General features: G+C 37.9%; 4 protein-coding genes across 10 annotated transcripts in view; 3 read left to right on the top strand and 1 right to left on the bottom strand.

Annotated features, from left to right (window-relative positions):
* Positions 1-264: 264 nt before the first annotated feature.
* On the bottom strand, positions 265-75,106 carry LOC103044999 (dnaJ homolog subfamily C member 13). Of its 5 annotated transcripts, XM_022662257.2 has the most exons (58): positions 74,958-75,106; positions 62,240-62,320; positions 47,560-47,635; positions 45,839-45,988; positions 45,509-45,550; positions 43,751-43,951; positions 41,749-41,955; positions 41,420-41,515; positions 39,554-39,645; positions 38,887-39,053; positions 38,146-38,225; positions 37,640-37,809; positions 35,394-35,426; positions 34,794-34,893; positions 33,230-33,337; positions 32,885-33,040; positions 32,111-32,167; positions 31,632-31,753; positions 31,353-31,428; positions 30,463-30,558; positions 30,223-30,363; positions 26,516-26,533; positions 25,908-25,990; positions 25,467-25,620; positions 25,263-25,366; positions 24,899-25,058; positions 24,020-24,082; positions 22,777-22,878; positions 22,552-22,656; positions 21,053-21,255; positions 20,231-20,315; positions 19,945-20,099; positions 19,773-19,818; positions 19,110-19,264; positions 18,689-18,890; positions 17,559-17,674; positions 17,297-17,375; positions 17,036-17,171; positions 16,575-16,759; positions 14,670-14,744; positions 14,272-14,391; positions 13,733-14,131; positions 12,588-12,701; positions 12,305-12,421; positions 11,188-11,365; positions 10,668-10,759; positions 9,620-9,719; positions 9,408-9,482; positions 8,687-8,799; positions 8,029-8,198; positions 7,705-7,747; positions 6,652-6,825; positions 6,312-6,491; positions 4,583-4,723; positions 4,245-4,388; positions 4,060-4,159; positions 2,985-3,088; positions 1,453-1,541 (listed from the first exon to the last, which is right to left on the bottom strand). In XM_022662257.2, the coding sequence occupies exons 2-57, from the start codon at positions 62,305-62,307 to the stop codon at positions 3,033-3,035; spliced, it is 6,780 nt and encodes a 2,259-aa protein (XP_022517978.2). In that variant the 5' UTR covers positions 62,308-62,320; positions 74,958-75,106; the 3' UTR covers positions 1,453-1,541; positions 2,985-3,032. The 5 variants fall into 5 exon arrangements, with proteins under 5 accessions (XP_022517958.2, XP_022517966.2, XP_022517968.2 ...); XM_022662237.2 differs by lacking the exon at positions 2,985-3,088 and having other exon boundaries at positions 265-1,541; XM_022662245.2 differs by lacking the exons at positions 2,985-3,088; positions 26,516-26,533 and having other exon boundaries at positions 265-1,541.
* An 8,415-nt stretch (positions 75,107-83,521) lies between these two features.
* On the top strand, positions 83,522-95,074 carry lztfl1 (leucine zipper transcription factor-like 1). 2 transcript variants are annotated; one of them, XM_007258977.4, is made up of 10 exons: positions 83,522-83,769; positions 85,509-85,633; positions 85,758-85,952; positions 89,438-89,495; positions 89,857-89,928; positions 90,198-90,263; positions 91,132-91,209; positions 91,633-91,791; positions 92,419-92,522; positions 92,874-95,074. In XM_007258977.4, exons 1-10 carry the CDS (start codon positions 83,767-83,769, stop codon positions 92,890-92,892), a joined length of 879 nt encoding a protein of 292 aa, XP_007259039.2. In that variant the 5' UTR covers positions 83,522-83,766; the 3' UTR covers positions 92,893-95,074. The 2 variants fall into 2 exon arrangements, with proteins under 2 accessions (XP_007259039.2, XP_007259038.2); XM_007258976.4 differs by having other exon boundaries at positions 91,615-91,791.
* Positions 95,075-95,854: 780 nt separating this feature from the next.
* Positions 95,855-114,210, top strand: LOC103045300 (keratin, type I cytoskeletal 18-like). 2 transcript variants are annotated; one of them, XM_022662384.2, is made up of 8 exons: positions 95,855-96,719; positions 101,012-101,072; positions 101,357-101,452; positions 106,928-107,056; positions 109,384-109,604; positions 112,040-112,177; positions 112,838-112,878; positions 113,107-114,210. In XM_022662384.2, the coding sequence occupies exons 1-7, from the start codon at positions 95,995-95,997 to the stop codon at positions 112,854-112,856; spliced, it is 1,389 nt and encodes a 462-aa protein (XP_022518105.2). In that variant the 5' UTR covers positions 95,855-95,994; the 3' UTR covers positions 112,857-112,878; positions 113,107-114,210. The 2 variants fall into 2 exon arrangements, with proteins under 2 accessions (XP_022518105.2, XP_022518102.2); XM_022662381.2 differs by lacking the exon at positions 113,107-114,210 and having other exon boundaries at positions 112,838-113,100.
* Positions 114,211-118,041: 3,831 nt separating this feature from the next.
* The window catches only part of ccr9b (chemokine (C-C motif) receptor 9b), a 4,034-nt gene continuing 179 nt past the window's right edge, over positions 118,042-121,896 (top strand). Inside the window, exons 1-3 of the mRNA XM_007258975.4 lie at positions 118,042-118,270; positions 119,134-119,189; positions 120,966-121,896. The exon at positions 120,966-121,896 is cut by the window's right edge and continues 179 nt beyond it. Coding sequence (XP_007259037.3) covers positions 118,264-118,270; positions 119,134-119,189; positions 120,966-121,896 — 994 coding nt within the window. The 5' untranslated portion in view covers positions 118,042-118,263. The remainder of the gene's footprint in view (positions 118,271-119,133; positions 119,190-120,965) is intronic.

The following is a 121,896-nucleotide window of genomic DNA, read 5'->3' as shown; positions in this document are numbered from 1 at the left end:
CCGCCCTGCTCCTTGGGATGACTAAAGTCAAACTCAAGCATCAGATTTATTTTCACTGGGAATTTTAAACTGAACATCACTCTTTATATTTTTAAACAATAACTGTAATCCCTGTCCAGGAGTCAGGTTCCTAGACAGGGATTACGCCTAGTCATATGTTATATATATATTTCTTTTCAAAGAAAGTCTTCCTTTAAAATGCAGTATAGTGTATAGAGTTGTAGGGTAACAAGACAATGCAAATAATGAAGGCAGACACAACACTGTGGATTCCCTTTTATTCTTAAAATTTTATGTACAAGTGTGACTGATTTATTTTTTTTTAATGTACATTCAATATAGAAAGTTTATATACGTCATATTATATAGACAGTTTCACAATTGCACTAGTCTTTCACATAGATTTGTAATCAGAGTCAGTATCATTTCTCCCGGGTCCTTTTTTCAGAAGCACAATTTTCTTTTTTCAGTTGGTGAAGATCATTATTCAGCTAGGCATAAATAGTCTAGTGCTTTTTGCATTCTGGGGGCATAAAGTAAGGTAAATAACAGAAAAAACAGGACTTTGTTGGTAGAGACAGAGAGTGGGACAGTGACAGGAGTGATTATGGGGATCTATAGAAAGGCAGACTTGGAGGACACAAAGACATCAAGGACTTAAAGACAGATCGCAGTCAGTCAGGACACACAATCACAGTTTTCGCATTGTTACTTCTCAACCTTCTCTTCTTTCCTTCAACTTCAACAATCAAACATTCATTTCAGGGTAAAAGAGTAGAAAACGAGGACAAGAAAAGCAAGGAATCACGCTGACGGAACTGTGGATTTGTAAACTCTGGACAGTCCCAAATTTGTTTAAGACGAGGAAGCGTTTGAATGTGTAGGACGTACTAAAGAAGGGGTCTGCGGGAGAGACTGGCTGCGTGGCGTAAAAAGGAATGGAGGTGAAAAGGAAAATCATAATTATTAGTAATTCATCTCTGCAGCCTTCTTTACTAACCGGTATTTTTTATAAACCCCCTCGTACAAAAAAACAAACAAAATAAATCCTAAAAAAATAATCATACAAAAGTAAACTTTTTCCTCTCCTATGAGAAAAAAAAAAACGTAAAATCAAAAGCAGAACTAATATAATAAGAGGAAGAGACAGAAGTGCTGATATCAAATGGAGAGCAGAAAGGAAAAGAATCACTGGAGACTGTGAAGAACTGAAGAAGTGCTGTGAGGGAACACCGCAGACATTGGGAGGGCACAAAGGAGCAGAATGTCCACCTCTGTATTTCCCTCCCTCTATTTCTCTCTCTCTCTCTCTTTCTCTTTATCCATCGTTCTTTGTCTCCCTTTGATTCTCATGAGGATGAGAAGGCCGCTGCTCGTGGGGAAATGGTGCGGTCTGGATGGCGGAGCTTGTCCGTAGTGCTTGGTGTCCATCGTTCTTGTTTATCAGCCCAGGTCTCCGATGTCATTGTCTACGGGTGGCGGAACGCTGGGCATAACCGTAGCACTCGTGCCTGCGGTTAGATAACCTGCTATTCCCGGGCCTGAACACACACACAAACACACACACATAGATTATTAATTCTACATTTTCAAGATTTCTGAATTTCTGAAGATAGAAACTAGGAAAAAAGAAAATTAAGAATAGAATAAAAAAAATACATAAAAAAACTGTAACAAATAAATATAATTATTTTATAGTTTCAGTGGTACACCCTAACTTTGTGTTGGCCCTGTATTATAGCAGCTGAGCTTTCCAAAAGCACAGTTAAAATACACAAACACATAAATAACACAAACAGGATTTTACACTAAAACAAGTTATAAAAAGTTTGAATATTGCTAATGTCAAAATGTATACATATATATAAAATTTATATATATATATATAAAAACACAACATATCAAGCCATAAGTCACATGACCATTCACTTCCAATAGCCAGTTTCTCAAAACAAAACTGGCCTTATGGATTTTAGAATTTCAGAATTGCACATTACATTTGGGAAACAATGGTATTGAAACCCCGCTTAGGAGGAGTTGATGGGCTCAGTAACTAAAATATGTAATATGTAATTATAACTACTGATATACAGTTGTACCTTGATTAGGCTGATACTGTGATTGGACTATAAACAGACTATTGTAATCGTTTTATAATATATGGAATGCTATGTATAAGTTCAAAATACATGCTAACAATAGCTGCTAACAATGAGTCATATTTATCAAACTTCTCAGAGTAAGAATGCTGATCAGGGATCAGGTAAAGTTTATTGAACTCTATTAGACAGCTGAAGATGCTTGATAGATGGCCCTATGTATAGAAATTATGAGCAGAAACTTTAATTCTTTGTGAGCAACACTTGCATTTTCTGGATAAACGGATGATTTGTTTGATGAATTAAATGAAAATGTATGGATGGAATGTTCAGGAATTCTCAAAACACAATGTAAAAAAAACATGGGGGAACATAAAATGATTTAATGTTGTCTTATTGTTTAAATCTAGATCTAGAGCAGCTACATCTACAACAAAGCTTCTGGATGGCATGACTGGGGATATCTGGGACATCTGATAAGACAGTAACTGAGCAATCAGTTCTTGTATATGACTTGCAGGAAGCGGGAAGTGACTAGTGGTCAAAAGTGGTCTCAGGAGGGACCGACCACAAACTGACGACAGGGTAAATAAGGACTTATTGTATTCCATCAGCTGCTGTTGCAGAAATTAGTGCAAGATGCAGATGCAGATTCCTCGAGACTCGTCTACAAGCTACACTTCAACATGTAAAGACAAATAAAAGGTACAAAGGAAGCGGCTCATCTGTGAATGTCTAATTTATTGCTTATTACCATAGAGTGGAATATGCCAGCTGGAAAGGCAAGAACGATGAAGCAGAAATGGAATGGGAAACTCTGAAGTGGAATGGTAAATGAGTGAAGGAAGAGAAGATGGATGGAGCTCAGAAAAGAGGGAAGTCTACCTGCGTTAAAGTAAAAGAGGACGGGGGAAGGTCCCCGTTTGGCGCCCCCTAGAGTCCGCCCCTTAACGGACTACTGGCAGCCAGGAGAGAGGGAGTAGACACACCTGAGGAAGGAAGGAAGGAAGGAAGGAAGAGAAGGAGAAAAAAAGGAGGAAAGGGAGAAGAAGCGGTTGACACAAGAAGCAAGTCATACAAACCAGGCAGAGGAAGTTTAGAGGAAGATATTGAAGAATATGGCAATACAGCAGTACATCCATCCACTGCCTACAGATCATGGCAGAGTTATACTGAGTGTGTGTCACAGACCCTTTAAAATCGGTGTAAAGTTCCTTACAGCACTCTGTACACCACCAAACCATCACTGACCATCAATGAATGGAATTTTTCATTTAATTTGTAAATTAAGGGAGCAGAGTCTGGAGGAAAAGTGGAGAGACACACAGTCCAAGCTGCTTGAGGTCTAGTGTGAAGTTTCTACAATCAGTGATGGTTTGGAGAAACATGTCATCTGCTGGTGTTGGTCCATGCTTCCCTCTGCTGACAACTTTTATGGAGATGTGGATTTCATTTTCCAGCAGGACTTGACAAACTGCCCACACTGCCAAAAGTGCCAATTATATTTTATTTTCTGAGACACTAATTTTTGGGTTTTTACTGGCTGTAAGCCATAATCCAAAACAATAAAAATAGATAAATAATGCATCTATAAAATATATAATAGTTTCACATTTTAGCTGAAATAAAATAACTTTTTAATTCTATGTTTTAAGATTCACTAGGATACTGAGCATCCTGAGAGAATCACTACAGGACAGTATTTAAATGTGTGTTTAGTTATGAGCCCACAACAAGAAACAAACATGAATGAGCTGCTCACTGAATTTATCTTATTTAATTCTCAATTTGATATCAGTATTCAGAAATGTGTCTGGGCTCAATACTAGAACTAAGAAGGAGTGTTTTGTAGAGCTGCACAGTTTGAGAGGAAGAAACACAGAAGAAAAAGCAAGACTGTTTCATTGAGCAGATGGTAAAACATGACTGATGGTCCAAACATAAATAAAACACTTCATACCTGTCAGGTATCCTGCAGTCTGCGACTCTGAGATGAAGAGATCGTGTTTCTGATCTTTGAAGGCACTCCACACAGTGGAACGAGACAGGATTTCATTCACCTGCAAAACACAACACTGTAAACAAACACTAATTCTCCATAATAGAGAAGTGTGATCTGAACAGGTGCATGATCGAGTTCCTCACCTGTTCTCCATACTGTAGGCTGCGAGTCATGGATTTAAGAGCTTTGACGATTTGAGCTTTGGTTGCTGAGGGGTTATCCAGAGTCTCCAACCCCACTCCTTCTAAAAGCTTCAACAAGTATGGCACCAGCTCTACCCTGAGAGCCTGTTCACAGCACAAACATACAGTTTAATAACTCGACATTTAAAAGGGATAAAAAGTCAGGCCAACATGAAAACTAACAGTCAGAACATCTGTCAAAACCCTGACCACTGTATCTGCATCACACTCATATGTTTTTTGTTTTTTTTAAACAGTTTTAGCCAATATTGTGCTTGTGTGCGCAGATGTGCATGTACCTGTGCAACCAGGTCGGACTGCTCTCGCTGGAACATGCGATTGAGGGCCTCACAGGCCAGTCCTGCCATATCAGCCCTGACCTTCATCCCAGTCATCAATGGCCCAATGGTCTCCAGTGCAGCCATGGAGCGCACACACAACTGCAGAAAGAGGGGAGAGAAATAGAACTAACTCATCAGCATATCAAAAATCAACAGCATGCTGTAAGTCAGGATGTACATAGAACACTTTTATTCATGTTCTGCATGTATTTACATGTAAATGCACAATACAACTCAAATGTTCTTCCAGTTTTTTAGGAAATTTCAGCTGTTTAAGTCCAGGGAATAACCAGAAATGGTACAAAATGTAGAGACCTCAAATGATACCAATGCCTTTTGTCTGCAACTTCAACTCACACACGTTTTAATAACAATAAAAAAAAAAAGAAAGATATTTGGATTTTAATATACATTAATTACAGCATCAGCACCTGATTGACATTCATTATATACACTACCGGTCAAAAGTTTTAACTGCCCCTATTTTTCAGTAGTCCAGTAGCAGTGCTGTATGACCAGGCTAGCTGTTTTTTTTTTATTTTCTCATTTTAGCAATGACTCTATTCCTGCACTTCACCTGTCAGACTTCTAATTATTCTCTTTACTGATGAAACTGAGACTTACTCCAATGCTAAGCTAAAGAGTTAAAGGCATTGCCATCTGGGTCGGTCAGGCGTCTTTCTGTACCACAATTTTCTCCAGTTTCCAAGAATCTTTTGAAGGTGTAGTGAACAGTACTTTCTAGGGTTGCATCTAATGATTATTTTGGTAGTCGACTAATCTGACGATTATTTTTTCAATTAGTCGATTAGTCAACGATTATTTCTGCCATCTCCAAAACTGATAGAAACAGCAGAACATGAGATTAAAATGGCATTTAAATATCTGAATGTTATTTAAAGATGGAAAGTACTGATATTTAGTGATTAAATATGTAATCTGTTAGGTTTGGGCACTTTTGGAAACACAAACTAAGTTGAGTGTAAACTGTGTGAGTGAGCTGTCTCACTCACATCTCACACTGCGCTTCTGTTCCCAGCACTTTGTGTAATGCACTACTGTTATAAATTAACGATTAGTCTACAATAAAATTTGTGGTTGACAAATTTAAATAAATCCACATTGTCGATTATTTAGACTAATCGTTGCAGCCCTAGTACTTTCCATTTTCTGGCTTCATCTGTAATTTCTCTAAACAAATACTTCTACTGTTACAGTTATAGAGTTATCTGTTTTTTTTTTTTACAACAATTTTAGTTTAATTTAAAGGCCAAAAAGTCTACACCTAATTTTGTATCATGAGAAATACACTGTGATAAGAATGTTTACTGTGTAATAATGTCTAAGAAAAAAATAAACCATATATATTATTGTAGCAATTACATGTGAAGAATAAGAGCAATTACAGAGTAGGTCTGTCAGAATGAGAAGATTTTGAGAATGACAAGTTTATGAGAACCAATGGCTTGTGTGATTATTGACATTGAGACAAAGCATACCAATGGACCAAGTTTCAGATTTTACTATTACGGGAAGAGTGGGAGCTGAGGTTTTGACTAAGAAAGTGGCAGGAAGAAAAGATTGCTAAGGCTGGTCAGGATACTGTGTTTAAAAACATTTAAAGAAGAGGTTAGATTGTAGGAATAGCTGAAATAAGCTTCTGAATAGCTGTGTGAATGCCCTGTACCTCGTTATCTGAGAGAACGTGGATGAGCCTGATGGAACTTTTGGGTATGGCGTTGTTCTTGTGGTTGAGAGCTGCCAGGATGCGGGGCAGATGACCCAGAGGAGGAACCTGGTCCGCAAGCTGAGTCTGAGTACTGAACAAACACACAGCTGCTGTGGTGACAGTCTCCAGTGCCTCCCCCTGGTGGTGAAGAGGAGAAGGAAGGAAAAGAAGACGACAAAGAGAAGCGTTAATAAAGGACCGCATGATATTATCTGTAATCATCCTATTTGACTGGATAAATACACGTCTCTACATAAAACTTAATTCTTCCACTGATTGTGTGTGTGTGAGAGCTCACATTAGGGTTGTTTTTCTCCAGTAGTTCAGTGAGGGTCTCGAGCAATGAGACGAGGAACTCCCGAGGTTTGCGAAGCACCCAGCCAGGCTGAGCGATGAAAATCCTCAGGAACACACCACCAACTTCCAGCTCACCCTGCCCAGCTGCATACGGAACTGTGAAGTCTTCCGGCATCTACATACACACACGTTCATAGATAGGACAGTCAAGCGTACAAATAAATTAAAGAAAAAAAAGGGACATCCCATTTTACATAACATATACAGCTCTGGAAAAAAATAAGAGACCACTTCAGTTTCTGAATCAGTTTCTCTGATTTTGCTATTTATAGGTAAATATTTGAGTAAGATGAACATTGTTGTTTTATTCTATAAACTACAGACAACATTTCTCCCTAATTCCAAATAAAAATATTTTCATTTAGAGCATTTATTTGAAGAAAAAGAGACATGGCTGAAATAACAAAAAAGATTCAGAGCTTTCAGACCTCAAATAATGCAAAGAAAACAAGTTCATAATCATAAAGTTTTAAGAGTTCAGAAATCAATATTTGGTGAAATAATCCTGGTTTTTAATCACAGTTTTCATGCATCTTGGCATGTTCTCCTCCACCAGTCTTACACACTGCTTTTGGTTAACTTTATGCCACTTCTAGTGCAAAAATTCAAGCAGTTCAGCTTGGTTTGATGACTTGTGATCATTCATCTTTCTCTTGATTATATTCCAGAGGTTTTCATTTTGGTAAAATCAAAGAAACTCGTCATTTTTAAGTGGTCTCTTTTTTTTCTCCAGAGCTGTGTAATCATAAGAACAAATGCACTTTATTAGAAAAGTATTGGGAAATGGAGCCTTTATAACTACAATAAAACTGTTACTAACTGTTACTGAACTTACTCTTAAACACTGTTGCACTGTTAAACACCTCTACACGAATGAGTCACGCTTAAACCAGACTGGCCTATATTTAGCTTAATGGCACCAATCTGGTTTTAACACACACACACAAGAGTAAAACATCTCTAAACCACAATAAAAGCAACTGTGCAAGCTTACCTTCCAGTTTACATCAGGATTGTCTTTCTGCTGCTTGAAGTGACTGAAAGAAGGAATGTAGAAAGAGGGATTTTAGTGTTAGTATAGTACAGATACTTTCACAATCAAACACAATAACATTTAACCTGTGTGTGTGTTTTCTTTTGAATGTGCATGCCTTTGTATGCTTTACACTTATTATTTATTGAGTTTTGTATGTTTATATGTGCCATGAATATAAAAGGACAACATTAAGGAGCAGCCACATTAAATTGGGAGTAACAATACGTGTGTGTGTGTGTGTGTGTGTGTGTGAGTGTGTGTGTGGACACAGGAGCTTCTTACTCAAGCATCATCTCTCTGACGGTGGTGGAAACAGTCTCTCGTGAGGCATCATTCCAGATTAGCTCCGGGTTTTCATGAGTTCCCTCAAAGATGTGCACAGCTGCCTCTGCATTGTCTCGCATGGCATCCATGAACACACCCGGCAGGAAACGCATCAGAGTCAAACGCACCTGCGGAGACACATGGAGCCAGGAGGGAGAATGACTAAAAGGCTTACAGTAAGCAAACAGCATTATTTCTATACCAGTTTCACTGCACAGTGTTTATTAGTATCTGCCCTGTTCTAATGTCAGACCTATACTGCTGTACTTTCTAAAATGCAAAGAATTAAAAAAAAGAAATAATACCCCACACAAGATGACAGATTCCACTGATGTCCTTTATAGACCCAAACAACAACATATTTTTCCAAAACTAACAGAACTTTAGATTAAAACACACATGCAAACAATCTCTGCTCAACATCACTTCATTTGTTATAAAAAAATATGGAACGGTAAACCATTTAACACTTTTTAAATGTTATAATTTCTTTGCTCAACATTTAAAAGATGTTATCCCATTCTTCCTGCACAGAAATCTTAAGATGTGCAAAAGTCCCAGCTTTTTTTCTGATTTAAAGAAGTACATCTATGATGATTATAAAGCAGGACCTTACCTTGGGGCCAACCAGCTTGTCTGAGGTCATCTTTGAGAAGAGCTCGGCAGTCTGAGAGCGCACTTGAGGGTGAGTGGAGTTACAGAACAAATCTAACAAGTAGATCAGTGCTCCTGTTAAATAAGAGAAGAAAATGGAACAAAAGTTTTAGATAAAATGTTTCTTATTTGTATCCGTTTTATTTTTTTTATATATAGGAATTGAGTGTAAACTAAGCCCTGACAACAAGCTCTGTATAAAAACTATGTAGGTATATGGTTTAACCTCCTTTTAATGAGTGTCAGTCCTCTAATGCAGGGTTTCTTAACTGCTCTCAGCCCAGGACCCACATTTTCTCATGTTTATTAAGTTGCGACCTACTTTTATAGAATACAAAACAAACAATTTTTTATTTTTGCAAAAAATAAACTCACTTAAACATAGTTATGTATGCAAAGTGAATTTAAGAGCATTGTTCTAAGAAACTGAGGAGAAACATGACAACTACATATAAATACGTATAAAAGATACTCTAACAAAATGATCAAAACTCCACAAAATTTGATATTTCACCTTTCTGCATATCTATGCATTCAGAGTACATTAGTAAGAAACTCTTTCTGTCTCTCTTTTTTTCCCCCCAATGTAAAATCGACAAAATCAGATGAGCATTAATTATTTTACATTACGGAACCCGGCCAGAACTTCAGTAGAGAATCTCTGCTTTAACGCTTAGCCTCACCTTTGGCCATTGCTTCTTTTACAATCTTGGTGTTGGAAGTAAGTGCATACAGAGTCTCCAGAACGAGCTGCCTGCCTGTGTGAACATGCAGAAGAGACAGAGTGTTACCAAAAATATACATTTACTAATCATATGTAATAAACAACATATAAAATGTAATATGATCATGCAGTTCCAGTCTCTCAGGGTCTATCACACAGTGAGAAGCTTACTGGAAGGTAAGGAGTGCAGCAGCACCAGCAGGTTAGCCAGCACCAGAGACTCTGCGATGTTACTGACGCATTCCTGGTTGGATGTGACCGTGTTCACAACCTGGAGGAAAAACACACACTTATTAGCAGCAATAACAGAAACAAACAAAACTGAGAAAAGGTATCACTTCCTAAAGATGAAGTGTGGAAACTGTGGACAACCTGAAGACAACATGAAAATGAAAGTGCTCTTGTGCACAGTTTATTACCAGGCTAAATATCACACACTTCATTTAGTGCATACATGTATGAACCTTCGTTATAAAGTAGAGTATTACACAAAGCAGAACTGGGAACCTGATATTGCACATACAGTAAAATTGAATATAGCTTCTTTCCATTATACAGATGCAAGATAATTTCATTACATGCACCTGTCACTGTCCCATTTTGGTGTATATATTTATTAGAACTCTAGTAAAGATGTACTGCCATGTGCTCAGTGTTGACTTTTTGAAGCAGCAGCTCTACTGGGAAATGACAGGAGGACTTTTAAAGGAGGACTCTGGAGTAAAATTGAATTTTGGTGTAGTAAAACAAGTACTAATCATTGTTAAATTGCTCACCTCTGCTTTCCCGCAGCTTTCCGAGGTCCAGTAGAGAAGAGAATGAAGGTGGGAATGAAGGTGGGCTAGGTTAGTACTTTTATCATGTTTTACTACACCAAAAAGTCAATTTTACACCAGAGTTCTGCTTTAAGTATTCGGGTCAGTAAATACACTGATGTGTGCACGCTTTGGGGAAGCGCCTATTGACAATTCAATGCCAAGATAGCAATGAACATCCATCAGTTGACATCTTCTTAGGCTGTATTCAGTTGGATAGCCAAGACAGCAATACACGAAAAATGTACCTGAACACACCACAGACTACCATGCCCCTCAGCGTAGATATATTCACAAGCACTGTTGCTATTCAAACGACACAGGTGAAAGGTGTAAAATACTGTTGTTGGGGTGAATTGTGTTTTGTGACGCTCCTCGCGCAAGATGTGCGTGTGTGTGTGTACCTCCAGGGCTAGCTGTTGGACCTTTCCAGCTCCATGGACTCTAAGTAAGGAAAACAGCAGTTTGAAGTGGTTGATACACTCCGTCTCAGAGCCTGCGCAACAGAAAACACAAAAAACAAGCTAGATAACCGTTCCAGGCTTAAAAAAATTAAATAAATAAATAACTAACATTTATGCAGTATCTGTCTTTTACTGATAATTAATAAAATGCAGTGTGATCATTATTTAAATCATTATTTAAATATATGTATAAAACAGTGTAAAGAAGCATTTCCAGCTTTATTTGTGGTCTTTTAAACATCTTTTTAATGTCCTTAATGAAAAAAGCACCAGTGAAACCCTCACTAATAACCACCTTAATAAAAACAACTTTGTTTCATCAATAATCTCAACAAAAGACATGTGGCTGGGATACCAATCAGACCAGGATAATTCCTTAGAAATCCAGGCTACAGTAAATCAAATGAATTAACAGTAAAAACTGTGTGTATTTGTGAGAGTATATGGGTGTGTGTGGTACCTGGGTTGTTTTTGATGACGTTGCGCAGGGCCTCCAGGGCCATCTCAGCCCACCGCAGTCTCTGAGCATGCTGCTGAGACTCCACTTTATTAGTCTGGGTCATGGCCAGCAGTGTGTGCAGGTACTGAGCCTGAGAGCCCACATAGTCCAGAAGACTCGCTGCAAAGGCCTTGGGATACTGATGGAGAAGAAGATGGAATAAGAAAGTTTTTTTTAAAGCAGGAAAGCCATTCAGAGAGTACAGTTTAATTATCAGCAGCACATGTAATATTAAAAGCAATACAATTAATGCTGTGCATCTCTGTATATACAGTAGTTATATATATATATAGAACAAATGGAAGTAAATATTCCTACAGTAAAATGTAGAACTTTATGATGGATGTTGCACAGTCACATCACTGTTAAATCAGTTCACCTGATTTAACATCATTAAGTACTGATTTACCAAACCATAAATAACACCATATTATCAGATTATAAGGCACACCGGAAGTCAGATGAGTGCTGGATGTTAATCTACACAGATTTCTGTCCTAAAAATGTTTATTTGGGTGAGTGAAGTGCTAACGTTTATTTACAGTAAGTTTAGATTTCCAATATTTTGTCTAAGGCAAAGGTTTTAGTGAAGTTTCTCCAGCACTAAGGTTGGGTGCAACAGCAGCAGCATTAGCATTAGCATTAGCCACTAGCCGCAGCACTAGCAGGATGTATATACCGTCCGAAAACGCTAGACTGAGGAAAGCACAGTGTTTCCCCAGTGCTTACCCAGGGCACCATCAGCTACCAGTTCGTACCATGTAGCTTGTTTAACACAGCAAAAAAAGCAGACTACAGTTCAATATACTTGGCTGCACCCAGCATTAGTGCTGGAGAAACTTTACTGAAAACTCACCATTGTAACGCTGTACTTCAGCAAGTGGCTTTACTGCTCCTTAATACCCGATTGGTAAAATCCATACATAAGGCGCAGCGGATTATAAGGCACACTGTCGATTTTTGGGAAAAACTAAAGGATTTTAAATGTGCCTTATAGTGAGAAAAATTAAGATTTTTAATCCTAGGTTTTACAGTTTTTTTATTTTGCACAATACTGTTTGTGTTTGCAATTTCTCACCTCCAGAGGAAAAGCAGGCTGCTCATTGTAAACACGGACGAAAATCTCCCCTACGATCAGCTCTTTGCCATGCTCACTAAACACAAACTCCGCACCAAAGCTTTTGTCACATTCACCCTGTGGAAAAAAAGACAAATAAGCAAAATAAAAGAAGAACAGTATAAAATGCAATGGTGAACTGCTTCACAACTGAAGTCAGGTGTGACATTACTGTAGAATGGATATATTTCCAGCCACTATATATCTGACCTGAATACGTCCTGCATAACTGCCTCATTCTCACCCTTTTAACATTGCTTTCTTGTTGTGCCTCCAGAAACTCAAGAAGCTCAGCCCTGGTTCCATTGTTCCAGATAAGATACGGGTTCTCCGAGTTGCTGTTCAACAACTTCAAAACCTAAAAGCAAAATAGACACACATTTGAGCATGCTATACTGTATACACTGATGACATAATTAACACCATTGTGCAATCCTCACTTCCAAAACTTTAACCTGAATTTTTTATGTCATTACTTAGAAATATATTGGATATATAGGAAATATTAGGATATAACAACGTCTTGCCGTTTAAGAAGAGAAAAGCACGTTAATTACATGACTAAATACAATCTGATACCAAATGATTCATAAACCAAGAGTGGAACTTTTTACAAGAGATGCTAGCCTAACATTGCATGACTGACCTCTTTCTGATGACTTCTGACCTCTTCAAATGACTTAAAATAAGGTGGTAATTCTAAGTAAGACTGGTTAAGATCGTAATAAGCAAAATATGGAAAGAAAAAAAAAAAACGATTCATTGACTTAAAATGAACTTTACTGGCTAAAATGTGTTTTTTTGAGTGTTGTGAATATGAATTAATGTTTTTATAGACTAGAGTACAGTTTCTTTGATTTTACCAAATTAAAACCTATAAAAACCTATAATAACCTGGAATATAATCAAGAGGCAGATGAATGATCACAAGCCATCAAACCAACCTGAACTTGCACCAGGAGTGGCATAAAGTTATCCAAAAGCAGTGTGTAAGACTGGTGGAGGAGAACAGGGTTATTCTAATGAATATTGATTTCTGAACTTTTAAACATGAACTTGTTGTCTTCGCATTAAATGCTGTAATTAACAATATTTGGAATATTTTATTTGGAATTTGGGAGAAATGTCATCCATAGTTTATAGAATAAAACAACAATGTTCATTTTACTGAAGCATATACCTATAAATAGCAAAATCAGAGAAACTGATTCAGAAACTGAAGTGGTCTCTTAATTTTTTCCAGAGCTTTATGTCCAAATGTTTGTGAAGGCCCTTGAGAAGTTGTCTCCACCCTCTCACATATCACTCATTTTAGCCTTAAAACATCTCAAATATATCAGGGAGATGTGACTGCTCTAGAGCTATATGTTGCATGGTGGCGTTTCGTACCTCTGCTGGAGTACTGGTACCGAGCTTGCGTGCCACATATGGAGTCAGCATGGCTGCCAGACTCTTCCTGACGGTGGGGTTCTCTGGAGGAGGTCCCACAGTCTCTCCTCCATTCGTCTCAGGTACAGACCCCTCCTCTGGAGTGCTGGCCGTGCAGCTGTAGCCCCCGAGACGACCCAGCGCCACCAGGCTCAGCTTGGCCAGGCTGTTGGCCACCTCCTGCTGGTTGGTCTCTTGGCTGGTCTGCACGCCGCTCTCCTCCAGCGTGTAGTCGTAGTTGAAGAGGTTGACCAGTAAGTGCCAGAGGACTCCAGCGTGGTAAAGGTGGGTCTGAAGGAAGAAATCCACGGCGAAGGAGCTAACACACTGCACAGACAGGGAGCACAGGCGTGGAAGAACCTAGAAGGAAAAAGGAGAGATGATTAGAAGAGAAGAAAATGACTCTTATTAGACTTATATTATATTTTATTCCATGCAAGTGCAGTAAAAAGAAGTGAAGAAATGTCTCAGGATATGAATAATCCTAGCATATTTTCTACCTTTCCATAGTAGAGAATGTGACAAACATCTCGTATGATGTTTGGAAGCTCGATGATCTTCTCTCTGCACTCCTCAAACTGAGCCGCTACGCTGTAGCACTTACAGATGTGCCCGCACACCTACAAACCAACAAGCATCCCATTAATGATATAAAAACACAGAATTTTTAAAAATGACAGTATAAAAGCAGCTGATTTTGGAGCATTTCTATTGGTCATCATGAAAGTTTGACACAGTGTACAGAACAGCTGCCAGATTCAAATAACATCAAAAAGGTAAAACGGCAAAACAAGGAGATAGAAGAACATTGGCACAAACTTTTAATTTAAAATAACTAACAAAAAAAATAATATTGAAAGTATTTAATTATTGGCTGTGTGTGGTTTTTAAATCCTACCTGTACTGCCATATCCTCTGGTTTGCTGGAGGCTGTGAGAACAGCTACACAACGCGACAATGCCTCTAGCAGCACCTGAGCAGAACAGCAAAGACAATGTTTGACAATAAAATAAATGACAAATCTCTACAAATAAATATTTTTAGAAAAAGGTAGTCTACAGGAAAAAATAAACAAATAAATAAGCAGCTACATTCCTAGATCCCATCACATTAGTTTTCTTATTACTGCTTATGCAGAAACTACTGTGGATTTTTTTAGTTAACTTTGGTACTCAGGTAGTTTGAGCTAACATATATTATAGAGTGCCTCCATATTAGCCATCTTTCAAAAGAAAACTGTTCTACTGTAATGCTGGGGATTTTATATGCCTCCAACTTATACATGGCTTTTTAAAGGAGAAATCTGGTGTGAAATAGACTTGGGTATAGTGGGTGTAGTGAAATATGGTGATGGGAACAAACTTTTTTTGAAGAGTCCATCTCTGTTCACCCACAGCATTCTGAACTACGGCACTTTTAGCCGATGCTCCCAACAGACATATAATGCTAGTGATGGGGACATATATAATGAATATTTAGAGCTGAAATTCATACATTTTCACTGAATTAATTTTTGAAATCTGTTCCCCTTTCTACCTTTTTGTTCATTCTTATCACTTAACATATCGTGACTAAATTTCGAAAGGGTGGCACCTGAGAACTACCTCAAGTTGATTGGGGTGGTGGATGGTTGGGAGAGCCACTCCGCCGCAGGGGGTAGGGGGGGATCGGGTGCTTGTGGAAGAGCTGCTCGGCCGCAGGGGGGATTGACACTGAGGCAGCAGCCTCCGCTCTCCCAGCAGCATTGATAACATTTCTTTTGCCCATAGAGCCACTCGCCTCGCTAACGAACGACGCTGAGTCTGACATTAAGCTTAAGGGTTAACTTTGCCTAGCTGTAAAATTTACTTTAAAATCCCCAAAATTAGGGGCGCCGAGTGGTCCAGCGGTTTAAAGCGCTGCCACTATGAGCAGGAGGTCGCAGGTTCGAACCCCTCATGCAGCTTTGCCATCAAGCTGCCGGCGTCAGAGGGAGCAAAATTGGCCCTGCTCCCTCTGGGTGGGTAGATGGCGCTCTCTCCCCACATCACTCCTATGGTGATGTCTGCAGCACAGGGCGTCTGTGAGCTGATGTACCGGAGCCGAGCCGCTGTGCTTTCCTCCAAGCACGCTGGCTGCTCGGCAATGCTGCTTCAGCAGCAGTTCGAAAAGAAGCGGTGGCTGGCTTCACATGTATCAGAGGAAGCATGTGTTAGTCTTCACCCTCCTGGTGTGTTGGGGGCATTACTAGTGATAGAGGGAGTCCTAATGAGTGGGTTGGGTAATTGGCCGTGTAAATTGGGGAGAAAATGGGAAAAATTTGAAATAAAATAAAAAATAAAAAAAATTCCCAAAATTCCCAGAGACAACTAGACAATATAAAATGAATAAAAAAAAAATGATGGAATGGGACCTTTAATAAGCTACCTGTGCATGTTTACAGTTCTTAGTGCCTCGTTTAAAATGTCAGGGCCCTTAGCATTCTACCAATAAAGTGTGGAGCTACTTTGAGCTTGGTAATAGTGTAAAAATAGTGATTTCTTTGCATGGGCAATGCTATGCCCCTATCACTAGCATTGTAAGCCTGCATCGAACAAAGTTCTGTATTTCGTAATGCTGGGGGTTAACGGAGGTGGGTTAGTCAACAAAAGGTTAAACTCATTATCATGTTTCACTACAATCCAGCAGTGGTTACTGAATTAAAGCTGAATCACAGATTACAAGAAGCAAATGCAAACTTCTAGTCATTTTGGATTTCCTGGACAGGGATTTAAAAAAATAATGTCACATTACAATTTATATAAATAAATAATAGAGCTCAGACCTCGATGCCGCTCTCCCGCCGCAGTTCCTCTGCGTTGAGGGCGGAGCAGTTGACCGTGTGAAAGGCCAGCTCAGACGCCGCCGGCAGCAGAGGAGACGTTTTGGAGAAGAGCTGCTCGTCCCCCGTCTCCATGGTGATGGTTTTAATCAGCATGGGGTAGCCGGCATACTTATATGGCTCCAGTTCTGAAGAGACACAGAGAGGGCAGACACTCAATCTCACTTTCAGCTGAAGTATTTCCACTCAAGAAGCTCTGGGGAGCTAAACGCTGCTCATCTCAGATAAAACCAGAGGAAAATCCATTCTGACAAGTACTAATAATGACCACATCTCTCACAGTAAGACCAGTATGAATACAGAACTGCACTGCATGACATATTATATAGTGCATATATGACTGACTGATCTGACTGAACTGAAGCAGCACTATTAAAGGGACTGACTGAACCTGTGGACCTGACCTTGTCTGTGTCGGTTGAAGAGGATGCTCTGGGTCTTAAGGATGAGGATGATGTTTTCAGGGTCCGGCCCGTCCACAATCCGTGCTGATTTAGTGCACAGGAACTCATACGCCTTGTTTACCTTTTCAAACATGTCCTGCCCACAGAAAACACACACAATTACATACACACATACACAGTTAACAAATAACATAACTCAATTTATAAAAAACACATATCAGAAAAAATGATATCATAACATACAAAGAAGCATAGACCTACCCTGCCCTCTGGGTTCTTGTCTGGATGGTATTTCTGAGCCAGTCTGAAATACGCTTTCCTAATTTTACTCTCCTCATGCCTGTTAATAACACAGACACACATTTACTAAACTCTAATCAATCATGATTAGTATGCTTTTAATACTATAACAACACATATGTTACAGTTGAAGTACCTAAAACAACCATGGTCAGACAAAACGACATAACGTAATTAAATATTTCAGGAACAGTGGTGATAAAATACAGCACTTAAGACTTACTGGCCCTGTCCGATAGGAAGGTTCAGCACTTCGTAAGCATCATCAACAGACATGGAAGGAGGCTTTTTCTCCACCTCCCTCTTCCAGGCCTCCAGGGTGTCTTTCAACAGTTTAACCTGCAGAGGTCGGCATGTGCACAGTGGGTATTATTAAAAACTGTAATATATTAAATATGAACATTTGCTAATATAAAAAAAAAAAAACTAAATAAATAAACAAACTGTTGCTGATTTTCCACACAGTGACTAAAGCAGAATGATTTAAGACCAGGCAAGAAAATAATGTATAGTTATTTTTATTATCAAACAGTAAAATGCTCAGTGCAAAATCTGGTAAAAAAAAAAAAAAAGAGGCTAGTATACTATACGCCAATCACAGGTGAAACTATAGTGCAGGTTGATGGAAAACATCTCCTACACATTAAGCTAGGCCTATTGGACAAAAATATTAATGAAGGTAATTAGTGCTACTGGATATATTAACTTAATAAACCAATTATGATTACCAGAGAAATTAATGTATTGTTTTTCATTTTTAGCTTCAAAAGTTTAATATCAATTTACTATATGTTTCTCTTGAAGCCATTAGAGAGTTACAGAATCCCTTCTTTCTTCAGTTAACAAATACATTCAGTTCAGTGTGCATTAAATTTTATATTATAGTATTAATATATTTAAAGTGTTTTTTTTTCTGAGTGAATAATTGCTGTTTGCTGTTGTTTTTCTATTAAACTCAGATAAAAACACTCGTACAGTGAGGAACAGCAGCAGGAGCTCCTCAGATAGTGCTGCTGCTGCTCCTCAGAAAGTGCTGTTCTTGTTTTTCTCCAGACGAGCGTTTGACTCTACAGAGCTGAGCTACATTTACTCCAGTGTATTAGCTTGTTATGCTAACTGGATAGTGTTAGCTTCTTCGGCGGTGCTGTTCTAACAACTCTAGCTGTATGTGAAAAATGCATACTGGTTTTAATTACCACCCAGCACTAATACATATATTGTACACAAAACTACAAAGCTTCTAAATCCCAAAAACAAATTGAAGGATTTCTATTTGTTTACTCTCAAAGCAAATCTGTAAGTATTAAAAAAAAGAGAGATATGATACAGATATAGATAGTGTGTTGTTCTTACAGGATCTCGGATAGGCCAGTTGGGGAAGCGGTTGGAGTCACAGAGGTGGCGGAGGTAGTAGATGTTGCAGAAGAGCTCACTGTCCAGCTGAGGGAAGCTGACCACAGGAATGGGGCAGTACTGATAAAGAGCTCGAGTGTTACTCTGCAGCCGAGGAGTGAAGTCTGCCAAGTGAGCGGCTATCTTCTCTATCATCATTCGCCTACAAGCAAACACACACAAACACAAAGACTTTAATTAAGTGTGCTCATACAGAGTGTCAGACCAGGACAGGTATTGATCTCGGAAACTCCAAACCCCTGTCTCAGAGACTAATCAGAGAAAAACACCAACAACTGCTAAACACAACATAGAAAATGAACAGGGACAAAAATACAATTAAAGTAGATTAGTGAGGACAATTTTTTAGAAATGTTTGTACCTCATCTCACTGCTCCAGATGGCCTCAGGAGTGTCAAACTCTCCCAGGAAGATTTCAGAGAAGCGCTCGGCCTCATAGTTCTCCAGGTAACACACCATCGCCTCCGGCAATACCGGCCCCAGCACACTCCTCTGTACAATATCCTGACCTTTAGCCTACAACACACACAAACACAGAGGTCACATACAAAAGGTAAGGCCAGTTAGCCTAGAAGGGCAATATACTATTGCAGAATAGTCCATTTTTTAAGATATAGGGGGACAGAAAAAAAAATGTTAATCTATAAAACATTATAAAAGGTGTTTAAAAGATAATAAAAGATTTAATAGATACATTTTTGTGTGTACATACATTCACTGATTTAGTTTTTTGTGTTATATAGTTGGAATTTGATACTCTTTTGTTGGTTACTTTTGTTAATATGTATTTTTATATTATTAAGGTAGAGGCTTTATATAAGCCCATGTTAGGGTTTTGCCTCTACCTGAACTGTATTTTAGGCTATTTGTAGTCTATTTGTGTCTGTATTTTTTTTTTTTAATTCAAATATGCACAATAAATTGTCATTTTATAAAAGAACATTTTATGCCAATGAAATTATGTGACAGCATAATGATGCAGTTACACCTTTTAAAGAATAAAAAAAGACATTTAAATCTGTACCTCCTCTGATTTAAAGGCCTGCTTCAAGTGAGTGTACTTCAAAAACCTGGAAAAAAACAGAGAAATGATCTAAGGAAATGCAGACTTTTTAATTATGGTTATCTGTAAGGCAGACTGCAGCTCATGTGTGTGTATATTAGTGTGTTTCTGTGTTATAGTGTGTTCAAGGTACCTTGCTACTGGGAGCACGTTGGATCCTGTGTACATCATGATGAAGAAGAAGACTCCAGTGAGGTAGAGACGCTGCAGGTTGGGGTTGTCCTGCATCACCAGGTATAACAGGTTTGCCACCTTCTCCACCAGGATGGGGTCAAAGGTCAGCAGCAGCTAGACACACAAATTAGTTACAAAAATTACAGACGTGCTACATAACTTTAAACGTTCAGAACCCACTTGCTCGAAGGAATGCACTGATTAAGGCAATTAATCTACAAAAAGAAAAAAGAAAAAAAGGATACCTGGACAATGTGGGGTAGGGAGGTGTTGTCACTGATTAGCCTCTTCACTTTGGGTAAGGGTCTGATGATCGCATTGTCCTGGTCCCTAAACAGAGAGACAGACAGACATTGATAAACATTGATTTTAAAGATACCATAAACATACCTAAATAAAAACTTAAACAGAAGTATAAATATGTCTTACAATACCTGAGGATATATTATTGATGCACAACAGCTTATCATGCTCCTGAGGTTTGATAAGTAGTGTATATTACCTTATATATAAAAGACTAAACAAATACCATCAATGAACTAAGTACAGGCTCTGAGCGGTTCAGCAGAATAAGGCACTGCCACTATGACCGGGAGATTGCTGGTTCGAATCCTGTTCATTCAGCTTGCCATCAGCTGCCAGAGCCCCGAGAGAGCATAATTAGCCTCCCTCTCTCTGCGTGGGTGGGTGGTGGCTCTTTCACTTCATCATATCTGGGGTGATGTCAATCAGCACATGGCATCTGTGAGCTGATGTATCGGAACCAAGACGCTGCACTTTCTTCCGAGCACGCTTTGATGCTACTTGGCAATGCTGCATCAGCAGCAGTTCGAAAAGAAATGGCTGCCTACATGTGTTGGAGGAGCAGTAGGGGGAGTCCTAATTATTGGGCTGGGTAACTGGCCATGTATATTAGGGAGAAAATGGGTAAAAAATATTTTTAAAAAGTAGAAAGACTCATTTTGGTCTCTCTGTAATGAAACATGCAGTTATCCAGTGTTCCTGTTATTATCTATACAACATATAGTAACTAAAGGTTAACAATAGCAAAAACTTGTTTTACTCACCTGCTTGGGAAGTAGGAACACATGGTGATGAGCATATTCAGGATAAGTGTGGCCAGGTCTGTCTCATTCATCACTGCCTGCCCACTGGCCAACAGACACCACTTCAGCTGTGGGATGGCCTGCAGAGGGCGCCAACCATCCATGCCCTGAGCCCAGCAACGCGTCTTTGCAGTCAGGGTCCCTGAGCTCCAAAACTCCTGCATCTAATTAACCAATCAAACGAATACAAAATGTCACTAATATTTTTTTAGTTCTTTTAATTACTTTTTGTAGCCTCATTATCAAAACACTGGATTTATTTAGTGGTAGAAATTGCTGATTCACTTGTTGATTCTCAGCGAGCTAGTGGTAGGAGCTTCTGATCTAAATAAGAAATAGGTCATAGTAAATAATTTATTGCTTAGCGAGCCAAAAAAAGGGACTGCATATGTAAAACTATATATATTTTTTTGCTGACATCTCAGCATGACATGCAGAAAGGTAGCTGAAAAAAGTATATCCAATCCAATGGCTTTTACAGCTGGCCTAGCAATAGCTTTTAGCCTAGCTCTTCTGCCTTCTTCAGTGAGCCTAGCATTTAATTCTTACTCTTTTTAGCTTTGCTTTCATATTCTCCCAACATAGCCATTGCATTTAGCCTCAAAAAAGACATATACATTTTTAGGTGTGTGAAATCAAACAAATAGGAATGTCACTTTTTTTTTTAGTTCTTTTGATGACTTTGGTTAGCCTCATTATAGAACTCTGAATTTATTTAGCGGTAGAAATTGCTTTATACACTTGATAACTCTCAGCAAGCTAGTGGTAGCTTCTGGTCTAAATAAGAAATAGGCCATACTAAATAAATTATTGCTTAGCGAGCCAAAAAAAAGGACTGCAAATGTAAAATTACATTTTTGCTGACATCTCAGCTTGACATGCAGATAAGTAGCTGAAAAAGTATATCCAATGCAATGGCTTTTACAGCTGGCCTAGCAATAGCTTTTAGCCTAGCTCTTCTGCCTTCTTCAGTCAGCCTAGCATTTATCTCTTATTCTTTTTAGCTTCGCTTTCATATTCTCCCAACGTAGCCGTTGCATTTAGCCTCAAAAAGGCATATATGCATTTTTAGGTGTGTGAAACCAAACAAATAGGAATGTCACTATATTTTAGTCTTTTAATGACTTTTAGTAGCCTCATTATCAAAACTCTAAATTGCTGACTGTAGTAGCTTCTGGTCTAAATAAGAAATAGGCCTAGCATTTAACGCTTACTCTTTTTAGCTTTCCTTTCATATTCTCCCAACGTAGCCGTTGCATTTAGCCTCAAAAAGGCATATAAGACTGTTATGTAATAGGTTTGAGGTTTTACAACTGGTCCATTTAAAAATTTAGTTGGCCAAGTTGTGATTTGCTGCTCAATACAGATGCAACAATGTTTACAGCATGTCAGCTCCACATAATTCTCATTATCTAACTATAGCAAGCTAAAGCCTTTTTCAACATAAACCTTGATCTTACCTCCTCAAAACTGAAAGGTCCTCTCCTCTCCTTATCAGCGTTTCCAAAGTACCACTCTTTCTCACTCTCTCGCTTCATGTCTGGAGCTGCCTCGATCACGTTACTCTGAAATACAAAGACACAAAAGAAAAATATGATATGACAGATACTTGGCTGGCTCGTTTTGGTGACAAATGTCAACACGTTGACGCATAATCAGATGAAGGCTAGTTTACATACACCTACCTGTAGGGGAACAGTAGCTCTGCTGGTGTGGAGGTGGGCTAATGTAAGCAGATCCACTAGGATGCGGACGCCATTTGAGTCCATTATCTCTTTTACATTTTTCTGCCAGGCAAAAGAAGCAGAGCAGTCAGAACAGTTAAAACGTTCATCATAATGTATTAAATTTCTTATTTTTAAAGTCAAAACTAATTTACTAGCTATTATAAATACATAAGTATTACATAAATCATGAATGAACATGATACAACGTATTTAGTTTATATCTGGAATATTGCAACAACTACTTGCAACAACACCTTAAGTTGTGTGAATACCTACAATAATAACTTAATGCAATGCAAGTGGTCAGTTTGTCTAAAGTCAAAATCTGGCTGGTTTACTACAATAAGCTTCTTTTGATAGCTAAAATTAAATACATGTGAGATCCTGTAAGAGGACAACCAAACAGAATGTATTAACAGCCAAAATAGACCCAGACTTCCAGTGGCAAAAACGAAGCAGTCAGACTCTTCAACACACATAGACAAATCTAAACCCACCCTACAGAACTGGAACCTCACACTGTTCCTCACACACACACACACAGACTGAAAAGTCTCTATTCCTATCAGAAATATTTGAAGCTTCATTCTATAGAACTATAAACTCTCCTCAGTAACTGCTGTGAACATGAATGTTCTATGTTACAGTATGTTACATATTTCTGCACCTTATCCTCACCATGCACATTTTATTATACCGTGTCAGTACTGTACTGTCCTGTCTGTTAAACTGTCTCGTCTGCTGTATTTATTGTAGTGTTATAGTTTTGTAATGCACCTCTGTTACACTTTTTCACTTTATGTTTGTCTATTGTATTGTTGTTCCATGTTGCACCATGGATACAGAGGAACGTAATTCCGTTACACTGTGTACCTGTACTCAGATATAAGGACAATAAAAGCCTCTTGACTTGACCTTGACCTTAGGTGTAATCCTGTTTATTTTTGAGGCAAACATGACAAGCTGGATGATACAAAACAACCAATGACACCTCTAACTATACTAACAGAAGGTTGTACCAAATATTCAATACCCTAGTTAAACCATGCAGCACTGAAATGAGTATCAACAGGCTGTTTTGTGGTGTTTTGACTATTTCAGGGCCTTTCAGGGAGGAAAAATAAATAATAAGTATAGTTCGGATGTAGTGAAGGGCACTCATGAATAACAGCAGATGGTAAGGGGACAGAACAGGACTCACCTTGTTTAGAATGAGTTTGTTGAGGAAAAGGATGAGCCGGTCTCTTTCCAGTTTGTCTGTACACTGTAGATAAGATACATTACAAATAAATAAACAAACATAAAATACTTAATGTAAAAAGCAATTCAGTGAGTTGTCAGTTTAAGAGGTACTTCCACTACATTTACTTAACATATTTAATCGGGAGTAGTATTTAATGTTTAGGTGCACTTTGCATCCTAACAACACTAAATAAGTAGTGGGGCTCTGAGTGGTCCAGCGGACTAAGGCGCTGCCACTATGATCGGGAGATTGTTGGTTCAATTCCTGTTCATGTAGATTGCCATCAGCTGCCAGAGCCCCGAGAGAGCACAATTGGTCTTGCTCTCTTTGGGTGGGTAGACATTACTTCAAAGGGTGATGTTGATCAGCCCAAGACGTCCGTGAGCTGATGTATCAGAACCGAGTCGCTGCACTTTCCTCTGAGCGCACTGTGATGCTACTCGGCAATGCTGCATCAGCAGAAGTTTAAAAAGAGGCGGTGGCTGACTTCACAAGTATCGAATGTGCTTGTCTTCACCCTTCTGGTGTTGGGGCATCACCAGTAATAAGGGGGGTTCTAATGAGTGAGTTGGGTAATTGGCCATGTAAATTGGGGAGAAAATGCGATAAAGATTAGAAATAACAAATTACAAAAAATAAATAATTAAATGAATAGGTAGTGTCATGCATGGTGTGCGCATATACTCCCACCATCTTTTCAGAAATATTTTTAACCACATATAAAGCTGATCTGTGATTTTACACCAAGTCAGGTTGTGTACTACTCTCCCAAACCTAATAAACTGACAACTCATTGTAAGATAAGGGAGCATAAACCACCACAGTAAAAGTACTGACCCTGTCCAGCATTCCCACAATGTATTTGGTGTCTGTGAAAGGGCCGATCTCCTCGCAGCACTTCCCATACACTATCGTCAGGGCCTGCAGACACAAGCACTTCATCGCTACCTTGGGTGTTAGTAGGAACCGGTGGTAGAGCTCGTTAAAAAACTCATACCTGAGAAGATAAAGAATGAAGAGACAGGATGGAAGGAGCACAAAATAATATATATATATATATATATATATATATATATATATATATATATATATATATATATATATAAATTAATATAACAATATATGAATATAACAGTCTATTTAAAAGCAGCAAAGTAACTGCATGAAAATGTGAGTGAATCGTGTGTGTCAAGATTCTTACGATCTCTTGATGGCTCCAGACTCGTCATTCTCATCCTCCTCCAGCAGCAGGCGCAGATAATAATCCCCGATCTTAATCTCATCTGAAAGGCACTCGTACTTCACCTATGCAAATTAATATCAATATTAAATACATTCGGTTATGGAATATCTCACTAAACACACATGAAAACCTAAAAAGTTTACATCTGATTTCAGAAAGTACCTCAAATTCTTGGTGATTCCAGGAGATGACGTTGGCACTTCCGAGCTCTCTGTCCACACTGAACGAGCGCATCTCTCCCTCCAGAGCATCCCGCAGCTCCTCCCGAGTCTTTAGGTTCCAGATGAGATTAGAACGAGCATGATCCAACTGAAACCTGGAGACAGATCCATCGGCTTAGTCATGATAGAGTGTTCCAGGCTGTTTATATACCGGTAGTGTTCACAGTTTGCATAGGTAATTTCTTATCAATATGTTTTAAATTATTCAGATGACAATTGCTGCCATTTTTACATGGCTATAACTCCCTAGCTGCAATAACAGGGGGTTAATAAAGTGTTTCCTCATAGGGAAAAAACTGCTCTAAAGACAAACACGGATGGATGTGAATGTTTGCCTAAGGCACAAAAAAAAAAAAAAAACAGAATCAGAGAAAATATGTACTTGTAGTAAAAGAGCTCCCAGTTGGCCTCGATCTTAATCCTCTGTCTTCTCTTCCTCAGGATGACCGGTTTTTGGTTTGGGTTCTGCAAACACATGCATACATAATGAACATATGAAAACATCACATACATTACTGTATATAAACAGAAGCTTTTTTCATGAGAGTAAATGATAGTTTGCTTGTTATGGTTAGAAAGAAAATTACACCTACACTGAAAATGAATGGGACAACAAAATGACATGAAAATGACAGAAATCAAAATCTGTGTGAGGAGACTTCAAAAGGGGTGATTCTGACCCCAAAAATAATAAGACCACCAACAACACAACACCTTAAATTCTGTGAATACTAGTGGATTCACTAATGAATGAAAGTAACAATATTTTCCAATAGTTGTAAAAGACAAACACAAACATATATAATACATATAAACCCAATCACAACACAACACACACACACACTTCACACTAGAATACTCCGAGGTGTTAAAAATGACTACACCCAGGATGGGAACCCAACAAAGAATGGTAAATGAATCCTAATTAATGACAGTGAGAGGGAAGGGCCCAAGAGAGTTGGAGGCATCCCATTGGTCAGTTCTACTTACCAGGTTATTCCTGTCCTGCTGCATTGATTGACAGCAGAGGGCGTGGATGGGGCAGAAATAACAGAGAGATTATTGGTCCTGAGATCAGCCAATTACAATGATAAAAACTGAACAAAAATGTGAAGATTTCTATGAATCAATCTTAGCATTATCACTTTGATTTAAAAGGCTTCCTAGTGGCAAGTGTGTGGCAAGGCAGGTGAATTAAAAGCTTGAAAGAAAATAGAAAACAAGGCTTATTTGTTTTATATTTAATTATTTGTAATTAATGTTCTCATTTATCCATGCAGTGCCTATATACTGGTAGAGAAGTCTTAAGTGTAATACTGCTGATTTAAGCATTTGTCTGATTTACAGTACTGTTTCAAAGATGTGAGCAAAGCACAGCTTCAAAGAAATCAAAGCCAAACATTACTTTACACTGACAGACAATAACAAATGCCATGATAAAAGTCATGGGACAGCAGTATATAAACGCCCATACCTGAATAAACATTGACCAGTGTGATCAAGGCAAGACATATTGGAATTTTAGTGAGCCATAATAGGTGGGTCCCAAAACTGTCACAAAGTTTTTTTAAGGAGCTGCCCCCATTTTAAAATCGTTCATTCCAATATATTTTTTTACCCGACTGTTGTATTTTTGTGAATTTTTCAACTGCCATACAGTCATCAATTGTTTGGTCTTGACTATCTATCTATACACAGCTCTGGAAAAAAAAGAGACCACTTCAGTTTCTGAATCAGTTTCTCTGATTTTGCTATTTATAGGTATATGTTTGAGTAAAATGAACATTGTTGTTTTATTCTATAAACTACGGAAAACATTTCTCCCAAATTCCAAATAATAAAAATATTGCCATTTAGAGCATTTATTTGCAGAAAATGAGAAATGGCTAAAATAACAAAAAAGACAGAGCTTTCAGATCTCAAAAAATGCAAGTTTTAAGTTTTAAGAGTTCAGAAATCAATATTTGGTGGAATAATCCTGGTTTTTAATAAAAGTTTTCATGCATCTTGGCATGTTCTCCTCCACCAGTCATACACACTGCTTTTGGATAACTTTATGCCACTCCTGGTGCAAAAATTCAAGCAGTTCAGCTTGGTTTGATGGCTTGTGATCATCCATCTTCCTCTGGATTATTTTTCAGAGGTTTTCAATCTGATAAAATCAAAGAAACTCATCTTATTTTTTTTCCAGAGCTGTCTATATGTGACCATAATGACAAGCATTGACAGGGACATATTTATTATTATTATATATTTTTTTCAATGATTACAATTATGTTCACCCAGGGGAATTAAAAATAGAAAAGATATAAAACAAACAGAAATAGATTAAACCCAATATATGCAATGAAATATTGTGTAAATTTACTTTTTTTTTATTCTGATGTCTGTATTTAGCAAAGCAATTTTTTTTGTATACTTTTAGCTCTGCCCCAAAAGCCTTGCAAAAGAGCTTAAATATCCTATCCAATGGGCTATTTGTATCAGTTTTATCGGTTTATCTGGAGGATAAGTAAAGGATTACTTAATTTAACATTTATCCAGTGAACAGTAGTGTAAATCATTCACTAAATGGATGGAGCTGCACAAATAAGTCTTAAAGTGGCTCCTCTATGTGACTAGTGTCTGGATTGTATTCTAATAAGATATTAGCCACATGCATTTACACTTGGAAATCAAATGCATCTCTGGTTAAGACTGAAATCTGATTTCTATCTTGGATGGAATATATAAATTTGATCATTATCATCAAGTACATTCACACTGCCAGAACATGTGGCTAAACCACCTCCCTGTTAAAAGATGAAAAATATTTTTTAGTTACAACTTGAAAAAAGAAAAAAGAGTGAAGAGTGTGTCTGCGCATGCACTTGCTAATACTAATGCAGCCAATCACAAGTCAGGCAATTCCCGCAAAAATATGGAAAAATCACAGAGCTTCCAGCTTCCAATACCAAACAAAAAGTGAATGCAGTATGAAACAATGCAGCAGAACCAGATAGCTGCCCTTGAAATGAGCGATTGTGTCTGCAATTCAGCAAACGAAGGTGAATTAAAAAAAGCTATCAACCCAAAAGTTAAAAACAATGCAAGACTACATTAAACAAACAAAAAAAAAAAAAAATGAAAATGCAATCATCTTAAATATAGCAAAATAATATCCAGCAGAGCAGAAACCGCTGCAATCACAGCATCGCCAAGGCAGCTCCACAACAGCCTAGTCACCAGAACTGAATGCAAAACTAACAAACACTAGAAGAAAGCACAGCAGCATTACAATCGGGCCTGGTTTCAAATTCTAGATTCTTAGAAGTGGCTAAGATTAAGCTTGAAGCTATATAGTAGTAGCTCAGCTAAACATACAGTACAAGGTGTATATTTTGTAATGAATTGGACTGAGAATTACAAACCTGCACCTGACCACCTGCACTTTCATAGGCACCGAATATAATAATCCGGGGCTCCAAAAAAAAAAATGCTACATTAATTTATAGCCAAATAATTCCTAGATTTTATAGTTCATTTATATGGAATAATATTTGTGAATAATGAACAGAGGGTTATAGGGATTAGGTTAAGAGATGCTCCAGAGGGGGGCTTTGAATGGTTCAGCGAACTAAGGGGCTGCCGCTGTGACTCAGAGATTGCTGGTTCGAATCCTATTCATGTAGCTTCCCATCAGCTGCTGGATCCCTGGGAGAGCACAACTGAGCATGGTCTCTCTGGGTGGGTAGACGGCGGTCTCTCCCCACATCACTCCAAAGAGTGAGTTCGCTCAGCACAGGGCGTCTGTGAGCTGATGTATTGTAACCAAGTCGCTGCGCTTTCCTCCAAGCCTGCTGTGATGCTATTCGGCAATGTTCAAAAAGAGGAGGTGGCTGACTTTACATGTGTCGGAGGAGGCATGTGCTAGTCTTTACCCTCCTGGTGTGTTGGGGCATTACTAGTGATAAGGAGAGTCCTAATGAGTGGGATGAGGAGAAAATGGGATTTAAAAATGAGCTCCAGATGGTCCAGAATTTCCCAAAAGTAAACTACAAACATGTACCTTGTCACCCATGTAAGGTAGAACAAAACTTGGCTCATCAGATCATCACATGACTTTATTTTATTAATTCACTTACCAGTTCAAACACTTATATGGGCACTAAAGGCACTTTTGACAGTGGATGAGCAGTAGCATGGGTTTCTTAGCTTATCGTAGCTTGTTTTACTGTGACTTTTTCAAATTAGCCCTCTAGACTAACCCTTGCAGACCTTTCAGGAATGCTGCACATTTAATGAGCCCTGAGTACCTTACTTCCTGTCACCAGTTCATGGTTTGTCCCACCACAGAGCTGACAGGGAGCAACCCACAAGCCCAATTGTTTTAGAGAAGCTTTGGCTCTGATTAAGCAATATATAACATTTTGGCTCACCAGTATACATATGAAATGTTTTTTGTTAGGTTTTGTACATATGCTGCATTATTTATTAAGTGATTATAATATTTTGGCTCACTGGTATACATATAAAGTGTTTTAGTAATGATTTGTACAGATGCAGCATTATTTATTCATTCATAATGATCAGCATGATGAATAAATGGTAAGTAAATATAACCTAGGCAGTCAGAAACCAGGCCACGGCAGATAGACATTTGCTGATCCTGAAGGAAATTGCATGAAGCTGAGCAGCCAAAGCCAAACAAAGCTCACCTCCTTCTGTGCAATGCCCATCTTATCCCTCCAGTGCATGAGCACCAGGTCAGCCTTCTCTTTGGCAAACTTCTCCACCTCCTTTGCAGCCTTCCCTGCTATCCGCTGCCACTCAGGTACCTTATTCCGCCCAAACTGGTCCTGCACAGACAAACAGAATATCAGAGAAAAGCATTGTAGTTTGCTGAGTTTTGGTAAAATAAATTATTCTTCATAAATGAATAAGAGAGTCTAAGTTACTGTGGCGATTTTCAGGTTGTCGCGGATGTGCATCCTGTCCACATCTTTCTCTGGAACTGCATCAGAACTGTCCAGATATGCCAGGAGGCCAGTCGGCTGGAGGGGAAGGAGGTATGGGACAAGAACAATACATCAAAATCTGCTTAACATTACCTTAAAGTGGCCTATATCTGAACATAGCATATTCCTGAACTGACCAGCATGAACAAAAATAGTGGACCTCATTAAGTCAATCGAGCTAACTCAAATATGTAAAATTGATTCTCATGAGTCTTTCAGTCTGGCTTTTACAGTATGTCACAAAAGTGAGTACCCCCCTCATATTTTTTCCTTAAAGAGGAAGCTAAAATTAAAGATGATTGACTGACGAGCCTGTCTCTAGACCTAAACCCTATTGAGCATCTGCGGAGCATCCTTAAACAGAAGGTGGCCCCCAACGTTCACCAGTTTTGTGATATCATGGAAGCGTGAAGCTCTAGTGAACTCCATGCCCAACAGATTCAGGGAATGCTGGTAAATAATGGCGGCCACATAAAATATTGACACTTTGGGCACAATTTGGCCATTTCCACGTGTGTATGGGGCTCTGACTGGTCCAGTGGTCTACTTAAAGTGCTAATATCATCGCGGAATCGCTAAACACCTTCTGGTGTTGTGGCATCACTAGTGATAGGGAATATACAACTGACTAACAGCTGCATAGGTGGGACAATTGTCCTAGCTAGATTGGGAGAAAATAGAAAAAAAAGGAAAAAAAGTGTGTATTAACCTGCAAAACTGGCATTATTAAGATTAAGTGCATATGATATATCCTATTAGTGTGCAGTAAAGTACTTTTCTTAATACTACAGATTAATTTATGCCTAAACAAAACAAAAAGTAACTCTCACCAGGATTCTCTTGAGGAGGTTCATAGCGACAGGATTTTCTGCTATCCACAAACCCACAAGGTGCCGACTTAGCTGTCTGGAACAAAAGAGCAAGAGCATATCAGATTCAGCTCATCAAGTCATTATAACTGTAGTACTGGAAACAGTTTTCTCTAAAATTCTCTATTATCTTCATACAAGACAATTACATGATCTAAACTCAGCTGAATTTCCCAAGGATGAGTTTGGGATAGAGGTTTGAGTCTGCATGCATGTGTGGGTAAGTTTTTCTTTTCTTACCTGTTGGTAAGCATCCTCTGGTCAGCGCTAACGGTGAACATTGAGGTGTGGAGATGTCTGGGTAAAGCTCCTTCACTCAGCGCCAAATCCTGCATCTTGGTGGCTATTTCCTTATCACCTTCCTAAACGCACAAAAACACACAGGCAATGCCAAATCAAATCACTGTAAAGCCTAACACTTCTCAGATGAGTGTGATCTCACTAAGCTTGGGTGAGAATGTATATTTAGAAAAACAATTATCATCTTCATGTACAGATATAATGTGATAAACTACATTAACATAAAGCAGATTCAGATACAAAAGTATCTAATGCATGTTTTACCGCTTGCTTTTTTCTTGCATCCTGATTCTAATAGAACTGCTACATAACTGGGCACTGTCTGTGCTTGGTTCTAATAGTTAGACCATATAATATTATAATAATTTAAAATTATAATGGTCATTATATTGTTTTATTATATTTAAGTAACATCTTACCTCAATTATGGCCTTCATTACAAGGCCTGCACCCTTAACTATAGCCATGGAGGGATGCTGTAGAGTCAGAGTACAAAGAAAGTCAGGACATGACAATATACACTCAGTATACAGAACCAGTCAAAAGCGTGGACACACTTCCTCATTCAATGTTTTTCTTTATTTATTCTTTTTATTTATCTTCTACATTGTAGTGTTTGAGCTTCATAATCCTCTAATCTAAACCTAATCAACTGTTGATGGTGATGTGAGGTGGTTTGGGATGAGATGGAGCTTTACAGCATGAAGGAAAAGCAGCAGCTCATGTTCAGCACCTCCAGAAACTCCTTCAAGATGCTGAGAAAACTATTCCAGGTGACTCTCCCTCATAAAGCCATAAAGCCTAAGTATAAAACACATTCTGGTTTGTTTAACACTATTTATTTTACACGTGTTCCTGTATAGCTTTAATTTCTTCAATATTACATTTACAATTTAGAGAAATCATAAAAAGAAAGGAAACACATTCAAATGAGAGGTGTGTCCAAGCTTTTGACTGGTACTGTAAATCAAACAAACCTATTTGTAAAAGCGATAGATAGATAGATAGATAGATAGATAGATAGATAGATAGATAGATAGATAGATAAGATAGATAAGATAGATAAGATAGATAAGATAGATAAGATAGATAAGATAGATAGATAGATAGATAGATAGATAGATAGATAGATAGATAGATAGATAAATACAAGGTAAAGATCTATCTGTAAACAGAGCAGTTTGGCCTCCTACCTGAAAGAGTTTAAAGAGTGTCCTTCCATTGGAGGCCACCATCTCCAGCAGCATGTCGAACTGCTGACCTTCGGTTGTTTCACTGTAGGGAGCGCAGAGAGCAAACGTCAAGAAGTCCAGAAGAGCACTGATGACTAAAGCACCTGTGCCGTGCTCCTGAAGAGAAAGAGAGAGAGAGCAAGAAAGAGATATTAATAATAATAAACAGAACAGTTTCACTACTATTATTTCCTGTAGAATCGTTTTTTGGGGCATTTCTAATAATAATTACAGCACCAACATTTTATTGTGATCCTGAGGTTTTTTTAAATAGACTTCTTAATATTAATTCCTTCCAATGCATACCACGTTGCTGATGAATTTTTCCAGAAGGTTCTCCAGGAACTTCTTGGAGGAAAGCAGTGAGGCCTTGTTCAGCTGCTCCTGTCTCAGGTCGTAGTCATCGTGCATTGGCTGCAATCGAAGCACAGGTAGATACAGATGTAAATAGACTAGAGTTAACTCAACATGCTTTAAGAGATGTAGCCCAGGGCCTGTCTATCACTCAGCCAACAGAGTCTTCAATGGGGTAGTGCTATAAAACAAGGCTCAATACTGTAGCCTCTCTGTTTTAAACTGATGTACAATAAAATACTATAAGATATTCTACTACTGTCTACTACTGGGGGAAGAGTTTTAGTTGTTGAATGTGTCTTGGAGGCACAAATGTGTTTACATGCAATTCAATTACGTCTCAGTTCACAGACAGCAGCTGCTGTGATTGGTCCACTGAGCCTTGTGTTCCCGCCCACACATTCCTACTTTTAATGGTTTAAAGGTTACAGTCCGGTATACACGCCTCTGAACAGCAAAAGAGCTAGCGCTTAGCACCAATTGCAGCTAATGCTAATACTGCTCCAGCAGTGCTAGCAAGGGTGAGCAGCAGGCTACAGGCCAATAATACTTACCTCTGAACAGCAAAAGAGCTAGCGCTTAGCACGGTTATTGGCTAATGCTAATACTGCTTCAGAAGTGCTAGCCGATGTGAGCAGCAGGCTTTAGGCCGATAATATTTAACTCTGAATAGCAAAAGAGTTAGCACTTAGCACCAATTGCAGCTAATGCTAATACTGCTCCAGCAGTGCTAGCCGGGGTTAGCAGCAGGCTACAGTCCAATAATATTCAACACTAAAAGGCAAAAGAGCTAGCCCTTAACGCTTCGGTTAATGACTAATGCTAATACTGCTCCAGCCTCGGTGCTGGAGAACTAAACTGAAACACCTTTATAAAGCTGCACTTCAGCGGAGTGACTTTACTGCTCCATAATACCTGACTGGTAAAATTCATACATAAGGTGCACTGGATTATAAGGCACAATGACTATTTTTGGGAAAATTAAAGGATTTTAAGTGTGCCTTACAGTGTGAAAAATACCAAATATGGAATATTAATTTCACTAATCAACATCTAGTCTACTTTAGGCTATGATAATTTCAGCCATCCTTAACATTAGAACTGATCTGATTATGAGTATTGTTTTTTTTTTTTATTATTATTCATGTCCTAATAGTTTAAATTAATGTAATTAATGTGCAAATAAATTGAAATGAGTGTGGTAGGGGTAAGATGTGGGCCAATATGGTTTAAGGAAACAGTTCGATATAAGATCAAAAAAAATATCCTGCCAATATTATCCACAGCCAGGTAGTGGTCAAAAAAAAAAAAAAAATAAATAAATAAATAAATATATATATATAAAAAGTCTAGGCCCTGGACACACTGATAACACTACTGGGTGAAAATCTGTTGGCAACTACCTTTGCAGATTAGACAAATTACACAACTTTCACAAAGACTACATGTTTTTACACCATGTGACAACATCGGGATGTACAACTGTGTGGGTGTGTGCTCTGGGTTAATGACTTACACACATAAGAGCACAGAGCATGTCTATAGCAGCATGTGTTACTCCGTTATTGTTCCTCTTCAGTGCTTTTACAGTCTTCACACCCAGTTTCTCCCTGAACCTGAAACACACACACATACAACCCTTTGAGAACAAGGCTTTTCAAAAAGTATACACCTTTAAAAAAATATTAAAATCAAAAAAAGAGGATAAAGCCCAACACAAACTACTGCACGTCTGGGCTGATATTAGTATGGAGTTTTACACAGTGATCCACTGACAGTGTTAATGTCTGGACAGGACCAAATCCAGTACAGACACAATAGACCTTTCATACATCTCAGTGACCCCACAGAGGAAGAGAGAGTCAAGGATATATGAGAAAGAAGAGACTGAGAGCAAACTCAGAGAGAGATGGATATGATAAAAAAAAAATAAGAAGCAGAGAATGATTAAAAAAAAAAATCTTAGTCACATTGTAAAAAAAAAAAAAAATGAAAAAAAGACAGAACCGATGCATGAAGAAACATGGACTAATAAGCATTATAACAATAATAGACAGGCAGACAGCTCTGAGATGCGGGGAGAGGGATACACTGAGATATATGCACTCATAATTACGTTTTTTGTTCGGGTCCTGCCACTTGAACAGACCTTAAGAGGACAGAGCAGCTTCATTACCAACACAGACAGAACACGAGAGCAGCAGCACAGAGACAGCAATGTCAGGGACATGGAGAGATGCAGGGAGAGGAGAGGAAGGAACAAAACAGTAAAAGAGGAAAAGAAATGAGGACAAGACACAGCAGAAGAAAAAAAAAACAGACTGTCCTTGAGGGTTTCACCGTTAAAAATACTTGTATTTGTATTTGAAGTTGACTCACAGACATATTATAATATGATATAGATTAAAATAAAAATAAAATTAAAATAAAAAAAAGGAAAAGTGTCTTTTTTAGGTTTTCCAGCAGAAAGAGAGCAGAGGTTGTTAGAAAGGTTATGCTTGTGTACTGTGTGGCTGTGGCTGAGTGTCCCACAGAGCCCCTGGTAAAACCCTGCCTATAATGCTGTAATTGGAGGCTTGCTGATTTAGTAAGAGTGGGGTTTTCAGAGAGTGAGTGCATTTGTGCTGGTCTGCCATCACTAGCAATGTAGAAAAAGTCATTCTAAATATATATTATCTATATATATATTAATGGAAACCTAACCATCTCCATTTACCACCATCCTCTCTGGTGGTGGTAAGAGGAACCTGGTGTCAATTAAGCCCACAACGCAAATACAACCATATTATTTTTAACTTAAAATTTTGGCTGTCACTGTTAAAGCGTTTACACACGCTGTTCATTTGGAATTAGTATTAGTAGTTATTATTTTTTTTACGCAAGTTAATTAAGGCACCAAGTTTGACCCCTACTTCCGCCGTAATCTGCCCCGCCCCCACCCAACGCATTGATCTGTTGTCTGGCTGAACAATTGAATGGCGCGCTTTGAACTTCCAGCTTAGACCCGGTCAGAGAGCTTTGTTTCTCTCTCTCTCTCTCTCTCTCTCTCTCTCTCTCTCTCTCTCTCTCTGTATTTCTCTCTCTCTCTTTCTTTCTCTCTCTATATTTCTCTCCTCATCCCTGAGTTTTTATACTCAACAAATTAAGTTTGAATTCAGAAATCCTCACAACCAAGCTGGGACACTTACAATCCAATTTGTCATGCCTTCTTTATTTCAGCATTCTACGTTGATTTTATCTCCCCTCAAACATACAAATAAATACTATTATTTTAATTGACATCACTAATATACATATAATTGCATTTTACATTTCTTACATTCATTATTTTATTTACATTTAAATATCTCCTATAAAAATTTGCGTCTGAAGAAAAACAAATGCGATTCATGGCAGTTAATCACAGAATTTTGTTGTGATTAATCAGATTAATTTTTTTATCAATTGACACCACTACTTTAAATCCAAAATGACCCACAAGTTTGAAGATAATGCTGAAGTTGGTGATTGCAAATTTCTCACAAAAATGATCATAAAACAAAGTTCCAGGCATTTGGCAATGTATTTATTACATCTTTCATGTGAAAACGTGCTGTAAAGAAGCTCTGAGAGTCAATAAATGCTCGTTTCCATTATCACCACTGTTTTCCATACAATATGCTTCAGTAAGATTTATATCAAACGACGCGCTGTGTTTAACATATAATCCAAATTTTATCTAAAACTAAACTGGGGCAATACCGCAAAGATCTAGTCTAGGGGTCCCAACAAGCTTCTGTACACTAGGTCTGCAACTTTGTTTTTCTTTTTTTTTTTTCTTTGGATAATACAGTTGTCTCAGATATACTTGCAATAACCATACTGTCATTTTAAAACCATTCTCAGTACATTAATACAATCATACCAGTTTAAAGAACAATAAAGCTTCACTAATAATAGTTTGGGAGCTGTATGCTTTTTTTTTCTAGGCACAGACAAAGCAGACCAGAGGGATGAACAGCATAATAGGCTAAAATACTGGTGGCATTCATTCTTATGTAATCAAACACACAAATGGAAAACAATGTGTTACTGTAGTTAGCTAAATTATCCAGTTCAAGTCCACATACCTATTTACTGTACGGCAAGCCAATTGTGTCTAAAAGTCTCTAATAAATACTAAATAAGTGTGTTTAAACATTCGGTACAAAGGGTTAAGAGGCATTATTTAGCATTCTCCCTGGTTTAATAAAAATGAATCTCTGCATAATAAACTATCCCCCCGTGTGTGCTGGGAAAACACTGAAATAAACTAAAATTAAAAAAAAGTGTTAGTGAGTTTGACACTCTTCTTTTAAAAGGTCTTAAGACAGACTGACATACTTGGGGAGCTGAGTGAAGGCCTGGAAGCCAGCTTTGGAGGCGACCAGGCGCCGAATAGCCTGGAACTGAGCTTCCAGCTCAGCATTGGGCCCCGCCAGCTCCGCATCTTGGGAAAGTAAGGCCAAGATGGCATTGTTGATCAGTTTCTCTTTGTTCTCTGAAAAAAGGCCCTGAAAACATTGCAAAATGAAGAGAGATGAAAAACGTCATATATCTTAGAACATACTGTTAATAAGAGCAGAACAACACAAAAACTCAAGATATATACAATGTAAAACAAGCAGGACTCAAAATGATGATTTATGACTATATATATACACTACTGTCATAACACAAAAAATAAGACCCTGAGTTAACCAAGTCGTTTATTGAGATGTGATCTAGGCATTTAAATAGACTACATTTATACATATCTGAGAATTAGTTATTTCATATAAACACTTCACAATGAATTACTTTCTCCAAAACAGAATCATAATTAACTGAGAACATGAGAAAAAGCTTACGTCCTGAGTGACAGCATGGAGAACTCCACTGTAGGAGATGTTAGCATTGAATCTGAACACTGCGTCGGCAAAAATTCCATCTGAGGAGAAATAAAAAATAAAAAAAACACTTAAGCACCTCTAATATGGCAGAAAGTCTTCCTCTCTTTACAATGACATCACACATTATATGAACCGTACATTGAGTCTCCATTAAGATCAAGGTTGATTCTGAGTGATACAAATTAACCCCTTAACATGCCAGTATTTTTGTCAATTTTCTGCCTGATATGACAGTTATATCTTAAAGACTTCTCCTTTACATATAAAGGCTAATAAAGCATTACATATAAAGGTTTCATGTTTGACAAGAAACATTACTGAAATTCTTAATTGTAATTGCAATAAAAATGAAAAATATTGAAGTTAATCTGCAACTGTCTAAATGCAATGAATAAAAATCATAAAATTGTTACTTTACTGAACTTCACACATTTTAAAATATCTTTTTTTCCTAAAAACAAATTAATGATTATATGTCTGTTTTTATGTGTATTAAGACTACAGTACAGCTTCATATTATTCAAAATGTGAATAACTTATTTTACTGCAGAGATAAAGGGATTTGTATCACCTTCACCTGTAGGCTATATACAGGTCAAGGACTGTTAAGAAGTTAAACAAGTTAAAAATCAAAACAAAAGAGTTAAATTATGATTAGTTTAAAGGGTGAAGGAGCGATTTTGAGGATGCTGTACATACTGGGTGGAGCAGCAAGGAATCGGAGATGGAGGCTCTCCACCTCTTCATCTACAGGCATGCTGAGGAGTCCCCAGCGCTGCCCTCTTTGGGTGGGGGCCATCTTTACACACACGTCCCTGTTACCGGACGCCCTCACACCATCCAACAGACTCGCCATCAGAGAGTCCCTGCAGAGAGAGAGAGTGAGGGAGGGAGGGAGGGAGGGAGGGAGGGAGAGAGAGAGAGAGAGAGAGAGAGAGAGAGAGAGAGAGAGAGAGAGAGAGAGAGAGAGAGAGAGAAATAGAGACAGAAAGAGAGAGAGGGGAACAGAATCTCTCAGTGATTGTGGGTATTTATTAAATATCACCAAAGCACTTAAGCCCTCCAATTATTGTTTTTGTTATTATGCCAAGATATAAAGAAAGCCTGGGACAAACACTACTACACAGCTCCGTTCTGTTGCATGTGGGTCATTTGTGCAACAAAGGAATTTAAAATTGGTCCAAAGCTAACGATCACCTCAGTAATAAGAAAACAAAAACAGATCAGATCCTTCCTTCAGTCACTGAGGCAGCTGGCAGAGATGGACAGGAGTATTATTATTTTTGACAAGCAAATTTCCTGCAAGGAAAAATCAGCGACAATAAAAAAAAAAGTGTGTGTGGGTGTGCGTGTGTGTGTTTATTACCTCTCTGTAGAGCAGTACTTTCTTATCTGTCCCCTGATGAACTCGATAGTGAATACCTGAGGGTTCTCTGCATCACAGATCAGAGCGAACACCTGCAGGAGCACAAATATTACATCAGTTTTCCTATTAACCACAACATCTATCTAACATTAACATTCTGTTCGTGAATTTAATTGTTTAGTTGTAAGAAGTAAATGAATTAAAATGAATATAGTAAATATTACACAAACAAGACTATGTACATTTCGAGATTTGAGGCATCTCAGTATATAATATAAAACCAATTTCTATGGCAAAAAGAGCTTTCTGCCTTTTGTAAAAACTGAAGGTTTAATGACAAATAGATTTGGTGCAAAAAAAAAAAAAGTAATGACCATATTAGCTGGCAACTCATTTACTAGTCAGTTTGCGACACCAGATTTGGTGGTCTAACATTTTTGTGAGCCATTGAATCCCTTACATGTGCTGACTGTAAAAAGGGTAAATCTTCAAGAAAGTCCACTTAAGAACAATGTCAAAATAAATGTAACTAATACAAAATATATTTAATCGGAATGCTGTCCCATATTTGGTTCTTTTTTTTTCTGTTTCTTGATGATCTAAAAAACTATGGAAACGTGAATCCTAAATTTTCCACTGCTACTTCAAACACAGATTTTTTTTTTATATTAGCAATTTTTAATAAAGCTTTCATCTTTTTTGCGCTGACACTTTTTTGATAGATTTCTTAGGAAATGCATTACGTAACCAGAAGTTAATTTAAATAAATAAAGGTGATAGTAACGTATAGAGATTTTTGATAACTAACCAATACCGAATCCAAAAAAAATATTATTCATTTAAACAAATCATTTTAATACATAAACAATTAATATATACAATCTAGCCACACATTTTTCTAATCTCTATAAAAATGTATATAATTTTAGTTTAGAATTTGCTCTTTTACTTGCACAGCGTGTGTCTTTATTTCCACTGTAAATGTGTTTCATTGTTTATTTCTTGAAACTTTGCATTTGAACAACATGTGTTACCATGTTAATATTAATGATGTTCAGTATAGCAGAAAAAATCTATCATTAGTGTTGAATTGATTTCTCCAACATTCTGTTTATTAAAGAGAGAAAAGTGGTGTTTTCAGCATCACTTTCAGGCGGGGAAGGTGCTAATCATGGACCATACAGCACTGATGTTACTCTGGTCTACAAACACGTCTTCATCAACATCGGAAACGCTTACAACCCAGTTACAGGTAGGTTATGATTTATATTAGATTAGGGTACGATTCAGCACGTCTGTACATTTAATAACCATAGTTTTTTGTTGTAATTCTGCAGTTGAACATGCTACATAAAAGTAAACATGAATACAGTAAACAGTAAGGTTGGATAATATGCAAAAAATGTGCAATATGCAAAAACGCATACATTGCTAAATGTGATAAAATACGATTCTAAAAATGTGTTAACAGTTTAAGGTTTTTCAGCACTTGGCTTTACTGAACTGATTTTTCCCAGGTTAAGAAGTAGTAGTGGTTTGAGAATTCACTGTGAACCTATACCTCACTCTGCCTCTAGCCTCGTAATCTCACATGAGCACAGTCGGCAGAGCTCCCTCTGTTACACCCGCGTAATGCAGTTTGACTTTGCAGTTATTCATTGTGTTGGTGCAGCTCTTTGGATGTGTTTAAAGTAAAAACTCATATCACAATAACTATAACAATACTATTAAATCAGACAATCTTAGTAAACAAGAAATACTGGTTACTGCCAGCAGCAGCTTGAGCTTAAATGTGTCAAGTATGTATAGCCTCAGTTTACCATTACACGTTTATTAGTATATAAAGCATTTAAAATTTCAAACTACCTCTTCGAAGGGCTTGACGGTGACAATGTTGTATGAGGCAGGGTCCCGTTCCACCAAACACGTCTCTGTGAGAGCCAGTATCCTCTTTACGGGCTCCTAAACAGAGACAAAAACAAATGTTATGTCCAAAAATAATAGGAGAGACACATTAAAAAAGACAATCTAAGGACAGAGAACCCAAGAAAAGTAAAGTAAAACTTCTTTCTTTCTATGACATTAAATTATTTTGACTGCAAAGGCAGCTCCCTAAAGTAGCACTGATAGAAATGAAAAGATTTGACAGTACAACGGAACAGTGAGCATTGTGTGTGTGTGTGTGCTTGTCTCACCGCATGGCGTGGAGAGATCTTTTGTACAACGAACTCGGCAAGCGATGTGATGCACTCATCAGAACCGTATTTGCCCAGCCTCTCGCTGACAAAGCCTTCGAAGGTCAAGGGATCCTTCCGCAGTCGCAGTGTGATCCCGATATAGTTCCCAGCATGTTCAATCGCACTGCGGATAATCTCATCACGGTGTTCCGACGCAAAGAGGTGCTACAGAGGAGGAACAGAGAGAAAGATTAGAGATGTCTACCACCTACCCATATGAAAAATAATTAACACACAAAAGGAGTTGTTGGAATGAAATGAATCCTCAGTATGTTTGAATGTACTGATGATATATGTAGGGCATTTACAATACTACGGAAAAATTATACATTTATTTAAGAAAACGGTGCAATTTTTAAAAGGAGGCTCTAGAACTCTGTTGTGCCGCCTCTAGCCTGGTCACAAGATACATTCGGACATATAGCATCCGAAAACACAACGGCCCACAGATGTTGCAGCTGGGCCTGATGATCCTTCACACTCTTAACCCTTTCAGACTGGAATTTTGTTCCAGTGATTAAAAAAAACAGGGTAAAAAAATAAGAGACCACATACAAATGAGAAGTTACTTTGATTTTACCAAACCAATCTAAACTGCTTGAATTTTTGCACCGGGAGTGGCATAAAGTTATCCAAAAGCAGTGTGTAAGACTGGTGGAGGAGAACATGCCAAGATGCATTAAAACCAGGGTTATTCCACCAAATATTGATTTTTCCAAACTCTTAAAACTTTATGATTTTTTTTTTTTTGTATTATTTGAGTTCTGAAAGCTCTGCATCGTTTTTGTTATTTTGGCCATTTCTCATTTTCTGCAAATAAATGCTCTGAATGACAATATTTTTATTTGGAATTTGGGAGAAATATTGTATGTAGTTTGCAGAATAAACCAACAATGTTCATTTTACTTAAACATAAACCTATAAATAGCAAAATCAGAAAAACTGAATCAGAAACTGAAGTGCTCTCTTAATTTTTTCAGAGCTATATAAATAATGTATGTAATGCACTAAAAAATAAAAGTTTATTAACAAATACATAAAATGAATATGTATTATATACATTTGTAAGGTTTATTTTGTTATTGTTGATGATTATGGTTTGCAGCCAATAAAAACCCAAAGATCATCAGCTGGTGTTGGTCCACTGTGTTATGTCAGGTCTAAAGTCTTACAGCACTTCATGCCTCCCTCTGCTGACAACTTTTATGGATATTCTGATTTCATTTTCCAGCAGGACTTGGAGCACTGGTCACACTGCCGAGAGTACCAAATGGTCTTATCTAAGATTATCTAAGAATTTCTGAGACACTGATCCTTAGGTTTATATCGGCTGTTAGTCATAATCATCATTAATAAATGAAATAAATGCTTGAATTGGAATAAATCACTATGTGTGTAATACATCTATATAAATATTTGAGTTTCTCATTTTTAACAGAATTACTGAAATTAAGTAGCTTTTTAATAATAATTTATTTTTTTAGAGGTGCACTAGTATGTCTAGCAGTCAACAATCTCTCGCCAAGAGGTACACTACCCACAATTAGCCTCTAGGACGCTTTTAATAGCCCAGAGGGGACGGTACTTTAAAAACCTCTTGTGGCAAGAAGAAGTGTCTAGTTGGACCACACCTGTAATCATTTACATATCTGCCTGAGACAGAGCTGCATGCTGCTTTTTTCAGCAATTAGTGTGCATTACTTTTTTTCATTAATTAGTGTACAATTCAGACATGTGCACACATTCCAATTCCAATTTAATTTAACAACTGTATATGTGAGCAAGATTATTACAATTGTTTTTGTTCTTTCTCTTTGTTCTTCTCTAGCTGGTCTATTGTGACTGGTTTCATTTTGTTTTGCAAAACATGTTTTGCATTGGTTTTGTTTTGTCAGTGAAAACTACAGAAGATTCTTGACCTGTCACAGTGATGACCAAACACCCACACACTCACACTCACCAGCCTGCTGAAGCCTCCATAGAGGATGCAGAAGCCCCCTTGGTAGTCGGACACCTCAGCAAAGCCTTCAACAGAGCGGTAGTCATAGGAACAGATGACCCGGTTAGTGTGAGGGTCGATTTGGTCAATGCCTCCTGGCGTCACTTCTAAGCCCACCGTCCTCCGTGTGTCACTCCAGTGATGCTTGTAGCAATTATAACGCTGTGGACATAAAGCACTGTGCGATTAACAATCAGCTTCTATAAATAACTACATATACACTGTAGATACACTATAGGCCTGGAAAAGTTACAATATTTAGTTCAAGTAATGTTTACTGCAAGATTTTTTTACTTACACATAAAGTATTATACATAAATCACAAGTTAATTTAACAAATGTTTTTTTTAGTTATATCAATTGCTTTGCACTGTAATTCTACCTCACATTTCATAGCTACATAAATGAATAAATAAATGTTTTTTTTATTTAATTTAAAATTATTTTGAAATTGATTTGAAATATTAGAGATAGAAAAGAGAGAACCATCTTTGTTTAGTAATAAACATAACATTAATGTTAAGAGAGTAACAGTTCGTGTTTTACTAGCACTTTTCTTCAACGCATTTTTAACATGCTGGATCTCTCCACTTGCCACGTGTGGGTGTGTTTAACATGTTTTTAAATGCAAATAAAGCTACAGAAAATAGGCATTTATAGGTTTAAAATATTATCATTTTTAATAAATCTTACTTTAAAGTTCTTTAAATCCATATTCTGCAGTTTTTAGCTTCTCTTCCATGTCTGAAAGGCACCTGTTTTATGTGTTTGAGGCGTGTGTGTGTAAAGTCGCAGCCTGCTGTTTCCTGATCGGCTGGATGCAGTGCAGGAGGCATATGTACTTGAATAAAGCTGAGCTCTGCTGAACTTTTTCACCAGATGGAGGGGTTGCAATCAACGCTACGTAGCCCAGCATGCACCACGGCATGCGACTGCTCTTTCGATTGAAATGAATAGGATGCGTCGAGGTTTAAGTGCCAGTGGACACGTAGCTTTAGTGAATAGCCAACATGCAAATAGATGGTTAAAGCGGCCAATAGAAAATAAGCTAGCTACCAAAGACAATGCAATAATTCTATGTTAATTTAACTCACTCTAGATCTCATTTTAAAGTATAGAGTAACGACAAATGTTTACCAAACACAAAGTAGTTATGTCTGAAAATATCCAGTTTTACATTTAACAGACTTCACTTACTAGCATTAAAACAAACTGTGGGTTTGCAGTGTAAAAACCAACTCATTCTAATAAAGTATCCTGTCTAATACAAAATAAAGATACACAGCCGAACACAGGCCTGCGTACTGCATTAGTAACTCTCACTGACTATAAAATAAGCTGTACATTTAGATAGAGAACATTATAAACTATTCTCCTATATAGAAACATCCCTGATTAATATAGAATACCACCAACACTATACATATAAATGAAAAAAAATCACATAATGACCTAAGTTATAACAGGATCATTATTATTAATATGAAAAACAAACTATACTATTATCTTTTTTATCTCTAAAAGCACATAGGGAATCTTGTACTACAGAGTCTCCTCTTACGATTTGAACATAAGTCATATCTTCCTGTTTTACAGAGAAGCTATCAGGTCTTGGGAACAAAGGACAGGCCATCCATCCTCAATGTAGTGTCTGTCTTTATAGAGAATGTGAAGAGGAATAAAAGAAAAACATGCACAAAAGGACAATGGAGTACTCACTCTTCCAGTTATCTTTCCCTCTGAGAAGTCTGTTCTGAATCTCTGTGGAACAGAAGAAGATCAAAGAGAATAATCACAATTATCTGGCATGCTACAAAGTAGGGATCTCCCAGATTACTTTTATTAAATCAATCTCACAAAAACATATATTCCCTGCTATGTGGAATATCAAATTTGCCAAAATGGTCAAGTTAAAAATATAGCATTAGAGCATTAAATATGTAAATGGAAAACTACTATGATTATATTGTTCATATATTAAGTAAATCTCTGTTAATTTAACAGTATTTCTTCTTGCTCTTCATCTCCCTCTCTCTTTCCCTCTCTCACCAGTGCTTCCGTCAGCAGCTCTGTGCGATGTTCGGTGGAAAACTTGAGCGTTTCGGACTTCTTCCCGCTGCCCTTCCGGAAGGTGAGGTTAAACTCGGTGCCCTGGCCTTTTCCCACCGGAGCGATGCCACAGATATCCCCATAAGGCCACTATAGGGGGCGCCACACCACAGATCACAGAGGTTAAAATGAGCTGTACAGTACAAAAAGCTCTCTCTTTAAAAAAAATAATCATACTGCCATCACACTGAAAAATACTGATCATTTTCAACAATAAGCACAATACGAAATGTGTTCAAATGTTTTCTCTGGAAAAAAAAATGAGAGAGCACTTCAGTTTCTGAATCAGTTTCTCTGATTTTGCTATTTAGAGGTATATGTTTGAGTAAAATTAACATTTGTTGTTTTAACTACAGACAACATTTCTTCCAAATTCCAAATAAAAATATTCTAATTTAAGGCATATAAAACAAGTTCATATTCATACAATTGTAAGAGTTCAGAAATCAATATTTGCTGGAATAACCCTGGTTTTTAATCACAGTTTCATGCATCTTGGCATGTTCTCCTCCACCAGTCTTACACACTGCTTTTGGATAACTTTATGCCTTTACTCCTGGTGCAAAAATCAAGCAGTTCAAGTTTGGTTTGATGGCTTGTGATCATCCATCTTCCTCTTGATTATATTCCAGAGGTTTTCAATTTGGTAAAATCAAAGAAACTCAATTTTTAAGTGGTCTCTTATTTTTTTCCAGAGCTGTAAATGAACAGGTCATTTGCAAAAACAGATAAATTTATGATCAAATGATTGTAAACATCTGTTTTTTACAAATTACCTCTTCATATTTTTATGCGATCCAAAAGAGGACACTAGGTTACTGTGATAAATAAAAAAAATCTGCTTTTTATTGCAAATGTAAACCTGTGTAATGCAAACTGAAGTAGATGCAACATTAAAATCCACATTTTCCTAATGTTCACATGCTGTATTGTACACTGCCTGGCCAAAAAAAAATTTTGCCACTTGCATTTAAGTAAGTAAATGATCTGGGGGTTGATGCTGCAGTTGTTCAGGTCTAGGTTCAGCAACAGTATGTGCTGAAAGAGTGAGGTCAGCTGACTACCTGAACATACTGAATATAGACCAGGTTATTCCATCTATGATTTTATTCTTCTCTGATGATACAGACATATTCCAAGATGACAATGTCAGGATTCATGGGGCTGGAATTGTGAAAGAGTTCAGGGTTTAGGGAGCATTAATCATCATTTTCACACATGAATTGATCACCACAGAGTACAGATCTTAACCTCATTGAGAATCTTTGAGATGTGCTGGAGAAGACTTTGTGCAGTGGTCAGACTCTACCATCATCAATGCTGCTGCAAGATCTTGGTGAACAATTAATGAAACACTGGATTGAATAAATAAATATTGTGACATTGTAGAAGCTTATTGAAACAATACCACAGTGAATGTGTGCCACAATCAAAGAGCTTGTTTTTGGAGGTAACTTCTTTTTTTTTGGCCAGGCAGTGTATTTAAAGACAACAACATAATAACTTTAATAGGCCATTACTCCACTAATAATTCATAAGTAATAATATATTGTGTTGCTTCCAACAACAGAGATTAGATGTAGTTAACATCTGTTAGTTATCTGTAATAGGAGAAAAGGAGAAACAGAAACAACACAAGGTCTAACACACTAATTTCATACCTGGTTTGTAACTTCTAATGTGGTGGGGTTGTATGTGGTGATGCCATGAGTGCCAACAGAGAAAACCCGCTTGTACCTGGAGAGAGAAACAGACACATTCAATAAAAGCTCAAAAAGAAATTTTACAACATGTTTACAAAAGGTCTAGCTTACAGGATTATACGTGCAACATAAAGATATTTTATTATTGTGATAAGCGCATATTGCAATATACACAATATACCTTTCTGGACATACCATAGATACACATCACGACACATTACATGGAAAAAAGTATTGTGATATGCTAATGCATTGTTTCTTCCAAAATCATGCTTTTGTTTGAGTAAAGGAACTGGCTTTACTATCCAGGGAAGTTTTTTTTTTTTTTTTTACTAGACGTAGGAGCATTACTTCAAAGATTTAATTGCAATTCAATTTAAAAAATGACTACTAAAATTTAGCTCAAAGCTCCTACTAACATAATATATCTTGTAGTTTAGATGTTAAGACCCTTCGCCAGGGGCTTTTGTAACAAAACTTTATACTTTTATAGGATTTTACCAGTACCATGAAGACCAATTGTTGAAATAGTTATTGCAATCTAAAATTAATACATTTAAAACCCTACAGAAAACAAACTAAAGGAGGATGAAGGGTAAACTGTGTACAGTATATTTATATCTATATCGTATATACAATATATATATTGTATATTAGCACTAAATATACCTTGCATTTTAAGGCTACAGCAGTATTTGTTGTTTTTTTTTTATAACTGCACAATATTGAAAAAAAACAATAAACAGAAAAAACGAATAAACAAACAACAGTAAAAAAAAAAAAAAAAACAATATCTGGAGAGAAATCTCAATATGTAGCCATGTCATATAAAACGAGAGGGAGCAGTGGAATCAGTTCTGTTGGATCTGTCAGTACAGAAATAGATATTACAGATGACTAATTCTGACATGTCGACAGGGGTAGCTGACTGATAATGAAACCGCTCTAAAACTATCTTTCCTAATAATAGCAGAAATTAGGTAGAGGTGTGTGTAAGATGTATATGTGTGAAAATGCACACACACATTGATGATCACAAGCCATCAAACCAAGCTAAACTGCTTGAATTTTTTGCACCAGGAGCTGCGTAAAGTTATCCAAAAGCAGTGTGTAAGACTGGTGGAGAAGAACATGCCAAGATGCATAAAAACTGATTTCTGAACTCTTAAAACTTTACATTATTTGAGGTCTGAAAGCTCTGCATCTTTTTTGTTATTTCAGCCATTTCTCTTTTTCTGGAAATAAATGCTCTAAATGACAACATTTTTATTTGAAAAACTGATTCAGTAACTGAAGTGGTCTCAATTGTTTCCAAAGCTGTATGTATGTAGGTGTGTCTGTATGCCTGTATGTATGCCTTAATGTATGCATGTAAGTATGTATGCCTGTATGTATGTATGTATGTAAGTATGTATGCCTGAATGTATGTCTGTATGTATGTGAACATATTTGCCCAAAATACAGTCAGATTGTGATCTTGATTGTGATTGTGAAGAGATCTGGTCTGGTCTGGTGCAGTGAATAATAGACTCTCTATTTATATATTTCTGTCTCAGGAGAAGACAATGAAGGCCGTCTCACAGCCCACCCCATTCCTCCTCTAACCCTTCGAGGGCTCCCGTGTCTCGCTCCGCATGCGTGGTCGAGTCTCTGACATGTCACTAGAGCTCAGACAGTCAGGAATGAGGAGAGGAGGAACACAGGAGGAGAGCCTACTACCCAAAATAATGTGGATTTTCACCAGTGTTGAGCTCTCAATGTTAACAAATTTTATTCCCAAATAAGAATGTGTTTTTTACACAACACCACAAACAGAAGTATAGCAGTTAGAGACTGCAGATCATATAACACCAAATCTTTATTATTTTAAATGAAGCCCGTCCCTTAAGACAACCAACTAGAAGTACAGTGACTTGTAAATGTATTTATACTACAGTGGCTGAGAAATCCCAACACTACACTGCTTCACCAAACATTAACGATAATGTACCGTAGTTTAGGGGTACAGCATCTTTTAGGGTCCGCCAGGAAAGTCAAGTGAAGCAATGAATGTCATTCACAAAGGAGAGCAATGACTGCAGGAGAGAGGACAGAGGCTGAATATCTGCTCAGAGGAGGTATAACAAAACTAACACAAGTACAATGCTGGTACGCATGACCTCTCACCAGGCATTTACACTAGACCAGACATGCCTGCAACAGTGCGACTGAAGCCAAACACAATGCGACCATCTCTCAGATACAGTGAGTTTGGAATGGGACTACATATAGAGCAGATCAGTTCACAGCAGGCGTTCACACACCTCTGCTTTTGTCAAGTAAAAGCCTAGGTACATTTTTTGTGAGGTCAAACTGTTAGTATAGTAGGAGCTGTTGCAGCTGTTTTGTCAACATTAACGAGCACGATTCATCTCGAAACTTTAACTGTATGGGTGATGTATGGGTTTAGGGGCAGGGCAGAAGGGAGAGCTGATAGGCTGAGCTGCAGCAGCAGCATGCCTCTGATTGGACATCAGCAGGGGGTGGTATAATTGAATGTCTGATCTACATATTGTGAAAGTCCGCGTACCAAAGTCCACTGACACATCCTCTACGCCTATAGCATAATTAAACTTGAGAGGGAGCTGCTGAGGTGGAAATTACCACAGTAAAAGCATTAGGAAAGCCTTTTAAAGGTTAGGAAAGGTTTATATTTTTTTTAAACAGGACTGGTATGTTTCATTACTTCAAAAGGAACACATTTCAGCTATTAATGGAAAAAATACGGTTTAGGGTTTTAGTGGCTCTTTATTAAAAGGTTTTGTGTGAAACTAACCAATGGACAGTCTTGAAATCACACCCATCACATCAGAAACCTGTATATCTTCATCAGAGAGAGTCATGTGTAAATAGTTTACAAGTGCAAGACTCTACTCTAAGTTTTCTATATCAATATTATTTTTGTATTTTCTGTATATACATATTTTACATATTGTTTGCATATTTCCTCAGATTCCTCCTCACATTGTTCTGTCCTCTGTGCTGTTGTAACTGTGCAAATTCCCACACTGTGAGATGAATGTAAAAGGCATGTCTATGGTAGATGGTGAGGACTGAAACACCGACCGTGACTGTGGCACATGTTTTCCATCAGACAGATCCCTTCAGAGTAGTGATGAGTAACATCTCTGATATCTGCTGAAATGCATTTTCAGTTCTGAAGAAGAGGTTACCCATCCCATCCCCTGTTCTTCAGCTTTCTCCCAGCTGTAATCTTCTCAGAAAATGAGTTTAACTGAGTTAGCATTCATTAACCACACTGATCACAGCAGTATTTCTTAACATGTTGAGGAAGTACTATCAGCTTATTAGCCAACAAGCTGGCCAACACAGCCATACATAAATGTCATTTCAGAACACCACACAAGCGCTTGGCAATGCATAGAACCAGTCAAAAGTTTAAACACACCTTCTGATTCAATGTTTTCTTTCTTTCTTTCTTTCTTTCTTTCTTTCTTTAATTAATTTCCTACAATGTAGATTAATATGAAAGACATGAAAACAATTAAGGGACACATGTGGAATTACATAGTAAACAGTTAAAAAAAAAAGGTGTTTGTCCATCACAATCCACTGATTGACTAAACCTGATCAACTGAGATGGTGATTTGGGATGAGCTGGAGCTTCACACCTCCAGGAACTCCTTCAAGACGCTGAGAAAACTATTCCAGGTGACTCTACCTCATGGAGACACTGAGTTTAAAATACCAAAAGTGTTCAGATCTGTCCTCAAAGATAAATGTGGTACTTTGCTGCTATTCTGATAACACGTTTTCTTTACTAAATAATTTCACATGTTCCTTTATAGCTTTAATGTCTTTGGAATTAAATTTACAATGCAAAAAATATTACCTCAATTAATGAAAAATAATTAATAAATAGCTGCTCAAGTTGCTTCTACAAAAAAAAAAAAAAGATAAATAATAAGAACAAAACTAATTTGATTAGAGTTTCTGAACAGGGCAGCACAAAATTGGGAAAAAAGTTATATTGCAACCATTTTTTATTCAGCAATAAATAATGTGATAGTAAAAATACAAAGGTTTTGACCAAAGATCATCAGAAGTCAATGATCAAACATATCTCAAATTTAAAAATGCACTCTGTCTGTCTAGTATTGTAATAAATTAACTGATACTGGACAAACATAATCTGCCTCTGTTATTATACATTATTTATATGATAACCCTGCCGGCATTTTTTTCTTTTTGTATCAAGTAGGGATGTGCCATAATAATATTGTCATAATTTTTCTAAACAATAAAAAAATATGTTATTTACTGTGAGAATTTAAGAACATTTTTGGACAATTATTGTATGCAGTTTATATGTGTGTACAAAATATTCTGTACTATAGTATTGTTGTTGTTGCTTTGTATCATTAGAGCAAAAAATAATAATTGTGATATTATTTTAGAGCCATATCACCCACCCCTAGTAACAAGCATCAAAAAAGTTGAAGCAAAATTGAATTGAATTTAATTACATTACACACTTCCCAATATAAAGTGTACATGTGAACATTGCCATGACTATTCTGAATAATAATTAATGCAGCCCTAGTTTTAAAAGATGGATTCTATTAAGTTAGTGTGTAACTACTCAGCCTTACATTTCCACATGTCCACATGTCTACAGTGAAGAGCAGAAACAGTGAGCAAAGAAAGTGTCAAGAGCAGGGAGGGGCCCAACGTCTCTTCAGGCTGTAGCAGCTGATTATCTTTCTTAAGAGAGATCTGTCACTGCAGTCTGACACGCTACGCAGAGATAGAAATGTAACACATATCCTACAGCCTTTAGAACGCGAGGCTGCCCCGGCTGAGTGTGTGTGTGAGTGTGTGTGTGTGAGTGTGTATGTGCAAGGCCATCAGACCACATTTGTCAGCATGAGCAGATTCACTCTAGGATTCACTCGCGGGGAAATCTGCAGCACCATCTCATATCACGCATTGTTCAGACTGACCCAGCTGCAGTGCTCGACTGAGTTTTTTGCGCTCGAGTTTTGAAAGGGGAGGTTTTGACAGTTTGGGGGTGGAGTCAGGGTTGCCGCCCTCAGCAAATGCTATTGGCTGATATTTCCAGGGTTTATGACGGACCGCCTACCTCCACCAGCCGGAGGAGGGCGGGGAAAGAAGGATGGCAGGAGAGTTAGCTAACTGGCTATACTAACTTCCAAACAACCCGCTCTCTGGCGCACTGGCTCTGTCTGCCCAGGTTTAGTGCTTGGAGCAACCCGCTGGGTGGGGCCCTCGACTTTTGACATTGATTTGACGCCATAACCTTCTGTCTGAACACATGTTTCTTGTAAGTAAAAGTATTGTAACATATGACTATCAGATGTGTTTTGTTGCCCAAGTGTGTCCTGATACACTGATTATTCAAACAATAAATAGTTCTGAATACATACGTTCAGTTTCAGATTTGGGTTTTATTTGTGCAAACCACCATAAAAATGAGAGAGCTGAGTATGGGTGAAAAACAAGCAAAAGATAAGCAGAGAGAAGATCAAGCTAAATCAATCACAGCCATTGCTCAAATATAAGCCATAGCCAGAACAACCGTTAGGAATGTCCTGAAGAAGAAAGTCGTCACTGGTGTACTAAGTAACAGATGTTGAACAGGTAGACCAAATAAAACCACAGCAGTTGATGACAGAAACATTGTGCATGCTGTAAAGAAAGACATTAAAACAACTATTAGTGAAACCAGCAACAACCTCCAGAGGGCAGGAGTTAAGGTAGCACACAGTATCTAGTGTTCACAGAAGACCTCATTAACATAATTTTAGAGCAAACTACTAATTAGCAAAAAGAATAGGAAGACGAGGCTGAAACTTCTCAGAAAGTACAGAGAAAAGCCTGTGGACTGATTATGGATGAGACTGATGAGACAAAGATAGCTAAAGTTTGGAGAAAGAAAGGATATGCTCTTGATCCCAAACATACCAGCTCATCCGTAAAACATGGTGGAGGTAGTGTCATGGCTTGAGCTTACATTGCTTCTTCTGTTATGGGTTCATTAATCTTCCTTGAGGTACAATGAACTCTACAGAAGTCTACAGAAACATTTTGTCTGTCATTTCAAAGAATGATTCAACCAAACCGATTACTGAACACACTGCATGGAAAAGCATCACAAAAAAAAGAACGAAAAAGTTTAGTGATGTCAGTGTGTCACAGATGTGATAGCAAGAATATATTTAGTTGCATATCCTTAAGTATTATTTCACTTTAATCTATTTTAAGTTTATCTGTGCCAATATTTATCTGTGTTCACAAGAAAAATGGGTGGGTTCAGACAGAAGGTGGTATCTTCTGAACTGTGTATCATATCCAGATATACATAGCTGGAAATAAAAGCTGAAATGTTGATCTTTTGCATCAATTTCATTTTTTTTATATTGAACCCAAATGTTTTCAGACTACAGCTGAAATAATGAGATTGACTTCACTTTTAGAGAAGTCTGTATACATACATATTATACAGTAATCATCTGTTTAATGCAGTAGTGTAAACAGGAAGCAGTGTTGATGTGGTGTTAAGTTGACCTTTCAACAGGCAGTAACATGAGAGCAGCACTGCCAGCAACTACAGTATCACGACGAAGAGCTCTAGATCTATCTAGTTCTATCTATCCAACAATTACACATTTCATATGATACACAGTGTAGATTCAAATTTAATAGTGAATGGAATAAGAATCCTGTATCCTCCTCCCCTACTGTTTTCCTCCATAGCACTTTGCATAGTGAATTTTAATTACAATTTGACGATTAATTGACACTGAAATGTTGTTGACTCATTTTTGATAATCATTTTTTTGTAATACTGCACATTATAGGGTTGCATAATACAGTTCTGGAAAAAAATAGGAGACCACTTAAAAATTATGAGTTTCTTTGATTTTACCAAATTAAAAACCTCTGGAATATAATCAAGAGGAAGATGGATGATCACAAGCCATCAGACCAAGCTGAACTGCTTGAAATTTTTCACCAGGAGTGGCATAAAGTTATACAAAAGCAGTGTGTAAGACTGGTGGAGGAGAACATGCCAAGATACATGAAAACTGTTATTAAAAACCAGGGTTATTCTACCAAATATTGATTTCTGAACTTTCAAAACTTTATAAATATGACCTTATTTTCTTTGCATTATTTGAGGTCTAAAAGCTGCGTCTTTTTTGTCATTCCAGCCATTTCTCATTTTCTGAAATAAATGCTCTAAATGCCAATATTTTAACTTGGGAGAAACGTTTCCCGTGGTTTATAGAAAAAAGCAACAATGTTCATTTTACTCAAACATACACCTATAAATAGCAAAATCAGAGAAACTGGTTCAGAAACTGACGGGGTATCTTAATATTTTCCAGAGCTGTGTATCGTTTTAGCACTGTCATCACAAAGTGCACATGCACAAAAAGTACATCACATCACAAGATGTGAAATGTCAAATTAAATCAAATATAATGTGCAGAATTTTTTTAAATGAAAAAAAAAATTAAATAAAAATATTTTTTTTCCTGGCATTTTCTTTCTAATAAGGCTGATTCTGTCTGACCATTATTAATAAAATAACATGACGGAACACTGACTTTTCATGAATTCTAGTTAAATCAGGAAAAAATGCAGCTAAAAAGCTGAAGCTTAAAGGTTTTCTGAATGTTACTCTGAAATAATTCTACACTGCATATATTTATACAGCTTTGTGGTCTTCTAAAAAGTGGATGATTTCCATTTATGGCACATCCATCACTCTGGAGCAAACAAAGGATCAGAAGTGGACAGCGCTTAAAATAGCAGATATACGATGCATTCAGATATGCCAGGATCGACCCTGACTGAGACATCCTTGAAAGTTCATTCTTTTTATTATAAATATTATAAAATTGCATGTCAGTGACTCAAAAATCATGTTATTTTTGTGTTTTCTTCATGTCATCCTCATTAAATGTTGATTGAAAAAATGATTTAACAATGTTTACTGAGGAGACATCTCAAAGATAACAGGAGGGTTAAATCAACAAAGGGACACTGTCCAATGAGGAATTTCTGATGGAGACAAACAAAGGCAAACCAGATGGAGCAACCACCGAAAATTCAACCACCACTGGACTTAATAGCAGAGCTGCACAGAGGCCTTCAGAACATCCCAACAACAGTTACATTTTCAAAAGGGCCAAAGGAAAATCCACTAGAGGACAGTGTGTATCAGTCTATAGAGCCCTAAAACTCTGATACGCTTCAGTCTGAACAGAGGACTAAAACCTTATGAAGCACCACTCACTTCCTCTCCAGCCCCCCCTCATTTCCTATCATCCCTCAGCCAATTACACAGAGAATTCTGAGGTCTTTAAGAAGACCAGCTCCTGCTCTACTGCATTCTGTTTTTTATGAATGAACTATGGGTTTATTTTTTTTATTCATGGTTTATTTAATCCCAGTCACACTCTCACTCTAGCTCTCTCTCACACACTTATGCTCTCACTAACATACTCTTACTTTCACTTACTCTCACTCAGTCACTCACTCTTACACACACTCACTTACGCTCTCTCTTGCTCTTACTCTCTCTCACACAAACTCTCTCTCACACAAACTCTCTCTCACACATACTCTCTCTCACACATACTCTCTCTCACACATACTCTCTCTCACACATACTCTCTCTCACACGTTAGCTCTCTCACAAACACTCTCACACACACACACACACACACATACTCTCTCTCTCACTCATACTCTCACACACACATACTCTCTCTCTCACTCATACTCTCACACACACATACTCTCTCTCTCACGCTAGCTCTCTCACAAACACTCTCACACACACACACACATACTCTCTCTCTCACTCATACTCTCACACACGCATACTCTCTCTCTCACGCTAGCTCTCTCACAAACACTCTCACACACACACACATACTCTCTCACTCTAGCTCTCTCTCACTCATACTCTCACACACATACATACTCTCACACACACATACTCTCTCTCACTCTAGCTCTCTCTCACACTAGCTCTCTCTCACTCATTCTCTCACACACATACTCACTCTCTCACACATACTCACTCTCACACACACATACTCTCTCTCACACACATACTCACTCTCACACACATACTCACTCTCACACACATACTCACTCTCTCACACACATACTCTCTCACACACATACTCTCTCACACACATACTCTCTCACACACATACTCTCTCACACACATACTCTCTCACACACATACTCTCTCACACACATACTCTCTCACACACATACTCTCTCACACACACACTCTCACACATACACTAAAGGTGTTTACTTAACCTTGATGAGTCCTGGGGCTTCTAGGACCTTGTCATAAGACTGGTTAATTATTCAGTGCCTCAGCCTTTTACCATCACAAACACACACAAACACAAACTGTATACCTGCATATAAAAAGGTCAGAGACATTTTCAGTACCAGTCAAACGTTTGGACACATCTTCCTATTCAATTGATATATCATGAATACATACCGTATTTTTCGGACTATAAGGCGCACTTAAAAACTTTTAATTTTCACAAAAATTGACAGTGCGTCTTATAATACGGTGCACCTTTTGTATGGATTTTACTCGTCAGGTTGTAAGGAGCAGTAAACACACACTCCGTGCAGCGTTATAGAGAGTTTCAGTGCTATACAGAGTCCAGAGCCGTGCAGCTCCGAGGCTGAGCAGCAATAGCATTAGCTAGATGCTAACCGCTAAGCTAGCTAGCTTATTCACTGAGATCAGTATTATCTAAATTTTACTCGTCAGGTTGTAAGGAGCAGTAAACACACACTCCGTGCAGCGTTATACAGAGTTTCAGTGCTATACAGAGTCCAGAGCCGTGCAGCTCCGAGGCTGGAGCAGCAAATAGCATTAGCTAGCTTATTCACTGTTCAGAGATCAGTATTATCTAAATTTTACCCGTCAGGTGTAAGGAGCAGTAAACACACACTCCGTGCAGAGCCGTGCCGCTCCGAGGCTGGAGCAGCAATAGCTAGATGCTAACCGCTTAGCTAGCTAGCTTTTTCACTGTTCAGAGATCAGTATTTTCTAAATTTAGCACTTTTAATACTGCTGGAGCAGTATTATTAGAGTTAGATGCTAATCGCTAAGCGTTCACCGTTCAGAGGTGAGTTATCGGCCTGTAAGTCTGTGCTGCTTTGCCTGGCTAGCATTAGCTAGATGCTAAGCGCTAACTCTCTCAGAGGTGAGTTTTATCAGCCTGTAATCTGCTTGTTTGCCGTGTTAAAACAAGCTACGGGGGACGAATCGCTAGCTAATATCTCACTGTCTTACCAGAACACGCAGGATTACTCAGTGTAACGCTGTCGTTTAAGTTTGGGTTAACTTTACTAGTTTAGGTGACTAGCTAGCGTGCTAGCGGATAGCTATGCTAACGCTGGTGCAGCAAGCCTTAGTGGACATCTGGAAATCTAAGCTTACTGTAAATAAACTGAAGCACGTTACTCACCCAAATAAACAGTTTTCAGGAGAGGAATCTGTGTAGATTAATATCCAGCACTCGTTTGACTTTGAAATAGCTAGATTTGTATACTGAGACGCTCCACCGGCAAGCGACCACCCCCGGTGGGGGAAGGGAAACATGGCGCCACCCCTGTTCACTTTGATATAGGCACCCTTTCTAGTGTCACTTAACGCGCCTTATAATGCGATGCGCCCTATGTATGGAAAAATAGCAGAAAATAGGCGTTCTTTGATAGTGCGTCTTATAATACGGTGCGCCTTATAGTCCGAAAAATACGGTAAATATTATAGATATATAATAGATATATAACTAGAATTCATGCATTTCCACTGAATTTATTTCATGTTCTCCTATCCTACCTATCTGTTTGTGTTAGCCAGTCGACTTACTGTGACTTAAAATTGAGATGGTGGTGGCCAGAGAACTCAGAACTTCAATGTACTGTTTGTATAAATAGTCTTTTGTTAATAAACTATCTGTGCACTTTCAAAGTTCTCAGTGCTTCGTTTTAAATGTCAGGGCCATTGTGTTCAACCAGTGAAGTGTGGAGCTACTTTGTGTGGAGTTTGTTAACGGTGTAAAAATAGTAATTTCTTTGCATGGACAACGCTGTGCCCCCATCAAGAGAATTGTAAGCCTGTTGAGAGCATCAGCTAAAAGTCCTATATTTCGTTAAAAGCTGGGAAAGAGATACTGAATATCTCCTTTAAATACCAGATAAGCAATCCAATGGCTAAAACATTGGCCTTTAGAACAAAGGAAGAAATCTGGAAAGGAAACAAAACTCAAATTAAGGACATATTTCCCTCACCTGAGAGCAGATCATCACCTAGAAAATACAGAGTCTCTTCTGCAGTTGAGGAACACAATGAACAGGAAACTACTCCGCAAAATATCCATCATCATCTAACTACACTGTCCTATATAAAGATGGCTGGTGATTAAAGTGTGTTCACACGGGAGAAGCAGCAGGAAGGTCACGGATAATTAAGTGCAGTCTGCAGACACTTTCTGTTCCACCGCCCCGAGAATGAGGGAGCGATTCCACTCCCTCCACTCCGATTCCACTCAGAAAACCTACCCACTTTTGCTCTAAAAATGTACATTAACTTTGAAAGACTGAAAATAGCTTTCCATCAAAGCACGACACCACTGTTTCAGATGGCAATTCACAGAGAGAGAGAGAGAGAGAGAGAGAGAGAGAGATCTCACCAGCAACTAAAACTTCTAAAGAATATCAATGACTGTGGCACTGTTTCACAGTGTTCCCCTCGCTTCATTAAAGGAGAGAAACCTTGTGTCAAAAAAAAAAAAAAAAAAAACATTTTAAAGATAGAAAACACTCATCAAGTCCCAAAAGACCTAGTCCATCTGAAGCTGATCTCACTCCTCAGACTCTCACTCTAGATCAGTTAAGATCATTTAGTGGATGCAGCAACAACATTTTAAAAGATTTAAAACTCACATTAAACACACCATAAAGCTTTAAAGAGAAAAGAGCCAACCATCAGTCATTTGAATGTCATTTGACTGCACAATTTTGTATGCATTTAAGCAAAAAAATTGGTCTTAAAGTGGGAAAGTGAGTAGTTTACTGTGTCTTTTAGAAATACCAAATTACATTAGAATAGGGTAGGGCTGCAACTAATGATGATTTTGGTAATCGACTAATCTGATAATTATTTTTTTTCGATTAGTAAATGATTATTCCTGCCCTGTCCTCCATCGCTAAATAGGATAGAAACAGCTGAATGTAAGTTTTAAAAAGCCATTTAAAATGTCCAGAAGTGTGGTTGACCTGTAAACAATATTCAAATGTGAAAATTCTCATTATTACTAATAATTACTAACAAACTAACAAACTACTAACAAAACTATGCTGGAATCATGCTTTCTAACTCCTGTGAGACCTGTATGCACATCTGTGCAGCTTGCAGTCATTTCTGAATAGAGGGCTGACCAGCAGAAGCACAAGAGAAGAGACAGGAGAACAGGAGGGTTGATTCAGATTTTCTATGCACACTTATGGCTTTAAGGCACTTATCTGTGTTTGGCGATTCACAACACAGATAGCATTATAATTAAGGGTTTAACAAAGCATTGTCAAACGATGGATCACAATGAAAAGAATTGATGTGCATTTGATGTGAGAACATACAATTTTATTTTCTGTTTATGAAATGTTATGCCAAATGTCGCAATCCTGCTAGTGCAGGTCAAAGAACCAGTGGGCGTAAGCAAAGGGCAGAGGATATGTAAGTCATTTTAGACTGAATCCATCCACACATGAGCTTTTTTCCCCCCAACTATGGGGGTTGCTGCACAAGTTTTGCCTCTCAAGGCTTTCATCGGGACCAGGAGAGATGACCCTCCTCCACCCAGCCCTCACAAGCCAAAGGGAATAATAGATTTCCAATAATGTAATGGAGTGAAAAGCAAGATGTTTTTAATTGCAGCCAAATTTAAGTAAAAAGTCTCAAAAAATTGAAAATATTTACTAAAGGTCTCTTTGTTACTGTCTGCTTAGACAATGATAAGTTAACTCTAGATTGCCTAAATAAACAAATGAGCAATTGGGAAATAAAACAGCACAGTAGTTAGTTTACTCTTAGAACAGTAAAGGGAGCATTTGCATAAGGTGCATTTTTTATTGTTTAAACACCTAATAATAAAAAGAAGAAAAAGTAAATGTTTCCAAATAGTGTAAGAGAATCAAATCGCCTCGAATCATGAGCAGAGACCTTGGTATCACCCATAATTATAACCTCAAACATAACACTTAAGGCTGCTTTATCTAGTATCTTTTTGTCTCTATTTGATCTTCTATTTTTACACAACTCAAAACTCATTTATGCAAAATGTACAGCACTCCAATTTTACTGCAGACAAAACATAAAAAATGAAAAGAAACATAGTCAAAATAAAGAAATGATGAAATCCAGGTAATTAACAGACTCCACCGTACAGTAACACACTAATCTAAGGACTCCACTAACTTTTTTATTGCCCACTAACCGACACCGTTACATCCACTGACAAATCCATTTCCCCGCTTCTCCCTCAGCACATCAAAGCTCATCTCTCTCCTCTGCTGTCCAGCAGCCAAAGTAATAAATCACTCTGCTGAACCCAGATACTTCAAACAGACAAGAAACAGGATCCCGAGCTGCATTAACCATAGTGCAGTTAACGGGCAGAGTAATGGAATAAGGCCATGCTGAAGGATGCTATGGAGTCACTCTTTACAATCAGTGTGTACATGTTTTAGATAAAATATATGTTTTTCCTCACTGTACAACACATGCAACATAAATGGCCTCTTCTAAAACATCAAGCTGTGAGCAGCATAGTCCGTTTATATATATTGAACAATATACAGCTCTGAAAAAAATGAAGAGACCACTTCAGTTTCTGAATCAGTTTCTCTGATTTTGCTATTTATAGGCATATGTTTGAGTAAAATTAACATTGCTGTTTTATTCTATAAACTACAGGAAAACATTCTCCCAAATTCTATAAAATATTCTCATTTAGAGCATTTATTTGCAGAAAATGAGAAATGGGCTGACATGACATAAAAACTATGTAGAGCTTTTAGATCTAAAATAATACAAAAAGAAAACAAGGTCATATTCATAAAGTTTTAAGAGTTCAGAAATCAATATTTGGTGGAATAACCCTCATTTATTTCACGGTTTCCATGCATCTTGGCATGTTCTCCTCCACCAGTCTTACACACTGCTTTTGAATAACTTTATGCCACTCCTGGTGCAAAAATTCAAGCAGTTCAGCTTGGTTTGACGGCTTGTGATCATCCATCTTCCTCTTGATTATATTTCAGTGATTTTCAATTTGGTAAAATCAAAGAAACTTATAATTTTTTATGGGTTTCTTTATTTTTCCAGAGCTGTAATTCAGCATCACATTCTACAGACAAGCTTGTGCATAAAAGTGGCTTTCACAATATATGTACATCACACAGTATATGCAGTATACTTACCAAAACAAACAAAAACCAATATTTGCATGTACTTCAAGGCTTCACAGTTGCAAAAAGAGAAGAGCAGGTCACTTACTTCCCCCTCCAGGAGTGCTTGGTTGTGTAGAAACAGGCCAGGTCTTTGTTGTCTTTGAGGACATTCATCTTCTGGCAAGGCCTGCAACAAGAGAACAGTGTCAGAGTCCATTAACAAAACGGAGGGATATATGAGCTGCACGTGACATCATGTAAGCATATTTAGAACTCTTGGGGTTTCTGGAAGACAGGAATATGGCAGAAGGTCAAATGTATGGATACAGTATGTAGGGACAGTGCTTTTTCAATAGAAACACTTGTAAAGAGATGATGAAAAAAAATATGATTTATCAAAACAAAAGGTACATTTTCAAACTGTCATTAGCTATGTTCCAAAGTATACAATGTATATGAGGCAGAGCTGGTCTCTAGTACGGCTGGCCTACGAAGAATCCTTATTTGAGACCTATTGATCGACCTGTGGCTCGACCTACATAATCAATGCCTTTTGGTAATGTTTTAATTATCTTCTGCAACAAAAAAGTATGCATGTATGCATGTAGCTATCTATTCATGCAAACATCTATGCACCCATCCATGCAAGCATACATCTATGCACCCATCCACGCAGGCATACATCTATGCACCCATCCACGCAGGCATACATCTATGCACCCATCCATGCATGCATGCATCCATCCACCCGTGCATACATTCATCCACCCGTGCATACATTCATCCACCCGTGCATGCATCCATCCACCCGTGCATGCATCCATCCACCCGTGCATGCATCCATCCACCCGTGCATACATCCATCCACCCGTGCATTCATCCATCCACCCGTGCATTCATTCATCCACCCGTGCATACATTTTCACCCATGCATCCAGAAAGTCCATGCATCCAGAAATTCCATGCATCCAGCCATCCATGCATCCGAAACAGTTTGGCTAAGCTGCATGGCAACTGCAACTGCTAGAATTAGGATTAAATAGTTCAATTGCAATGAAATAGTTGAATTCAAATATGTGAAAAAACATATACTACAATAATAAACTTTTGTTGAGCTATTACTTCATTTCACATTGGCTATGCACTGAAAACTTTGGCTAATTTAGAATCTTTAAGTAAGGCTCTAAACAATAGCTGGAAAATATGTGTTTTGCAAACCAACAAAAACATTTTTTCACAGCAAACAAATGCTAAACACAAGCTTTCCCAGCTACTATTACTATACTAGCCCTGAACAGCTCATATACATTCAGCTTCTTGTGGTAGAACCTGAATAGTTATCCAACTTTCCACAGAGTTCCACAGATGCTGAGCTCATTCTGGCTAACCCAGTGGTTCCCAACCTTTTTCTTCAGGGACCCATATTTTTACCATTGTAAGCTTTGGTGACCCAACATAACCCCCCCCCCCCCCCACCCCCACCCCCACCCCCCAAATGTAAAAGATGTAAGTGTATAATTGGTTTGGGGGGGGGGGGGGGGTTAGAAATGACAAATAAAAACTGACATTTACTATAGATTAATAAAATAAACACGTAAAAAAGGAAAAATTGATACATAAAACATAAGGAATTTTTATCTTATGAAGAAAAAAATAATTAGATCAATAAAATAATACAACTATTTAAAATGAATACAAAATAATTTATATAAAATAAAAACAAACAAACAAAAAAAAGAATAATATCAGTTTCAGTTTCAGTTTCAAATCAGTAAAACAGCTCACCAAAACCTCAACCTGTCCAAATATTGGACAATAATTGATTAACTTTACAGGCCCTCACTCATTTTCATTTATTTAACTAAACTGAGTTTTATATTCTTATATTATTATATTATTATTATATACAGCCTCGCGCTGAATTCAGCTCCGCGCTGCCGGAGAGAGCGCCCGCGCGCGCGCCAGAGAGAGAGAGAGAGACAGAGAGAGCGCAGCGCAGCGCGGCGAATTTTGCTTACCCTAGACTATATATAGTATTAAAATTAAACCCCTTAAAATCAAGAGGGCTTCGCGACCCATCGTGGATCTTTGGCGACCCATAGGTTGGGTCGCGACCCATAGGTTGGGAACCACTGGGCTAACCCACTACAACCCCGGTGAGACTGAATACTGCGACTAGCAGCATCATGGCTCCAACCCTGCTGAGCCTGGCTGTTAGCATTGTGGCTAACATAGTTTGTGGAGAGGCAGTTAACAGAGTAAACTAATACAGTACCAAACATGATAAATTATGGGGTTTAGACTTAAGATATGTGGTTCATTTGTAAAAAAAAAAAAAAAAAAAAGCGACTATGTAAAAATGTGCTCCTACGTTTTAGAATAAATGCTTTATGCTCCCCTGAGAGGGTGACGGTATCAAGTATGCATTCCAATTACAGAATAAAAGTCCCGCAACCTCCTGTCTTCAGGAGTATGCACTCGTAAGCCGAACTTTTCAAGTCCGTTCTGACCAAGTACGGGATTCCAAACTTGTGTAATCTGTATTGAGAAACGGCCACAAACGATTAGGTAGCGGACAAAAAAAAATTAAACACCTGATATAAAAACCCAACCCATGTTGTTTGGGATGAGTTGTAGTGCAGAGTGAAAGAAAATCAGTTAACAAGAGCTCAGCCTATCTAGAACTCCTTTAAGACAGTTGGAGAACCATTCCAGGTTCAACCTCATAAAGCTGACTGACAGAATAATGTCAAGAGTGGGCATTGTTGGCATCAAAGCAAAAAGTGCTTTTTTTTAAGAATCAAAACATATTTTGGCTTGTTTGACACGTTTGTTCCTATGTAGTTTTGATGAGTTTAATATTAATCTATTTAATGAAATTTTTTAAATGATGAAAAAAAACATTAAATGAAAAGGGGTGTGTCCGAACTTTTGACTGGTACTTTAAGTAAAGTGTAAAAAAAAAAAAAAAAAAGAAGAAGAAGAACTGGAACTTGGCGCTTAATCCTAAAGGAAACACTGCTGACTACTCCATCACCATCACAATGTTCATTGGACATTTCCTATTTTATTAGCTGGTAAATCGGGTTTAAAAGGTCATGGTCTTGGAGGACACAACACTGCAGAACCTTTCTCAGAGTTCTCTCTTCTAAAGCATACAACTCGTGAACTGCTCAGTAATTAGGTGATACGTTGAATCAGGTGAGTTAAATCAGTGAAAACATTTAACTCTGTGGTCCAGGAGTAAACGGACATTCATCAAACTCAGTCCTAGCGTCATGTGACACGCAAAACTGTGTTCTCTTCATCCCCTGAAAAGTTCCCTGAAATTCCCTCTTCAGCTCATAATAAGATGTTATGATGTAAATACAGGTTGCCTGACAACACACAAGAGATAAACAACATTTAGAGTGTAAAACTGAGGAATTCACACATACAGTGCACTGTGCAGAGCTACCGAGAACACCAAACGTTCCCACAAAGGGCATCACCCAGCTCCAAGCGCAGGGTCAGCCAAACATCAGGTCTCCAGCACACTTCACACTGGACCAACACATTCCACACCTCACATCCAACTGCTCCTGACAGAAGCTCCTCAAACATAATGCCTCTGCTCATGCTGAACCAGTTTATTACAAACTAGTCTCATCATCTATAATTACACTTTTCACAACACTTCAGCAGTTTCAATGAGGCCCACCACAACTGCTCAATTAAACCTAATTACTCGATTAGGAATTTAATGGCTTCTCCTTTAGAACCATCTTAGTCTTCTAATAAACATTTAGGGAATCCTCCAAAGGCTCTGGCTGGTTTGTTAGTGTGCGGTTAAGTCGATTTTATTACCTGGCCTTTTTTAAAACTCACAATCACTACTCAATTAAGCGTAAAATTAATGGGCTGCATTTACCAACATCTTCTTTCTAAGAATTTTCTAAAGTTTGTTCTTGAAAAAATTCCCAACAAAAAGTCTGCAGAACTGTCCTACTATAATGATTGATCCTGGTAAACTGAACAACTAAACTCAAATAGAAAAACACGGATGAATATTATAATTATATTACAGTGTAAAAACTGTAAAAAACTGTCCTGCTTAAGAAAAAACATTTCCTAATCATTAAAAAAAGCCTTTTATTGAGGTAATTCTCTGCAGCGCCCTAGCAGGTTTAACTGTGCTTACAGTGACACCAGGGCCTGTTCTGTTTTTGAACCTTAAATCACAATGCGAGCAAAGACTTTTTTTTTTATATCTTTGAAAAAATCTCTGAACCGATCACGAAAACCCATTTTGCTGTGCAACCTTAAGAGATTTTCTTGCTTATTTCCGATTGGCCCTTTAAATCATATAAAATGGCAGACTGGAGAAGTTCATTAAGAGATGTTCTGGTTCAGTACGACGTGTCCTGTCATTGTGAACATAAAAGGCAGGGATATATAAGGGTGAATTAAACACTTTTTCCAGTTTAAACTGGCTTTCACAAGGTAACATTTGCTAAACTGTGGTGATTTGTTATGTTCTACTGCCCTCCCAAGCAAAGTAGTCTAGAATAGGGGCTGGGTGACATCACAATACTCAAATCAGTCAGTCAATAATGCCACCCCTCCCTCCTTGTGATGTCCAACCATGTGTGTCTTACCACTATCAGAAGCACATTCCCGCTGCAGCAGTTCAGCCAAATCAACTTTCTCTTCAGTCCCACCCCTACACCCATACATCACCCAGAACCTCTCCCAAGCTACCCCTCGGATTTTTTTTTTTTTTTTTTTTTTTACATTTTTCAAATTTGAGCAGAGGGTGGGGTCAGCGGCTAAGTTACCCTTTAAGGAGACAGTCACAAATACAGTAGGGCTGTGCGATAAATCATATTCTTTTATCATTATTGTGACATGAGTTTTTACAATATACACATTGTAAGACCTGCGATAACGCCGGAAATAACAGCAAACTCAAACTCGATTACCCGCATGCAGCAACAAAGGGATTTTTTCACACTGCAGACTGTAATTATGTGACAAAACGAAACTGGAGGCAGAGTGAGGTAGAGGTGCACAAAGAAAACCACACACACACACACACACACTTCTTCCCTTCCTTTCTTCCTCTATCCCACTATTTCCCTTTTAGCCTCCTTTAGGCTCTGTTTTTTTTTTGCCTTGTACTTCTATGTCTTCTATTGCGTATTCGTAATGTAATTTAAAAAACACACTGCTTAACTTCATTGGAAAAATGAAAAAATAAAAGCAGCCAAGCCAAGTGCAGAAAAAGTTACCGCACATCGCATTCTTTATCCATATTGTGATTAATCGCTGTGTGATTAATCATACTTTTTAATCAATCTTTTTCACAATTGGAAGGGCTGCTATATTGTTTTGAATAACAACATCTTAAATTGCATTACAGAGGGGAATAAATATGGCAAACAAATCAAAACCTACTAAAAATTGGCAAAAAGCCAAAGAAGTGTTTATTAAGTTTATTAAGTTTTCTTCTATTCATATCTTTAAGTGGACATCTAGATATTTTTGTCAGTACTGTGCACCCCTACAACAAACAGAAAATAGTACAATATCTAAATTGACATTTACAATATTACATCATTAAGAGGTTCTTAATTTCAAGTCCCAAAGCCCCAGAGCTTTAAAAGTTTCCTCAAACTTTACGGTCTTTCACAACTATAGATTTTTACTGAACCCAAGCTGCTTCTTCTATGGTATTGCTTAAAGAAGCATTTGAAACACCTTTCTATTTAAAAGTGTATTTTTAGGAGTGATCTACTTATTGAAAGTTTAAACACAGAGTCCAAGCAGCTTCTGCAATGTAGTTTCAGACTTGAGTCAGCAACTTCTCTTCACTGAGACGAATCACTCGGTAATTTTGAGCACAGAAAAAAAGCGACCAGCAGCTTCACGCCATCATATGGAAAAAATATAAAGAGAGGAAAGTCAGACGGAGGTTAAATGCTGGAAAATCCACATGCAGTAAAATAATGCCTCCAAGATAATAAAATGGAAGAAAAAAGGCGGTGAAGAAAAAAGGGGGGATTAATCAGATAAGAGAGAGAGAAGGTTTGAGAGCAGACAGAAGGAACAGAGAGAAGCTAAGAGATGCCTGTTTTATGAAGTCCACTATAAAGGTCTGAGGGCAGGGTGCCTTCGTCAGCATTCTTTAACAGGACAGAGAGACCGACTCCATCCTTCCTTCCTCTCCTCTCCTCCGGCCTGACGCTAAAATGCTAACGCAGCAGCCGAGCTGTGTTGTGCAGGCCTGCACTCTGAAACGCACTAAAACAGCTCTCGTCACCTAAGCTAATCATTCATCATACGACACCTCATGATACCGACGCTAAAATGGCTGATCTGAATCCAGTTCCATAAGTCAATGCTGCAGACTGCACAGAGACGATCATATACTGTGCATAGACAAGAGTATATATAATTTTACAGAAGATCAGGGGAAGAAGATGAATAAAAGATAAACAGTACATAATTTGGCTTGATTAACTGAAACGGTTCACACAATTTTTAAGATTCAAAAGAAATTAAAAAAGGAAACTAATCAATATTATAGCACAATATAAAGCTGCAAGTGTTTTGTGTTTAGTGCTGCTTTCTTACACTGTGTGCGACATTCAACTGATGTAGCTGGCTAATAGATAAATAGCTAATAGACAGACATTTTTTTATTAATATTTAATCAATATTGCCAGATCATTGCACAAATAAAATTAACCTATGATGGGTATTAAATATTGAATCATATTTTCAACCAATATTTGATATTTTCAAACAAACATATAGTTTTTGTTAAATCCAAAATGTCTCCACAAGTTAGTGTTTTACACTCAATTCCATCAAAGATGTGATGATGAAAGCTGTTATGCACTTTCTACGAGTCATTTAAAGCAAAACACTGCATCTTTTCAAACTACAGCAAATGCTAAATCTTTGGATGACTGAAAGTGCTTGGAGAAAATCAACACCAAATTCGAGTTATATCACATCAGTTAACAGACACCTGTACTAGCTAGCAATATGCTGAGTAATGGACCGAAGAGAAGGGGCATCCTACCAACCCAGAGAAAGCAAGGCCAACTATTCTCTCTGAAGCATCCGGCAATATAGCTATAAAATCATAGGGCTCTATGAATACTATAATGAAGAGAACACAGATGGAATCACAGAATTAAGGCTTGACAATTTTTTTTTAAAGATTTGAAATACACAGACAAAAATGAAACAAAAACACCTGATTTTTAGTCATGCGTGTACTGAATTTTAGGGTGTTTTGATATAAACTAAATATATTTTGTTTTGCTTAAATATGACCTTCCTCCCTTAATGCAATTCATTTGGGCATATGGCATTCAGACTTGCAGACCAATACAAAGGGCAGGGCTTTCAAGAATCACCGTTTCAAAGTTTTTTAAAACACGCATACAAAGTGAGTGACTTCTTAAGGCAGTGGAAACATGGGCCGGTTCTTTACAGGTTCCCATGTTTGCAGGAATCAGCACTGGCTCCGGCACCAGCACTTTGTTGGTGGAAAAGAGGCGCGAGTCTGGTCCAGTCACAAATAAACTCTGGTGTTGAAAATGTGTCTATTAGACATATGCAGCAAATTTTAGCTAAATAGCTCCAGTTTCCAGGAGAACTTTAAATTTAACTTGGTTTATTAGCCAGATAATTACTACAGCTTTGATCAAATGACCTATTTGCTGTTGCTTCATGTTAAGCTGCGCAGAACTTTTTTGCTCCACCTCTAAGTTCTAACCAAATAATAGAGAGCATGTTCTCATGTGGTTTGTTGTGTATTTTGGTTCACTTGCATTTTTCCTGTATGAAAACTAACCAATACAATTGGAAAACTCTTCAAGTTTTTTTTTTTTTTTTTTATAATTTGGATCAAGGCATTCCAACTATAGACACAAAATCGCTCGTAGCTTCAGTTTCAACCTATAAATCTCATTAGTAGTAAAAAGAGAACATGGAAATTCACCAGTTTCTCAAGTGCTCTGTCAGAGAAAAAGTGTGTGAATTAAAGAAGTATGAACTGTGGTTTACTTAAAATATGAATACATTAATAACATATATTTATGATTTAGAACAAAGGACATGAGCTTATCGACAACAACTACGGGTTTAAACCCCTCTCCAATACTTCAGTAATATTTAATGCCCTTTTAAAAGACTTTTAATATGTAAAGACCAATTCACTACTATAAATAACTAAATAATTTCCTGCTACTATAGCATTTAAAGCTCGCATGCTTACTTATTAAACACTCCAGCTCCACCCCCACTCTCACCCCACCCCCAGCAAATGAAGGCTAGTCTCATTAAAAGCTTGAGAAGCTCTGCTTTTTCCAAGCGCTCTGCAATGCCTTGACCATTCCCTTTCATTCAAAGACTTTTTACACACAACTGTAGCCATATCTTTCTTTTTAATGAATAAATACTGATTCTAGGGTTTGATTAGCAATCCCCATCTGGATGTGTCTGCATCTTATAGAGCTTCATAGCAAGCAAAAATGACTGCTAATTATCCTCATGCTTTTTGTTGCTTGTTTGTTTCCATTTATAGCAGCATTTCAGCCCCCGAACAAGAGAAGAGGCAGTCCCAGCGCTGGTGCAGAGCCTCTTCTGTGCTGGTCGATGGGACACACTCTTGGAGAGGCAGGTAAACAAAGATTACAGGAGGTGGTCATGTGACTAAACTTCCCAGCTTTCAGGACGGATCAATAAGAACTGCATTATGCTGTAAAAGCGCAATTACGAGTAAGTCCCCGGACATGGGCCCCACACATGCAACACACACACAAGCGCACACAGTCACACACACAAAATAGTGCATACACACATTGACTAAGCACTCAGCAGTGTGGAAATGAGGGGAAGATGGAATGCTGCAATTGACTGTAAGCTTCATGTCATCATACAAATTCTGTTAAAAAGGTCCTTATTGGTTTAACCCATTTAACCATATGTTTATTATTTAGTTATTAAGCATGATACAGAAAATATTGCAAAAATAAAACTTGATAACCACTTGCTTCAACATATCTTGTGGAGTCCCACAGGGTTCTACTTTAAGGCCTATGAAGTTGATGTTACTTATAACAACAATAATGTAGTTAAGAGAGTGTAGAACTGACAATGGTTTATGGGTCAACCATTAGTTTTATGTCCAATAATTGGGAAAATTCAGCAAAAGGCATAAAGTGTTTGATTAAATTTGCCTGAAGAGCAATATAGGGCAGCATGATGATATTGTTCATATTCATATTAATCAGTCCTAACAGCTAGTCTTAGTTTGTTGTACTTTTGGTGAGGCTTGTCTTTTTCTATTGCTGGGTGTTTGCTTGATTGTACTTCATAAGGCCTCTCCTGTCTCTATAGAGAAGCTTCAAAACTGTAAAACAGGACACAGGGGAATTGGGGCATTCTTGTCCAGCTAATACTTTTCTATCTACTTGGACTTATTCAAACACTTTACAGAAAAGGCACATTGGATGACTAAATCTCCTCCTAGTATAAACAAAACACCAATAATAATTTCTGCGCAGTAACTGAATCAATCTGACAAACTAGAGACACATTTGATTGCCAAGTGTAAAACCATGTGGTTAAAACCTTACAATTCAGATACCAGTATTAGAAATCGACCAGGTGTAAACAGGGTCTCAGGCTCCCATACCTTGTTAGCTACATTCAGTTCAGTGCAGAATTAAAGATGATTCATGCTCCAAACACATCATGATTGACTACAACCAGTCAATGACTCATTTTAAAGGGCCTATAGTCCACACTTTGTTTTTCCTTCATTCAGGTTACTTCTAATGTTTGTCTTAAAGTATTTTCCAATATGGTAATGCAAATTGTTTGTCTTTAAAACTGATACATGTAAAAACAACTTGGTTCTAATTTCTATGTTCACCAAACAGCCATAATATTAAAACAGCAAACGTATGAAGTAAACATTGAAACATTACAATGATCTCTGAACATGGAGTCCTATCAATTAGTGGGATATAACAGACAGACATGTGAACAGTCAGTTCACAAATAGATAGATGACTGGTTTAGAGCATCTCCAACAAATCAGGTCTTGTGTTGCGATTCCAGTATGCACGGGTGAGAACCCCCCAAAAAAAGTACTCAAGCAGTAAGAGGAGTGACACTCATTGCTGTAGGTAGGGAGAGAAGGATAGACTCCAACACCACAAAAAACTACTGCAGACAAATGTAAAGTTGGCTATTTCTGCATTAGGGAGTTCATCGGTTGGACTATAGTACCTTAAAATATGATTCAAAACTGAACTCAGCATATGTTTATGCCTTGACTACACAAGCTACAGAATACCAAACCTTAATTTTATGATAGATCTGTGTACATAGACTTTGAGTAGTTTTAAAGGAAGAGTTTTAAAGTTGTATGTGTCTACATAACTTCATGTAACACACCAAACCCTTTTAATTCAAATAAGGAAAATATGTTTTTTTTCCATGACATCAGCCTTTATTCTTTTGTTCATAAACATGTTTCTTGTTCGGCCAGTCCCCTGTGAACAGGCCTTTCAAAAGACATTCAGTTTGACAGGCCTGAAGATGGCAGTCACATGACTACTGGAACTCATGAGCTGGTGGCTCCACAGCAAACAGCAACAGATATAGGGCAACTCTACACTAACAGACAAACCTCTTCAGATGGCCAAAAATACAAGAAAAAGTCTAAACATTTAGGTTAATGTTGGGACTGTTTTGTTCCTCATACGTTTATTTCACTAACATTAGCTATCTAATGTTCAACATTTCAAACTACACAAAACTAGATACTCTCCTTTAGCTCTCCAGCTTATCAATTGTAACAGCATATGGTCCTAATAAATCCCTAATAAAACAACATTAGTGTGCTAAACTTTAAAGCTTTGAAACATTTAAAAAGAAGAAAGCTAGCGTTAGCAAGCTGGCTAACGCTAACTCATATGAAGACAAGCAGACCATCACAACATAATGTATAACTAGTCAGTTAGTCAGCTAAGTTAGCTAAGCTAACTAGCCAACTGGACAATAGTCAAGTGCATTAGCAAGCTGTCTGTCTGTCTACGTTTCTTAACAGTATTACCTAGTTAACTAGCTAATTATATAAGCTAGCTAGCTGACCATCTGACTAGCCAACTGGAAAGGTTTTTGGTCAATAGTCAAGTGCATTAGCAAGCTAGCTGTCTATCTTACTAAGCTACGTTTCCTATCTCTATTAGTTTAACTAGTTAACGTTAACTATATAACGTTTATCTAAGCTAGCTAGTTAAGTTAACTATATGTAGGGATGTGGGGAAAAAATAAGAGACCACTTCAGCGTCTCTTTGATTTTGCTATTTATATGTACATGTTTGAGTAAAATGAACAACATTTCTCCCAAATTCCAACTAAAAATATTGTAATTTAGAGCATTTATTAGCAGAAATAGAAAAATGGCTAAAATAACAAAACAATGCAAAGCTTTCAGACCCCAAATGATGCAAATAATTCAAGTTCATATTCATACAGTTTTAAAAGTTCAGTAATCAATATTTGATGTTATACCCCTGGTTTTTAATCACAGTTTTTATGCATCTTGGCATGCTCTCCTCCACCAGTCTTACACACTGCTTTTGGATAACTTTATGCCACTCCCAAGCAGTTCATCTTGGTTTGATGGATTGTGATCATCCATCTTCATCTTCATTATATTCCACAGGTTTTCAATTTGGTAAAAACATAGAAACTCATAATTTTTAAGTGGGCTCTTTTTTTCTAGAGCTGTAAAGCCAATTGGACAGGTTGTGTGGTCAATAGTCAAGTGCATTAGTAAGTTAAGCTGTCTGTCTAACTAATACAATTACGTTAAGCTACTTCTATTAGCTAGTTAGTTTACGTTTCTTAAACCTATCAGTTAGCTAACTATATAAGCTAGCTAGCTAGCCAACTAACTGTCTGACCAGCCAACTTGACAGGTTTTTTGGTCAATAGTCATGTGCCTCAGCTAGCTGTCTGTCTGTCTGTCTGTCTATCAAACTAGCTAGATAAACTATTAGCTCAGTTACCTAACGGACTCCATGAGCTAACAACGTTTTCTAACTCTATCATCTCAACTCTATTAAGCAGTTAGTAAGCGTAGCTAAGTTAGCTAGCTAACAGGTTAACTAGCTAGTTATGTAGGTAGACAGACAAACAGCTAGCTAGCTAATGCACTTAAATATTGACCAAAAACCTTGTCCAGTTGGCTATTCAGATAGCTAGCTAGCTAGCTTATATAGTTAGTCAAGAAGCTAGGTGAACACTGAATGCCCATCTTATGCTGTGTTATTACAGTGGCTGGTGTTATTGTTATATTGGGTCATGCGGTAGTAAGCTAAGCTAGTATGTTTGGCTGTAGCTATGGGTTGAGGGGATGCAGTGTTGGGTTGGTCAAGACATTGAATTTCTCCAGCTACATCACAGTGGGCTCTACACTGGAGATAAGTTAGAGGGAGCTAGGTTAGGTTAGCCAGGCTAACTAGTAAACTGCAGCTGTGAATTCCAACAGGCTGATAGCTAGTTACAGTCATCTGTCCCCAGTTTCCCCACTGATATTTCTCCCCCTGCCACCTCCCCATTCTGCACTGGGACAGGAGGACACTGTTGCACAGCTTAAGGAGCAGGCTAGCCTGTGCTAGCGTTAGCAGTCAGGCTGCACCGCATCAATGGATCACAGGCGGAGGGGCAGCAGCAGCAGCAGTGGCGGACAGGGCAACACGCACACACTCACTCCCTCACACCCTCACTCACACACAGCAGCGCTTTACCTGAACCGCCCGGATCAGCTGCGACTCGATTCCGTCCTTTCTACCGAACTTGTGGTGCCGAGCCTTCCCGACTGCGCTTCCCTCAGTACGGAAAAAAACAGTCAGGACGCCGCCATGTTCGCTCTTCGCACAGAGTGTGCGTCTGCGCATGCGCGGACCTGCCGCCTGTCATGAGGCTGTCAGCTGGTCAGAGTGTGGCAAACGAATGAATCATTGAGCCGATTCTTTGAGCTTAAACTGTAGGAAGGCGCGATCTCTTCTCTAGACTGTATAGCCAACTGTTAACTTATAGTATCCCAGGTGGTTGCTAAGGTGTTGTTAAGTAGTGATTACTGGTAGGTGGTTGCTATCATAACTAAGGTGGTTGCCAAGAGGTTGCTAGGCAGTTGCTATGGTTTAAGGTCTTGCTAGGTGGTTTCTTTGTCAAGCATGGTGGTTGCTAATGAGTTGCAAAGTAGTTGCTAAGTTGGCTTTAAGTGGAGGCTAGGTGGTTGCTAAGCAACTCCCAGGTTTAAAGGCATTTGGCATCATTTCATGTGGTTGCTTAGGTCTTGCTAGCTGGTTCTGGTTTTATGCATGATGGTTGATAACGTGTTGCATAGTAGTAACTTGGTGAACACAGGTGGTTGTTAAGATGCTGTAAAGTGGTGGTTAGCTGGTTGCAATCATATCTGAAGGGGTTGCCCAGGTGTTGCTAGGCAGTTGGTATGGATAAGGTCTTGCTAGTTGGTTTCTTTGTTATGCATGGTGGTTGTGAAAGTGTTGCAAGGTAGTTGCTCAGTTAACCCAGGTGGTTGCTAAGGTGGCTTTAAGTGGAGGCTAGATAGTTGCTAAGCAACTCCCAGGTTTATAGGCATTTGGCATCATATATCGTGTGGTTGCTTAGTCTTGCTAGCTGGTTTCTGGTTTTATGCATGATGGTTGATAACGTGTTGCATAGTAGTAACTTGGGGAACCCAGGTGGTTGCCAAGATGCTGTAAAGTGGTGGTTAGGTGGTTGCAATCATACCTGAGGTGGTTGCCAAGGTGTTGCTAGGCAGTTGCTATGGTTAAGGTCTTGCTAGTTGGTTTCTTTGTTATGCATGGTGGTTGTGAAAGTGTTTCAAGGTAGTTGCTCAGTTAACCCAGGTGGTTGCTAAGCTGGCGTTATGTAGTGGCTGGGCAGGTGCTTTCATATCTGAGGTGGTTGCTAAGGTGTTGTTAAGTTGTGGCTAGGTGGTTGCTAAACAACTGCCTGGTGTCTAGGCAATTGCCGCAATATCCCATGTGGTTGCCAAGTTCCTGCTAGCTGGTTTCTATGATATGCATGACAGTTGCTAATGAGTTGCAAGGTAGTTGCTCAGTTAAACCAGGTGGTTGCTAAGATGGCATTAAGTTGTGGCTAGGTGGTTGCTATGCAACTGCCTGGTTTCTAGGCAGTTGCCATCATATCCCATGTGGTTGCTAAGGTCTTGCCAGCTGGTTTTTATGATATGCATGATGGTTGCTAATGTGTTGCAAGGTAGTTTAACCAGGTGGCTGCTAAGGTGGTGTTATGTGGTGGTTAGGTGGTTCCTATCATGTCTGAGGTGGTTGCCAAATGGTTTTTTGGCAGTTGCTATTGTTAAGGTTTGTAAGCTGGAATCTATGTTATGCATAGTGGTTGCTCAGGTAACCTAGGTGGTTGCTAAGGTAGTGTTAAGTTGTAGTTAGGCAGTTGCTATCATATCTGAGGTAGTTGCAAAGGTGTTGTTAAATGGTGCCCATGTGGTTACTAAGGTTTCTCTTGCTAGTTTCTATGTCATGCCAGGTGTGGAATTGGTAGTCTTTGGTTCTCGCAAGAAGTCGTGTGCTAAACAGCTCTGTATGTTCTCTTGTCCTACAACGTTTTGTTATTTCCTTCATGATCTTGTACTTGTTCATTCTCAACTTATTCATGTTTTTTTGTACTAATTAAAATTGTTTTAGTTTGCCGAATCAATTATTTTAGGCTGTTTCAATGAATTAAATGTCTGATTTACAAACACTTCTCAGAAAGAGGAAGCTCCAGCCCACTGAATGTAGACGAGTTCAAAAAAGGGAAACTGTTATATGTAAAGATGTAGAGTTGCAGGATTTGATAAGTGTGGGAAAAATCAAATTCACTTTCATTTCAGACCTCAACTACTTCAAGGTCGATATCTATCCATCCATCCATCCTATTTTCATCATCAGCTTCTTTTTGGTCAGAGTTGCAGTGGGTCAATGGGCCTACCACACACCCATTCAGTCACACAGTCATGGCTAGGGACAGTTTAACATAACCAATTCAGCTACTTAAGCAGAGGGAAACACCAAACTCCTCACAGACAATAATCAGAAGCCTCTGCCTCAGAATCCAGGCCTCTGAATCAATGTGAAATGCACTCTACCTGCTTTACCTCCTGTCATTGGATTAATTAGTATATGAATTGACTGTACAGGGTGAAGAGTTAATCATGCATGTTCACATATGAAATATTAATAATATTTACATACCTTTTCAAATTTGCCACGGCTAATTTGGTACAGGTATCTTAATACTCTGAATTTCTTTCAATGATGAAAATGCTGTGAAATGCTTAAAAATGTGCACAGATAAGCAAAGCACTGGTGTGCATTTCCTCACATACTCAGCACTGAAAGCACATTTAGAATAATTGACAGCACGTTTCCTCAAGGCTGCATGTTCAGCAATTGAAAAACAGCTATGGTCGTCATTGCGTAGTAAAAGAAACCTCAAGGGAACAGAAAAAGGGAAGGCCCAGCCAGGCCTCGACTGTAATCAGAACTAAATTCAGCACTGTAGATTTATTGACCAACAGCAGTTTACAATAGTGTTAGTTTATATTAGTGCCCTTCTTTATCTGTCTGTTACAATTGTATCCATGCTTTTATTTACAGCTGTAAATTGTGTTCACTTTACAGTGATTTAGAGTGGTAGTTTTCTGCCCACCCATGTCAGCTGTGGGGGGTGTTAGGTTTCATTTTACGGTGGAGGAATTACAACACAACAGTTTCTGTTTAAGTAATTGTACAACTGCTTTCATTTCAGGCCACTTCTGTTAACTTTCTGCCTCATCCACACACAAGCCTAAACACTCAGAGACTGACCTCTAGTGGAAAAATGCATTCAGTGCAGAATTAGAAGGACGGGAGTTAAATAAGGGGCAACATTCCAGTTTCAAAGCTGTACTGCTTAAAATATATATATATATGGTATAAAGTTCTCCAAAAGCAGTGTGTATAACTGGTGGAGAAGAACATGCCAAGATGCATGTAAACTGTGATTAAAAACTAGGGTTATTTCACCAAATATTGATTCCAGAACTCTTAAAACTTTATGAATATAAACTTGTTTTCTTTGCATTATTTGAAGTCTGAAAGCTCTGCATGTTTATTGTCATTTCAGCCATATCTAATTTGCTGCAAATAAATGCTATTAATGACAATATTTCTATTTGACATTTGGGAGAAAGGTTGTTTGTAGTTTAAATAAAACAATGTTTATTTTACATATATCTATAAATAGAAAAATCAGATAAACGGATTCAGAAATTGAAGTGGTCTCTTAATTTTTTCAAGAGCTATATATGTTCTATATAAACATTGAAAGTTTGAGGGGAGTTAAAATAGTTAAAATAGCTGTAACACCTATAAGTATCATGCTGCCATTCTCAATTCTTAATTCTCAATTAATTCGCAGAAAGGAGTAAAAAGCAGTATGACATCATACCATGTGAATGCCTCCTATTTCAAGCTAGATTTCTTAAATTAGACCAGATTCATTCCTTTTATCCTTTTGAAATCCAGTCCAGCATTTTCTGCTGCTATCACTTCCAATACTAATAGCTGTAGGAAATTGGTTCCATTTCTACCTAAAACATTTTAATGACAGCATTAAATGATTTCCTCACATCTCTCTCTTCTACCACATACAATACGTCATAAATACAATAAACAAATTCTAATAAGGACTTTTCTAAACGGAGGGATTTGTATCAACTACAAAACACCTAATGAGGTGAGAAATCCTACTGAGGCCTAATGTGATTAAATGATCACGTACAGTCAATGAACCAACGTACAGCTAAACTGTGGTTTGATTTTGCTCAGGAAGAACAATACAAATAAAAGTCGCTCTTTTTATGATGAAGTCAAGTCCTGACCTGAAATTAATCAAATATATGCAATGTTATGGCTGCAGTAACATCCTGTCAAAGCTGGACATAGCCTCACACAGTTTTAATCTAGCACTTGGGAGTTATTAAAAGTAGAACATTTATATTTGACCACAAGATGGAAAATCTTGGAACAGAATATTAATAATTTTATCTACACTTCTAAATGATCAAATAATCATGTGTTTTAACCTATTAACATGCCTTGTCCCGTATACAGGCTACAGGTGTAGGTGATACAAAACCCTTATTCTCTGCAGTAAAATAACTTATTTACATTCTGAATATTTGAGGGCTTTAAAATCTCCTACAGGACACTTGGAGAAGCTGTCTATTCACTCTGTACTCCATTTAATAATTTCAGATTAGTAACAGAAATTAACCTAAATTTTTATGTTTAAAATTAGACATATAAACTAGACATTTTAAACTGAAGTTCAGGAAAGAGCCAATTTTATGATTTTATTCATTATATTTTGACATTAGCATATTTACATAAACATGTTTTTAAATTTTCTATAACAATTAAAATTATGCTTTTCATTAATGTTCCTTCTTTTTTATGTAATGTTTGAATAAAAATCTTTTCAAGATGAAGATTTAGTGGTGTAATGTAAGGCAGAAAATTTACAAGAATCTTAAATGTGTGGTATCTTAATGTTTTTGTCTGTCGACTATTAAACGATGCCTAGCTGCACTGTTCAGGATGCTTTAAAGAAAACAGTATATTCAAATGCACTCAATGCACTGAAAATCTGCTTAATGAAAAACAGAAATTTCCTGCTGGTCTTTAAAGTTTGTTATAACTATGTTGAGTTAATTTCACTTGAATTCACAATTCAAGTGTTGAACAAAGTTGAACAAAGTAGTTTTACAGTTTTTTTTCTCTATGTAATGTAATTAATAAAGTACAAGGAATCAGTTGAAGTAATACTTAAGTAAAGTACAAGTTGTCCAACCTAATAGTGGATAGTACAGTAACAATACTATAAGCTCAACACTGTCCAAGCCATTACCCACAACCAACTCTACTCCCCTGACCTTTGACCTGAAGCAACTCTGCACATGTTTAAAAGGGTTATTCCTGACTCACCTCGACTGCAGGTAGAGAGGAAACATCTTGCCGTTTGTGGTTCTCAGACAGGAAGAATCAATATGGAATGACCCAGCCAGTAAAACAGTCACGTTATGTAGCATCTGATCCAGGGGGCCAAGCATGCGCTGCCCGTTAGCCTAATCGAGTTAGTGACCGACTACACCAGAGGAAAAGGGCTTGGTCTTCGCGCTTTTCCTCGGGAACCAACAAAACGGACATTGACTGCTTCACAGAGAAAGACAAGACTGACACTAACTCTTAAAGAATATCAGTGGGTTCAGTCAAAGTTAGTCCAAATACTAGTACAGTGCCATAAAAGTTGGTAATGGTTAATGACTGAATATACTGCCCATGCCATACACTCTATACATCACTTTTATATATATATATATTTATATATATATATATATATATATATATATATATATATATATATATATATATATATATATATATATATATATAAAATCACAACAAACAAGTTATATGTAGGAGCCTTTTGAGAACACTTTGTTCTTCCTGCAGTGTTTTGACAAATAACCTCAAGAAATATGTAGGTTAACACCTATGTGGACTAATTTACATTTCATTTCTGGGCCATTTTCAACTGGATCGTAATGTGTGGAATGATACCACATACTGTGCTGTGGTCACTGTGGTTTGGCTTACTTTACATGGTTGTCCCATTTGTTTTGTACAGCTTAATTTTGTTTTTACTGACTAAAGTAATTCATGTTGTGCTTGAAGTGGAACAAAAAAGTGCTTATTTGAACTATATGAACTGCTTTTTTTTTTTAGAAAACATGATCATCTTAGTTCATTAGTCCTATATTTTGACTGAAGTGTTATTCAAACAGTAGCTGACTAACTAAAATATGACAGTTTGTTCTAATTGATAAAGGACAGACAGGCCACTGACTGACTGACTAAAGCCCTGTTTGGACATAGGAATTTTGGGTAACTAAATTATTATTAGAGTTTCTCATTGATTTGAGTCCTGTCCAAATGCAAATGTCAGTTTGCATGCTCCGAAATCATGCAAACCATGGTGAAAAATAACTTCAGCTTATATCAGTGAATCGAAATGTGTGTAAATGTTCTGTCATATCTTTTCTCAAGTATGGTGGTACTCTGCTTTAGTCATTGCATAGTGTTGCCTATATATACATGTTATGAACATGTAACTGCTCAATTTCAAACAACAATTTCATCATTACGTGATATAAAGTGAGATTTGCTCCCCACAGTAAATTTTGGTGGTGGTTCCATCATGCTGTGGGGCTGTTTGGTCAGTGCAGGTCATACCTGTCAAATTTTAGATTAAAAAATAAGGGATATTTTCCTCTGTCCGCTTAAAGTTGTCCCACCAGCCCAACGTAGGTTCAGTATCCCTTACATTTTAAGACAGGTTTACAAAAAAAATCTAAAATAACGACATGTGAACCACTTACACACAATTAGATGATCAGAATCTGAAATGTTGCGGACATTCCTACATATGTCATTCTTTTAATACAGCCAAATTAAAAACACTTTTCCAAATATTTTTTTAAAAGTTAAGATTTCATGTCTTTTTGGCATAAATGCACTCTTTTTTATAATATATTTTTTATTTATTTAATGGATTTAAAATTGAACAAAGGGTGCACAAATTCTGCAAACTGAATCTTTTGATCACTCCACCCCTGATCAGTTTAGTTAATTTTTAACATTTCTAGTTCAAGCTGTATTTTATTTTTATTTTAAAAGGTTTAATCTGTGTGTTTTATTTCAGAGACGAGTATTTTTAAGCAGCTATCAGAAAAATCTCATCACAGTTTACATGATTAGCCTACTGTTCCCTTTCTTTTAGAAAAATCGCTGTATATCCAGATATGTTTTAACATCAGCTGCTCCGACTAGCTACCTGTGGCTTCCCCACACTGACCCTCCTTTGCAAGCTGATTGGCTGTTTCTTCTGAAAGGCGGGACTTTCTCCTTGAACCGGCTGCACGATTGGTTAAGAGACACAGAGCAGTCAGCTCCCTGTCTCCTCAATAATATATTTTTTTATTTTAATATAATACGGGAAATTTACGGGAAAATACTAATACGGGAGGACAGCGGGAAAGAGGAGTAAAATACGGTAGTTTCCCGGCCAAAACGGGAGACTTGACAGGTATGGTGCAGGTACTGGGAATTTTGTTAAAGTTGAGGCTTGCATGGTTTTCAATCAATATCAGCAGATTTTTAAGAACAATGTTCTTAAAGAATCAGCGAGAAAGTTGAAGTTGCGCTGGGGCTGGATACTTCAACAAGACAACAAAACACCGCTCAAAATCTACTAAAGCATTCATGCAGAGGAACAAGTACAACATTCTGGAATGATCATCTCACTCCCCAAACCTAAATATTTTTGAAAATCTGTGGTGTGATTTAAAGCGGGCTGTTAAGACTGAACTGGAGATGTTTTGAAAGAAGAATGGTTCAAAATACATTCAAACAAAAGCCAGACTGGAAGCTATAGGAAGCGTTTAGAGGCTGTTATTTCTGCAAAAGGAGCATCTACTATATATTAATGTATTTTTTCTGTTGCAGTGCCCACATTTATTTTGAGAAGTAAAAACAAAGTTTATAGGATTTACAGAAAGTGTGCAATAATACTTTAAACAAAAAATTACAGACTGTGGAAACTTCACTCTAGACCTCAAGCAGCTTGAACTGTTTCTCTCCACTCTTCCTCCAAACTCCTTTTTACTGATGTAAAAGTGCAGTGTTTCCTCTGCTCACAACTTTTATCTGGAGATGCGGATTTCATTTTCCAGCAGGACTTGGCACACTGTTCACACTGCCAAGACTTTTGCTGACTGGAAGTTGCGGGAGTCTACTACCGCATATCAATAATGGCTCCCTGATGCTCGAAAGTCAGATAAAATCTCCCGGAATGTAGAAAGAGTTGCCTACGAGTGAGCACAAACGCATACACAAACAACTTCCAGGTCTGGGGGGTACCTCCCAAAAAATTATTTTTTGCAACTTGAGATGCCTGCTTTTGGGTTTTCATTTGCTGTAAGCCAAAATCAGGAACAATACCACTCGGTATGTAATATATAAGTTTCACATTTCAAACTGAATTACTGAAATAAAGTAACTCTTCAATGATATTTTAATTTTTTTTTAGATGCACCTCTAGATGTCTGCTCACAAATTAGTTAAATGTATCTCTCCATCAGGAGATTTCAATGCAGCGCCATCTGGTGGTGGCGGGTCTCCTCTCCTCTCGGCTGCGGCTGGTTAGTAACGCAGTGACGCTGTTCCGTTTCCAAGAGCAACAGACGGCCAAACTCGACACAGCTAACCCAACAGCTCCCGGCTAACCGGCTAACATTCACCCAAACACTCAGTAAACACAGAGACAGATAGCACTGACCGATCTAGTGCTGGGTTTAGAGCTCCGTGCCTTTCTGTACTTCTGTTCCTTTAGATTATTTTACATTCTTAGGCCTTTATATTCTGAGTTTCCCTGAGCAACACAGCCGCTGTTCATCCTGCTGTAATGGTGAGTATCCAGCTAGCTTAGCTCAGGCAGGTTAGCTGTGCTATAGTGGGCAGGCTAGGCTAGCTCCTCTTATACCATCAGATATAACTGTTAACTTGACTAACACAGTAAAACATATTAACTACAGCTGTGTGTAATGTTACTGCTCAGAACTGCCAATAGCTAGCTAATTAACCACTTAACCAGCTGGCTAACTTAGCTAGCCAGCACACACGTTACTGTGCAGTGAATTCTGGCTTACCTGATGCTCTACCTGCAAGCTAATTCAGTTAGCTAGATTAATAAAGCCTTTTTACTCTATATCTACAGTCTATAATGAGTGTAACAGTTTGTCATTTATCAAATAATAGATAGACAGCCTTAGCTAGCTAGAGTTAGCAGCCTTGTTATCTATATTATAAGAAAAAGAGATATAATTAATGTTCATGGGTGAAACATGAGTCTGCTGACTTATTTAATCGCATTATGCAGCTAGCTATGAACCTATCCACCCCCTGACTCTCTACTGTATGTGTCATATGTCTATATTGAATATAAAGCTCTGGACAAATTAAGAGATCACTTCAGTTTCTGAATCATTTTCTCTGATTTTGCTATTTGTATGTATATGTTTGAGTTAAAGTGATTATACAACATTTCTCCCAAATTCCAAATAAAAGTAGTCATTTACAGCATTTATTTGCAGAAAATGAGAAATGGCCAAAATGGCAAAAAAAGATGCAGAGTTTCTAGACCTCAAATAATGCAAAGAAGTTCATATTCATAAAGTTTTAAAGAGTTCAGAAATCAATATTTCATGCAATAACCCTGGTTTTTAATCCCAGTTTTAATGCATATTGGAATGTTCTCATTCACCAGTCTTGCACACTGCTTTTGGATAAATTTATGCAGCTCCTGGTGCAAAAATTCAAGCAGTTTAGTTTGGTTTGATGGCTAGTGATCATCCATCTTCCTCTTGATTAAATTCCAGAAATTTTCAATTTGGTAAAATCAAACAAACTCATAATTTTTAAGTGGTCTCTTATTCTTTTCCAGAGCTGTATATGCAGTTCACGAACAGATTTATGACTAAAGGTGGTTAGATACAGTATTAAGCTAAAACTGCACCTATTTTTGGTTTTAAATGCCTGGGAGTAAATGATTAGCGCTTATTACCATAAATGAAAGAATGAATCATCACTCTTACTACTATAAATAAATACATTAGTACATTACTATTATGAATGGTCCTGTATTTACCAAAAGTGATTCAGAATATGTTCTAAATAATTTGAAATCTGCTCTAAATATTTAATTGAGTGCAATACATGATTCAGTAGCACTTTATTTGGATGATCCTTACCTACTATTCCACTTACATTCAACTGCATGTTTATTAAATGCAATAAAGCAATGGGTGTAACAGTCTGTTACTTATCAAAGTGGTCGATATTATGAGAAAAAGAGATATAATTGATGTTCATGGGTGAACCGTGAGTCTGCTTACTTATTAAATTGCATTAACTCCGACCACATTGCTACCATAAATAACATTTTGCCAGGTGAAACATAATCACCCATACATATTTATCATACAGTACTTATCCAATAGGAGTCTCTTAAATCCAGATGGTGCTTTTTTTTTGTCCAGGCAGTATAAATGTGAAAATTATGAATTATGTTGTTTCGAATGGACTACAGTTTATGGTCTGCAGTTTATTGCTATTTTAATCCATCTTTCTGTTTTATCATTGTACCAGGCTGATTTTGGGTTTAACGAGCACCACCAGAATGAGGTAATAAACTACATGCGCTTTGCTCGTTCAAAGAGGCTTCTGAGACTCAAGACTATTGACTCCTGTTTTCAGGACCTCAAAGACAGCAGGTAACAAGCCACAAGTCTCCTGCTGTTGAGTGTGTTTAGCTGATTTACGTTTACCAAGTTATTTTGTCCACCTAATATACGGTTTTGTTAATTTCCTGTTCAATCTCTTGACTCATCTCCCCAGGCTTGTAGAGGAGACGTTCACAGTGGACGAGGTGACTGACATGCTGGATGGTCTGCAGGTGGTGGTTCGTGGGGAAGTGGAGATGGAGCTGATTAACACGGCACACACCAACGTGCTGCTGCTGCGCCAGCTTTTCTCCCAGGCTGAGAAGTTCTACCTTCGGCTGCAGACTGATATCTCTGAGTTGGAGAACAGGTGGGTGGTATGTTATATTGGGGTAAAAAAATTAGAAATATTAGACATGGAAAAGAATATGCTGGAAATATTTCAAATATAAGAATCTACAGTTTGTCTGTAATAGCAATATAAGCTCCTGTTTTGCTTATTTTGCACCTTTTTCGATGTTGTCTAATTTCATTGGATATATAAATGGAATCAAGGTCAACATGTCCAATCACTGGTTAATCAGAATTTCTAGCATCATGAAGACAAGAAGCAGTATTACTCCTTTTCTCACTTAATGACATATAACCTACCAACCTTTTTGCTTTTCTGCACTAAGGTCCCCCTTCACTGACAGCTGAAACCTATTATGTGAGAGTTCAGAATCTTCATTCAGTACTGAATGCCTGATCCCCTGTGTAACACTGAAACTTTCACTAGGTTTGACCGGGTCATGGAGCCATGCCCCCTCTCCAATCAAAGGAAAGCCACATCCTTCCTTGCCCTGCAGCTCACATAGTAATTTCAGCAGAAAACCACACAGTTCATGATCTGGGCAAAGGTTCATGAGAAGCTGCCTGATGATGGAGTAATACAAATATAAATACATCTGTATGTATGCTGCAATGCTTATATTTAAACTTCTTTTTACGTAATTGTACACAATTAGTAGGATTTGGAATTAATTTCTGTTATAGAGAAATATAACTATGACCTATATTTCCAAAAATATGGACCTGAGGTATCTGTATGTTAATCAAGGCACATTACAGTGATGACTTACAGTATAATTGAAATGTTGGCCACAAAAAAAAACTAATTCAGCATTACTTTAAACACTCTTAAAAATGTTGTCCTAAATTTCTTAAATATGTCTTTGTTTCCATTAGATTTGTATAGAACTGTATTGAATTGTATACAGCCACTATAGCATTAGTGAGGCAAATTACTGATGTTGAACGATTAGTTATGGGTTACAAGCGTCACTCTGGTTCATCCCAGAGGTAGTGGATGGGGACCTTAATACATACCTGTAGTCATCACTTGACCCAGTCTTACCTGTATACTGCTGCAGGAAACCCTGCTGGACAGCAGAGACAGCTAATCAAACAAAAACAGGACAAACTATGTTTAATACCCTTGGGAAGAAACAATGAATGAACAGGTGTCCCAATGCTTTTGTCTGTATAATATATCTGGGTCATATTTAATAAACAAACAGAATATTTGAGAGGACCCATAAAATGGCCTATAATTATAATTCCAAGAAGGATGCCTAGTTACACTCTTGTAGAGAAATTATTTGACATAGTATGCCTCAGCATGTATAGTATACATGTAGTGTAGTATAGTATAGTATAGTATAGTATAGCAGAGAAGTTATCTGAAGTGTGTTATTGCCAGGCAGTTTATCCAAATTTCTGTAAGTCGCTGTCTCTTGTCCGGTCATACCTTCTATTACTTTATACACTATATTCTATATAATATATCAAAATGTGTCTATATACAGCTTTAGAAAAAGTAAGAGAGCACTTAAAAATAGGTTTCTTTGATTTGACCAAATTGAAAACCTCTGGAATATAATCAAGAGGAAGATGGATGATCACAAGCCATCAAACCAAACTGAACTGCTTGAATTTTTGCACCAGGAGTGGCATAAAGATATCCAAAAACAGTGTGTAAGGCTGGTGGAGGAGAACATGCCAATATCCTTTAAAACTGGGACCAAATATTGATTTCTGAACTCTTTAAAACTTTATGAATATGAACTTTTTTATTTGCATTATTTGAGGTCTACAAGCTCTGCATCTTTTTTGTTATTTCAGCCATTTCTCATTTTCTGCAAATATAATTTGGGAGAAATGTCCGTAGTTACAACGTTTATTTTACTCAAACTGATTCGGAAACTGAAGTGTTTTTTCCCCCAGAGCTGTATGTAAAGCATTTCACAGTTGTAGTAATAGTGCAAAATAGTGTTCTAGGATATGGTTTAGAGTCTGAATTTGCTGGGCTTAGCAAATAACTGCCAGGTGTAGAACTGATTCATGTGTTGAAGGTTTGATAAGGTGACCCTCCCAAAACCCTGGCATGTTTTCTTTTTCACACAAAATGTTGAGGTTTTGTTGTGAACTTTGTTCGTTGAACTGAACATCTAACGTTACTGTGGTTTCCAAAGCCTTGTTACCGTCACATTGAAGAGAACATCACAGCCAGTCAACAGAAAAAAGAAAACACAGATCAGAGAGAGCCAGGCAGCAGCAAACAGTTGTGTGTTTGTGTTTGTATATGTGTGTGTGTATGTGGCCAGTGGCCTTTTCTTTCCCAAAAGCGTAGGAACACGCTCACCGTGGCTTACCCCAACACACACAGAGGGAAAACGCCCTTCTGTGCAGGCCCCACATATGCGGCTGTCTTATTAAACCACACTCAAAGCACACACAGTGAAATGTTGGTGTGCTTACCACCAAAGTCTTAAGTGTTAAACTGTTTTCAGCAGGAGGTGTACATCAACATGTGTAACTGCCAAACGTTTCTACACCTGAGATGGAAAGAAGCAGCTCTCAAGATGCTGTGGACACTCATAGCATCTTGTTTTGCCTCAGTGTATTTGTTTTTTTAGCAGCATAAACTCTAAAGACTACAATTTATATTTTATCTTTGGTGTAGAAAGTCAACTTACTGATATTACTAGGCAGTGTTTCCTACAGCTTTGAAATAAACCTGTAGGGGAGCATTGTGGTATGGGTGGGGGAGCACTGTGGTCTATGTGGGGTGTTATTTGAATACAGGTACCTTCAGGCACATCATAGTGTTTTGTTTACATTTGTTTGAGTAATCGAGTAAGATGCGGAATAAGTTAATTAGAAAAATATTTAAGTTAAATGTATATAACACAAAAATATGTATGTTTTTGGAGTTAGAGGAAAGGAAAGATTAACTCAATGGGCCAAATTTAATGTACAGGTCACAGTTTAGCCATCAGTGAAGGTTTTTAAGTTGGTAAACTGACTGGATTTATTTTACATTCATTTTCATTTAGAAAAATTATCTAAATATCAGGGATTTACATGTGGGCTATACAAATAGAGCTGCATAGGCTATTGTGTTTTGTTCGTATACTGCAAAATGCTTAGTGATATGCATGATATGACTTCAAAGTAGTATCATGATTTTTTACTTCAACATTTTACTTTGACTAAATGCAATTTCTGCTAGAGTCGCTTTGTCTTGATCATTATCACACGTACAGGTGTTCCCATACCATCTCCTGAGGTAACAGTTTGTGATCACAATTCATACTGCTATCCTGTGACTTTTCCTTTATCGTGTCACTATATACTGAATTTGTATCACAATTGCAGTATAAATTCGGTATATTCAGCAAGTTGTCCCTGTTAAACACCACTAGGAACAGCAGATCATACACTTTTTGATCTTAGTCCATTGTTCTGTTTATTTCTTCCTCTCCTCATCTGCTTCACAGCTGATCTTCTGTCTCCTTTTGTATTTTCACACAGAGAATTACTAGAGCAAGTAGCAGAGTTTGAAAAAACTGACTTCAAATCCAACAGTAAGGTGGGTGCTTTTTTGCTCTGCAAAGACTAAGAAAGACACAGGGTTCCTTGTGAAGAAAATCTTGCAGTTTCATATTGTGGTTAAATCTCGTAGCACATTTATACAGATATCACACTTTTTATGTGATATGCATCAACTTTTATGTGTTATGCATCAACTTTTGCAGGTTGATGTGTGATCTGAAACTTGTGACTTGTTGCCACGCAACAGCGTCAGCACAAATTTAAGTCAAGTTGGTTAGCTAAATAGTAAAAATGTTACATGTTTGTTACATGTGCTCATGCTAACCTTTGTAGTAATAGAATAGTCAAAAATCAAAGGGTGATGGTTTTATTTTAATGCTGATTTATTTGTCTTTCAGGGAAACCAGGAATCCAGTAAACCTAAGTTAGCCCCACTAAATGAGGGAGGAGTGTCTGAGCTACTGAACAAGGTAAATAATTCTATGATTCTCTTACACTTAAATTGAAGGGGGACAACATTCTCTCAGTACTTCCTACTCCATCAGTTTGGTTGGCATGATTGGTAGTTTTGCAATAGAGTTTTGAGGCTAAGAGAGATATTTGTCAGTCACTGAAAAAAAGAGAATGAAACTGGTGAATCTGAATAGAGTTGCAATGCTGTGGTGCAGAGAATCACCAAAAGCATGTATTTCCTCTGTGTGCGTGTACTGATAACTGATTACCCTTTTTTTATTACCAGGAGATTTCTAGACTTCAGGAGGAGAATGATAAGCTGAGGACGAGGCTACGCACTTTGGAAAGCCAGGTAAAACATTATGCTTTTGTAAACTAGACCAGGTTGTGATTGTCTGGATTGAGATTTCTATCCACTTCTTAAACTAATATATATTTATTACTGCACTAAAAAAATCTGACCTAACCAGGGTTCATTGAACTGTACAATCCAGTATCAGAATAATGATGATAACATTGAATTGAATTGAACTAATAATGAACTAATAACTCAGAAGTTGGATGTCGGAGCTGGGGATGACATGTTGTACTTAAACATTAAGATAACGGTTTCCAAACATTTTTAAGAAACTCTTTTAAGTAAATCTATAGACTTTAGAGTTTACCAAAATTGTGTGACAGACCTTTACTAGTGTTTAATGGTGCATCCAAACAAAATAAAGTTATTATTTTAGCATTGTCCCATTAACTTTGTTAATTATTCCATTTGATAACCATGCATTATACAGTGTTTTGCACATCTAAATAAAATTAAAACATGTCCACAGTTAGAAGTTATACAGTACTGTACATATGATTGATTTAATGAGACACAAATAGATAGAAGTGCTAATAAATTGTATATAATACTACTGATTTTACGACTGTTAATGTGCAGTGCAGCCATCTTGGATTCTTAACTCTAATATTGTCCTTTAGAAAATCCTACTTGTGGACGTTTTCCAGTCAAAATGTCCTAATATGCACTAAATAATTCTGACATCAAGTTCAAATGTAATGCAGCATTAAATGTTTTGAATTAGGTCTTCTAGAATAAAACCTGTTCAGAGCATGGAGTCCTTAGGGCCTACTTTTCAAATGTCTGCTCTACTCTGTTTTGGTTCGTCAGCCAGCCAATGCACTATATTTAATGATACCCGATGTCTTGGTATTTGCTGTAGGCCATGAGTGCTCTGGATGAGCGGTCCAAGGCTGAGAGGGCCCTGAAGGACCTTCAGAAGATCCAGGGAGATCAACAGGTATTTCTACACTAGTGTTGAACCAGAAGGTCTTATCTCCCATATTCACCACTCTAAAAACACCTCAAAACCTCACCATTTGAATGTGAAGGGTGGTCTGTATGAACTTAAGGCAAATGTAATGTGTTGTCTTAATGTATTTGATCTCCACAAATGTTTTCATGTGGCATTTGCTTTTATTTTGTTGTTCAGTTATTTTTGTTTGGTGTATTGATTTTTTTTGTTTCTTATCATTTCCATTATTGTCCTCATTCATTGCTCACTGGACCGTTTGGGTATGTACTGCATGAGCTTTGCATGTTTTAGAAAGAGATGTTAACATAAATGTGCAGAATGATGTTTTTAAACCTAAAACCCAAAACTTAACAAACTTAATAAAAATATCATCTTGCTGTTCTTGTTCAGCGTGCATTGTGCGCTCAGGAGCTCTCCAATCTGGAGGACACAGTGGCAGCCATGCAGGCCGACTTTGAGAAATCACTGAACGCCAACGTAGCCTCACAGAAGGAGCTACAGGACAACCTGGTTTCAGCTAAACACGACCTGCTTCGGGTTCAGGAGCAGCTTTCTCTCGCTGAGAAGGTATGGAACTCTTCGTAGGCTTAGGTTAATGATGGTCATTTTTTATGCAAATTAATCACATAACCATATTTAAAGAACCTGGTAAGAGTAGCAGCCTCTCTGTATTTTTGTCCCTCTTAAACACTAGCGTGGCACTCATTTTTCTATTTACCTTGTCTGATTAAGTCCCACAACCTTTTTTCATGCTGCTATAGCTTTGGCTTGTGACCTGAGCAAATGTGTCCAACAAATGGTGCTGATAGAAGAGCTACTGTGGACATGAAGATATTAGAAAACTCAGCAAACTCAGGCTTTATCTACTCATTAATAATACATGCAGAAATAGAACTGAAGAGAGCTGAAAAAGAATACAATAGGGTCCTTGCTAAGTACTTTTTAGCATGCTTGGTGCAGTTATACATTCTAACCAATAACTTTAAACTGCAACTTTAAATACTCTTTAGTGAATGCTTAACACTTAAGAGCAGGTGTGATTAAGTGTGATTAATCATAGAATTCTGTTCTTTCTTTTTTAATCGATTGACCACAACATTATTTGACTTTTTGTTGCTTTTACTGTTTTGGAATCAGCAGTGCTCTGTGTGTGTGTTTTTATTTGTTTACTCATGCATCCGTTTGTTTATTTAGGAGTTAGAAAAGAAGTTTCAGCAGACGGCTGCATATCGGAACATGAAGGAAATCCTAAGTAAGAAGAATGACCAGATTAAGGATCTCAGAAAAAGACTACAGAGGTGAGTGCTACCTTTTTGTCTTAATTTGACACAGATCAGATCTTTCAAAACACTTTCATATGTTATGCCAGAGATTTGTGGGCAATATATAATGAATATATATATATATATATATATATATATATATATATATATATATATATATATATATATATATATATATATATATATATATATATATATATTAATATATATTAATATATGGTCAGTTTGCATGTGTGTTTTTAACTGTACATACTCAGTGCTGTTTTTATCAGCCAGCACTGGTTGGTGACATTTGTAAATGTTTCACTGTGTGCATGTGAGAATTATTATTATCTTAATCATCATTCTTCTCTGCTTCTTCCACAGATATGAGTCGGATGAGTGAAGTCTTCCCCCATAGAAAACTTCAACCAAGTGCAACGAGGGACTATAATGGACACAAAAGGAGCTAGAGTCAGTTTTGTAATTGATGCTATACCGCTATATTGGCAAGGGACCAAAGAATGAAACACAAGACGGACTAACGGGGACTTTTTTTGGAATTGCTGACACTCTTTAAGTTCCTCTTCAGCAAAATCTACCTTCTCATAAGGCTTTAAACCTATTAGCAGATATGATGTTTTTCACAGTGGTTAGGAATATTACTCAGAGTGCTGTGAAAAAAAAATATTTGCCCAATTTTTGGTTTCGTGTTTTGCTTTGCATATTTGTCAACGTGACTGGTTTAAAATCTCCTGAAAGGAACCTTGGCAAAAACATTTTTTGTTTGTTTATCTAACATGCATGTCACTTACCCATGAGAAAAACAAAAATGGCCCTCAGACATGACAATGATTAATCAAAGAAATTTTTATCTGTAACAAGGTTTAGCTGATTGACGATGAGCCAACCATGCTGAACATAAAGCTAATTTGTAGAGGTTTTTCATTACTTTAGAGTGAAATGGCCACCATTTTTTTATAAGCAAGCATAGCCAAGCATAAAACACATAAAGATAAAGCTATTTAAATATATTAGTCTGAAATGAGTTAAAACAACATTTAGTGCTTTACCAAAGCTTTTATCTCTAAACTGAGAGCCCTAGAAACAGTTGTGAATCCTTCAGAGTGGCCAGTCAGGCATTATGTTCCCAAGGGTTAATAAGCCAGCAATTCATGAAGAAAGTCACTGATGGTTCCAGGGGAACATCCAAGAACTGCAGATCTTTTCAGCCTCAGCTTAGCAGAAAACAAAATTAGACTCTTTATTTGTGTGGTATATACATGATCTGAACTTGTCCTGGTAAACATTTGTGAAATCCTGACAAAAACAGCAAAAAGTGCTGTTGCAGGGCCTTAACAAAGCAGTTCAGGTTTGAAAACTAACCATTATATTTGAATTTAAAGCAGTTTTGAGAAGAAAAGACTGCTCAAATTGCTTTACCACAATATGAAAGCCTGATAAAATTATAGTCAATGGATGGCTGCAGTTTTTGTCGCTAAAGTTTATGCCCCAAATGTGATTTGCTAGATTTATCACTTCATAAATAAATGAAATATCAATTTTCAATGTTTTTGCTTTGGTAAGGATTCATTTTTCCCAGTGATCTATTCAGTTGGAAGATCTAAAAGCATTCACTTTTACAAATATGCTTTAATGGGTAAAATGCATACAAAGCCACTTTTTTTTTTCGTATACCTCTTTGGTTGCATTTATAATCACTGCAGCTTGACATTCATAAAATTGTGCAGCTTTTATTAGTACTTTGATATTTTGCACAAGTGTTGTGCATAATTAGCTGGAGAGGATTTTTTTCTTGCCTAAGTCCCCTGTGTCCATATGGTTTCTTATTTTCATTCTTCTTGTTTTTAAAATCCATATTTATGCATTAGGTACACAGCGACAGTAGCTAGTGACAATAATTCATATAGTCCTAACGGAGAGAGTAGCATAGTAGAACTACATTAATTGAGCATTTTAATGTTTATCCGTTTTTGCTTTTGTTTATTTCTGTATTTATTTTGTGCTTTATTTTGCTAACTGTAGTTGAACATTTTGCAGCATTAATAAGTCATTTCTTTTTTGTTTTATGCCTCATGTTACAAATTTATAACATATGTTGCATTTCACAACTTAATCTGAATGTACTTTTCTACTCAACATTATTTGCAGACCAGTTAGAATGTCCAGTGTAGAAAAGTATAGAAAAGACACTTTAAGATATTTCCTGTGTTGCACAATCCACTAGATGCTCTAGCCCTAATCTATTTTTGTAAGACTTCCATCCATTTACACCTTTCAGAAGCTCTGACTGACTGTATTTATGAAGTAGCCACCTGAGGTTGTGTGTGTGCATATGTGTGTGTGTGTATGTGTTACCGTAATGGTAGTGATGATGTAATGGTACTGTATGTTTGTGGTGCTGGTGGTGAATTCATAAAGCATTACAGCACAGCTGCTTTTGTTTCTCAGCTGTTGATAACGTTCTATATGAAACTCTGTTACTGATCAGTTCTATCTCTGCTATATAGGATTTTACTGTGTCAAATGCAGTGTCATCCATAATAAACCATTTCAGTCAGTATAAACGTGTAGATTTCTTATACAGTGAGAGGAACAGAGGAATTCCTCACGCCTGCCCATACTTGCTCTGACACAAAGGAAGAAAAGTGGACAAAATCCAAAAGTCCATGTCTTTTAAAGCGAACATGAATCCTGGGTCCCAACCTGAAAAATAAAAGCCAAAAAGGGAAGTTTTATGCAAACAGTAATATCTATGACTTTTAAATAAGTTCTAAATGATTTCAGATAAAGTATAGTAATATTTTCCAAATTAAGCAACCAATTTTCACATTCCCACGACAGAATTAGATTTGAAGATGAATGTGTTTTCCCTACAACGTTTCATGTGGTTATATGTTTACTGTTGTTAGACTAATTATTATAATGCTAAGAAATATATATTTTGTAGTACATTATTAATATGTTTTATCATAGTAATGCACCATTGAAAGCATTTTGGGCAAAAAAACATTTTTTTATATAAAAAAAAAGCACCAGAAGTGGCAGAAAGTTATCCAAAAGCAGTGTGTAAGACTGGTGGAGGAGAACATGCCAAGGTGCATGAAAACTGTGATCAAAAAACAGGGTAATTCCTCCAAATATTGATTTCTGAACAGTCACAAACACCTTCAAAAGCGTTATGATGAAACTGGCTCTCATCAGGACCGCCTCAGGACTGTTGCACAGGATAAGTTATTCACAATTACGAGTCTCAGAAATTGCAAGTTAACAGCATCCCAGAGACATGTAAATGTTTGTATTTTGGTTTCTTTAAAACTTTTAAGTTACTACATGATTCCTTATAATCTGTTGTTCCTTCATAATCTGGGTGACTTCAATATTCTTTACAATGTAGAAAACATATTGAATTAGAAGGTGTCTCCAAACTTTTGACTGGTACTTTAAGAGCTAAAATCCAGATCATTACTGCATTGCTTCAGTTGAAATGCTGCTGACAGGAGGTTTGGCCTGCTTTGTCCTAGAGCTAAATTTCCCAAGCAGTAAAACCCTCCCTCCCTACTCTCCATTCCTTCATACAGACCTGCCCCAACTCTCAACCCTCTCACACACACCGTTCACTCTGCGTCTTTTCTGGAGTAGTGTGTTCACTAGTATGTTCACGTCAAGGATTTTGACTTTTTCTGGGTCATCTTGTGCTTGGGATATTGGATTATGTCATGCTGACATGACTGAAGCTACCACTGTTAGTAGAGGTCTGGGGTTTAGGCCGGGCCTGGTAAAGAGAACTGCTGCTGGTTCGAGGCTTGATATGGGACTAGCTGTAGCGGTTGGTTCATCACCAGCCACTTCCTTCATGAGTCACACTATCAGACTCAGAAGTGAAATGATGACCTCGTTACCTGGATCTACCTCAGGGCTTGATGATGGTGGCTTTGGTCTGTTCCGCTTTGAACCAATGGAAGAAATCAAATCCAGAGTGAGAGAATTGCAGGAGGAAAGCAAAGCTCTGGAGGCCAGACTGGCAGAGCTAACTGGAGGAGTGGATAGCACAGCTATGGAGACTGATGCTGTGGTGAACATAGAGGAACAACAGCAAGTCCAGGTCCAGGGGGAGTACTGTAAGGAGTTGGAGCATCTGGCTTTGGACACAATCAGACTTCACAGAATGCTAAACAACATTAGATCAACTGCACTTGAGCTAAAGGCCCAGTAAGTCTTATATATGTATATTTCTGTAGAATTTCTTTGAATGACCACTTAATTAAGTGTTTTAAGTGTTATTTTGTCCCATTCTTCATGCCAACAAGGTGTCCAAAAGTGAGTAGGGTCACCAGGACTACAGACAGGCCAGTCTAGTACTCTCTAATACCCTCATCTTCCACAGCCATTCCATGACTTGCTGCTGATAACAGTCTGGATGGTCCTTTTAGTCCAAAACTCCCTGTGTCCATTTCTTCCAAAAAATGTTTTGAACTGCATTTCAATTCACTTTGTGTGTCAGTCATTTTGTACTGCTGTTCACTATTAAACACCCTTAATGCATTGCAAAATGTCATGTACAGACGATGTACACCAGAATTTCCATTGTATACCAAAATACAGTGGTGACACAAACACAGATGTTTATAGAGTGGTAATTTCCTAGTCAGTTCACTATATAGTAAATGCTATATAGTGAATAGCGAATTAGTTAAAGTGGCAGTTCGTACTATTTATTTTCTAAACGGAAAGCAGAAGCATTTCTGAGTAGAGAAGGGATAAAATATTGTGTTTAATGGTATCAGTGTGCTGGAACGACCATCCCTGCTAAGCCTAATATATTCATTCTAAAAACTGAAGTGTTGGGTCGCTTTTTGCAGGAGTTCTTCTGGCCACGCCACGCGTCTTTACGTATTTACGTCACACATACAGCCTCTAAAAGAGGATCTGGCTCAGTTTTACTGATAGCGAGCGGCTGGTGGAGCAATGGGGACTTCAGAAGGGGAAACTCAGAGCTCAGTAGTTCATTCACCCATAGTAAAAAAGTGTGTAGATGAAGTGAATTTATGACTGAGTGCTCTCTCTCTCTCTCTCTCTCTCTCTCTCTCTCTCTCTCTGACTGAACATAACCTGGAATCAGATTCATCTGATCTGAAAGAAAACCACATCACACCCGGCCAGTTTAAAATGATTTCTCTGCATGCTTGGTGCAATTACCCATTCTCACGAGAAAGGGCCCTAAATCCCAGCTTTATTAAGTGAGCCATTCCAAACACAGCTCTGGAATACTGATTTGTTCAACCACAATACAAATTTCCACTGTGTGATGGTCCACCCCAGATAAGCCAATACCACATCTGGATATATGTCCAGATGTGGTATTGTATATGTCCATGTAAAGTTAAGGTTATGTATCATTTCTAAATGTAACTCTGTATTGTAGATGTATTTTTAAAATGTATTTTCACCTGCTGCATGTTGGCTGGTTTAAGGACATTGGTATAAAAGAATTATAGCATAATCTTGAGCCCAGAAGCTGCTTGGCATAACCTTAAATGCATGTAATGCCAAGTAATGCCTAGAATATTCATATCATCACTGTTAGACAAAAACTTGTATCTCTAAAATGACAGTTTTACAGGAGAAGGGAAACAATGTCTCAACTTTAAATGAAATCAATCTACACTGCCTGGCCAAAAAAAAAAAAAAAAAAAAAAAAAAGTATCCACCTTTATTTAAGAAAGTAAATGTACCTCAGTGAAGCTGGCCCCTCATATTATTAGAAATGAAATAAAAATATGTCCATTGGTTAGTGCTACGTTTGTGCAGGTTTGTGCAGCAAAATTTAGTGTTTGTGCTGTTTTCGTTTTTAATTTATTAGGAAAAAAATATTGAATAGGTGTGAAGCTGGCCCCTCATATAATCAGAAATGAAATAAAAATATTTCCATTGGTTAGTGCTACGTTTGTGCTGGTTTGTGCAGCAAAAATTAACGTTTGTGCTGGTATCATTATTGAGATATTAAACATTATATTTACTGTTATCGTTATTGAAATATTTAACATAATAGGTCTTAGCTGTTATGTAGCACAGCCCCTCATCTGTGGCCAAATTCCACCAAAGTGGTCTCATTGGTTAGTGCTACGTTTGTGCAGGTTTTTGCAGCAAAAAATAGCGTTTGTGCTGTTATAGTTATTGAGATATTAAACATTATATTTACTGTTATTGAGATATTAAACGTTAAATGTATTACCTGTTATGTAACACAGCCCCTTATTTGTGGCTAAATTGCACCAAAGTGGTCTCACTGGTTAGTGCTACGTTTGTGCTGGTTTGTGCTGTTATTGTTATTGAGATATTAAACATTATATTTACTGTTATCATTACTGAGATATTAAACTATTTAATTTATTACCTTTTATGTAACACAGCCCCTCATCTAAAGCCAGATTTCATCAAAGTGGTGTTGTTTTTCTAGTGCTGTGTTTGTGCTGGTGTGTGCTATTAGAATAAATGTTTGTGCAAGTTTAGTTATGAGAGTTATTAGATAAAAAAATATTTAATTGGTGGCATTACCCAATACCCAATCACCCAGCCCCCCTCATTTATCAGTGTGGTTAGTGCTCACAAAAAGGCACTCAGCCCGGTTAAAAGGCATTAACATGGCAGTCTGTTAAATATATGCTTTCATAAGTGCAGGAGCAATTTTTACCATGGTAAATAAGTTTTTACCATGAACAGTCATGTCACCTGAAGACATTCATCTGTGCTTTATTAGATGTGTAAATAAATATTGTTTTTCCTGTAGCTGAATAATCAAAATACCTGAAACATTTATTTTTACAGCACTGCTGAATGAGACCACTGTGATTTGGGCTGTATTGGGGGGCTGGATAATGCCACCCATTAATATTTATTCTAATAGCACAAACCAGTACAAACACAGCACTAGAAAAACAACACCACTTTGATGAAATCTGGCCTTACCATAAAAGGTAATACATTAAATAGTTTAATATCTCAGTAATGATAACAGTAAATATAATGTTTAATATCTCAATAATGATACCAGCACAAACGTTAATTTTTGCTGCACAAACCAGCACAAACGTAGCACTAACCAATGGAAATATTTTTATTTCATTTCTGATTATATGAGGGGCCAGCTTCACACCTATTCAATATTTTTTTCCTAATAAATCAATAACAATAACAGCACAAACACTAATTTTTGCTGCACAAACCAGCACAAACGTAGCACTAACCAATGAAACCACTTTGGTGCGATTTGGCCACAAATGAGGGGCTGGGTTACATAACAGGTAATAAATATAATTTTTTATATTTTAATAATGATAACAGCACAAACGTTAATTTTTGCTGCACAAACCAGCACAAACGTAGCACTAACCAATGAGACCACTTTGGTGCGATTTGGCCACAAATGAGGGGCTGGGTTACATAACAGGTCAGAAAATTAAATGTTTAATATCTCAAAAACGATAACAGCACAAACGTTAATTTTTGCTGCACAAACCAGCACAAACGCAGCACTAACCAATGGACATATTTTTATTTCATTTCTAATAATATGAGGGGCCAGCTTCACTGAGGTAGTAAACGTGGTGTGGTGTTGCTGCACTTGTTCAGGTCTAGGTTCAGCAACAGTATGTGCTGAAAGAATGAGGTCAGCTGACTACCTGAATATACTGAATATAGACCAGGTTATTCCATCAATGGATTTTATCTTCCCTGATGTCACAGACATATTCCAAGATGACAATGTCAGGATTCATGGGGCTGGAATTGTGAAAGAGTGATTCAGGGAGCATGAGATCATCATTTTCACACATGGATTGTTCACCACAGAGTCCAGACCTTAACCTCATTGAGAATATTTGGGATGTGCTGGAGAAGCTTTGTGCAGCAGTCAGACTCTACTATCATCAATGCTGCTGCAAGATGTTGGTGAAAAATGAATGCAACACTGGATTGAAATAAATCTTGTGACATTGCAGACGCTTATTGAAACTATGCCACAGCGATTGTGTGCAGCAATCAAAGATAAAGACGGCCCAACTAAATATTAAACTGGGTGACTTTTTTTTTTTTGGCAGGCAGGCAGTGTATTTGCAAGATTAAATGTGTTTTAAAAATGTGATACAATATAAAGAACATCAGCCAGACTCACATTATGCTTATTTTCGCACCCACTTGTTTGTTTTCCATGATTTAGTGTGACAGCATGACTCTAAGGAATGCATAATATACAGTTGCATTCTCTTCTACATGTTCATTCAAGCTTCTGTCCGCGTCTAGCATTACAACCCAAGCCAACTTTTTGAACTCTTTAATGTTTGTGGATCTTGTGCTGGCTCCCCATGAAGGGATTAACATAGTTGTGGACTACATTTTATTCTAAATCTACATTGCAGTTTTTGTGTTGTCCAGGAACAGGTTTGGTCCCTGTCCTGAAATATTGATCCAAATATTCAATGTACTAATCTTGTCTAATTCTACAGATATGATATTAAACAGGAATTTAGAGTGCTACTGGAAGCTGACACTGCTGCTATGAAGAAGGTACATATTTGTTTGTCCTTTATGAAAGTCTGACCACCTGTTACGTCTGTTATGACTCTCATAACCTTGTATAATGACCCAGTTATATGTAAAGTACATAGGTATAGTAGATAAACTGTAATTATGAATTGGAATGTGCAGAGCTTTTTTTGCTGTACTGAATGGGCACCTATTTTCCACTTTCCAGAAAACAAATCAGGGCTACATTTTGCATGAGACTGCATGCAGATGTTCTACAATCTTCAGGAATTTTGGATTATATTAACACTGTGTGTGCTTTCTAGGAAATTATGATGACTTCAAGATTGCAGTTGAATTTACAGACTAAGAAAGCAAGACTAAGGGATGAACTGTATTTCATTAACATAATCCAGCATGAGGTAAGAAAAGCATAACTGCTGATGAAGCTAGGAATATGTAGGAATTGTAGCTGCATCTACATCACCCATTGGTCAAAAAACTGCTTCCCACCACAGCTTATTGACCACAGCCTAAAATACCTAAATGCAGACATAATTAACAAAGGCCAGTTTGGCTTTACCTGGCATTTTATTTTATTAACATATTTATTGTTGATTCTTCCTGAGGTGTCACAGGCTTAATTTAGTGAAACACTGACAAAAGTAAGTGTTGACCTCTGTGAAGATCTTGCAAGGTTGTAGGTGACAATAGAATATGGGTGAAGGTAGTGGGCTGAGCCCTATGAGTAGGGCTGCAATGTGATTGGCTGAAAGGCGTTTAATGGGTGCCATTATCAGCCGGTAATGCACTGTAACAGAATCTCTCCATGTATTACTCCGCCACATACAGGTAACCTAGCAACGATGCAGCGCTTACAAGCTAAACAGCACAGCTACAACCAGAGCAGCAGTGGAGCTATTTTAACTGAAGGAGATTTTATAACCAAACAGATCATATTTTCTCATCCTCTTTAACTCAAAATCTTAAACAGTGATAATGGAACTGTGCTATAATCGCAATAATACACCCAAGGTTCATGCTATAATGTGTAACAGCAGTGCCAATATTACACATTATAGCACTCCCTTTCATGTATTATTGCTTAATTTTAATACTTATTAATATTTTAAACAAAGAAATTTAAAAGAAAACGTTCTGTAAGGATAAAGACTTTACTTTAAGACACAAACTATTGAAATAAATTGAGGTTATTCACCAATATGGGCTATTAAGGTTTTGTATTTGAATTATTGTTCTTTATATTAGCAAAATATAGTTCCATAATTTTATTGATAAGCACATCATCTTATTTTTCCCCTTGTAATAAAATCTAAGCATGGGCACTGTATTGTAGACTATGTTTTTTTTTGCCAGTATGTGTCAAAGCCACAGACTGATCTCAGTTCATCTGCCAACACAAGTGTGAGGTAAAGTGTGTAAGTGAGAATAAATGTGTCTATCACGTAGAAAACTCAAGGTTTGATTGCGGATTTTGGTTATTGTGTTTACTTCCAGTAAAATCTTTAACAATTAGCTTTTTTTTGCATTCCTGAAATCATAAGATTTCTGGTATTGCAGTTTAAATCATTCGTTCTCGGAATGGGAACCCTATGGTTGAATCACACCGGACAAAGTTAATCACACCCACACACACTCACATATCGTTGTCATTTGTATTTCAGTTTCTCATGAGAGATAAAATCTCACAACACACAAAAGAGTCACACTCGATAAGATAAAGCAAGCTGTAGTGTTATTCATTTAGTAATTCTAATGATGATTCAAATAAAAAAGGAATTTCTACATTTTTTTTACTGTTTTATAAATGTAGCTAACTTGTGACAACAGATCTGGTTTCCTAAGTTTACGTGGGTTCCAGTTTAGCACATGTGCTCATGGCAAGACCACATCAGTTATAAGAGTTTGAGTGAGGCCTGATAGAGGGTGTTAGATGTTTCAAGTTTTGCAGGCATTTAACATTTCTCGCACCAAAGCAGCACGTGTGAACCAGTAATATGTTATAAAAGGCATTATCACCCACAGTGATCGTGACTGGGAGAAAAAGTTCATGACTTGGCATATCAGTATATATATATGTATGCATATTCTGTATTTAGCAAATATTATAAAGATATATCAATTTAAATCTAAAATTAAAATCAAATCTGTGCATCCAAACAGTTTGTTAGACCATTATCTTTACTTAACTTTAGCTTACCGGTAATTTACATCAACTTTAATTTCCAGTCGAAAATCATTAGCTTCATGAATTAATTCTGAAGACACAAAACAGCAAAAATAAAAAAAACTCATTCCTGACAGTCATGTGAGAGCAGCTAGACCACTAAAACTGTCTGCATCAGATACCCAGCACTTATAAAGCTTTCGTCTTTGAGAAAGAGGAAAGAACACCCCTCACATTTACTGCAGATCTGAAACAATTCACAGGTGTTTCTCTCCATCTATCCACCCTGAGAAGACACCTCAACTCTGAGGGTGTGAAAGGATGTGGAGTTAAACGAGAAGATCTTACTGGGTACAGGAAACAGACTGCTCCTAATAAAACTGCTAATGCTGCTGAGTCCTAATAACAATGGACTAACCACCCCAGACCTCAGTAGCATTAGCCTAGTCTTGCCATAGCTTAGCTTAACTTAGCTTATTTTTACCTATGCTTTTTACTTGTTATTAGTTGTAGCTCTTAGCTATAGCCACTAGCCTACAGCCATGACATACACCCTATTTGAACAGGACTAATTTCTCAGGGGGTCCTGGGGTAATTTAGTTTTTTTATGGTGGGGTTCTCTGTGATTTTATTCCTGTTTGAAATGAAACGCACGTGTGTGTTTTTCTCAGACGTTCTCTGAGAAAATTATAGGCTAAATTACCTACTGTTTTCGCTGAACTCTGTGGTCAAAAGATAATTTTAGTCCTGTCCGGACTCACATCTCTGAGTTTCGTCACCTCGTTTTAAATAAAATAGCTATTTGTCCACTGCCACACACCGTAATTACACTTTGTGTGTGAGTTTCCATGGAGATCTACGTAAATACAACAGCAAGTGGAAATGGAGGAGCTACTGAACATGATGTCATGTGACAGAGAAAGCCAAAAAAAACTCCCTGGTCCTCCTGTTTTTTCAATTGCAGTCCAGATGCAGGAGTTTTAGAAGAGTGAAATATTTTGCACAGACGTCCCCCTGAAAAACCAATCCCGTCCAAATAAGGCTATAGAAGACATTACCACCCACAGTGACCATGACCAGCATCAAATGGCTCGAATTGTCCATGCAAATAGTCAAGCGACTCAGGTCAAATCACACCCACATTTAATGCAGGAGACCACACACACATCCCACAGATCAGTGTAGCATTCATTATCTTCAATGAAAACGAATAAATGCATGATAAAACTTATTGTTTAATGACACCTTTAGCAAAGGTTATACAGATATATCACTTTAAGCCTAAAAAAAAAAATCTAATCAGTGCATCATGAAAGTTTGTTAGCCATTTACCTTTACTTAACTTAACTTTTTTTAAATGAACTCAATGTGAAAAGACAGAACTTATCTATATTGATTTAATTTTTAGCCAAACAACCATTAGATTTAATAGTTATTTCTGAAGATCTTGCTGGTCAACCAACTTGGTTATTCTGGTTGTGCAGGTCTTCCAGTTTAAGCTTGGTGGTCATCCAGCTTGAGCTTGCTGGTCATCCAGCTTGGTTATGTTGGTCATGCTGGTCAACAAGCTTGGTCATTGGAGTTATACTGTTCAACCAGCTTGATCACTCTGGCCATTCTGGTTGAATAGCTTGGTCATACTAGTCAAACAGCATGGTCAACTTTTGGTCAAACTATACATAAATAATAAATAAAAAATAAAAATAAAAATATAATTAAAGCTAAAATATTAATTTTAACTAACATAGAACTTATTTTTTTATACAAATTTATCAACTTTTACTTTACAGGTAACCAACTAAAAAGCTCTTACAGATGTATGGTACCTATAACTGATCCCATCTAACCAATACTCATATTTCAACCTGTCACACCTCCTAACCGCACATGCTCCTAAGAATTTTCCACCACACAATGCATTTTTCAGTCATGTGTCTCAGCCAGCCAATCCGCAGCTTATCTATAAGCTTTGCTTGCAATGATTATGCGTGTAATATAGGTTGACTGTGGTACAGAAAGCCACAAAGCTCTGCCCCTTTTCATATTGTTGGCATGCTGACAAGACCCACCAATGAGCACTTCTGAATGTTTTTAATGAAACTTTCTCAAACCACAGTCTGCCCTCAGACTAGTGTTCAGCCACGTCTGTTGGTGTAATGTAGCGGCTGCATTTGCCTGCTGTTCCGACCACGTTTTTCGTCTGGCATGTCTGAAACTTATAGCTACTTTCACTTCCACAAACTGTAGCATTTAAAGATGTAGTCTTAAATAATCTTATATAGACTTGTTTCTGGCATCTGACACTGTGTGACATAATGTTATCTAAGGAATAAGGACAATAATACATTGTAGCATTATAGTAGCATAGCAGAAAGCTTGGAAGTAGCTGATGGAAGAGGAAAGAGCCCCAAATGAGCAGATATTAATTGTGTGGAACATTCATTCTTGGTCAGCTGTGATGTTTTCTATTTCCATTGCAACATATGGGCTCTAACTGTAATTGAAGTACCGGTAAGTGCATGTGAATTTCCCAAGTACCCAAGCCTGAGAAAACTAAGAAAAACTAAGAAAATGCTTGCTAATTAGCTGGATCAGGTGTGCTAAAAGCAGGGTAAATACTAAAATGTGCAGGTTGAGGGCCTCTGGGCCTAAATGGGGGTTGTAGTCTGTGGACAAAAGTATTGGGAGTACAACATTCAATGTTAATTCCAAAATCAAGAATATTAAAAAAGAGGTGATCCTGTTTTTGCTGGAGTAACTGTCTATACAGTTTCTACTGTTATCTACTAGACGTTGGAGCATTGCTGTGAGGATTTGGTTGCATTTATCAGAAGTGTTGGGGGGTTATACCCCTCTAGCATAGCCTTGGCCTGGCATTAGGCATGGCATCAATAGGTTTGTACTTATCTGTGCCAACACTAGGTGCATCACAGTGGCATGACTTTGCACATATTTTCCTTCCTTCTTTTACATTTTAACACATCCAGCAAATCCCCAGGTTAATTGCTGTGTGTATCTCAATAATGGTATGGTCCAGCTTAATTAGGGGAGGAGCCTGGAGTTTAAAAGGACTGTGTTGTGAGGTGAGAGGGGTCTATTCTCTTCCAGTTTGCTTTGGAAGCAGATGGGATTGTGGTAAAGTTAGTTTCTCTCCTGCTCAAGTTTAATGTACAAGTAATGGGACATGAAGTAGTGTTATGACCACTGACTTTTTTCATGTGCTGTCAAAGCTAAAAAAAAAAAAAAAAAACAGTGCAGTGATCAGTGGAATATGCTTCTGAGACCTCCTGCCTTGAATGCAGCTGTGTGATTTGTGCCAGAATCGCTTTTCTAAATATATGGACAATTCTAGCCAGATGCCTCTTGTTTATGATCATTACCAACTCACTGTGTTGTTCACTGTGGATATAATAATAATGGCTTCTATGACATATTCCTGGTTACACTTGTGACACTGTGGATTGAGAATGTGAAATTCTGATTCTGACACAACTGTCAGAATCAGAATGGAAACGCCCCTTCCATCAGGCCTTATTTGAACTTTGATTATTCACATTTGCCTTGCCATGAGTACCTTTCAGCTTATACAGAAATATCTTCTGAGGTAAAGCCTGAGGTAACACTTCATGATCTGTTAACATACTGTCATGCTGTTCCATGACTTTTGGCACATCAAGGTAAATGCTTCATATTTTTTCCCTCCTTTTAGATGCAACACAGGCAGCCTGACTTTTGGGGACCTCACGTGACTCTACTGGGGCCTACTGAAACTGAGATCACAGCTTGCAAGATGAAACTGCAGGCCCTTCTCATACAGTTACACAACCTTACTGGCGTGGTGAGTTTTTGCAGTAGTTTCTTCTAGTTTCAGTGTATTTTTTTTTTGTTAGACATATTTGAGTCTTCATAAAGTAAAATGAATCCACACAAGAAGTTACAATACAGTATGTACTGATACTAGTATATTTCCAACCCAACTCTTTTTTTATTGATGTTATTGATACAGTAAGGATTTTTACTTAAAGGAGATACCTCTGTAAAAAAATGCAAAATGTCGTTATATCTGGCAAAGCAAGAGAGAAAGCTGTTAAATATGTTTGTTCAGTACAGAGGAGGAGCTTTCGATTTGTACACATGAAGCCACACGGTAAAACCTCTGCACGCAGGTTTCGAATCTAAACAACAAGTCTCCCCCAACCGCCATCTGCTAGTAAAAGTGCACATCACACCGTGAATCGCAGGCGTCAGGCCTGCTTGCCAAAGGCTTGTTACTTCCTAGCAATGCTCAAAGCTGGTTTTAACCGGCATCTGCTTTTATATCAGCTACTACATTCGATTGCTTCTGATGTTGATTACTGTAAAAGTGAAAAATAAATCACAGTGCACAGAAAAAGCAGAGGAAGTGGTTGATGGCTGCTCTGTGCTTTACTTTTTTTTTCTCTACTCATGCATGCCAACAAAAAATCCCCTAACAGCCGATAGCTAGTAGTGCGAATTTAACAGCCCGATGGCTATAGGCTCGTCACTATTAGTGTTCGTGTCCGTTGGTTTTGGAAGGGACTTTTACAGCTAGCTTTGTCATATACAGCACACAGTAGTTCCACCTGAAACTGTGGTTTTACACAGAAGCGTGTGATTCATGAGGAATGATATGGAACGTTGTTGCGTGACATTATGATAACTAAGCAAACAATCCAATGAACAGCACACCACTGAGACTAAGACAAAAGCAAAGTTAATGGCACATAATCTACTGTAAATCATTCCTATACAAAATACTTGAAGCATTATTCTTCATTAAAAAAGTATATATATATATATATATATATATATATATATATATATATATATATATATATGCATACACTGTATGGACAAAAGTATTGGGAGACCTGTTTCTTCTGAAATCAGCTTTTGTTGGAGTAACTGTCTCTACTAATCAGGGAAGGCTTTCTACTAGTTCTTGGAGCATTTAAACAAGGTATTTGTGAGTGGTGGATGATCACCACCTCACCTCACCTCATCCCCAATTACCCATCTAATCCCAAACGTATTGGATGAAGCTCCATCATTCCAGAGAACACAGTACCATAATTCAGTGCTGGAGAGGTGTTTTACCATTCTAGGCCATGTCTGGCTTTAGTAAATAAAGGCTCTTCAATAAATGAAGTCTATTATTCAATAGGTTTTTTGATATACAGTATAATTCTGCCAGGGTCTAAGCTTGACATCTAGGAAAAGACATGCTGGATAACAATTGTAACAATCATTAACAATCGTAGTCGTGGGCTCTGCGTGGTCCAGTGGGCTAAGTGTGGCCACAAAGATCAGGAGATCGCTAGTTCGAATCCTGTTCATGTAGCCCTGAGAGAGGACAATTGACCATGCTCTCTCTGGGTGGGTAGATGGTCCTTTTTCCTCTCATCACTCCTAGGGTGATGTTATCAGCAGCAGTGGCTGACTTCTCATGTATCGAAGGAGGCATGTTGTAGTTTTTATGCTTCTGGTGTTGGGGCATTACTAGTGATGGGATAATTGGCCGTGTAAATTGGGGAGAAAATGGGGACAAAAATGAAAAACAATGGTAGTTGTTAACCAACATATACTGTATGATTTTAACAGCCGAGCTAGCCTATCAGCATGACCACCCTAAGTAAACTGGTCATACTGACCTCCAGAGAAGGGTGGCTACAAAACTTTGGGTTGCCATAAAAAAAGGTTGCCATAATAAACGTGAGGTTTGATTAGACACTGGGTCCTGCCACTAGTAGGAGTAAAAGTGCTTCCCCTGCTTTTCAGAAGTGTTCCACTTAGTGAGAGATCATTTACTCAACATGCCTCGTTGCTTGGTCAGGTTGACCATGCTTGTAGACCAGGTGAACTGTCAAATGAAACCGTACCTTATGCTTGCAAAGAACTAAGCTGGTCAATTGGCTTAACCAACATAACCACCTTGGATGGGCTGTTTCCTTTTAACTGTGTTTGGTGTAGCATAATGGCTAACACCACTGGCAGACTGTGGTTGGATTCCCCAGCAATGCAAGCACACAATGCTGCAACAAGCTGCACTACATTTACCAACTTGTGTACCATGATAGAAATTGATAAGAGTGTTATTAGTCAGATATGTCAACATTTAGACAAGTTTGTTCATTTCTCTTTCAGAACCAAAGTTTAAACAGAACTCTGGCAAGAACTCACTTTCAGGCAAACTATGTAATTTCACGATACCAGGCCCAGATTGCCAGACTAGAAGCAGCCATTGAGGCAGCTAAAAGTGAACTTCAGGAACACATCATTACCCACAAAGAGGTGCAGGACTTGATGCAGGCTCTGGGTGCTGAAACTGCAACCTACTGGGCACTTTTGGATGGTGAGGAGCTAAGGTAAAGTATCAAAATGTTAGCATAGACTTTTCACCATATACAGTACATTGGGGTGGTCAACCCATGTGGAGTATCTGTGTGCTAGACTGCAGCAGAGACTGTACTTTTGAGGAGACTGAGAAGCTTCGGAGTGAATCAGAAGATCATGACCCTGTTTTACAAGTCCATATTAGAGAGCATTTTAAGATATGGTATTTCTGTTTGGTTTTGCAATCTCTCAGTGCAGCTAAAAAATAAACTAGCTAGGGTCGTTAGAACTGCTTGGAAAATTATTGGTGGTTGCCAGTACTCCTCTCCTGAAGCAATTTTTGAAGAGTCTGTTCTTAGGTTAGCAAAGCGAATTACCTCTGATTCCGACCATGTACTTTTCCTAGAGTATCAGCTTCTCCCCTCGGGCAGGAGATTCAGAGTGCCAAGGGGTAGACTAATAAGGTACAGAAATTCATTTGTACCTGCATCGATCACACTGCTTAATGCTAACAGATAAGGATGTGGATGGAAATCTTATTTTTTTTTATATTCATTTTAGTATTTTTTACTGGCTTTTATGTTTATGTTCATTGTATTGTGTCTTATATTGTATTGTGTTTGTTGAAAGGCTTGTGTGATTGTATTGTATTGCCAATACAGCCGGATGCAATCTTGGGTAGCCCAAGAAAAATTTCCCCTGTGGGGGACAATAAAGTAAAGTCTACAGTAATAAACTTACTTTTTGAATTATGACCATTATAACTAACACCCAGGATTGCTAAAAGCATGCAGATATGTAAATGATAACAGGGGTGGTCTGAATTTATCTGATCTGATTTGATCCTTGCTGCACTCTAAAAAGACTCTCAGGGGTTACTTTTGGGTAGTGTACCTCTTGGAGAGATTGTCTTGGGTGGGGGCACCACATTGGACTGAGATAAGCCAGGTGTTTTTGTTTTTTTCGACATCCTGCCAATGCTATAATTTATGCTGTCAGTCAGCTAAGCACTGTCATTTGTTCACTTGTTCACTGCAGTACTGCTGTGAATGAGAAACGCTGCTAAGAACTGGAACCATATTGCTTTTAGAGACAAATCCAGGTTTCTTTCATTCTGCCTTTGCTGTGGAATGACACACTGTCCCAAATGTTTGTGTGATGATCGAGAAGACCAAAGGACACTAGCAGCCTAGAGATACTGAGTGTGAAGGACATTCCACTTATGGTGTGGTTTCCCTTTGGCGGGGTTTTTGAGTAGGATAATGCTTGCCCAAATACAGCAAGAGTTTCCTAGGAATGTCTCCACCAGATTGCAACACTTCCTTGGCCTACTCCAGTGCCAAATTTATCATCAATTAAACATTTATTGAACCAGCTGCATCTATGGAAGTGCACAGCCATGTTGTGGGCAAATGTGATCCAGAATAGTTTACAGAACCTGTGTATCTGCATGCCCAACTGTATTTTATCTTGTATCAGGAGCTGGTGGAGCGGTGCAGGAACCCATTAAAGTGGGTTACAGGGAGTTTGCTGGGCACTCATTGTATAGGGCCTACAACACATGACTGAGCATGAAAGGTGCTGCCAAGGAAGCAACAGAAAAGGCCTCCAGATGTCTTTGGCTGAAGAGGAATGATCTGTTGATCAGTGCTGCTGGGACACAAACCAGAGTCTGATCAGCTCTGGCTGGGTCACCTGAGTGAGGGTGTATGATGTTGAAAGACCTAAAACATCCAATGACTTATAGGAACATCACTGAAGATGTGTCTCAGCACATTGCATGATGTATCTTTTTTTATTGTTTTTTCCAGTTTTTCCAATTTATCTGGCCAACTGTTCCACCCATTCAGCTGCTACTCAGCTGTATATCCCCCATCACTAGTATTGCCACAACACAAGGAGGGTCTTCACCTTACACATACCTCCTCTGATACATGTGAAGTCAGCCACTGCCCCTTGCAGCATTACCGAGTAGTCTTTGGGCAGCGACTCGGTTCCAGTACATCAGCTCACATGTGCCTTGTGCTGATTGACATCACCCTTTGGAGTGATGAGGGGAAAGAGCTGTGCTCTCTCAGGGCTCCGGCAGCTGATGGCAAGGTGCATGATCAGGATTCGAACCAGCAATATACCGATTATATTGCTGTAATATTGTGAATCACTTACATACTCTGTATCATCAATCATTACATTAACACATACAATGTTTCATTCAATTCAATTACAACTACTTCTTGTATATGTTGAGTGGACAACAAACAAGCACATGCTTCATGGAAAATTGTTCTAACGAATTAAACATCAATACTTAAATGGATGTAATATGGTGCTCTGATAGATCATATTACATCACATGCACATATTTACACTTATTTAATTTTTAATCACTTTAAATAACAGTGCTTGCTTTCAAGTATGACACAGTTGCTACACATTCATGTGATGTCATATCCTGTCTTATCTGTAGCGCCTCGATACAGATCAACCGCACTTCATCCTCAATGAACCTATCGGAGTCTGTGCCCGACTCTAACAGAACCTCCTCCCCTCTTAATACTGTCCAGACTGACATCGCTGCAGAGGCCCAACCTGAGGAAACAGAGAGGTAATATAGTATTTATCATTCTGATCATCATTCACAGCAAAGAAATTTTAGTTGTAGAAGTTGTAATACAAGACTTTGTGAATGATGATAAGTGTCATAGCCATTGATCAATGTCAAAAGTTTAGAAAGGAACTGATTGTCTGAGATGATACAGACTTTCCATTCCTACAGCCAATCTGTTCTACAGTCATTTAGATAGTAAGATATAGGACTAGAAGGTTTGTTCCCAGGGTTAAGAGCTGCAGTCTGCGTCTTCACATCTTTCTTTTAAGTTTCTCACAGATCCAGGCCTCGCAGCTCAGCCGTTACAGGTGAAAGTTGCTGTTTGCCCTCTGTCTGTTGGTGGTTAAATCCGCTGTTAGTCATGACAGCTCCTCTTGCTTACTCTCCGTGTCTGCTGTCTCACCATTCTAAATCTCTGTATGAGTCAGCACTTCATCAGCCTGGCATATTTACTCTCACTTCAGACAAACTGAACAATGTGATACAGTGAAAAAAGGATGGCTTATTTCATTTTCTAGTGAAAATTTCACATGCGTGTTCTCTGGCTCTTTCAGTTACATTGCTTCTGAAAGGGCAAATACACAAACCTAAAGGTCAAAAGTTTTATTTTTTCCCTTTTTTTAACTATAATTTGTTTCTGTTTTTTTTTTCCTCCAGCATTACAGCCAACGAGTGACCGCAGTAAACAACATCAACAGGTGAGACTCCCCTGGGGAAGCTAGGTGGCTACTGGGGCCTCCCCATGTGTACAGTACAATAGTGCTTTCATTCTGTTAACATTTTAATAAAAAAAAACACACACACATATGTTCAGTGAGGCCATGTTTGTGACAGTTTTACCAAGCCATTGTTTTTTATTTTTCATTAAAATTGTAAAAGCAATAAAATATGCAAAAAAACAATTTTCCCCTATTTTATTTCCGCAGAGCATATCGTCGCTGTCCAATGAAAAACACTTATCTCCAAAACACCAACTTTACAGGAGAGAGAAAAAACCTTGTAAATTTTCAATGGAAGTCAATGTAAAAAGAGTTTGTTTCAGGTCATTTTGAAGAGTTTCTATTGGTCCGTTCATCAAGAAATTTTGCAACAGTGTAAGGGACAATTTGTCTGTTCAAATTATGTAGTAAACTAAAAATCGACAAAAATGGAGATAAGTGTTTTTCATAGGACAGCGACGATATAGATCACTTCTGTACTCTACAACACTGATAATAATTCACAAAGAGTCATCACATGTGCTGAAAAAGCAACAAGCTCTACAAACACATCAGCATTTTTGATGCTAAACTGACTCTAAAAAGGAGAATGGCATCACTGTTGTTGAGATATTGCACAATGTAACTTTGGTGGAGCTGCTCAAGACCCAAGGCAAATTCTGTGCTTCTGTGTAGAATCTACACATAGTGACGCAGTAGTGATCAGACCATATCAACTGTGATTGGTCTGCTTGCTCTGCTTCGCCCCTATTTATAAACTTTTAAAACAAAGATGAACGAGAGATTAATCATGAATTATGCATACACTGATCTGAGATAAATGGTTCCAGAAGATGAAACAAATCATTAAACCTACCTACAGTGTATTTCTTTGTAGTATGCCACGTGGTAACTCTTACACCTGCATAAGTTGTGAGGTGTTATCTTGTGAGGAAGGTTAAACACTGGCCAGTGTGCTCAAGACAACTCTTCTTGGTTTGTCTCCTCAGTATCTATGTAGCTTGATACACTATTCATCTTCTGCCTATAACACCCATACTGCTCAGCGCATCATGTTACAGGTCCCCAAGATTAATGCAGTACTTGGTCTATCAGAATTTCAAGCTGTTGCAGCCAAAGACTGGGACTAGCTGCAAAACAACATTAAAACTGAATATTGGAATTTTATTTCTAAGTCAACTTTTTCTAAGTCTGAAAAAGAAATCTGTCAGAAATTTTAAATGAGAAATGTTATTGTTACAGGTCTGATATTGTCTGATGTTTATCATTGTCTGTTGCCTGGCTGCCATTGTAAATAAGAAGGTGATCTTAATGATTTGCCTGGTTAAATAAAGATTAAAAAAATATATATCCGACAGGTCAGTGTTCTTTTTCTTCCATTGGACACAGGAGTTTCTGTCCCAAGTCAGTGTAATTATTCCAGTCTTACTGTTTTTAACTCCACTCTTAGACTTGGTTTAAACTTGAGAACTTACTTTCTTTCTTTAAACCTATCTTGCACTTGATTGTGTTTGGAAAGCCCAGGTGTGCCACTGACAGAATACAACCTAGACAGACGTCAACTGCCAGACGTACATTGCTATCTTGGCAGTGAATTGATAACAGGTGCAAGCTCAATGCGTGTACACTCTTTTCCTTTTTCACACACATGTTTTGTGTTGTGCATGGTGTACTTTTCCCTGCACGGTGCGTGATTGAAGACTTGTGCACAAGTGTGCTGCCATACGTGTAGATAGGTATGTAGGTAGATGGACATAATAGGATGCACATAAAATGTGCATAGGACAACATTAGAGACTGTATCTTGACACTAATCGAGGCAACACCTTTATAATAAATCAGTTAAATGCCTGTCAGAAGAACAGGTTTCTCAGACCCCCTAAGCCCAGGTGCCTTTTTGAACTGTGTAAGCTTTGTCTGGTGTTACCCCCAATCTATACGTTTCACATCCTGTCAGAACAGTTCCCAGCCTTTTCTCTGCTTGGCGCCGGACATAGCAGTTATCGGCTTTGTGGTACGAACTGAGAAACTGCTCAGTACAAAGATTTGGGTGAGATGCTTTACTGTCGAAGCACTCGTGCTTCACTGAGGCGCTGCTCTTTGTAACCGAAGAACGAAATGAAATCAGGGTTCAGATAGTGAAACTCCCAGAGAGAGAGAGAGAGAGGCCACCAAGGATGTTTTGATCGAGATTAACACCTTAGAGACTCACAGCAGGCCTCATTTCATAGGATCTTCCTTACAAATACTCAGAGGAAACACATGTCAAATAGCCTTTAACTGATGAAAGTGTGATCATACTTACTTCATATCTGATATAAAGACGTTACTAAAGTCTAGTCTATTGCTACATTTCCTTTTTGTGACAGATCAGATCAGTTATTTACTGTATGTCTTTATAGCTTATGACGTATCCAATAGACTTCATAGGAATATGCACACGTATAAGTTGTAAGGTATTATCCTGTAAGTTAGCCTGAGCATTGCTAGAATTCCTAGATGGCAAGGTGACATGAGTTTGGGTGAGGATTGATCAGAGAGGCCGATAGATTTCTTAAGTTTTGTGGGCATTTAGCATTTCTCAATCCATAATGTCACATGTTCTGGGAATGCATCATATATATATATACAAGATATTACCACCCACAGTGGACAACAGAGTTGGTGATAATGATGGTGGTCAGCATTGCCTGGCTAGAATTGTCCATGAGAATATATATCCCACAAGTCAGTGAAGCATTCTTTAGCATCCATGCAACATGGCAAATGTCATGGGACACAATTCTTGTTCCTTTCCCAAGACATGTTGCATGTCAGAGGCCTCCAGGCCTGTGGTCTTCAACCAGGCAAAACGGGCACATGTCACCCCGCTGCTCATTGAGCTCCATTGGCTACCAGTTGATGCTCGTATCAAATTCAAAGCTCTTACAATCGCCTACAAGGTGATGACAGAACAGCTCCTTCCTACCTGCACTCACTCCTGAAGACTTACGCTACCTCCCGGCCGCTGCGCTCCTCCAATGAACGTCGCCTCGCTTTACCAAACAAACATTCACACAAAGCAATCCAGACTGTTCTCATACAGAGTTCCCCAATGGTGGAACAAACTACCTTCCACTACCAGATCAGGGGAATCTCTCTCTATCTTTAATAAACTCCTGAAGACAGAGCTCTTCAAAGAGCACTTACTCTCCAAACACCTCTAACTAACTACCTTCTACTACCAGATCAGGAGAATCTCTCACCATCTTTAATAAACTCCTGAAGACAGAGCTCTTCAAAGAGCATTTACTCTCTTAACATCTCATACTAACTACTTCTAACCTCATTTCCTTTTTCCCCTCCTTCACTCCTCTATCCCATTATTTCCCTTTGACCTCCTTTAGGCCCTATCTAAAATGTTTTTACCTTTAACTTCTATTACCTTTTGTACTTCACTATTGTAAGTCGCTTTGGGCAAAAATGTAATGTAATGTAATATCAGTGTATAGGAAGAAGCTGTAATTCAGGTCGGAATATCGTCATTATGGTCACAAGGCCACATTTCCAGATACATATCCCATCTAGGAGCACGTTTGAAAGGTGCCCAATTTGGATTTAAAACCCTTTTTGTGTTTACACAGGTGAGAAATAATTCAGATCTGTCTCATTCAGGCTGATTAAGCCCTGCAAACCAGTTTCCATGCTAATCTTGTACTACAAGTTTATAGGATTTGACATAACGTCGCTGACATTAAGGTTATTTGTGTGTAATTTCAGTGTTATGAACTGATCAGATATGATAGCTTTCATGACGTCAATCTTAGATACGTAAACACATTGTTGGGATTTTTTTTTTTAGGAGAAGGAACTTTGGTACTTTTCAGTGTTAGTTCTCCAATTGGCCAAAGCTCTTGGTTTTATGGTACTTCCTTTTTAAATCAACCACCAGTCCTTATTTCTATGCGTATCAGCATTCCGATAGGTTAAAAATAGCACACCAGCCACTAATTTCCAGCTGAGATTGGAAAGAAGAAGAGCAATATTTTTCCAACATCTGGAACGACGTCCTCTGAGAAAATTACAGATTGAATTATCTACTGTTTTTCGCTGAACTCCGTGCTCCTCTGGTAATTTCAGTCCCATCTGGATGCACATCTCTGAATTTCGTCACCTTGCCTTTAATAAAATAGCTATTTGTGCACTGCCACGCACCATAATTACACTTTAGGTGCGCATTTCCACAGAGATCCACGTAAACACAACAGCAAGTGGAAATGGAGGAGCTACTAAACCAATTCTTTAGTGTAGGAAATACAAATTAATGTTCAGATGGCTAAGAAAAAACAATATCAGGGGCAGAATTAAACTAAAATCGGCGAAAAAATAGAAGAGTGCTTAGACGCCTCTGTTGTGACAGAGAAAGATAAACCTTAGAAGCTTAAGATTAGCTCAAGAACAGAAGCAGAACAGTGTAGAGAACTTCATGGCATGGGTTTCCATGGATGAACAGCCCTATTCAAGCTTTACAGCAACAAGCGCAAGACAGGTAGTAAATATTTTTAGAAATATAGGTGAATTCTATGATGATGAGGCTATATAAAGGGCCACTATATATATAGTCTAAATATAATGTGTGATTGCCAGACAGCATATATAGGACTCTCATGACTGAATAAGCTTGATAAGCACTAGATTATAACAGCTCAATCAGTATGATTAATGACTGCCTAGCCCTCTATCTTGAGCCTCCATTTACTTTGGCTCAGAACCCAGAGCAGGATACATTAGCACATTACTTGTATGATTGACTTTGTAAGCTGAATCTTTAAAAGCCCTCACGCTTCTCATTGTCTCAAGAATGTGCCTAAAACTCTCCTGCCTGAAGTGCTGCTGTTCTTTCTCTTTGTACTTTTAGGATTGGAGGGTGTGTTGTGATAGGTTGTCAGAGTTTGATGGATCATACCTGTTTCTTCTCATGGAAAGCCAATAGAGAAGTGTGCTATCAGCTTTTCTGAGTCATACCACAAGTACCTACATATGCTTTCGGTGAGGGAGAGAGTCAAAAACCAATGTACTCAGCATTGCTTGGATATACAGTGATGACTCTGTGCTAGGAACATGGACCACAGTATTCAAATTCTCAGAAGCCTAATCTAGAGGCTCCACTCCACAAAGAGGCACAAAGATGCAGTCTGTCTGTGTGTGTGTGTGACAGATTCAATCGGGCTCAAGTTTTAAGTACTGTGTCTGGTCACACGTCACTTCTTGCGGTTAAGGCGACATGCTGTATAATGGGGTGACGGCACGTAGGAGGGATTATTCATAGCGACACTACCTGCCTTGTTCTGCTCTGGATTTTCACCACTGCTTTCTGCAATAACAATGAACGGTAAGAAAAAATGTGTTTATATGCATTCCATGCTGTGATGGGTTGTAAATAAGTTACATATAGTTTTTACATTATATGTGGAGACTTAGAAGTGTATTATAGACCAAAGTGTATACATTTATAGTTGAATAGCATCTAATAAATATTAGTTCTTATGTTGACTGATGCAGAATGAAGTTATACCAAATTGTGGCTGAATACTTGTGCAGTAATAGTATTTGTTTTCAGTATATGTCTTAAGATCTAAGCTACTATATATAAAATTACATAAATTATAGCATATTGGCTATAATAGACTTATAAAACATTGTGAAGTATAATTTGTTATACATTGTTTATATGATTTTTTAGCTTTTGCAATAGTGTCTGAAAGTATCTGAGCAATTTGTTTAAATGAATTGTTTGTGTATTAGTAGTATACACTTTGTTTAATGTTAATTCATTACCTAATTTGAATTCTAAAATTCAATTCTAAAATAAAAATTATAAGTTACATTGTGAGAGTGTTGCAAATGCTGCAAAATATCGAATATACTTACTGACACTCAATGTTTTAAATGTATTTATTTTATTATGGCATATATCCAATATAGTAGCTTATAGACATATAGATCTATAATGAGATAAAATAGTAGGACTAAAAACTTAGAAAAATGTCAGTGAGTATTTAGAACTTTTGTGGTATTTGCCACATAAATGTGCCTCTGTGTGTAGCTGATCATTTCTTTTAATGTTTTTCTATTTAATAATAATAATAATAATAATAATTAATAGTATTAAATAGTAACCAAAGATTAATCTACTGACATAAAGCAAAATTCATTATGAAATTCATAAGAAATCTTTGTCTAATTCCTTTTTAGGTGAATATGATTATGAAAGTGAGCCAACACAAGCCTGGACATCACCACCAGACTATGTACGTATCTTTTAATTGTCTACATGTATTGTTTAATGTGTCACATAAAAAAAAAAAAAAAAAAATATATATATATATATATATATATATATAAATATTAACATGGGGTAGGGGGCAACATAAGCAGTGCAGAATAAAGAAAGAACACGTAAACAAGCTACTCACCACCATAGTGGCTTATCTAGTGGTTACGACGGTTGGCCATGTGCTATTCCTGTTGTTGTTTTTGTAGGGTTTTTTTTATGCATGTTTCCATGGTTTTGTACATGGATTATGATTTTCTGTACATTTTACAAACACATTGTGTAGTAGCCAATCAAATTATTATTTATATTGCAGCTACATTTTAATTTAAAGGACTGAATTATGACAGTCTAATACCGTTCTACAACATTAACTCTTTACTAACTTGCAACTCTTGCAACACCGTGATTATTATAGAGTTAGAAATCATAAAAAAAAAAACTGTTTCCATTGCGTACGTAAGCCGTACCTGTATCTCGCCTCAATATCTGTGTCAGCGCATGGAGTCGCTTCATCTTCAACGTTAGCTGGGGGGCCCGGTGGCGTCGCCCCCCGGGGGTCGGCTCTGAACAGGAGGATGTGGTGTGCTGTGGTTGAGCTTGCCGCTAGCTGCACTAAACACCTGCGACTGAGAAATGAGACCTGGAGCGTGCTTTGGAAACTTACCGTCTTCAGTGTTACAGGTTACCGTGATGCTGTATGACCTTAATGCTCTCGCTGAGGCTCGTCTTCTGCTCCCATGCAGTTGGTACTACTCACTAGACAGGAAATAGTGTGGAGAGCCTGAAAAGCAGCACGTGAAACTCTTGCTAACCCTGAAAGTGTGAGACGGGCGAAAAAAAAGAGAAAGAAACAGTGAATAAGCGATGACTCACTTCCAAAAAGTTAGACAGGAGGAAGGTATATCTCAGCACCATCAGTATAGGTGCACTGTTTTTTGTTATGAAAAAGTGCATTACTTAGCTTACTACTTAGCTTAATTAGGCTAACTTTTAATAGAGAATGCTTAGATTGAATGGTTCCAAAAGAGAGCTTTAAAGAAGCTCATTGGATGGGGTTGGTTCAACCAACTGGAAAATGAAAGTATTACTTTTTTTTAAGTGTTCAGATGGCCGAACGTCTGTGCAGGGAATTCCCTGCTGTACACAAATGTTTCAAAAGTTCTGTGGCTGATTCAGCTCAGGAAAAAAACAAACCATTACCTTTTAAGTTCTGAAAAGATTAGATACCCCGTTATTTTTAAGGCTGTAGGCAACATAAAATATTCTTCCTTAGTAACGTGAAGCCTAAAAATATCTGAATGAAAAATAAAGTTGTAGCAGTTGTTGCAGGTGTAGCAACTAGGTATAAACCTATTGGCACCATAAATAATGGCAGGTGTGGTAGGTGTGCTATAGGTGTATAAAGCTTCCCAACATTGAGTTTTGTAGGACTGGATATTGGTTCTCTAGACTGATGGTACTCCATTCAACACAAGCAATCATGGTCCTTTCAGTGAATGCAATCACATCCTCAATATCTTCCACATACAGTTGAGACTACCAACAAAAGCAGGATAAACCTTTTTTTTATACCCTTGACCTCAGGAAAAAACAATGGAAGAGCATGCATCCCAGTCCTTTTGTTCATGTAGTGCACTTCTTTTGCAGTTTTGCATATCGGTACATTGTTGAGTCTAGTCCTAATAATCAGAGTATGGGATGTTCAGCAGTAATAGGCTGTTCCACTAACCTCAACTTGTTTAATTTTCAGTTGTCTAATGAGACAGAAGACTATGAGCCGGGTTTCTGTCAAAAGAGATGGGTCAGGGACTTCCGTGGCTCCTACGAACCCCTCCTCTATTGGTCCATCTTCGTGGTAGGAGGTGTGGGCAACCTACTTGTCGTGTGGATCTACACCACCGTCAAACACCGCCTCAAGACCATGACCGACGTCTACTTGCTCAACCTGGCCATCGCTGACCTCTGCTTCCTGGGTACCCTGCCTTTCTGGGCCACAGACGCCACCCAGGGCTGGGTGTTCGGCTCTGTCGTCTGCAAGGTAGTCTCTGCCGTCTACAAGATTAACTTCTTTGCCAGCATGCTCCTGCTCACCTGCATTAGCGTGGACCGCTACATCGCCATCGTCCGCGTGACCCAGGCCCAGAACTTCAAGAGCAGGCGGATGTTCTACAGTAAGCTGGCCTGTATGGTCGTGTGGTTGCTCTCCTGCCTCTTTTCTCTGCCTGAGTTTCTGTTTGCTGAGGTTAGGCAAAGTTCAAGCGGTGATTCTTGCAGCCTGGTCTATACCGCCAACAACAATAACCTCACCAAAGTCCTGGTCCTGTGCCTGCAGATCTCTGTAGGCTTCTGTCTTCCTCTGCTGGTCATGGTGGCCTGCTACTCGGTGATCATCCGCACTCTGATGCAAGCTCGCAGCTTCGAGAAGCACAAAGCTCTTAGGGTCATCTTTGCCGTGGTGGCGGCATTCGTGATCTCCCAGCTGCCGTACAACAGTCATCTGGTCGTAGAAGCGGCGCAGGCTTACAACACAACCATGACAGATTGCAAGACCGTTATAGCCTTTGACATTGCGGGTCAGATCGTGAAGAGTTTGGCCTATACGCACTGCTGTCTGAACCCTATCCTGTACGCTTTCATCGGGGTGCGCTTCCGGAAGGATCTGCTGCACCTCTGCCAGTGCT

Source organism: Astyanax mexicanus, chromosome 1 (genome assembly GCF_023375975.1).
Source record: "Astyanax mexicanus isolate ESR-SI-001 chromosome 1, AstMex3_surface, whole genome shotgun sequence".
NCBI classification, from domain to species: Eukaryota; Metazoa; Chordata; class Actinopteri; order Characiformes; family Acestrorhamphidae; genus Astyanax; species Astyanax mexicanus.
The sequence above is the reverse complement of the archived record's forward strand: the minus strand, read 5'-3'. Positions and strand labels throughout refer to the sequence as shown.

Excerpts from the sequence above, each read along its gene's own strand:
- LOC103044999 (XM_022662237.2), bottom strand. The coding sequence starts at position 62,307 with ATGAATGTCCTCAAAGACAACAAAGACCTGGCCTGTTTCTACACAACC. Across the intron at positions 34,894-35,393 it reads GCAGGACCCGAACAAAAAAC|GTTCAGGGAGAAACTGGGTG; the intron begins GTAATTATGAGT and ends TGTGTGTTTCAG. Across the intron at positions 8,800-9,407 it reads AAAAGAAGCAATGGCCAAAG|GAGCACTGATCTACTTGTTA; the intron begins GTGAGGCTAAGC and ends CTTATTTAACAG.
- lztfl1 (XM_007258976.4), top strand. Across the intron at positions 85,953-89,437 it reads ATCTCTGAGTTGGAGAACAG|AGAATTACTAGAGCAAGTAG; the intron begins GTGGGTGGTATG and ends ATTTTCACACAG. Across the intron at positions 90,264-91,131 it reads TACGCACTTTGGAAAGCCAG|GCCATGAGTGCTCTGGATGA; the intron begins GTAAAACATTAT and ends TATTTGCTGTAG.
- LOC103045300 (XM_022662384.2), top strand. The coding sequence starts at position 95,995 with ATGCTGCTGACAGGAGGTTTGGCCTGCTTTGTCCTAGAGCTAAATTTC. Across the intron at positions 101,073-101,356 it reads ACACTGCTGCTATGAAGAAG|GAAATTATGATGACTTCAAG; the intron begins GTACATATTTGT and ends TGTGCTTTCTAG. Across the intron at positions 107,057-109,383 it reads TACACAACCTTACTGGCGTG|AACCAAAGTTTAAACAGAAC; the intron begins GTGAGTTTTTGC and ends TTTCTCTTTCAG.